This window comes from Nelumbo nucifera, chromosome 7, assembly GCF_055504915.1.
Source record: "Nelumbo nucifera cultivar China Antique chromosome 7, China Antique-T2T, whole genome shotgun sequence".
NCBI lineage: Eukaryota > Viridiplantae > Streptophyta > Magnoliopsida > Proteales > Nelumbonaceae > Nelumbo > Nelumbo nucifera.
In genome coordinates this window covers 53,764,359-53,908,537 of record NC_142655.1, presented here as the reverse complement: position 1 = coordinate 53,908,537, position 144,179 = coordinate 53,764,359, and the positions used below count along the sequence as shown (strand labels likewise).

Sequence of the window (144,179 nt, the reverse complement as noted above, 5' to 3'; positions counted from 1 at the left end):
AATTAAGACATGAAGCAGAATAAAATAAAACCCAAAACAAAATTAAACGAGAATTTACATTTTTACATTTGCACTCCTATGCATTTGTACTAGTACAAATAAAATTGTACATCAACCAAACACAGCCTAAAAGTATTCTTTGGGGCACAATTTTGTAGCCGTTGTTGACCAGGAAGTCAGACTGTTTGGCTCGGAAAACCGGTTAGGGTATGTTTCATTTCAGCACCTAACAGTTATTTTCCCTAAAACTGTTGAATTAGTGAGTGACCAACTAACTGGGACCAGTTTGACCTAGACAATAGTTTTTGGACCAATTTTTATTTTATTTATTTTTTGTATTTTTAATTTAAAAACATCACAAACTGATCCATTTGGACTGAACAGTCGAACCACTAACCTGAAGCTCAATGACTGAGTCCAGTTTCAGGTGGGTTTTTAAAACATTACATTTAAGAATTCATATCTGCGCCCCGCAAATGCTCCACAGCATATCCTACCCATGTATTGAGAATATTTTCCACTGACAACTTTGAGAGATGTTTCTAATGCATGCTGAAATGTGTATATGGGGCACAAATGTGATCTATACTTTTAGGTGTCCCAGATAAGACACCCCCTCCCCCAGTGAGCATAACTAAAACGGAAAACTACAGATAGCCCTTTGCAGATTTCCGAATTCTATTGCAGACATAAATATTCGAAATGTCAAATACCCCCATTCTATACATCAACGCCCGCCCACAAATTGGCATAAAATCCAAGTTGGCATCTACTCCAATTGTACTTTAAAAATTCTAACCCTGTGATGGACCGTCATTCTCCCCTAACTAAAAGTTTCTCTCTCACTCTCTCTTTCTCTCCCAACCAGATGCGACCCACAATTTGCAATGCTAGGTACAACTTGGAAAACATATCGTTGGTAGAATAATCTCTCTCCCTCTCTCTAATTTACACAAGGGATTCTTTTTGGGTGTCATCTGATGGAGCCCATAATTGCATTGCTGGGTATAACTAGGAAAACGTATTGTTGGTAGAATATCAGAACCAACCATTTGATAATCATTTCTAACTAATAGAGGTCCCGCCTGAAGTCAGCTTGAATGGTCATATTAGTCTTAACCATCTGATTTTATGAGTTTCCTTTTAGACTTATCTCCAGCCATTTACAGCAAAAGTGTACAGGTATTGAGTTATTGATTATTGGCCCCAAGCCATCTCTATGACAAGGAAATTCGATGTGATTAATGGTGACTTCCAGTCTTCTCATGGTAATAATGGGGCATGTGGTTCAATGTGTCTTCAGAACCAAACATTTGTCTAATGCTTGTTATCATCATGACATTAATGAATTAATATATATATTTGGCCCCATGGGGCTACACAACCAGGGTAGTCAATCCCCCAAGTGTAGGTGGGAATCCTAGTGCAGGTGGGATTCGATCCTAATTAGGGGTACAACTTGGACATGCCTTAATGTTTAATTTTATACGGGTTGGGTTTAGATTTTCATTCCCCGGATTATGTTTAGGATCAAAAGTTTAGGCTTTTTTAATTACCAGACTAGGTTTAAGCTTAGTTTTTGGGCAATTCGAATCAATCCCGCCTGAACCTAGACCGACCTTACCCCAATCCAAGCCTGGCCCAACTATATACATAGATGCATGCATATATAGTCACATTATTTGCATGCATATATATATGTATACATTAACATATACATTTATGTTAAATTTTAGTATGGGCTGATTGACCAATCCAATCTCGGCTTGGATCCGAATCCACTCTGAGGGCATCAAATTTTAATGCAAGTTGGGCTTCGAGTTGGACAAGTTGGGTTTAACATCTGGTTCTAGCTGATTTGGGCCTTAAACCCAATTCTTAGGGTTGAGCCTACATTGATCTTAAACCCGGCCCAGCCTGCACCCCTAATCCTGATTCTAAGTCTCTACTACAACCAGCCGGAGACCTTACTGACCAGTTGACGACTTTCACATCTTAGTGAATTAGACTTCCTTCTTTCCTTTTGTAGTTTAAGCATCGAGATTAGATAAACTATACAAGAGAAAACTCAAAAGAAGAAATGATCTGTTGCGAGTTGAAGGGGCTAAAAAGTTTAGGAATAGGATAAAATGGACATAAATAGAAGTAGTAAAAAATAAAAAATAATTCATGTATCCATAGTCTATCAATGAATATGACATTAAATAAAATAGAATGATGAAAAAGGATTCACGTACTCAATCCCATTTAATTGGGTTAAGTTTTGGATGATTAAGGGCTAACATATTCTTACCTGATGTAAAATTTGCAATTTTTGTTTCATTTGCACCCATATCAATGCAAATTTTGTATCTAAAAATTTGCTTCCTAGCTACCTTCACACAAATTAATAACTTTCCTTGCACCTCAATTTTCTTTTATATAAATTGGGGACCCATCATTTTACTTCTTAAAAAACAAAACAAGGTAAAATCTGAAGCAAAAGTAACGGGGATTTACACTTGGCCTATTTGCACTCCTATGCGTTGTAGACAAACGGAACCTAGCCTTTAGTGTCCATTAAGTTTGCAAATTGGTCTGAAGAGACTGGTTTGAATAATTAACACTGCATCTGCACTGTGCCCTTCTAATTTTGGCAAATTCTCAATCTGAACCCACCCAAATTGAACCCTAACGTCAGCTGATAATTCTGTTAGCTTGCAAGAAGCAAATTTCAATATGTGAACCTGTAGGTTAATAAAATGTTACCAATTAAGCTTCTGAATCATTTCAAGTCAGTATAAATGTCATTGAATATGTTGGATGTAGGGGTGTCAATAGACCGTTTTGGGCGGATTGAATAACTAGTAAGACATTGAATTGGACCTGATCCATCCGTAATAGATTTATATTGGATTGGGTCAGATTGAATTAATATCTGGATCAGGTTTGGGTTTGAACTAATTTAAATTAAAGCCAATTTGAACAGATTGGACAGTCAAAACATTGAATTGTATGGATCCAAAATGGTCCATAGTATTTATCAGATCGGATTAGACCTGATCCATCTGTAATGGACTTATATTGGATCAGATCGGATTAGACCAAATCCAGTCCAATTGACACCCTAAGTTGAATGAAAGTGAAATTACCATGAGATCCTGAGGTCTAGAAACTAACATGAGAATTGTAACTTCCAACTGGTTGTTGCTTAAATTGAGAGTACTCAACAGTGACAAGGATGCCTTGGAGAAATCTCTGGGTGGACCAGTCAGTGGGTTGATATTGTGGGAGAGCTGTTGATGTCCATTACGATGCACAAGAGAAGATGAATTGCTTTTGTTCCTTTAGAGAGTGAACATTAGTGTAGGAATGGAAACGGGGTGAGCACCATACTCCCCATCCTCCTCTCAACTTTGAAATAAATCTCCATCCTTGATTCGGATTTCCACCGGGGAATTCACTCCCCAACCCTATTTCCATCTCCAGTTGGGTATCATATTAATCCCCATACCTGCCTTGTCCCCGCCAAGGCAACCTCCATCTCCTAGACCTTGGGTTGGGGAAGCTAGGTACCCAGCGGGGACGAGAAAAATTGCCATCTCTGATACACTGTGAGTGAACAGGTTTTCCTGAACATGACTCCAAATGGACACATAATAGAAGGATAGATAATCATAGTCCATATACAAGAAGCTCTAGGGTAACATCTCCATTTGAGCAATATTAATAATTTAGCACATGCATTTGCACGTGTAAAATTTTTCTTCATATTAATTATTTGAATTTTAGATATATCATAATTAAGATATAAATTGAAAATTAACAAAAGTAACAATATGATTAAAAATAAACTTAAATGTTTGTAGTAAATATGCAAGTGCATTGCACATAAAAATTTTAAATTACTATAACGATTATTATTATTATTAAATTGTGTATTCCATTTTTATCATAAATAAAAAAATTAATTTAACAAATTATTTTTATTTAATATGATGAATATATAACATTAAAAACGTTCCCAAATGTTTTCAACAAAATTCTGTATTTCTTCATTTTTTGCATTCTATCTTTTTTTTAAATATTCTTTATTCAATTATGGCATCATGAGTTTCTTTTGAAAAGTTTGGATCATTGACTCACCATCTAAATAAGAAAATAGTTTTGCTTTCAAATAAGTTTTAAATTATATGTTTTATCTACACTATATAAATAATTTTTACTTATTACACTTAATTTTTGTTTGACATAATTAATATATATTTTTTATATATTCTTTTCATTACTTGTACTTTTTTTACTTTTTAAAGATTTATTATTTAACTATCATATCATTGATTAATCCATTTGAACCAAACCACTAACCCACCACCCAAAAGGGAAAATAGTTTGATTTATAGGTTGATATTAAATTTTGTATTACATTTTCATCATTGATAAAAGTATAATACTCATTTTTGTTCAATATAATGAATGTATAATATTAGAGATATACCCAATATTTTATTTTTTTATAAATATATAACATTAGATATGTGCTCAAAATTTTCTCTTTTTTTTTTTTATTTTTATGATTCTTTGTATTTTTTTTTTATTTTATTATTTGACTATGGCATCATTTCGTTTCTAGGTTGATTTTAAATTTGACATTTACTTCCAGTATTAATAAACATACTTCTTACATTTCATACTTATTTTTGTTTAGTATAACAAATATATTGACAAAAATTCTTTTTATTTTCTTGTATTGTATATTTTATTTTTTATAATTTTTATTAATTAATTATGACATTATTTATCAACCCATTTGACCCCAAATGATTGAATTATTTATCCACTATTGGGAGGGAAGAAAATGGTTTTGCTTTCAAAATATTTATTTTTATACTATTAAAATTAATGTTGTGGATTTAATTAGTAAAACTTAATAAATGCATTGAATATCTTAAAATTACCTCTTTTCAATTAATTTAATCTCAGTAATTGATTACCCTATTTGCCCTCATTTTTATTAATAAATTTAAATATAGAGGAATAAATTTTGTCTTAAAAAATTTCTAAAAATATTCTTGAGGCTATTCGTGTTTTTTAAAGTAGTATAGATTTAATGGTTCCATAAATCAGGTTTCAGGATTAAGTCTTAGACATTTACACCCAGCACGTACCAATTCTCCTTCACTTTAGCAGCCCATTGGGTAGAGGAAAAGAAACATGCATGCACTCCTCCTAAGACTGCTGAGTGTTGGATTTTAATCTATACTACTTATAAAAGAGAAAATAACCCTCTTTTTCTGCAATTTTTATTGGACAGGTTCTATCCCCTCTTGTCTATGCATACGAAGGGTACTTATGTCATATCCCTTTTAAAACAAAATCTTCCCTCTCTATCCCACTAATTCCTCCCCTGTCTCCCATGAATTCTGGACTGTATATCGTACTGTAGTAGAAACCAAAAACCAACTTTGTCTCTCCCACAAACTCTTCCCCGTCTCCTACGAATTCTTCCCCATCTCCCACAAACTCTTACTCGAACTGTAATAGAAACCGAAAAGGCAAAAACCACTGTTCATGCAAAGTCTTCCCTGTCTCCCGCAAACTCTTCCCTTCATGCAATTACAAGGCAACCACCTCTCTTCACCCAGATTGATGATTTTCTGGACAGAGCTTCAATGGAAGATCTAAAATTTGAGGATTCTCAGGATAGGCAATTAAGCATCTTTACTCCCCCGATTTGAAAGCTAGTTGGGGTATTCAAATTATGCAGGAGGTAGAATTGTTGGCTAAGAAAGAAGGTTGAGTGAGTCTAGATGTTGCCATCAACGAGATCGTTGATCTTGGATTGCAAAGGTATTCCAATATCTTAAAAAAAGGGAAACATGATTTTGCCTTTGACAAGACAACCATTTTCTTGATGTGGGTTAGGTTTATGAAACTTGTGAATCGGGTTCTCATATGGGATGTTAAGGCTCAACCTAATCGTCATGCTATACTACATGAAACTGACTTTTATTTGCCTATTAGTATTAATTTATCTTTTTCACTTCAAGTTTTATAACTTGTTTGAAGGCTTATATTTTCCTATCAGTATTAGTTTATCTTTTATTTTTTATTTTTTATTCCAGATAATGGGGCTGGTGTTATTGCTGTATTATTCATTCTACTCTTTTGAATTTTTGTATGTAGTGTACATAACAATCCATTATTTTGAAGACTTCAACTTTTCTTTGCATGGTATACAAATAAATGATTCTTTTATTATTATTATTATTATTATTCTAGATTTTATTTTTCATTTTTTCTGTTTAATATATAACTACTATACAGTTATGTAGAAAGAATCTTATGTTATTTTATGGTGCCCATAATGAAATTACTTATTTTCCTTCTACTAGACTTCACCTTTTCTTTGTATGGTATACAAATCAATAGTTTCTTTGTTATCATCGTTATTGTCATTGTTCTAGTTTTTTTTTTTCATTTTTTTTATTATAATATGTGACTACTGCATGGTTCCTATAATGAAATTGCTTTTATTCCCTTTCTACTATTATTGTCTGAATGTTAATTGTTACCTTTTATTAATAGCTTACCAAGGGGTCATTTGACAATGGCTGAAGTGAACTGAATGCCCTTTTGTCTTATGTGTGGATAAAATAATTAAACAATAAAGTCCTCAACCTAATTTCAGCTTTAACCACTAAATAAGCTCACAACCCCCTTAATAACTTATTCATTATTTAGAGTGCAAAACTTTGTATTTTGTATAATTTTGTATGTATTTATACTGTATATATTTGTATATATACTCTTTCCAAAATAAGCCTAAAAGACAAAGCAACTAGCCATTCATTTCAGCTACTTTAGATGACATCTTTGATTTTACTTGAATGACTTGTTTTTGGATGACATCTTTGGGTTTCAATTAATTGCTTCCTTCTCCTCTATACTACATTACCGAAATTGATCTTTCCTTTTTTTTTTTTCTAAATCAGCATTGCATCAATTTTTTCTTCAATAATCAGTAAACTTCATACCAAGATTATTATTGTTAATGACAAGAAAAGCTAAATCGGTTGTTCTCTGGAGTATTCATGATCACATCACTACTTCAACAGCAAACACAAAATCCCTAGGTTTTGAGAGCTCAAGCATTAAACAAGCTGCCTCTAGGGAATACACTGATCTTTCTGCTCATCTGAATGAGATTTTTACACTATGGGCCAAAATCTAGCTTTCCTTATAATATATAACAAAGAGTTCAAGGATCCTTTACATCCTACATCCATCTAGTGATAAGTTGGAAATCTCTTTATACTTCAAGGCAAGGACAGCTTAGGTTATGCTTCAACCTCATTTGTCCAAACAGATAAATATTGATTAGGACATGAATAGGTAATTTTCCCTAAAGTATTGCTTTGCAGGATTCGGTTCTACGTTAACCCTGAAACAAACCAGCTAACACACCAATGAGCCAGCCCTTGATTGGCATAGTACAAAAACTTGTATATTGTGTGTCTGTTCGGAACCGTTGCTGTTGCTCCAGAAAACGGTGCCACATCAGTGCCATGTAGGAAAAAATGGTGTTCCGGGAAACAACCTTCTATTTGAAACCGTTTTTCCATAAAAAACGGTGCTCCCAGCCACACCTTAGAAATCGGGAAGGTATGGCTTGGAGCAACGCCAAATTTGGTGTTTCCTAGAACTGCAGCTCGTTGCTGCCAACAGGGTAGTGATGTGGCAGTAGATAATGGGTAGAAGTGCAGAAAACGTTTCCTAGAGCATTGGTACCAAACAGAAAAAGTTGTTGCTTCAGGAAACATCCTACCTGACAGCAATAATTCCAAACAAAAAAAAAAGACATCATTTTCTAAGAAAATGATGCTCCAAGCCACACATCAGGCATCGATGCCAAACATATACTGTATTTGTATTTGTATTTTTATTCTTTTCAAAATGAGCAATGCCAAAAGTACTTTTTACGGTGATGTGTTTGTCATGCATGACTCTTTTTAGGTCTTTGCACGGCAACTTTAACGTCAGAAGTTTAATTGTTTAATGCAATGACCCTTCCGGCCGCAGAAATCTCAATTATTATTGCACTGATGCTAATAGATACAAGATCCACTCAAGTCTGAGAGAAAAGAGGAAAAGATGAAAGCAAATCATCTTCAATCCACTTTTGCCACGCATGAAGTGGTTTTAGCCCCGTTGAAACCGTGTTCGTAGCAAAATTGAATTCCATCCGCCATCCTTGACCCCTCAAGTTTTGAGACAGGATTTGCTACCAACACTACTAGCATGTGAATCATGTTACATTACCAATCAAAAGTGAATGCGCCATTATTTTATGGGTTCCACGATATTTTCACTCATGATGGATGATATATAGTTCACACCATGGTTTTTAAAACCGGATCGGACTAGATGGTTGGATTGGCAAAACCAAGAATAGGCCAGATGATTGTTTTGTTTTACCCCAGAACCATTATTTCACCACAAGCTGTTGATTTTGTCAGTAAATCACTGATCTGTGCGGTTGAATCATTCAAATCATTTGAACCATCTAATGATTTTGGCCATTTTTTATTTTTTGTTAAAGTGGGCCATTCATTCGATTTGAATGATTAAACCGTTTGACCCAAAAACCGGATCCCTGACCAATTTATTGTCCGATTCGATTTTAAAAACCTTGATTCACACACTTGTGTTTATTTTTACTTCTTCATGAAAGGGGACATTGTCCCAAGATAGAACCCATAATTGTAGTTATGGGCATATATAACTTGGGGTAATGTTCCGAAATAAATTTAAAAGGGGATAAGATTTGAATGAAATATTTTGTGGAATAGGTTTACTTTCATTGCAATTTGCAAGAAAGAATTTGTATCTACACCCCGATTGTACATCCCAATCATGTATTGAGAATATCTTCCAATGACAACTACATGAAATGTTCTCAATACATGCTGAGATGTATATGTGGGACACGCTTATGGATTAAAGATGCCAACTCTGCAAGAAAATGATGATACAGCAATGCATACCGTGCACCACCCCAATCAAGTATGGACACACGTGCCAGCGGTGAAAATTAAAGCAGCTCCCTTGATACACAGGGTCACAGCAAATGTACATGCTTTACATAATAAACAGCATCAATCCAATCAAAATCATCCACATCGTCCCTTTGATGTAAATTTTTGTAGTCCTATGACAAACCACAACTTTAAACTAGCTTCAGCCACTTTTTGTCATCTAGTATCATACAATTTTGGCATCTAGTATCATACACTTTTGGCTCTAAGATACACCTCTACAGTGAATGTATCGGGGTTTTGACCAGTTTAGAGGGTGGAGGAACCTTAAACCAGTCATCTTGAATCGATTTAAAAAAAAAAAGATAAAAAAATATATAGAAAAAGTATCGATATCGCCCAATATGCCCCTACCAGCGTATCAGACGTATCAATATTTTGAACCTTACATAATTATTCCAGAATTTGTGGCTACTGTGAGATTAATGCAAATCAAATTATTTGGGTCGATCCCAGGCTTCAGAAGAAATGTGAATGCCTCTGATTTTGAGGCGTTCTTTTTCTGGAAACACTTTAACCAAGTTTCAGAAATCCCCTTTATTCTTCATCAAATGGGGCATTCTTTTTCTGGATTTTGAGAGGGGGGAAAGTTAAAACTAGGTTCTCATTGACCCAAGAATCTCATGCTCTTTTTTCAGATTAATGTGAGAATCGGAAAAAGTTTATTTTCCTATGTATCACTTATCCAAATAAGTGATGGGTAAATAACTTTTTCACATGGGGGAAAAGTTTTCAACACTTGAATAAAACAAAAATAATAACGGATTTTTATGGTTAAAATAGTTATTTACTTTTTTACTTGGAAAATAAAAGAATATGGATAAATACACTTACGAAAAAATTAACAACTTATAGTTCTTTTTTGGTTCGGCATAATAACTAATGGTAACTCCCAACTGAATGTTTTAATTGCTTCTGTGCTGCCACTCATTGTTTAGGAGATCTAGAAAGAGAGATGTCATAGACGAATGGAGCAATTATTCAGAAAATTACCTCTTGGATTTATGAGCTGAATTATCCAAATCCATCTTAGATTTTCTTAGTGTGCCTATCAATAATGGTCCTCGTCCCAGAATCAGAATTATTAAATGGGAGCATCTGTCTCTGCCAGTGGGTAAGATTAAAATTAGGGAGAATGACGGTTCAGACCAGGGTCACAATTCATAGGCCCAAAGTACAGTTAGGATAGGTGCCAACTCGAAATTGATGTCAATTTACGGGCAAGCATTGATGCATAGAGTGGGAGTTATTGACCTTTTGAAATGATGTAGATCTACAGTGGAAATCAGAATTCTGCAATGAGCCTGTCCATACTTCTCCGTTAAAATTAACATAGATGATGCGTGCTTCGGTAATCCGGAAAATTGTGGAGATTGTGGTATTTTTAGAGATGTGCAGGGTCCTTTATTTTTTCTTTTACCTCCTTTATTACTGCTGAATGTTGAGTTATCCTGAATGCTATTAATTATGCTAAAGCGCTAAGTCTTGATTCTATAATTGTAGAGAGTGATTCTAAGTTGCTGGTTGACACTATTCGAGGCAAAGTTCATAGTCCTCGGCAGCTGTTGGGTTGGATTGATGACATTCAATTCACTCATTCAATTCAATGACATTTTAAGTGTAGAGAAGGGAATTTTGTAGCATACTCTCTTGCTAAGCTTGCAATTTTTGGAGGAGAGAACTTCTACCTTTGGTCATGTTTCTTATATTCCGCGTGCTATTAGATCTCTTAGTTTTGAAGATTTATTGCACTTGCCAAAAATTAGAATCGGCTAAGGGGCTGTTGGGGTTGAGTGTTAGGGTGTGCTTAATTTGTATCCTGAGCTTTAGGGCAAGGAGGGCTAAGTCCTCTCTTGTATCCTTTTTATTTGATTATATTTTTTAATCAAATTTAAGGTGGCCACCCCTTTACTTGGGGGGCATTTTTTTTTTCGGGATTTTGAGAGAGGGAAAGTTGGTCAATGGGATTTTGGTTCTCATTGACCAAGAATCGCATGTTCTTTTTACAGATTTATGTGGGGATCAGGGAAAGTTAATTTTCCTGTATATCACTTATACTTTTCTCCTAGGTGGATAAATAACTTTCCCACATGAGGGGAAATTTTCCAAAACTTGAATTGGACAAAATGTCCATTTTAATAATGGATTTTTATGGCTAAAATGTTCATTTCCCTTTTTACTTGGAAAATAAAAGAACGTGGGTACATACACTTATCTGGGTAAGTGTTTCCAAGGAAAACTTACCTAGGTAAATAACTTACCGAAAGGCGAACTGGGCTATGGAGTAAAGTTTGAGGATAAAAAAGCTAATTATTTTAAGGGTTTGACTATGAATTGAAAAAGATACGATATCTGAAAAACAACTGACCAAATAAACTGGAATCATAAACATAATTACGAATCAGGTGTTATTTATCAAAATTCATGGATGGATTTTGATTGGTCAAAACTCTTTCCATATCATATAAGTTTTCCCTTTTTAAAGACATCACATGGTTCTTCATTTACTTTTCATTTGTTTACGCTTATTTCACAAGATGTATTTATCGTCAAGACTTCAACAACATTAAACATGCCAACTATTATGTATGTTGATTTACACTAATTTTTTGCTTCACAGCATAGATAGTTCATGCGTGCACCATAGATTTTGCCAAACTGCTTTCTTATTTTCATATTGGTGTTTGTAAGGGAGTCTTGTGACCATCACAGTGGTAGCTGTATCATCAATTCATCATTTTCAATGAAAAAAGCCTCTTTTATTTTCGGCCATGGATATTCACTTTTGCTCTTTCCATTCGGGGGGGAAGCTACATGACATCAGGCTGTACGTATTTGGTTTGAAGGAAAAAAAGTAAGAAAAGGAATGGAAAGATAAGAAAACTTTTGCAAAACGAGCCCTACCTGTCCCACACAGATCTATGCGCACACATGCCAAGATAAAAAAAAAACAGGCCATATGACCCACACAGATTGAAAACTAATGTATGGTACTCTTTATCCAAGTTCAGCTAGGAAGCTATATAGGAAAATATGAGTGGTCGAATTTGAGTCATCAGGAAGCAAAGTTTGGGTTGGGTTGGATATTTATTAAGTTTTTAATAGTCTTAAACCCTCATTCAAACCCAATTTAGTTAAACGTTTAATGCAACCTGAGCGAGATGTAACTAAATTTCTTCAAATTCAGACAACCCAATTGACAAGCCTAAGTATACATTGAAAGTAGCAAAGCATGCATAACATGGGCCGGGGCTAGTAAGAGCAATTGTGATTGCACAGGAATGAGAGGAGGGTGAATGGATGAGATGAGAGTTAAGCTTTTCACAGTTTTAAGCTTTCCCAAGCTGACCAAATGCATCTTCTTTAGTTGCATTATTGTGTCCACCTTTGTCGCTTGAATTCTTACTTGACAACCTTTCATGTTTTAGAAAAGGGAAAATCTATGATGCGAAAAAAATATGGTATGGGAAGAGTTTTGACCAATCAAAATCCACCCATGAATTTTGATAAATAACACCTAATTGACTACCACGTTTATGATTCCATTTGATTGGTCAGAAGTTTTTCAGATATCACATCTTTTCCATATATTATAGTCGAACCCGAAAAGGGAAAATTAAAAAAGCTAAAGACAACTTTTCAAAAACATTTGTAAAAACTTTATCTAGTTATTTAATATTATATTCAACAAATCATATAATTTTATACTAGAAAATTTTTATGTGTTTTGTTTTAAAACATGTTCTTTTTTTTTTTTTTGAAACAAAACCAACTTGTTTTTTCTCTTTGAAAAACAAAAGCAGAGTTCAAAACCTGTCTTTATTTTTTGCTTATGTTGGGACCTCACAAAAATCGCCCATAGGATAAAACCACAAAGTATTTAAAATAGCAAATGAAGCTAGCTCAATTTGGAAGGTGTACAAATACAAATATGTGGAGTGCAAAACCTCGTATTTTATATTATTTTGTATGTAATTGTATTGTACATATTTACATTTGTACTCTTTCCAAACTGAGCCTAAGAGAAATCTAATAGCAACAGAAATAATAAAAATCCAAGTAAAGACAAATAAAATTAAACAAGCACAACTAAGAACAAAAAAAAAAAATTATGTGGTTTGGTTTTACTGCCTGCATTCATGGGAGAGATGAAAATTGTTCTTAACTATAAAAAAAACTGTGAAGTACGGACAAGCCTAATGCAGAATTTTGAATTTTGTTGCAATTCTATAAACATTCAAAAGTTCAAAAACTCACAGCCTATGCACCCATACCCGCCCATGAATTGACATCAATTCCGAACTGACACCTACTTCAATTGTACTTTGGGCCTATGAATTCTGACCCTAGGCTGAACGGTCATTCTCCCTAAAAAATTGAGAAACAATACAAGTACCTTGTGACTTGCAACCCAAACCTACTTAACCATTGTACACTCGTTCTCCCTTTCCTCTCTCAATCTGAAGGACAATAACAAGAAAAAACTCCACTCTTACACCAAAAACACCTCTCTCCACTTTACTTTTTCCTTCTCCAACAAGAAAAAAGAATAAATTTCTTTCTTATTTATTTAAGAAACCTTAACCTTACATACAAAAGAAACCTTTCATATGTAAAACACTCTTTAACATAAAGAAATACCATATCAACCATTAAATTAAAAATAATCCAACGGTTGAAAAATAAGACACAACCCTAATAGCTTATGTGATTATTCCAAAAACAAATGAAAACAAAAGCATTCATGTTATAGAATACCCTCTTAAAGGTTTTAGGTAGCAATGCCAATACCAAACACAATATTGTTGAAAACACTTGTTTAACGCCTAGTCAGCATAAGTACCAATCAAACAAGTTTTATGTCAAAATGACTGTATTGGTGTTTTGACATGAAATGCCATTACCTCTCTAAACGTTTAAGCATGAAATGGCAATGGTACTAATGAAGTACATCCTTAGTTTTTGTTTGTCTAGAGGAAGGTAAGTACATGGCCTCTCTCTTTTTTATATTTTCAAAATAAAATTAATAGTAGATTAAATTAATAGGATGTACATTCAATAACATGATTGGTTTTGTTTTTGAAAAAAAAAAAAACCGTTATATAAAAAAACAATATAATTTTGCTGATGTGGAAATTGTTTTTGTTTTATCAAAAACAAAGCCAATTATATATGTTGCTGAACACCTTGTAAGTTTTAGGTTTTAGAAAATTGAAGAAAAAAAAAAGAAACTAAGAGAAAACCATGGTTTTCAAAACTGGACCGAACCGGATGATCGGACCAGAAAAATCGAGAACCAATCAAATGACCGGTTCTATTCTTCTCCAAAATCGGAATTTCTCAAAAAACTGTTGATTTTGATCAATAAACCGCTGACTCAGGTTCTGACCGTTTCAGTCTCCAAGTCGGTTTTAAAAACCATAGAGAAAACACCTTAAGAATAACGTTACGTGGCAAAGAGAATGGAGATCAAGGTTTCGATTAGATGTTGTTGTCTTCTTTCTTTCTGACTCCATAAATGACATATAGGAGTTTATCTCTAGTAGTCAGAATATCCTATACAGTTGTACCAATGAGCCAATCATGGTGTATCACTTTAGCTGCATTAAGTATGGGCAATGCACGTGGCAAATTTAAGTCTTTATATGGATAGATAGAATATATAAACGCCAACAAAATTTACAAAGAGACGAGCCAAACATGAGGATTATACAAACAAGAGAATTAGAATGGCTCTAACTGACACAAGAAAATCAGAATTTATAACAAGCAGCTTTCATCCATTCTCATTCTCAAAAAGTACAGTATTCAAAATTTCTCTAACTTAAATTCATCCCCCAAAACCCTATTCTGCATTAAACATTGTTTCTGTTAGAGAGTAAAACCTATTCACGGATTTCACTTAACATCTTAATGGTGGACCACTTTAACCAAATGACCTAATGACCTAGTGTTCGATTCTCGTCTCCCCATTATAATTAATTAGGTTTCTTGTGTGCGCACAAGGTTTCTTCATGCCCAATGGACTTTTCGTGTGGGAGCCAATGGAATCTGAAAAGTTAAGAGACGTGGACTGTAATGACCAAGTTTTTCAGATACCATACCTTTTCAGTAGAACAGTTGCCGGCCACGAAATATCTCTGCATTTACCAAATATGTCTCTCGATTCCCCAAAGTCTTAACAAAACTTTCTTCGTTGTTTTTTTTTGTATCTTTCAGTCTGAACTTGCTCCAATTTTCGGCTTGGGTGTATGCAATTCCAACTCAATTCCAACTTAGGAACTTAAAAGGAAGAAAGAAAAACAACAGAACGTGGTCATTTGAACATCCAGCTTTTAAATTTTACATGGAAAATCCGTATGTGTATATAGTACCAGAGATCGTTCTCCAGCCCTCAAGCTTCCAAGTTTCAGTTTTAAACCATGGCCTTCTTCAGATCACAGAACTCCCATTTGGATTCTCTGAATCTCCTTTGTGTTGGGTATCATATCGTGGTGTTCTTATTATTTATCCCTTCTGCAGCACCATATCCTTCAAGTTCTCCAGTTTGTGTCCAAATACACAGAAAATTGAATATGAAGGAGATGCATCTGCCACAAGTAGAGGCACTGATCTCACCAAAGACCAAATCAACACAAATCTTCAGTACAGCTCTGGGCGAGCCACATACAAAGACCCAGTGCACCTCTGGGACAAGGCCACTGGAAGGCTCACAGACTTCACCACCAATTTCTCCTTCTTTATTCGCCCTACAAATAAAGAGGCTGCTGATGGATTTGCATTCTTCCTTGCTCCCAATGATTACCACCTTCCTCGTAACTCATCAGGTGGCTTCCTTGGTCTGCTTCCTTACAACAACAAGGCTCATAACTCGAGTGATGTTCAGATTGTTGCAGTGGAGTTTGATACGTTTAAAAACAGTTGGGACGTCCCAGAATCCTAACATGTTGGAATAGACATCAACTCTATTGTTTCTGTGAAGAATATTACATGACCAACTCGTCTTAAGGATGTGGAAACAGCCCATGCTTGGATCAGTTATAAATCCAGTACAAAAACTTTGAGTGTTTTCTTGATGAATTCTAGTGCAGTGTCTAAAGGAGATCATCCTATCCTTTCTTATGAAGTTGACCTAAGTAAACATTTGCCGGAATGGGTTACTGTTGGGTTCTCTGCTGCGACAGGAAACTTGTCTGAAGTGCACACCATCTACTCCTGGGAATTCGAATCTAGCTTATTGGAGGCTGCAAGTTCATCTCCATCAAAGAAGGGCTACAAGAAGAATATTCATATGCTACAGGTGTCACTGGGTGTTGGTTCTAGTGCTTTATTTGGTGTGCTCTTGTGTTTGTTTTGGTTCCTGTTGTCATCATCAAATACAAGTACCGATGAGCCCAACGAAAATGTGAGCACTGACGTGATTCCCATGGAGGATGATTTTGAAGGGGTGATGGGTCCCAAGAGGATCTTGTATCAACAACTGGTTTGTGCAACCAACAACTTCAGCGAAGAAAGAAAACTTGGGGAGGGAGGATTTGGAGCAGCTTATAGAGGATTTCTGTGTGATCTCAACTTGGATGTAGCAGTGAAGAGGGTGTCTAAAACATCCAAACAAGGTCTGAAAGAGTTCATGTCTGAGGTCAAAATCATCAGTCGACTGAGGCATAAGAACTTGGTACAGCTTGTGGGTTGGTGCCACCAACAAGGCGAGCTCCTGCTTGTATATGAGGTGATGCTAAATGGGAGCCTTGATTCACATCTGTTTGGACAGAAAAGCTTGTTAACATGGGAGGTGAGATATAATATAGCCCTCGGCTTGGCTTCTGCTTTGCTTTATCTGCATGAATCATTGGATCAGAGCGTTGTGCACAGAGACATAAAGTCCAGCAATGTGATGTTGAACTCCAACTTCAGTGCCAGACTTGGGGACTTTGGGCTGGCCAGGCTCGTAGACCGTGGACAGAAGCTGCAGACAACGGCAGTGGCTGGCACCATGGGATATATGGCTCCTGAATATATTGCAACTGGGATGGCTAGCACCAAATTAGATGTCTACAGCTTTGGAATTGTTGTTCTAGAGATTGCGTGTGGGAGAAGGTCTATTGAGCACAGTGTTGAAGAAAACAAGATCAGATTGGTGGACTGGGTATGGGAGCTGTTTGGAGTAGGAAAGTTTTTTGAAGCTGTCGACTCAAGATTAATCAACAGTAGTACTTATAATTTGATGAGAAAGAGATGGAGTGCTTGATGGTTGTTGGGCTATGGTGTGCTCACCCGGATAGCTGCTCTAGACCTTCCATAAGGCAAGCTTTACAGACTCTCAGTTTCGAAGCTCCATTGCCCATTCTACCCCGTCCAAGGACCCTGTTCCAACCTACTCTTCTGAATTAATAACTACTGTGGTTTCTGATGCTGCTTGTCCCCTCACATCTCTCTTGTATCCGCGCTAATTTAGTTATAAGCTGAGATTTTGAATTGATGGAGATATCATGAAGGCCCTGAATTTGTTTCCTTGTGCTTTGGTTTTCAGAGAATGTCCATGACAACAAACATTTTTCCTTTTTTTTTCTTCTTTTTACTGTAATAGCTAGTGATGATATGTGAAATTAAAGGTTATTGTATTTTGTGCAGTAGAAAGTTGCACCTCTCTCCACCCTCAGCTTTTGAGTACTAGAGAGGAGGCTTGTAGAGATATTTGAAGAGACAAACTGTCCAGCTTCTACAAAAACATTAACCACTGTTAGAGAATAAAAACCTATTCAAGGACCTCACCAAACAGCACTCGTATTTCGTTCTGAAATTTACTTAATTATAATAGAGGCAATGAGAATTGAACACGAGACCACTTGGTCAAGCATGTTTTGATAAACCTAGAAAACTTAATTGTTAGGTGAGGTACCTGAATAGGTATTTACTAATGGATTGACTGTGGCCATACATAGGAGAAGTGCATATTAACAATTAATTCAATAGTTCATATTTATATTAATTTATTAGGTATATAAATAAAAATTAAAAAAAATAATTAATTAATTATTTATTTTTTAAGAAATGAAGTAGAGCATATAATGAATATATAATATTGGACATATGTATAATTATATATAAATATGAAATTATACAATTCTATATAATATATTATATAAATGTATTTAATTATATAATAAATTCAATATTTCATATAAGTATAAGTTAAAAAGTAATTAAATTTTATTTATTTTTTATTCTTTAAAAAATGAAGGAGAGTCGGATTAAATTCAAGAGTCTCCTAAGTTCGACCAAATCCAGATTTCATCTTTTTTTTTAAGTTAGATTGGGTTCAGATTTTAATAAATAAAATTTGATTACATCTTATTATTACTTTTGCTATTACTATAATCATACTGGTTTGATCCATTCACTTTGCTTATCAAATGTTATTTAAAATTCTATTTCAAGAGTGAAAAGAAAAAGAAGCATCGACATAGCTCTTGAGAGATTGATTTCAACTCTTTATTATTTCAATTATGGAGGCTAAAGATTAAGATTCTCTTCCAAGATTGCTTTAGTCCTCTTTTTTTTCATCACTCATTAGTTATTTCAATGTAGTATCTCCACTTGAGTTGGTTATCAAGCAACCAAAAGAAATAAAATGGAGACATCTCGTCTAGACATGGAGTTCATAAAGCCGACTTTACCTTGAAATTTTTAGGTAAAACTTTTCTCTTTTATGCTATTAAGATTATTGGTGGGTCAATGATGTAGCCTTGAATTTTCAGATAATTAAATCTTTTTTTATGTCATTTTAATTGTTGGGTTAGTCCATTTCTCAAAAGTTTCAAGTAAAAATCCCTCTCATGTTACATTTGAATTGCTAGATCAGTGTTGTAGTTTTTAGATTTTTAAGAGACAAGCCATACTTCATATTAATTATATTACTTTGTTGGTGTAGTTCTACAAAGTTTTCAGGTAAACATCCTTCTTTATGCCTCTTAGATCATAGGGTAAATATTATATCTTTCAAAATTTTAAATAAATTTCTTCCTTTAGGAATTGGGGCTTCTCTTATATAATAAAGAAGGGGAAGAAGATAAATGCCTCCTTTTTAAGGGATTCAAGGGTCTAAAATTTTATTAAGGTAATGGCAATCCATTGATCCTCTTTGAGATAGAAATCACTATCAACAGTATAGCTTATATTATTGTAAATGCTAATAATATGATCATTCATGCAGCTACTAGGGAAACACAAAATCTGAGTGGAGACTGGAGAGTAGTGTTAGAGGGGATGCAAGAAGCAAAAGGAAGAAATCTACGGCATATTCTGATGCAATGGGTGTTAATATCATACAGAATCAGGTGGTTGAATGCACACGAATAAACCTTTGATTGATGGGGGTTATGCATATTATGAAGTCTTTTGATCATGTAAATATTATATAAAAATAGAACAAAATCAGTTAGTTCACAATTTATCTTACATAGGATTATGGACATGAGTTTTTGATAGTGGTGAATGGATAATTAATGTTTTTTTTTTCATTAGAAAAAATGGTGTGGTGGGGTTTGGTGGGAGGCCAAGTGGCAACTAACTATAAGAATGTATTGAATGGAGAAGAGATTGGTGCTAATGTTTATTGAGTATCTAGTATTTATAGACTACAGGAGAGATTTCTTAATGCTAGTATGCTTTCACAGTTCTACTATGACTTTGACTCTATCTGTACAGCCTGATATTTATCTCATACAACTTACAACTAGAGTCCTAATAGGATTCTTCTATGCTAACACACCCCATCAAACTTAACGGTCGAGAAACCACATTAAGCCTTTTGTGAAGACATTGGCAATTTGATCTTGGGAATTTATGTGTTGGATAGCCAATTGTCCACTAGCAATCCGATTTCTGATGAAGTGAAAGTTGACTTTGATATGTTTGGTTCGAGCACGATAGATGGAATTGGCTACAAGATAGGTTGTACCAATATTATCACACCAAATAATGGGTGATGAAGGAGAAGAAACACCCAAAACCAAAGAGCAGAGTCTGCAACCAAACAACTTCAGCAGTGGTGTCCATGAAATTCAGCCTCAGTGCTCAAGCGTGCCATAGTAACCTATTTATTGACACACCAAGAAATGAGATTGTCACCTAGGAATACAACATACCCTCCAATAGATCTACGATCATTTGGACAGCCGACCCGGTCTGCATCGCAATATGCAGTTAAGGAAAGTGAAGTGGAGGCAGTAAACTCAAGTACAAAGTCAATAGTTCCTTTCAAGTATCAAAGGATACGCTTAACATAGCTTTCGATCGGTGAACATCAGTAGGTTGTTGAAGGAATTGACAAGCTTTGTTGCCAATAAAGGAAATCTCAGGCCGAGTGAGGATAGCATACTTCAAAGCGCGACTACACTCCTATATTCAGAGGGTCTGAGAGCAAAGAGCCATCAAGTTTAGACAATGAAGAAGAGGAAGCAACTGGAGAAGTAATAACAAGAGGGCCAAGATCTTTAATGTTAATGTTAGAGACTCCATCACCTGCGAAAGAATTGTAAAAGAATTTCTCGTAATAACAAGAATGTCATCAACGATAAATAGTAATATCATTTTGTCAATATAAAAATAATGACGAATTGGCCTGACCTAAAAGGAAACCTATGTCAAGTAATTTGGTTCGAAGCTTGTGAAACCAGGCCCTTAGGGCTTATTTAAGGCCATAAAGGGCTCATCTTAACTTACACACATGATTAGGAAATTGAGCGTCAATAAAGCCTTGGGGTTGCTTCATGTAAACATCTTCCACACGATCTCCATGTAAAAAGGCATTGGAGATATCTAGTTGTTTAATTGGCTAGTGCCGAGTGAGAGCAGCACAAAGAACAACCTGAATAGTGGTGAATTTAACAACAGGGCAAAATGTATCACCAACATCCACCCCAGGTTGTTGATTGAATCCTTGAGCCACCAACCTAGCCTTACATTTTTGCAAAGAACCATTAGTATTATATTTAAGGCGATACACCCATTTGGACCAAAAAATGTTCGTATGGGCTGCAGATTATCCAGAGGAGAAAAATTATACTATTGGTTGGTATTGAACTGCTGATATTTATCTCATAAAACGTACAATTTATCACTTTAACGCTAGAGTCTTGATAGGATTCTTCTATGCAAACACTAACAAGTTAGGTCGATTATCATGAAATTCCATGTTATCTATCAAATGGCAGAACCATGCCATGTGGTAAAGGAAATACCTTATTGCATCAAGGATAAATAATAAACCAAAATTTATATAATGGAAGTCCTCTAATCTAATATGGAAAATGGTGGGTATTTGAACATATGTACAATCATTGTAGATGTAATTTTTGTGTGAAATTAAAGAATCATTTTTTTTTCTATTTTACTTAATAAAGCATGTGCATCTTACAGGTCCCAACTAAATAGTAAACTATATATGATGGCCAAAGTAGCAATTTTACATTCTTTTGTTTTCCATCTGATAAAACACATCTAGTTTTTCGGGAAGGGGGTTCTGTGGAGGAACCCAAAAGTTGGGGAAGTTTTTGACATTGTTAGTAAAGTAAAGAAAGGTTTTTTAGATAATTCCCCCCCCCCCAAAAAAAAGAACTATTGGGTTGAAATATTTCATGCATGCCATAATTATTGCATACTTGGCACATTTGTGTGTATATTCCAAATTATGAAACTTTTTAAAAACACCTAAAAAAATATGCAACTAATTTGGTTTTCAAAAAAAAAGTATAGAAAAAGTAAAAAAAAAATGAGAATTTTTAATTTTATATATTTTTAAAAATTAAAATATATATATATATATTACATGTGCATAAGTTTAATTGATGTATTATAAACATATTTATATAAAAACATTTTCATGTAACCGGCCCCATACATGGAAAAAGGCTTAAATGGTGATGATGAACATAATGTATGCCAAACTTAGTCGAATCAGACCCATTTGTAGCCCTATTGGACAATGTTACTATCCAAATTCTCCTAGTGATTTGTCAAGAATCTTGGTGTGGAAATCTCTACTACTATTAAGAGTACGAACAAGAGTGTGAAACTTTTGTTTGATTAAAATATCCATTAGCTTTAATTGTAAGAGTAGGAAATGTAATTTGAAGTTTTGAACTACTTATTTTTACCTCATTCAATTCCCTTCTCATTAAGCCTTATACTTAAGGTATTAATTCTCATTCTCTTTTATTAAATCCTATATTTAAGATATTTTTTCTCATTAATAAATTCTATCTTTTTTTCTTCAAATAAATTATGTCAATTAGATCTATATCCAATACTCTTAGAAAAATAAAGTCCATGTCTAAAACCATTCCAAAAATGATGCCACTCTTCCATTTTGGTGGTGGGTAAGTAATTCAACCACCCAAGTCAAATGGACTGACGCACGATGTCAAAGTTAAATAATAAAACTGTAAAATGGAAATAAATACAAAAAAATTACAAAAGAAAATAATAAATTGTAGAAAATTTGGGAACATCTTTCAGTCCACCTCAGGTTTAATTTATTGTTTCCCCAAATGTATTTATGCACACCTTCCCCCCATGAATTGGGAATCTTCCCCCCGCCCCCTTGACACTAACCCGAACTCTATGAACACATTAGGAATTCTGAGGGGGACTAAACTCAAAATACCCTTAAAAACAATTATTAAGGCCTTGTTTTTAATGATAATATAAAATTTAAAACCGGCCCAAAAATAAAATACAAAATTTAGATACGTATTATTACTATCATCATCATCATCACCATCTAAAATTGCCACGTGCATACTTACTAATGCATATATAAGTGGGTATATAGGAATCAAAAAATAACACAAGCCGATAAGAATCAATTTCTTTAGTGTAATCTCCTGGCTTTCATGCTTATCTTGCACAAATGCCCCTTCTACTCTTGCTTCTTTTAAGATCCAGTTGAATTGCTATTCTTCCAACTCATAATAAAATGGTCATAGTTTGTGGCTTTTTTTTTGAAGGGTAAATTACAGACTACAACCTATACTTTGGGTTAGGGTAGTGAAACTTACCCCTCTAAACTTTCATTTTAACAAATTTCAACACTTTGACCCTATTTAGCTAACATGTTTGATGGTAAAGGTATTACTAAAATGCTCAATTGAAGTTCAATGGATTGAGAGAAGAAAATGTCAAAATAATGAAAATAAACACATTAAAGCATGACATCCCTTATTGCATTTTGTCTTTTGTCTTTTTCTTTCTTGCAATTTTTAGTTTTTTTTTTCGTTATCCTCTCCTTCTTTGTTATGTTTTCTATGGTTTTCTGTTTTTTTTTTTTTTGTTCTGTATTCTTCTATTTCTTCATTTATTTTTGTATTCTCTATAGTATCTAGAATTTATACTTTTCTTTTATTTTCCATTTTTGTTGTATTTTATCACTTTTTTGCAAAATAGTCTCATTTTTTGCAATTTTTTGTTTTTTTTTTTGGATTTTACTCTCCTTCTTTTGCGATGTTTTCTATGATTTTCTGTTTTTCTATATTTTGTTGTGTGTTCTTCTATTTCTTCATTTATTATTATATTTCCTTATTCTTTTATTTGCCATTTTTGTTCTATTTTATCATCTTTTTGCAAAATGGTTTTATAAAATGACAAAAAGAAAGTTTAGGGTTTTAGAAATATTTAAACACACACATGAAATCATGTGAGAATCTTTTCTAAAGTTACCTAATGAAATTCTAACAACAGAGGGCAAAGTGTTGAAATTTGAAAGATTAGGGTGGATATTTATTGCAAATGAAAGGAGCAAAGTTTAGAACATGGCAATCTTTAAATTACCCTTTCTAATGATAGAGGCAAAGTTTAGAACTCACATGAGAATCTTTTAATAAGTTAATTGATCATAACAACGGGGCAAAGTATTGTAATTTGAAAGTTTAGGGTGGGTATTTGTTGCAAATGAAAGTTAAGAGGGCTAAGGCTGCATTTGGCATTTCTTATTTTAAGGACTTATCTCCTTTTTATTGCAAAATGGAGATAAGTAGGAATGCCAAATGCAACATAAGTGGCATCACCTCCACAGTATAGGGTGGTAATCTTTAATTTACCCTTTTCACATGGAGGGGACAAAGTATTGGAATCTGAAAGTTCAAGTAGGTATATATCATGGACGAAAGTTTAGAGAGCTAAATATCACTATTCCTAAAGTACAGTGTGGAAGTATATAATTTAAGGTTAATTACTTAGGCTCAGTTTTGGAAAGAGTACAAATGCAAATATGTACAGCATAAATACATACAAAATAATACAAAATACAAGGTTTTACACTACATATTTGCATTTGTACTCCTTCCAAACTCAGGCTTATGTAAGGGGGGTAGACCAACATAATAGCAAATGAAGCTCATTCTGTAGGCTGATGCATATCAACATCTTTGGATCAACTTAGGAACTCGAGCCAACAAATACCAAATGAATACTCTAGAATTTTGGCTCAGACTAGAGTCCCTCCATCTATAAATAGCAAGACTTGTAAGGAAGGAGGGGATCGAATCTTCCTCATTTTGTTGTTCTTGGAGAGCACTTTGTTCTCTGAGAATATCAACTCTACTCACCAAACCCTTGTCACTCTCCTTCCTATATCAATCCCTTTTGCTTCTCACTCTCAGACTTACCATCCCTTCCACAATGCCTACAACTTTAAATATATATTGTGGTTTTGCAAAAGTCAAGACTACTTAAATATGCCTTATTGTTATAATTGAATAACAACCCATGTTATGAAATACAAATTTTATTTTTATTAAACAAAAATTATTTTTATTAATGATGTAATGAAATACAAAAGGTAAGTGTGGTAAGCAAAAAATATTTTTATTATTGATGTAATGAAATACAAAATTTAAAACCAAATGGGTCAAACCATTTTGTTATAATTGAATAGTAAAATTTAAAACATATAGAAGTACAAAAATAGAAACTTTTAGTAGAAAATTTGGAACATCTCTAATATTATATAGCCATCATATTAAAGAAAATAAGTGTGATAAATAAGAATTATTTTTATTGATGGTGTAATTGGAATACAAAATTTAAAATTGTGTCTTTTTATTTGGGGAATAGTACTTCAAGAATTCAATAGTATAGGTTAACCCATGATGTACCAATTAAATAATAAACAAATAAAAATAGATAGAAATAGTAAAAAATATAGAAGAAAAAACAAAAAAAAAACTTATAGAAAAATTAAGATACATCCTTGATATTATATATTCATCATATTATACAAAAATAAGGATCGTGATTAAATAATAAAATTTTAACTTTAGATAGATATATAAAAGATTGTAGAAGAAATAAAAACAAAAAGTAGACACATCTATGATATTATTATTATTATTATTATTATTATTATTATTATTATTATTATTATTATTATTATTATTATTATTACTACTACGTGCAACACATGCACACGCAAAGTACTAGTATTATATAAATATATATTTATGTATAAGTACTTATGTATATGTGCTTTAACTATTCATGCATGCATGTATGTATGTGTGTGTGCACTACTATGCATCCATAAATGTATATATCTATATATTTATTATTTTTTTGCTGCAATTATTTTATATATTTATTTATTTATTTATACATGTATATATCTATACATCCAACTCGAGCCCAACCTGAACCCAACCAAAAGTTTCAAGGTTGGGCTAGGGGTTCAACAACCCGGATTGGATTTGGATTGACCTCAACCCGATCTAACCCGGATTGGGCTCGGCGCTCCGCACTAGAAAGAGAAATGTGTCTGTTATTTGTCCCTACGTGACTAGATCTTTTAACGCCCTCTCTTTCAGTTGTCCTCACTCTCGTGCTGTTATCTCCAAAGACATGGCCGAAACTAATCCCAGTAGCCCACATCGATCCTTCTCTTCTAATATATTCACTAGAGAAAAAACCACATATATCCAGTATGAATTGCATAGATTAGCAGGAATTCCTCCTCGAGCTACATGTCCATGTGAGTGAAACTTCATTTTCTTTCTCTCTCCTCTTATCTGTTCCAATCTGACTCTTCTTTTCTTTTTTTCTTCTTAGTCCAGTGCTTTAAGCTGCATTTACTCTGTTCTTTGGTTCATTAGCGTTCTGGGTTTACCATAATGTATGGGTTGTCTTTTAAAGTTCATAGAAATTCGAAGATGTTGCTTTGTTTTAGCATTCTTGCTTGTATACTAGAGAATCATTATAGTTCCTTCGTTCTCCCCATAACTTGCATGTTTGCTTCTGGTTACATGTGGGAGACTTTAGCTTCAGGACAAAACCTCCATTCATATGCATCCAAGGTGGTTGTTTAATTGCCACACCTGAACAAGGTTGCCTTTCATTTGCCATTGCTTTCCTTCTCTTGCTGCCTGGTATTTACATTTATCCAACCGCAATTGGTTTACTTTACACGATTCTACCTGCACTGTCTCTTATTAAACAAACTTCGGGTAGCTCTGCCTAGAAAAGCTTGTGACCGACCCATTAACCCTGAATGTGAGTACCTAGATGTATTGGAGGATTCTATCTAATTTGTTTTATTAGTTATTAACCTAAAAGTCAGCAAATTCCCAAAGTAAGTCTATGAGAGAAAGGTAAAAACTGATTATTGGACTTAACCCATAGTCTGTGATTTCATCTTGCCAAGTCAGTCTTCAAAACATACATCTGATTCAGACTTTTGTCTGTGTCTATGCAATATGTTAACCTACTTTTTCAGTTCTTATTATAAAGTTAATGATCTTGCTGATATCTATAGCTCTAGTTGTTAGGTTGTCAAGATACTTAACGGTACAAGTGTAAATAAGGATATAAAGGGTCCTGAAGACAACTTTTCTTTTTTATTTTTGGTTATTATGACTCATTTTTCCAGATTGTGTTTGTTTTAGATTAAGGAGTCCTGAAACACCTCATTTTAGTGGTGTCTTCATGAAGTAGGTCAAATCCTTATTTCTTCTAATTTCATGTTCTAAGATTTTTGTGAAGAGCACAAAGAATAGCAGAAAATAACAAAGAAATCAAAGTGAGAACACACAGATTTAGGTGATTTGGCATATTGAGCCTACATCCACAGAGGATCCCTGTGAAACTCAACTATTTTAAGTCAATTGTTACAGCCCCAGCAGAAAGCTAGTATTTATACTATTGAGCTAGAGTTTATTACTGCTGATGCCATAATCCTTACATAATTAACCAAAATACACCTGTTTGGACATTGTATGGACAAATTTCGTAGTGTCTGGGCCAGGAGCTCCTTCCCCAGGCCCAGACCCCCAGTTGGAGCCAGGGCCCCCAACACCTTTCTAATGCAAGGTTCAAAGTATCGATACGATACGCATTTCGGCCGTATCATATCAGTACTTAGAAGCGGCCGATACACACTTTTTTTTTTGTTTTTTTTCGAAGTTTGGTTTTTTGGGAAGCTTATAAGATGTTTTTTATCATTAAAAAAAGTTGGGGGTCCGAAACACCTGGAAACGTATCTTTTTCAAAAGATACGATACGATACGGGGCATATCGTATCGATACTTTGAACCTTGTGTGCAGGTAGGGGGTACACTACTTCAGCAACCTCCCTTTGTAGGTGTTGTATCCTCATCCTTCATAATACAAGACCTTCTTCGTCAAAGATTTCTTTTCAGTTGTGATTGTTTGAACAATGTATTGCTTCATCCTTTAATGTCATTGTTACTTCAGCTTAAATTGAGGCTTCTAAGCTTAACTAATCATCATCATCCAAGCGTTTATCCCAACTATATGGGGTCGGTGACATGAATCCTGTTTCACAATTCCATTCTGTTTAATGTCATATCAATTGTTAAATTACAGGCACTGAAATTATTTTTACACTTCAACTCATGTCCTTTTTGGTCTACCCCTAGTCCTTCTAGTCCCTTCAACTTGCAACAAATCAATTCTTCCTACAGGTGCTGTTGGTGGTCCTCCATGCACGTGACCAAGCCATCTTAGTCTACTTTCTCTCATTTTATCACCTATTAGACCTACTCCTAGGTTCTTTCAAATGACTTCATTTCTGACCCTATCCTTTCTAGTTTTTCCCTCAGCAAATACATATTCTCTATACTCATTTTTTGGACATGTTTCTTGACTGCCCAACATTCTGATCCATACAACATAGCTGGCCTTCCAACTGTTTCGGTATGTTGTTTCTAAGATTAACTAATAATTTAACCAAAGATTGGGACATCTGTTAAAGAAGGACCCTTTTCAACTTTTATTTCACATAGTGTGGATGAATTATCTCTCAGATTGTGGAAGGTTAGTGAAGATATTCTTGTCGTACATTGCATTTAAACTCACTAGGAAATTAACTTCTCAGCTTAAAAAGGATGATGCTGCAGATAATTTTGGTGATTTTCTGCCCATCTGTATATTTACCTCTGTTAATTTCTGATCCAGAAAATAAGACAGAAAGGCCTGCAAAAAAGAACATCATAGAATTTGAAATTTATTCATAAAATGGCATTACTTACTCAATGTTGGTCCCAGATATCCGGGCCTTGGGAGGGGTGGACTGGATACAGACCTTACTTTCAGCATTATCTTGCATGAAGTGGCTGTTGTCAGATTTGAACTTGCATTCCCATGCTTGCTAGCTGGAGATTTTACCATTGTTCCAAGCATGTGTGAAACTTACATTAGTTGAGTGTAGTTGAATGTTTTTATACTTTCTAGTCTAGTAGAGTTAGTGTATCGGAACCTTTTTTATAAATTATTAAAAGCTAGCGGAAGGTATGATATATTTATTTACTCTTCACTTGGTAAAACAACAAATAATTTTTATCTTGTGTTGGGGAGCAATGGAGCTTAAGTTTTGGAGTTTCAAGAAACAAAGGGATCTATGTAATTAACTTTTTTATTTTTTGTTATTGAAGGTTGATGATTGAATGCACATCCAGTCACCCCTTTTTAGAACCGAGATCCAGGCTTGCCCTCTTTGATTGTAAGAGTAATTTTAGATGGAGTTCCAAGAAGTCTCAAGTTCAACCTGTTGATAAACACAAGCATGACAATCTTTTTCTTGATAAGCGTGGGGTATGGAGAAGCATTAATCCCAAAAGGCTTTCAAGGAAAAAGGGTAAGTACTTATTCAACTATATGAATCCTGCTCCACCATTCCAATCTGTTCAGTGATCCATTTTACAACTTGAATATCTATTGATTCTATTCCTATATAGGTGGTTCTTTAAGGGGACGAGGATGGAAGTATGGCTCTGGATTTATAGATGGTGTTTTCCCTGTGATGAGCCCCACTGCTCAGCAGCTTCTGGACTGCATACAGAAGGAAACTGATGCTAACACAATTTGGGGTTCTCTGGATATTCTTCCTCCTACTCACTCCACATGGGATGATCTCATTAACATAGTCGTTCAACTTCGCCTCAGTAAACAATGGGATCCTATTGTGTTGGTAAGAAAAAAAATCCACTTCCATACATGTAGAATTTCCTATGTAGCACAAACCTGCCACCAAGTATGATTTCCTAGACACTGTTTGTTTTTTGAGGACATTGCCAGCATGTAAAAGAAGCATGAGGCTATGAATCTCTACATACTAAATCAAAGTGTAAGGTTCCCGTCAAATGTGGTGTAGCAAAGGCATATCCATGCATATGGTTCTAATGCAATAGGGAGAACTATTGTGGGTTATGTTTCTGTAACCCCAGTGATCAGATTTTTTTTTTTTTTTTACAGTCAGCAAAGTATGGCAAACATCTAGAAAAATTCTACAGGTCAGATGGTTATCAGCCAGCTAGGTTGATTGTTTGTTTATGAGATATATTTTGAACTCCATTCAAAATCTTTTGTATCTCATTGATGCATTCAATTTGACAGGTCTGCCACTGATGAGCCATAACCTTTATTACCTGCATGCTCGTACATGTTTAGTGTATTGGTATTAGACACTGAGTACTTGCTGGAAACTTTAGATGTACTCTACAGCATTAACACTTTTGAAGTAGCTAAAATTTTTTTTAACAGATTATACTATAAAAAATATCTGTATATGTTAGAAGTTTAAACAGATTTGGCAAGACATTGGTCTCAAGAATGACAGCTTCAAAACTAGACATAAAAGCATGATATAGAGAGCATCCAAACCCATTTCCTTTCCAGAATTTTGGGCAATGGAGAGTTGTATCCGTCTTTATCATATTCGTTTCCATGTTGGTATGTGTATCAGGGCATCATAGACAACAACTATCCACTGACCAAGGTCACCCAATTCTTGACTTAGATGTAATAACAAAGAAACTTTCATCTAGTAAACATCAATGCAAGAAAATATAATCTAGGAAGAACCAAGTCTTGCCCTTCTGTTGATCCACAAAGATTGTCTCATTCTATTTTATCTTTGAGAAGGTGATCTGATATTATTTCTTGGAGTATCTAAATAAATGGTACATCATGAATGTTCCAGGTATGCGAGTGGATTTTGCATAGAAGCTCCTTCCAGGCTGATGTCATGTGCTACAATTTACTCATAGATGCTTATGGGCAGAAATTCCAATATAAGAAGGCAGAATCTGCTTACTTAGGACTATTACAAGCCCGATGTGTTCCTACGGAGGATACTTATGCTCTTCTTATTCGGGCCTACAGCATATCTGGGTTTATAGAGAAGGCTGAGGCTATCTTTGCTGAGATGCGAAAATATGGTGTTCCTCCAAGTATGCTACTACTATATTTGTAATTTCTTGATCTTGATCCAACTGGAACACAAACTTCAATTAATTATAACTTTGATAAACTGGATTTCATTCATAATCAAGCGTTCCCAGATAAGTTTATTCTCCTAAGGTAGTGGTTTTGATAAACTGGTTTTCCCAGATAAGCGTATTCATTCAACTCAAAAGTTGTTTTGTTTTTCTGTTGAAGTACAAGGCAAAATGCAAATGCTTTTTTTACCTTTGTAAATTTTACATGGATTAAATTCTTACTGATCATTTTTTAAAATGAAAACAAATACAAATATGGTATTTTGTTTCATGCACCAGCAATGCCTCACCATTCTCCGTACTTAATGAATGATGAACCCATGCATGTATTATGATTATGATCCATTTCTTATAACTATGAAACTTAACATCAATATAACATTGGCCGATCTTGAATTTACCCAATTAGAACCTTGATTTTACTCAGGTGTTGTTGTATACAATGCTTATATTGATGGGTTAATGAAGGGAAGAAACACTCAAAAGGCACTGGATATTTTTGAGAGGATGAAAAGAGATAACTGCCAGCCATCTACGGAAACATACACAATGTTGATTAACTTATATGGAAAGGTGGGGGTGTTTCCTTTGTTTTATTATACCATGTTTTCTTTTCTTCCAGTTTATGTCCTGCCTAACTGAGAATTAGATTTCATATTGTTATTCAGGCAAGTAAATCTCATATGGCCCTAAAAATTTTCCGCGAAATGAAGAATCAAAAGTGCAAGCCTAATATTTGCACATACACTGCTCTCATAAATGCATTTGCAAGGGAAGGACTATGTGAGAAAGCAGAAGAAGTATTTGAAGAGTTGCAAGAAGTTGGACATGAGCCTGATGTGTATACTTATAATGCCCTCATGGAAGCTTACAGGTTAATAGCATTCATTCAATGCTTTCATACCAATGAAGATTCTTTCCAAATAGCATGTCTAGTTAAGCTCCTAACTTTTCCCCCATCAAGCAGCCGTGCAGGTTTTCCATATGGAGCGGCTGAGATATTCTCTCTCATGCAGCACATGGGATGTGAACCTGATAGAGCTTCATATAACATTATGGTAGATGCATATGGGAGAGCTGGTCTTCATGAAGGTAAATTTGGATAAATCAGTTATTGCTTACAACAAAGAATCAAGTATTTATACCATACAGGATTAATCCTTCCAACCATAAATCAGTTTATGCTTACAAGCCAAAAATGCTTCTTTAAAGCCCTTCAAGCACCACATTGCAAAACAATTCTGTGCATGGAATAGTATCTAAAGTACAGAATGCCCTACTGTTAAAGCGTTTCAAGCCTTACAACCACATCTTTTCACACAATGTGGCACATATCCAGTTGACTAACTTTTGTGAGAAGCTAACCAACCAACTTAAATGTACAGTACACTTAGACTCCATTCTGTTAGATACTGTACCAAAAATTAAATTAAAAATAAACTAAACAAGTTATAACATGAACTCCTCTACTACTAATAATAATAACAATAAAAGTAATAACAAAATAAAAATAACAGCAACTACAATAATAGCCCTTCTACAATAGCAAGCAATAGTTGCTAATATTGGCATTGGAAATCATTGTGAAGCTGTTCAGGTTGTCATGTCACAGCCTAACATTATTAGTAGTTTATTTAGTAGCAGCCAGCGGGTCCCACTTTTTTCAAAACATGGGGTGCAATATGTAGAGCTTCTACATGCACCACTCATAACTCTGTAATGATTCTCATTACTAGTATTAAGAACCATTATTTAGTACAACATTTATACTACTAATTGTAGTAGTGACAACAATAATATTAATTGAGAATGGGTTTGCTACTCAAGTCATTTGGTGAGCTTAACTAAACAACCTAAGAATCTTCCATGTGGTAAGTTAATTAGCTTGGAGTTTAAAAGGGGGTCTCCGTTCCTCCTCATCCCCTTTATTCATGGAAAATATCTAGGCCCAAAAACCTTGTCATGTATGTAAACCTTGCATTATGACATTTATATTGGTTACCTAAGGTATACATACATATTTTTATTCTTCTGCCTGTCATTCAAGCCTTGATTTAGTGTTATCGATGTGTATCATCATTTTTCCACTTTATCCATGTGTTCCTAAGCATATCCCGATACATCTTTCAAAATTGCTTTTCGAATACTCTTCATGATAATGATATTTTGGACCTTGCCTGAGGCTTAAGCCTTGAGGCAACTTTTATGTGCATTGCCTCAAGGCTTAAACCTTTTAAAACTATGAATACCATCTAAAATATCTTTTCTCATATTATAAAAAATTGTCTCCCATTGATTACCCCCATTCCAACCCACTTTTCACTCTCTTAAGTACTCCCTTTCTGTTTTAGATGCACAGGCCGTATTTGAAGAACTAAAGCGCCTGGGGATGACTCCAACAATGAAATCCCACATGCTTCTCTTATCAGCCTACTCAAAAACTGGCAATGTGGAAAAATGTGAGGAAATTGTAAACCAGATGCATAAATCTGGTCTAAGACCAGACACCTTTGTATTGAACAGTATGCTCAACACTTACGGAAGGATGGGGCAATTCAAGAAAATGGAAGAAGTTCTAAGTGCAATGGAGAACGGCCCATATGAAGCTGATATCAGCACATATAACATCCTTATCAATATATATGGCCGGGCAGGATTTTTGGACAAAATGGAGGATCTGTTCGAATCACTTCCCTCCAAAAATTTAAAACCTGATGTTGTGACATGGACTTCTAGGATGGGGGCCTACTCTAGAAAGAAGCTATACACAAAATGCATAAAAATCTTTGAAGAAATGATTGATTCCGGTTGCTATCCAGATGGAGGAACCGCCAAGGTTCTCCTTTCAGCATGTTCAAGTGAGGACCAGATTGAACAAGTTACCACTGTAATCAGAACAATGCACAAGGATATGAGGACAGTGTTGCCTGTTTGAAGATTCCTGATTTCTCCTTTATGATACTGAAACAGGTATGTCATTGATCCATAAGCAACCCCCACTACATATGCACCTAAAGAAATGAATTCATGTTATCCATGCATTTCCTTCTGCATCAAGTAACCAGTACATGGCTATATGCTTTTATGAAGCCAATTAATAGAGCAAGAAGAGTAGAAAGATAAAGTATATGTTTGGTATGGCTTCCGTTTATTAAATAAACGTTTGTACTTGATTTATCTTCAAAACTGAGAAAAAGTGGTTGATAAACATTTTTCTGGTATTTGTTGACAGCTAGATGCCATTAGGCACCACATAAGCAGAACAGTAAATAAACACCTTTGTGTTGGGGGAAACGTTAAATTGAAGCTTCTCCCAACGGTTGGTTTGCACGTAAGATAAGACAAACATTTATAAGATAAATAGGCGTATGAAATAGCATGATAAATGCCCACATGGCGATGACATGACACCATTTATCAAATAATCGGAAGCCATACCAAACACCTTGAAAGTTTCAGGTTGGGTTATTCTGGGGTTGGCCCTGTTTATTCAATTCATTCTGCTAAAATGTTCTTATTTCTTAGGACTACCATACTTGACCATATCATACTAGAAAGTTTTTTATTCAAACTTAAAATAGTTGATACATTTATACAAACACATGTATTCATTAATGCTGCATATACATAACCACATTTATATGATATTTATACAAATAAATATGAAGACGTGTCAGGTTCCTGTTGGCAAAGGCCTCAACCCTAACCCAACCAAAGTTAAATTGGGTTCATATTTTTTAACCCTAACCCAAAGTTCAACCCGATCCAATCCAACCTGACCTTTTCATGTTGGGCTCAGGTTGGTTCTGGCCAAGCCAGCCTAAGTTGCACTCCTAGTTTTCAGTCAATGTTCCTAAAACCAAGTTAGGCGTCAAACCATAAACACCACCACCTCACAGTTCCAGTCGATATTTGATATCATAAACAAATAAAGTATAAATATAAAATACAAAAAAATAAATATATATATATATATATATGAATCATGTGAATGGTTCATGATTTTCTTATCACAAGGATTTTGAGCTTATAAATGGAAGAAATCAAAAAGGTCCATGTTGAGTTGATCACCATTTCAATAGGTAGGGCTGTGAATGGACTTCGAAATTCCAATACCCAATACCAGTTCAGCATGTGGATTTGAATGTTAAAACTTGCATCCAATAATATGATTCCGGTTAAATAATAATAATAATAATTATTATTATTATTATTATTATTATTGGACACTATATAATTATATAAAATTTGTATAAGCATAAATTAAAAAGTAAATAATTTTTTAAAACCTTTTAATTTTCTTTTTATTTTAGGCATAATAACTCGGACTCGGATTAAATTTGAATCCAAATGTATCCAGCTAAATCCAATTTAAATCTGAGCCAATTACAGCCCTACCCATGGGTCATCTGATAATGGCTGAATTTGGTTTTATTTTTCAAAATAAAAACAACTTACGTATCAGCAAAATTATATTGTTTTCGCTGATGTGGCACTTGATTTTGTTTTCAAAAACAAAACTGATCATGCTGTGGAACATCCCCAAGTGGGATGGGATTCTATGCAACCAAAAACTCTGCACACACTGTGAAAGCATGAGAAACCAGTCGCACATTGGGAATGTCTCCCTCCCCCCCATGATATTCACACATTATGTATAGAAGATATTTCCAATGTGAGGTCGTTAATAGCTAAATATTTTCCCTAACTTTTCTTTCAAACCAAAAAACAGCTAAGACTGTGTTTGGTTGCAATGCAAATAAATTTGCACTGATGCAAAATTATGGCAGTGCAAATGATTTGAGTATAAATTCTGACTTATTTTTATTTCAAATTTTAGCTTATTTTGTTTGATTACAGTACAAGTAAGTAAATTAAGACGTGAAACAGAATAATGTAAAATCCAAAATAAAATTAAACAAGAATTTGCATTTTTTACATTTGCACTACCATGCATTTGTGTATTACCAAACACAGCCTAGACAAATTAATAAATCATTCAGTTAAGCTACTCCAGCTTTTATAAGACAACTCCTCAGTGTACCGTGGTCCATGTAGGAAGTGAGAACTTCCAAACAAAGTATTCCCTCTTGGGAGATTCCCTGAATGTGGAAAACTATTCTTAGGACCACTGATTTATGTGGGCCCTTCTGTACCAAAACCACATGATCTTTTCATTGACGTCTGATTTTGAAGATTCCCTTGTGTGGGCCCATGGATTTTAAATATTAACCTCACTTAAGTAGAGGGCTAGAGGGTTCCAGCTCCACTAAGCTCCACTAGCACATAGTCACCTAATGCCATTCAAGACTTCAGGTCCCACTAGGACACTAATCAATAAATGTGCAGGGGTGTTTTAGTCATTTGTGTAATCTCTTGCATTGACAAAAATAACCCTGTCGGTGCACTTATACAGAGTTGTCTACTAGACTACTAGAGTAGGGGAATTCAATGGTACTGGTTTAACAAGCTAATGAGGCTAAAATAATTAACAACTGGCAATGGGTCCGAATCCAAATCTGAGCCCAATGTGGTTAAAATACTTCAATTTTGATAGAACTGTCAATGGGTCGGATCTGATTTGGAACGAAACAATTATTAATCGGTTCAACATGACAAACCCAAAACCATCCCATATTTTTTAATCAGGACAATTAGGTCTGACCCAATTATACTTAAAACTTTATATAAATATATTGATAAAAGAAATATTTTAATCCAAATTATCTTATATACAATCTATGAAACTTACCTTTATGAATATAAAATATTACAAAAATTACAAAAAAAAGGAGACGCTTATATAATAGGCGTTTGGCATCGGTGCTCGGAACAGTATATTGTTTTCTAAGAAAAACGGTATTGGGCATGTGGAGTTATAAGCTTATTTTTATTTGGAACCGGTGCTGCCACATAGGCGTTTTTTGAGAAAACAGCACAAGTTTTTTTTTTTTTTTGTACCAATGCTGGCAGCAATGTTTTCAACATTGATCTTATTATACAACATTCAAGATGATGCCACATTGATGTCATGTTATTGCATCGTTGGCAGCAATGCATCATTTTCCAAGAAATCATCAAATTTGGTGTTGCTCCAGACCACACTTTTCCGATTTTTAAGGTATGGTCTGGAGCAACGCTTTTTTCCTGAGAAAACGGTACCAAACAAGAGGGTGTTGCTTCCAGCATCGTTTTCTCTGATGTAATGCCTACATGGCACAGTTTGGAACAAGAACTGATCCTGACCCAATTATTAATCGGGTAAAAAAAATGGGAGAATAACCGATCAGCCCAAGGTCAGAATTTGTAGGCTCAAAGTACAGTTGGGGTGGATGCCAGCTCAGAATTGATGCCAATTCACGGGCAGGCATTGGTGTGTAGAGTGGGGGTTTTTGACCTTTGGAATGTTTATAGCTATGCAGTGAAAATCAGAAATCTGCATTGGGCCTGTCTGTACTTCTCTGAAGAAAAACTATAGAACTGGAACCGACATAATTGATTTGATTGGTTTGGTTCTATTGACTAGACCCGACCCATTGAGTCCTGGGCAACCCAACAAACGAGCCTTCTCTGGATAGGTTAGTGGGGATGGGGTATTGTTACTATGGCCCAAATTTCAGGTCTAATGTGTGGTCTAAACTGGGTCTGATCTTACATAAAATGGCTCTGATATCATTTGTTAGGGCTAACCCATCTATTATCACCGTTAGACCAATACAGGTAAGTAGTTGAGGGTATTTTAGGCATTAAAGAAAAGGATCTCTCAGCTTTCACCATCTTCATGTTTGGTGAAGAGATACCTGCTCCTAGGATATTAGTGGGTCGAGTTAGGTGGTAAACTTGCCTTTAGGTTATGTTTTGTTTGAAGGAAAAAAATAGGGAAAGCAAGGGAAAGGCTACTTTTTCCTTCAAACCAAATGTAGCCTTAACTCTTATAAGAGAGTTAGGTGGTAAATTTGCCTTTAGGTTATGTTTGGTTTGAAAGAAAAAATAGGGAAAGGAAGAGAAAGGCTACTTTTTCCTTCCAACCAAACATAGCCTTAACTCTTATAAGATTATGATAGAATTTTTTTTTTTTTTTTGGTAATAGATTATGGTAGAGTCGGTCTTAATCAGGCTTGGGTATCTCAAATTCTCAACCCAAACCTAACCTGACCTAGTTATATAAACGGGGTCATTAAATCCAACCCAATCCATCTTATAGACCATGGTTTTTAAACTGTTATTAATCCAAACAGTTAGATTGTTTGGCCTAAAAACCGTTTAGGCAATTAATTTTATAAAAAACTGTTGACTTGATCAGTGACTTATTAATTCGGGTGATCAAACTGTTGACCCGTTTAACTCAAATAAGGATTATTGACTATTTTTATTTATTTTTTATTTTAAATTAGAACGGGCAATCCATTTAAACTGAATGATTGATCTGCTGACCCATGGCCAAAAAAGTTTTGTTTCTGAATCGGTTATTGCCATAATATAACATCCAGCTATACTCACCCAAGCTTATATTTTCAAATATTTTAATGATGTAGTTATCAATTGGTATGTTCAGCACCATCAACCCGATCGCAGCTGACCCGACCCGAATCTTATGGTGTCGGGTCGATGCGAGTTTTACCACTTGGCCCGACCACTGACATCCCTGCACTGTAGAACCAGTTGTAGAATATAGCATTAGCTTAGCATAAGGGCACTTTTGGGGATGGCGGACGGGTTAGGTTGGGTAATCTCATTTTGTTTGATGAGGTTCTAGTTGTAGTTGGTATGAGTTCAGGTTGGGTTCGGATTAAGAAAAAATCCATACGAAACCTAACCCGTTGACGTCTATCTCATGGGCCACAAGGCCCACAACCCCGGACTTAGAACGGTAGAACGTAGAAAATCCAGGCGGTGTCTCGTCCGGCTGTCTCATATATCAAAAGAAAATGCAACTATGGATGAAAAGGGAAATCAAAACAACGGCTGGGATCGGTTCGGCTTGGCAAGGGTCCGACCCGATCGGAAAAAGGTACATTTGGTCGGACTTCACATCGGGTGTAGAGTAAACAACCGCTACCCGACAAATATTCTTTGCATGCTTACCCAAGTTCACAGATCACAAGGCGGTAAGAATATTTGTCGCATGTGGAAGTCACGTGCGTGCACGTGACAGACAGTCAGACACACACCATGAGGTCCAGGACAAAGGCCAGGAGGGACCTGAGTCTGGAAATGAATAACATAACATAACAAACCCACCAACTTTTGGGTTGGTGGGTTGGTGGGTGGGTTTTTTTTTCTTTTCTTTTCTCCAAAAGCGGGTTGATGGGTTATTTTCCGATGGATTGCGACAGCGCCGAAGTCTGGCTCGCCACCTCGTGTCAAGCTCTACAATTTTCTCTTGCAACGTGTCTCTTCGACTGTATCAAGTATCAACAACTCTGTGGGTCCACTCAGGAAGATCCACCCTTGGTTCGTACTTCGAAGTTCCAGATCAGATGATTTTGACGGTGCGAATTTTCATCCAGATCCTAAGATCGGACGGTGAAGGATAATCGCCGCTCTAATTTCCCACGTGGGAACCATTTATTGGGTCCCACGCCATCGTCCTATGAAACCTAACACGTCTCGTGTCGGCATTGTTCCACGTGCCAGATTTTCTTCTTTTTCCGATTAATATAAGCCGTAAATTAGGGGATCTCCACTCTATTCATTAAGCAGAGCAGTAGAGACCAGAGAGAGAGAGAGGGAGAGAGCAAATTTTCGATTCTAATGGCGTCGAGATTGTGGGCTTCAAGGGCTGCTTCTTATCTCAGGGTCTCTGTACGTCACAGAGGCTTTGCTTCTGGTAAACTGAATTCCTATTTTGCTTTCCCTTTTCGTCTCCCAAGATTTGCCTCTTGTATGCTTACTTTTGGAAAGATCAAATGGAGGTGTAAAGAGCAGAGGGGAAAAGGACATGCGTGCATATTTAGATCTCCTTTATGAACTTGTTAGAATGCTAGATCTATGCTTTTCTCTTCAAAAAATCTACTTTTTTGAAATGGGTTGAGTTTAGTTTGCTCTAGCATTTTCTGCAATTCAAATTTTCGTGTTGATCCGAGCAGATACGAGATATTAGTATTATTATTGCTTTGAATTTAGGTTTTCGGTTGTTTCTGTTGATGAGGGTTATTTTGGGTGTCTGTTTGTATGTATTCAATAGGGTCTTCCTCCTGTACAACTGTCTGCGCTTCCTGAAACTTGATCTTTAATGAATTCTTGTTCATAGTAGGGTTAATATGCCAATCAGTTTATACAGTTCAGTGATTAATATCAAGAGAAATTGAATGCTGCAGCATCATAAACTATTTACTTTATAACCAAACAACACAATTTGTGGGGTTGGTTGGATCATAAAGCTATGGAGCTTTATGCTTAGAGAGTTTTGTAGTTATCTATTTTCTTGCTTCTATCTTCATTTTCTTCAACTCAGGTGATATTCTGAAACTTCAGTTGGTGCACACGGTTGCTTTAGTTCATGTGTACATTTTAGATATCAAGCAGACCTCGATCGCTTTTGTAGCTGTTGTTTATCTGGTTCCATGCCTTAGTTTCCCGTGATTTCGATTACCAACGAGTGGTTCCCCATATACGATGGTTAATTATTCACTTGTATCTCTTCAAACATTATTTTTCTTAAATGTAGCATTTACAAGAGTAAGAAATAATTTCCTTGGCACAAGATATTAAATAGGAAAAACGAATCAAATTTCTAACTTTATTGGTGTTTCACTTAGAAAATAAACCTAACAGTTGAGAAATGTACAAGTGTCGCCAGAAATGATCATATGAATCGGGGGGATCGACCACTTCCCAGAGAATGACTCATAGAAAATTAGAAGAAATGCCATTTCTTACAGTTGGTACTCACATTTTGGAAATTGTTTGTTTTCCACAGCCATTTTACATGCAATAAAATACACTTCAATCCTCTTGGCCTGCCAAGTGTATGTAAAAAACCCTCTTTCAGACTTAAACATTGAAAAAAGAGCCCCTTTTCTCCTTAATCTTCATTTAAATCTTGCAGTTCCTGCCAGCTGTGAGTACTCCTATAAGTTATGTGTATAGGATTGCTATGGATTAGGATTTAGGAAACCCTACATTTCGAAAGTCCAAGAGTGCTGTATCATTTGGATGGATAGTTTGGATTCAATCGAAACCAGTTCTCGTTGTGGCAGGAGAAAAAGGAAAGTTATTTTTAATTACTAATCTAGGATCTCATGTCTAAAATGAATGACTTCTTAAGTTCTTACTTGGGATTCTAATGTGTCACTTTGTATATTTATCCTCTGTTAATGGTGGTAATATTGAAAAGAAAGAAAAGAGAGTAACGAAAAGAGTATCTTTTCTTGTGTTTACTGTCTAAGAGGCATTAAAGTAGCACAATCTAGATATATGCCACAAAAAGGTTAAGAAAATAAGCTAAAAAAAATTGTAGTTGTGACTTAAGTAGAAGAATGTATGGTGGCATGTGATTTTGTGGAGCATTGGAGCCTGATGCCCATCATATTTAGCTGCGCATGTGCAGAGGTAAGGCCGTGTACATCTGTCCCTCCCCAGACCCTGCATTGGCAGGAGCCTTGTGCACTGGGCTGTCCTTTTGTTACATGTAGCAGGACTTCAGGAGATATATGTTGTACTCTCTTGCTTTAGAGATGACGGTCATGGTGGCTCAAAGTAGAAATCCCAAATATTAAATCAAAGCTTTTCTTCTCATTACCCTTCTTTGGAAGGGGAGTTATAATTCTATAATCTCTGAATCCACCTGATATCCTCTAATGACAATATTGTCTCTTCATTTGGTGGGGCAGATTGATGGATTTGTGTGAGTATATCATATATAGCATCTGTACCATAATGTCAAGTGTTTTTCCTCTTAATTCAATATTTTGTAAAAGAGGGGTTGTCTGATCTTCTTATCAAGGCTGTTCTTTTTCATTTTTTTTCAACCATTGCAGTTGTGAAGGATCTGAAGTATTCTGACACCCATGAATGGGTCAAAGTTGATGGTACTTCAGCTACAGTAGGAATAACTGACCATGCTCAGGACCATTTAGGCGATGTTGTATATGTTGAATTGCCTGAAGTGGGGGCCTCTGTAACACAGGGAAATGGTTTTGGTGCAGTTGAGAGTGTCAAGGCAACTAGTGATGTTAACTCTCCCGTTTCAGGGAAAGTAATAGAAGTTAACGAAGAGCTCAACAGTTCCCCAGGTTTGGTAAGTTATCTAATGTTCTATTAGATTGCATTATAATATTGTGATAAATACCTCATTATGTAGCGAAGTTGATCTCCTAGATTTTGAGCTTGTCTCTCATTGAGCAGGTTCTTTGTCATAATTTTACTTGAAGATGGCATGTTTTCAAAATTTCATAAGCCTTTTATGTTGACCATTTAATGAATTTTGCATTATCTGTTTGATAATTTACGTATTAGCCTTTTGACCTCTTCTTTATTTGAGAAAACCTTTTTGTGTTCTTCAAAAAGAAAAGTTTTGCATGTTAGATCTGAGAGACAGGCCCCTGTTTTGCTCGAGTGATGTTAATAGAAGATCAGGGTCACTGGCTTTGTTATATTGTTAGAAAATTATATAAGATTTGCTAACAAGCTGTATCAAGTGTGACGAATGTAGACCATTAAAATACCAACTGCATTGGTTTTACTTTTAAACTGAGCAATGTTAACTTGTGACTAGTCTTTAATAAGCAAAACATTGTTCTCATTAGACTGTAATTTTGTCATTATCTTAAGGACAGGTTGATGTTTCCTGATTTAACCCAAAAAAAAAGGATTCAAAGGGGCAGTACTCATGGACAGATTGATGTTTTATATCAATAATTTTGAAATCCGTTTCTTTATTCAGGTTAATGCGAGCCCATATGAAAATGGGTGGATCATAAAGGTGGAGATCCAGGATGCTGGTGAAGTGAACACCTTGATGGACTCAGAGCGCTATACCAAGTTCTGTGAAGAAGAAGATGCTGCACACTGAGTGGACCTCGGCAAATCCCATTTACTCAAAGTACTCCAGAGGAAGTTTTTTAATATCATTCTTAGTAACTTCCCCACGTAAAGTAGTGGGCTGCCGAAAAACAATTTCTCTTCTGTATTTCCATTTTACCTCAACTGCTACCGTTGTGTCACCTTTGCCCTTTTCTCATTGAGTGGCGAGTGAGTAGAGACTTCAATTGGCTGTACCTCTGCTTTGCCTTTCTTTTTCATTAACCAACAATTCTTATCAATTCCCTGGGTTCTTGCATGATTTGGCCTTTGTGCTTCAAATCTTGAACACATCAAGTCAAGTGGTTGAGCAATCAAAATCTGATATAACCACTGCTACAACTTGGGATTTAAGATGTCAGAAAAACCTTCCTGACTTTGCTTGATGAGGTCGCAAAGTTCTTTGCCAAGAAGTGATTTCTACCTTCTAGGCTAAGATGTAAGAAATCTGATTGGATGACACCTCTTCTGTTAAGCCCATTCATGTGAATAAGCTACTCCTGTAAAACACACCCTTCAAACTTAGGCCTTGTTTGGATAAGTTTATGTTTTGAGCTTTCTACTGTGAAACAAAATTGGGGCAAACGAGCTTTCCTACTGTGAAAAACAAAATTGAGAGAAAAAGTGTGGAGTGTTTAGTATGCTTCACTAATTACATGATATCTTGGTTTAAGACGAAAATTGACGAGGCAGACTGCAGACACCTCACTACACTTGTGGCATTGACATAAACCTCATTCTGAGACCTTAACATTTCTTATGTATCTCAATGGAATCGACTTTGAATCGATTTTATCCAATCTGTTACAGGGTAATTCTTGGAACTAACTTTCATCAGGTTCCAGATGGGTTTAGGGGTTTACCTTACCTGAATCGATTTTGATTGGCCTTGGTATGGTTCATTTTATCATTAAGTTCATTTTGATATTTGAATGTATACGATGAATAATATAAAAAGTAATATTTGTAAAATTTAAATTATAATGACAATTGTTAACCATATATTAATATTTTAATGATAAGTTACATATTAAATTACTCAATTTAATTAATAAAGATAGTATAAATTTTAAATTATATTTTTTTAATTAATGATAAGTTACATATTAATATTTTAAATGACATGTTTCATTTTTTTAGGAGAATAGGTAGACCCTAAATTGACTTTGGAACCTTCAAGACTAAAACCGGCTTCAGAACCGCACAGGATAGGTTTTGGTTTTAAAAACCTGAACTGGTTCCTACAAAGGTAGATTTTAGGTTCTTTGTAAGACCATGTTCTGAATTAGATTATTAGATTTTAAGCTCAGGTGAAGAAAGCACGGTTCTATTAAATCAAACCATTCAAGATAAAACTTATTATTTTATCAGAGATTATCATGTTGTGCAATCTTCATTCTTCATACGAATAAAGCTTTCTTGTATTTTATTGACAATCAAGACCCTCTGCCCTCCCACTTTTGCATGTTGTATGTTGACTCAGGAATCCAATGGTTCTATTCTCCTATTCTCTGATTCCTCCCTCTTGATTGATTTCAACGGCTGTTATTTATGGCTCCCTTCCTCATCTATTTCTTTGTAGTGGGCAAGTGGGTAACTTGTCTAATACCAAAAAAAACAAAAAGGTGGACCACTGTCTAGTGGTTAGGGAGTCAAGACAGGGCAACTCATGTTGTTAATACATTGGCATCGTTGAATGCAGTACGGAGTGCAGAGTGAGTTCAATTCCGCAACGATTGTGGTTGCAGAACTCCCTTGAAGTTGGACCCCCCTTGTTCAGACAACAAGAATGAAAATGAGAATTGATCAGAATAACCCATTCCAATTCCTATTCCAATTCTAAACCCTTTTTCCTGTAAACCAAACGGGACCTATATTTCATGAATGCAGGATCCAAACGGATCTCACACCCAAAACCACATCTGGCCCATTATTAATGTTAAATATTGATACAGTATAGAGTTGAACCTTGGGTCAACCAGATCCACTGAGTGACCTCTTGAATATGGATCATGATTCATTTATAGTTTGTACACCATATGAGGAGTTTGTGGGCCTAGATCTAGTTTTTTTTTTTTTTTTTTTTTTTTGAAGGGTCATATTACCTACTTCATATTTCAATTAGCTTCAGTTTATAATATGCGCCCAATATAGGACCTACATTTGACCAGATTGCTCAAATACAATTGAGTAACTTAACATCATTTGGATGGTGGAGAAAAGGTCTATTGTACCTTGAAATTTTACAATGGTCAATAATTTATTGCTCCAGCTAAAGAAATTTAAATTTTAGCCCAATGCTTTTTAACGAAACTTTGTAATAGTAAAGGGGGGTGATTTGGTATTCCCCTTCCCTTCCCCATGTTAGATAATACAATTTTTGAATTTGCAATCCCCAATCAACTCTCCTTTAATTGAAATTTAAATAAAGTTGGTTTTGCCCATATCTCTGTTTCAATGTGATCTGTGAGGCTACATTTGGTTTGATAGAAAATAACATAGAAAATAATGGAGAAACAGAAAATTGAGGGAAAAAGTTGTTAAGAAGTTTTACAAAAATTCTTTCAACTTTCCCTCAATTTTCTATTTATCTCTCGTTTTCTGTCAAACCAATCACGGCTTGAAGGACATATGAGAAGTTAATTGGTGAAGACTTTTCCTGCTTCTAGCCCTACATTGGTTAGGTAAGAAAGAGACAAGGAAGAAAGGGAGGCATAAAAAGAAGAGAAAACAAGAAAAAAATATGCATACAGTGATCAAGAAGGTCCATGGGTTTGGTGGGTTGGTGACCTTCATTGCACTTGCCAGGGGTGTCCATCTAACATCTCCCTAAGGTTAGGTTTGGTTTGAAGGAAAAGGTAGAAAAAGAAAGGGAAACGTAGAAAAAACTATACAAGGTTTGTAAAGATTTTCTTACCTTTCCTTTTCTTTCCCTATTTTTTCCTTTAAACCAAACACATCCTAAGTGAGGGTGTACTTCATAATTTGTGATAGTGGGGGTATACATTTGTGCCACCCTATCAACTCCTTTTAAGCTTTAACTCTAAAATCTTAGGATATATTTGGTTCACAGTTGGAATCGCAATCAGAATCAAAATGGTCCATTTCCCTCACCTGTTTGGTTCAGACTGAAATCACAATTGACTGGAATGGATTCTCATTCACAGGGGAGGGGAGGGAATGGCCATTCCTTCAAATGGGAGAACGAAAATCCACCAAGAATAGAAATGAGATTCCGATTCTGCCCAACCAAACAATTGAAATCAGAATGAACCATTCCAATTCTGATTCCAGACCCTTATTCCTGCAAACGAAATGGACCCTAAATCCTGTCAATGTCACTAAGAACCCAGCCCACCTCTATTTTCTCAGGCTGGGCTAATTGGGTTTGGGTTGGGTCTGACTGAATTTACTGCCCTATCTAGAGACTCTAGGGTCCTCTACTTCTCTTAAAGACTTTATCATCTCAATCTAATCTGGTGTCCATGGATCGAGTCTGGTTAGAGAGTCTCGAATCATGTTATAACTGACTCAATTAGTGGTCAGGACGATTAAGTCCGACCCATAAAATTAAATTTGACAGCTCCACTTTTAACCTGTATTTTGATAATAAACCCACAATGTGTCAAATTGACACATCTCGACATGATAATAGGATAATATTACAAGTTATGATGAGAAAGACAAGTATTAAACTGAGGGTATATTTGTAATATGCTAACTGAACAACCAAAACGAACCACAGCCAGTTCAAAGTATCACAATTATCAGTCAGTGTTGTAGCTTTTAGGGTCACCGATACGTCAAATACTTAGAGTTAGTTCTGTTTAATAGAAAATGTTAATATTTCATCTTAACAAACATATCTGCAAATTATCAGACTAAAAAAATTAAGATAAGATTATCAAAATGATTAAACAGTAGATTTTGAACCATGGTCTGGAGATGATATCAAATCTTATAGCCAACCCATTTATAATCAGAACAATACAAACCCTATATATTTGGGTCAGTTTGGTTTGGTTATCTTTGACAGCCCTAATGTTAATTGTTTAAGTTCAATTCCTACTTTCCTAGTGGTTAACTTCATGATTTTTTAACTGAAGCCTTAAGGAAATCTGATCAAATAGGCAAATCAGCCAATGTAACACTAGACCCTGGAAGTCCTTGTGTAGGATGTCTCAGAAATGAAACCAATTTGGATGAACTGGAGGGAATGATCTAATGGAAATTTCAAATCTGCTGTAATCAGTAAAGAGGAGCGTACATACTCTACTCTCTGCTAGGCTACATCTCCTCAGTGCCCGAAATGAGAGGAAAGGCCTATTGGCCAAATTTGGATTTTGCCCTCAAACAGTCTTCACAGCCTTTTACAGCCACGCATTGGGAACATCTCCATATTTATATGTTCTTATTCATGGAGAAATATTCTCAATACATAGCTACAAGGAACATACATACTCCACTATGCGAATGCCAATCCACAAGGCAGTTTGCCCAATCAGCATCTGAAAATGCCACCAATGAGTGAGAGGTGGGCTGGAAGGATAGACTGTGGGAAATTGTGCCTTTTAGGTAACGAAGGATGCATTTGGCAGCAATCCAATGTTCAAAAGTAGGATTCTTAAGGAATTGACATATCTTGTTCACTGAAAAGGATATATTAGTACGGGTGAGGGTAACGTACTGCAACGCCCCAACAACACTACGAAACTGTGTTGGATCAGTCAAGACCTCACCAGAGGTAGCATCTAGCTTAGTGGAGGCAGCCATGGGTGTAGCAATAGGTTTGGCCTCATGTAGAGAAGTTTGATGAAGCAAATCATGTATATACTTGTGTTGATTAACATGAATGCCTTCTTTGCAACGGTGGAGTTCAAGGCCAAGAAAATAATGAGCAGCATCCAAATCTTTAAGAGCAAACTGTGTGGAGAGTTGAGAGACAAGGGTAATAATAAGAGTGGGATTGGGCCTAGTCAACAAGATGTCATCAACATAAACTAGTAAGAGAACAAGATTAGCACCACGCCGCAAAAAGAAGAGAGGTGTCAGCTTTGGACTCAGAAAATCCCATGGAGAGTAAGTGGTCACAGAGGCATGTAAACTAGGCCCGTGGGGCCTGCTTAAGCCCATAGAGGAGTGACTCAGCTTACAAACATAATCAGGATGAGGTAGGTCCACAAAACCTGTAGGTTGCTTCATGCAAACTTCCTCATGGATGATGCCATTAAGAAAGGTATTATTCACATCCAATTGATGAAGCTCCCAATCGAAAGAGACAACAAGAGATAGAACTAAGCGAATTGTAGTAGGTTCCACTATTAAGCTAAATATTTCATCATAATCAAGGCCCACTCTTAGGTGTATCCTTTTGCTACAAGATGCGCTTTGAAGCATTCAACAGAATCTCAGGTTTTCTCTTAATTTTAAAGACCCATTTGGCACCTACAATGTTTTTGCCTAGAGTAATAGGAACACAAGTGCCCACGTGTTGTTTTCTTGTAAGGCACGAAATTCATCAGCCATAGCTAACACCCACCTAGGGTCTTTACAAGCATGAGTGTAGCAAGACGGTTCTGATTCAGGTAAAGAGCTCATGATGAGAGTATATTATGGATTAAGCCGTCGAATTCCATGTTTGGCCCGAGTCATCATTGGGTGACATGATGAGAGTGGTGTGGGCCCAATAGAAGCAATATGTAGCCCATTAGAAGAAACAATAGGTGCAGGAGGTGGGCCAGTGGGCTCAAATGAGGAATCCAGTCTAACGGTTAGATAGGAGCATTCAGTGAATTGGTGTTGGACATAAGAGGTACATGCCCAGCAGAGGGCGTAGTACATGGATGTAAAACAGGTGGAGCTCCCACAGGCTTAAATGAGGAAAATAAAGACGGTGATGATGGAACCATCTCAGCAATACTATGCTTCTCTAGTCTTTTCTCATAGGCTAGAAGAAGCACACCAGTGAGTGTAAGATCATTAACAAGACAGGTTGTAACAGAGAGGACAAAGTTATCATAATCAGTAGGCAATCCTCCAATTATATAATGTGTGAGATAAGAATCAGGAATAGAGTAATTAGAAATTAGAAGCAGCCAACTAATTAGCTAAACCCTTTACCTTAGGAATAGGGGTGGATTTGAGTTGAGCCGAGTCGAATACTTGGTTATTCGGGCTCGTCTCGCTGAAAGTCTTAGGCTCGAGCTCGAGTTAGAGATAGAGATTTGAGTCCGAGCTCGACTCGGTTCAAAGCTCACAAGTTCGAGTTCGACTATAAGCCAAGTTTTTTCTAAAAAAATAAAAATTATACATCTAAAAATATTTTTTTATTTTATATACAACAAAATAAGAATTATAAAAATTATTTATTATTACATATATAAAAAATAAAAAATATATATGCATATAAAAAAGTGTTTTTATTTTACATACAAAAAATAAGAATTATAAAAATCATTTACTATTAGACATAAAAAATAAAAACATTATATAAAAAATATTATTACATATATAATAAAAATTATTTATTTTATATATTTATATGTATATGTATGTATGTGTGTATTTAATAAAAAATTATTGATTTATTATACTAGGCTCATGTGCCTCATGAACCGAGCTTCACTGGGCTCAAGCTCGACTCGATTAGCAAATGAGCCTATGTATCATGCTCGAGCTCGATTCGAATAGCTCGTGAGAAGCCCGGCTCATGGCCACCCCTACTTTTGAATATAATTAGTTGTACTAAGCTATCCTTTCTTAACATGTGCCATTTCCAGCTTAAGATCGTGCACTCAGGCTTTGCTTGTGGAAGAGAATAGGCAATATAGAGTATCCCAAACATCCTTGGAAGTATGACATCCAATTACTTGGGCAAGTACTGGCTCAGTCAAAAAGGATAAAATCCAGCTCAAGATCAATTGATCTTTTTCTTGCCAAGATGAGTAGTTAGGATTCATTTTTCTAGTTGTTGTACCAATAGAAGTAGATGCTTTTGGGAACTTAGATGACAAGGAAACGAGCCATCAATGTAGCCCAGAAGTATGTGACCCTTCAAGGCGGGAATGATTTGTGCTAACCATAGAAGGTAATTGTTCCTATCTAGTCGCACTTAGATAAGGTTCATAAAATTTGAAAGTGACACAACACTAATCATGTCATGTGTACGAAAGAGGAGTCAATTTGGCCATCAACACTAGTGAAAGAACCGATTGCCGTCTTTGAATGCAATGGGAGTGTGTGTGTGTGTGTGTGTGTATGTGTGTGTGTGTGTGTGTGCATGTATACGTGCACTACATCGAATCGTTTTGTTTTTGGCGACCGATTTGCAATCACCCGGTTGCACCGTAGGGGGAGAATGCGGTTTTAAGGAGAGTGACCAAGTGGCACGACTCAACCCTCCTCTCTACAAGTTCTCGGTTTCACAGTTCTGCAACGCTACAGATTCGCAAGTGCTTGATTTGGAAAGCGATTACCGATAAGTTTCATTCTGCCTTCTTTACTATTTTCCAACAAAACTTCATTCACAGCATGATCTTCCCAATAAATTATTTTATTTGTTGCAGCTCGCTTAATGTTGCAGCAGATACAGTTCCACATAACAAGTTTTAAACAAGTGGCTCTACTATGTCTGTGGTGATCTAGACTCCTGATTCAATAATCCCGTTTTACATGATTTTAGACTTATATCAGACGGTATTGTATGGACATGGACATGGGAATAAGAATCTGGTGTAGGGTTAGGAAAAAAAGCATCCATCGTGTGTAAATTGAAATGTGCACATTGGATCAGCCTAATAGCTCTATGAGCAGGTATACTGCTAGAGATAAATCCACACTGGCCACATCATCAGTTGGATAACAACAATAACTAGTTATCTGTGGGCTTATCGACCCCAGATAACCATTATCCTACTGTACTTATCAACTTATCTGTATATTTAAATTTTGAATTTTAAATTTTGTATCTTCATCTATATAAACCTCTGTAATCTTTGAAATTTATTCAATGAGAATTCGCCACTTTCATTGACTCTCGTATGGTATCAAAGCCCTAGAAGACTAATGTCATATATGCTCAAAGTTCTTTGATCAACTCTCAAGGTGAGTCCTCTTCCAAAAATAACGGATTGGTTACTCTGTCCAATTTCATGAATATTATTACAATTCGCCTACATAGATACAACTATCTCTTATGGTCTATGCAAATTCTCCCTGCACTCAATGGGTATCGACTCATTGGATATGTCGATGGATCACTACCATGTCCATCAAAATTTCTTCCTGGCACCAATGATCAACAGATCAACCCCGAATTCATCTCCTAGTATGAACAGGATCAACTCATATTGAGTTGGCTTCTTTCTTCTCTCACAGAGCATGTTCTTGCTCAAGTCGTAGGATGCAAAACTTCTAAGGAAGTATGGGACCGGCTCAGCCGCTTATTTTCCTCCACTAACAAATCCAAGATTCATGATTTGAAGCTAGAGTTAGCACATATTAAAAAAGGTGACCTATCTGTTGCGGATTACATTTAGAAAATCAAAGGAATTTCTTATGCTCTTACTGCTTCTAATTATTTTATATCAGATTCAGATCTTATTCATTATCTTCTTGGTGGCTTGCTGCCAAAATATGACACTTTTGTTATCACAATTACTACTCATTTGGATGATTTGACCATGCCAGATGTGTAGAGTTTACTTCTTACCTTTGAGAAGCGCTTAGCTCGCCATGCTATTTCTATTTAATCTCCCTCTGCTAATGTTGCAAGCAAGAAAGGGGGGAATACCTTTGGACACTCACAGCAATATTATTCAAATAAACCTCGGCAGTTTTCTTCTTCTTCGGACAACAAGAAACATCCCAACAAAGGTTTTGAACGGCCCAGTGGTAAGGATACTTCTGTTGTTTGTCAGATTTATGGATATGTTGGACACACTGCCACCACTTGCAGGAAATATCTGGAGCTTCTAGGGGTGAAGAAATTTTCCAACAAGAACGCCAATGTAGCATCTTGCACTACCTCTTCTGCAGGGTCTTCTCGTGACTCAGTTTGGTATCCGGATTCTGGCACCACAAATCACCTTACTACAGACCTCAATAATTTGTCCATACATAATCCATGCAATGGTTCTAAGGAAATCACTGTTGGTAATGGTATGCATTTACCCATCTCTTACATTGGTTCTTCCACTATTCACACCTCTGGATTCTTTGATTTACATAATATCTTGCATGTACCTCGGATCACTAAAACTCTATTGTTAGTGAGCCAATTCTGCAAGGATAATGATGTAGTATTTATATTTGATGCTTCAGATTTTCTTGTAAAGGATCAGATGACGGGGAAGACTCTCTTCAAAGGACCAATTAAATATGGCTTATACAAGGTGCAATCCATTTCTTCTAGCAGTCCTGCAGCTTTGGTTGGAGAATGCACCTCCAAGGATGTTTGGCATTTGCTTTAGGACATCCCAATCATAGGATTACTTCTCATATTATTTCCAAATATGATTTACCTGTTTCCCATAAGACTTTTTCCTTCTATACGACTTGTCCTAGAGGGAAAGCTCATTCTCTTCCTTTCTCTTCTAGTAATTCAGATGTTACGAAACCATTAGAATTAATTTTTTCTGATGTTTGGGGTCCTATGCCCACCACTTCGGTTGAAGGATTTAAATATTATTTATCTTTTGTGGATGCTTTTAGTAAATTTATTTGGATATTTCCTATGACTGCTAAATCTCAGGCGCCATCCTTATTTCTTTCATTCAAAATTCATGTTGAAAATTTATTGGACTGTAAAATCAAGGTTGTTCAAACTGATTAAGGAACAGAGTATAAGCCTCCTACTGATGCTTTCCATTCTATGGTGATCTACCATCGGCGTTCCTGTCCTCATACGCACCAACAAAATGGTGTTGTGGAATGCAAACATCGCATTATTGTGGAGACAGGCTTAACTCTCATGGCTACGGCCTTTGTTCTGCAAAACAAGTGGTATGATGCATTTGAGGCTGTTGTTTTTCTCATAAATAGATTGCTTACTCCAACTCTTTCCATGGCTTACCCGTGGTTTAAATTATTTGGAACTGCTCCTAATTACACATTACTTAGGGTTTTTGGCTGCTCATGTTATCCATACCTCAGACCCTACCGACGTTCTAAATTGGAATATTGTTCTGATGAATGTGTGTTTATGGGTTACAGTCTTCATCATAAAGGCTATAAGTGCCTTCATTTGTCAATTGGTCATTTGTATATCTCTCGCAATGTTATTTTCAATGAAGGGCACTTCCCATTTGCCAATATCTCTACAGATGATTCTGCATCTCTTCACCCTGCACCGTCGATTCTTGGTCCTCCACCACTTCGGCATGCTTCTCACAACACTCCTTCAGTGGTAGGTACAGCTCCACCCTCCGCTAAGATTATTACACCCCTCACTAAACCACCAGATCCTTATGCCACCGTTGCCCCCTCTCTTGAAAATGTGTTTCCTACTATCTCCACTCATCCTATGGAGACTCGATCTAAGTGTGGTGTCTTCAAGACAAACCCTCGCTATGCATTACAGGCTAGCACTCTTAGTGAGACTTAGCCAAGCTGCTACTCTTAGGCTCAAAATGATCCTCGGTGGGTTCTTGCCATGGTAGATGAATATAAAGCATTATTATCCAACAATACTTGGTCGTTGGTTCCTCCTCCCAACAAAAACATAATTGGCAATCGGAAGGTTTATAAGATCAAGCGGTCGTCAGACGGTACCACTGAGCATTTCAAAGCTCGTCTCGTTGCTAAGGGATACACTCAAGAGGCTGGTGTCGACTATGATGAAATGTTCAATCCAATTGTTAAGCCTACCACTACCCGTACTGTACTTTCTCTTGCTCTCTCCTACAACTGGGACGTTCATCAACTGGATGTAAGTAATGCCTTCTTACATGGTATTTTGACTGATGAAGTATATATGAAGCAGCCTATTGGGTTCTTTGATCCCCGGTACCCTTCCTATGTTTGCCGACTTAATCGCAGTTTGTATGGCCTCAAGCAAGCCCCGCGGGCTTAGTTCACTAGGCTTCGAGATTAATCTTCTCACCTTGGGTTTCATTGAATCACAGGCTGATTCCTCTCTTTTTCTTCGGCGTACCAAAGGGGAAACTCTTATTCTCCTAGTTTGTGTCGACGACATTCTGATTATAGGCTCCAGTTCTGCTTCTATTTCATCTCTCATTGCTGATTTACAGTTCGCCTTGAGGGATCTTGGCCCAGCACACTGTTTCTTGGGAGTTGATCTGACTTGCTCTTCTTCTGGTCTTCATTTGTCACAACATAAGTATATATCAGATTTGTTAATACGTGCTTAGATGCATGAAGCCAAACCGGCCCCTACCCCGATGTCTGCCAGCATTAGGCTTGACTCCTCACAGGGTGAATCTCTCTCTGACCCTTCTTTCTACAGGAGCATTGTTGGTGCACTACAATATGTGACATTAACTCACCCAGACATTTATTTTTCTGTAAACAAAGTCTACCAGTTCCTTAAAGCTCCCACCACCGTTCACTAGGCATCAATCAAGTGAATACTTCGCTATCTGAAGGGTTATCTCTTCTTCCCTCCAAATCTCTCACTCTCACTGCCTTTGCTGATGCTGATTGAGCAAGCTGCCCCATTGATAGACATTCTCAAAGTGATTATTCTATATTTTTGGGCCCCAATCTTGTGTGTTGGAGCTCGAAGAAGCAATCTACTGTCTCTAGGTCCAATACGGAAGCAGAGTATCGGTGCCTTGCCTTAACTGCTGCAGAACTCTCCTGGATCACCATGCTCCTCTCTGAACTTGGCATTCAGCTCTCTCCTTCTACTGTTTGGTGCGATAATATGAGTGCTAAATCTTTAGCCTACAATCCTGTCAATCATGGTCGCACAAAACACATCGAACTTGATGTTCATTTTATCAGAGATATGGTTGCGAAGAAACTACTCTCCATACATTATGTTCCCAGCAATGATCAGCTCGCTGACTTGCTCACTAAACTGCTTCCCTCTACATGGTTACTTCATCTCAAGGGCAAGCTGACCATTGGTCCACCCCTATCCAGCTTGAGGGGGGATGCTAGAGATAAATCCACACTAGCCACATCATCAGTTGGATAACAATAATAACTAGTTATTTGTGGGCTATACAATCCTACTTTTTTGCATTTGAAATTACAAAGTATATTTGGTGACCCAAAATGGATTATCCAAAACCAATCTGCAGTATGACCTTCAAATTCTGTATCTTTCTTTTCCAAATGCTATGTTCTTTCTTAGAAATACATGACTTTGGTTGGATTGTTTAATGCAGCAAAATAAATTATAGACAAATCACATTATACAAGAACATAGGTTGAGTCCTCAACAGACTTTAATACTAAGAGTGCCTAGCTATGTTAATTATGATATATAAGACAGGCCAAGTCCCATCTTTAAAAGTTCAAAAACTGATCTATAAGAACTGAAATGATAAAAACATGTTATAGTGTTCTACCATATCTCATTATTTCTTGATGTGACTTGAGTTGTTTGAATAAGTGATAATACATTTGCTTATGTGAATCAAAGCAACTTATAGAATTCTTTTAATGTGATTTAGCAACAAGCTGTTGTTGAGGAACACTTCTTGGTTTAATGGTAAAACCTCAGGCTGACAAGCATGAGAATGTAGGTTTAAGTCTAAGAGCAACTACTTTGTGCACGAGAGAGAGAGAGAGAGAGTCCCGAGAACAAATATAGCTGGGATGAACATTTTTTTTATTGGTGAACAATCAAAATTTTATTCAAACTTTAAAAGAATATTTTACATCATAAGTGTGGTAAGCACCCCTTTTTGTTGAGTAGTTTCCTACATTTCCCTTAGTTTACATAAATGAGGTTTCCATAGATATAAAAGGCCATTACCCAATGTAAAAGCTATCTGGGGTCTTGCGAGGGGTGCACTTGATATGGTCCTATCCTTTGGCATTTTTCGCACAAAGTGGCCACTCTAAGGCTGAAACCCACATTCTCATGTTTGACAACCCGAGATTTTACCATTACACCAAGTAATGGCCCCTTCACCCCCAAAATAACTGAGCCCTATGGATTCTTTGTCTGATCAAGTCATCTATTATTGTGTTGGCACTTTGAGGTGTCCAATGGAAGGTGTTCAGTTCAGCTGCCAAGTGTTTAGTCTCCCTCACTTGAGTGAATTTGGATTAGCTGAATGCTTTGTCTGTTCAGCAGGCTGTGGAACCAATGATGAGGTTCCCTGCCAGTAATAAATTCATGGGCCCCACTGTGAAAGGTGCAGGCCCCATGTGTTTTATCACTGGCATGGAACCTTATCATTGGTTCCACAGCCCACTAAACAGCCAAAGCATTCAGCTAAACCTTGCTCCACTTGAATGGTTTCAAGTGTTTAATACCTCCTTGTCTACAATAAGATCATAGTGTTTGATTAACTGTTGGGTTAGTCTAATAATAGCTTCTTTTAATTTATAATTATCATCTCGGAAATGTTTAAGCTCAAGACTTTATTCTGATAGCTGCCTTCTGCATGAACCTCTAAGTTCTTTCTCCTATTAACCTGGAATTATAGAAATATGATGTCTGACTATCGCCCTTTTCTTGTTTGTCAAGAGAAGGTTGTCAAAATTGTATATCTTCTAATAATTTTTCTCCATGCCTAGAGAAGTAATCTGCAAGGGGAATCACTTTATTTTCTGAAACCATCTAAGCCTTCAAAATGTCTAGCCATCAATCCAACATATTTTTGTTCCATGACTAGACAAGTAGTCTCACTTTTTTTATAAAATTTTCAATCTTCATGTTCATAGCTAGTAATTCACTACCTAACATCTAGTTAGCATCTGAAAATAGTATCTAAAATGGTGTTAATCTTCCAGCATAGCAACAGTGTCTTCTAAATCATCACACAAATAAATCAATTTCAGTTCCATGGACAATGGGTTCTAATTCTACAACTAACCATTTATTTCTAATTCTTGCTAATCTAGAAATTTATTACCTATTTGAGGATTTTATTTTTTACTTTGACATAAGCTAAATGCTCTTTGTTGCAATGAAGCATTTGGCTTATTAATAGTCCCTTAGTTTTAGCTAAGGGTTTTATTAATTGCAACTCTGCATACTTAATGTTTTAGGTTCAATTTGAATGGGATTTTCTAAAACCTAAATTTCTTTTGGAAATGAGATTTTCTTGATCGTGTCTTTTCACAACCAAATTCTCAATTGAAGTGTTTTTTTTAATCTTCTATCATGTGTGTATGCAGAGCTTCTATGTCGGTGCTTTTCACGTTCGAACTTTCTGTCTTCACCAGTTTTCCTTTAATGTATGAGGTGATGAGGTAATCCGAAAAGTCATTTTTTCCAGCACATCTTCTTGGTTTATACTGCCATCTAAGATTCAGATGTCTAGGATCTCCACAGACAAATTGTTGAGAGGGAATGGGACCAAAGCATAGAATCTTTAAAAGATACTTTCAAGTACATATGGAATTGATTTTATTTGAGTTATTATAGCTTATGATGAGAGTGTTGATGATTCCAATGCCCTAGACTGATTCTAATCTCGCCCCTGTTGAATAATTCTATATTTTTTCTCTTTATCTTCTCACTAATTTTCAAGCAGCCTTTACAACCATCAATAGCATACAAATGATTTCTCAAAGGAGTACATTCAACATCTCTAAATGATTAAAAATGATCCCGGTATGTTTTCTTGTTATGGGCCTAGGAATAAGATCTCGTCACGGGTCGGTCCACGGGGAAAACCTCATGTTTTCCCTTGTTCCTTCCCTTTCTTGCAGAACCTATCTTGGCGTCCTAAGGGTGATTTGTCCAAGAGATCACCTAACTCTCCATTTACTCTCTTTCTTGACTGAAATTTGATGCCTTTATTCAATAATCTCAGCTCCTTAAATAGGAGATTACAAGGGGTAAGAGTCCTCTTTGTAGGAAGACTCCCTATTAAACTATACTGCTTACAGATAAGATAGATAAGACTCCTAGATAAGGCTCCCTACTCAAGAAGGATAAGACTCTCTACTAATCCTTACTGGAACAGATAAGATAAGAATAAGATAAGAAAACAGATAAGATAAGATAAGATAAGGTGAATTGTGACTAGCTAGATAATCCGATGAGGACACCACATCACTGTTGCTGTCAGCGGTGGTACTTCTTCCCAATAAGTGCATCCACAACATTACTCCCCTCTCGGACTACGAGCTTGTCCTCAAGCTCGAAATCTGAATATGTGTCTCGGAGTTCAGTCAAGGGAATCTAGGTGGCCTCGGCTGATGGTAAGTTGTTCCATTCCACCAGGACTTCGAGAACACCCCGATTGATTCTAGATTGAACAAGAGCCCGAGGTTGGGGGATGAGTCTGCCGTCTTTCAAGGGTGGTAGGGGGGTACTTGGTTAGGAGGAGTACCTGTAAATGGCTTGAGCAAGGAAATATGGAAAATATCATGGATTTTGCTGTGCTCTGGCAGTTCTAGCTGATATGCAACTATGTCGATCCGCCGTAAAACCTTGAAGGGTCCATAAAATTTAGGAACTAATTTAGGGGCAGCCTTGTGTCTCAAGGAGCGTTGTCGATAGGGCTGAAGCTTCAACCACACAAACTATCCTGGTTCAAGTGTTAATTCCCGATGATGTTGGTCATAGGCGTGCTTCATCCGTAATTGTGCTTGGTGCAAACGGAGAGAAACTTCAGCTAGGAGGGCATCGCGCTCTTGTAGGGAGCGATCAATTTCATCCAATCGAGTCGAACCGAGCTCATAGGATAACAAGCGAGGAGGGTCTCGGCCATAGATGACCCGGAAGGGTGTCATGCCAAGGGAAGAATGATAGGCCGTGTTACAGCAATATTCGGCCCAGGGAAGCCAATCAACCCATTGACGCGGTTGGTCGCCAACAAAACAGCGGAGATACATCTTGATCATACGGCTCACTACCTCCGTTTGACCGTCTGTCTGAGGATGGTAAGCGGAGGAAAAAACTAAGGTCATACCATGCAACCGAAACAGTTCCTTCCATAAGGCACTAGTAAAAACTGAGTCCCTGTCGCTGATGATGGATTCCGGTAACCCATGTAAATGGAAAACATGCGTAAAGAAAACGTGGGCAACTGAAGCAGCACTGTACGGATGTGACAGAGGGATGAAATGGGCATACTTAGAAAAGCGATCCACCACCACGAATAGAACAGATTTCCTGCCAACCTTGGGTAGGCCCTCAGTGAAATCCATGGAGATATCAGCCCAGATTTGTGTTGGAATTGAGAGGGGCTGAAGAAGGCCAGCCGGGTGTAGGTTTTCCCATTTATGTTGTTGGCACGTGGAGCAATTATTGATGAAGTCCCGAATAGAAGTTTTCATACCTGGCCAATGGAAATCAGCTCGGACGCAATGCAGTGTCTTCTGAGTGCCTTCATGGGTGGAGTTATGTATATTGGAGATGACGGAGGGAATTAAAGAAGAATCGGCTGGAAGGTATATTCGTCCTTTGTATAGCACCAGCTCGTCGTGAATGGTCCAATTTGAGTCGGTTGTCCCAGACTGTATTTTCTTAACAAGGTTCGTCCACTCTGGTGATTGCGGCAGCGCGTTCCTAATGTCTTCTAACAGGGTGACTCGAGGATGTGAAATCGCACAAAGGAGCATAGTATCTTCGTCTCGTCTAGACAAGGCATCTGCGGCACGATTTAAGGATCCCGCCTTGTAGTCCACCCGGAAATCAAAACCAAGCAGTTTGCTGACCCAATGTTGCTGAGGCGAAGTGGTAAGCCGCTGCTCTAACAAATACTTAAGGCTGTAGTGATCAGTCTTGACAACGAAAGACCTTCCCCACAAGTATGGTCTCCAGTGTTGCACTGCTCTAGCTAACCCAATCAGTTCGCACTCGTGAGCGGGTAATTTTAGATGTCGGTCAGTCAGTTTGTGGCTAAATAAGACAATCGGGTGTCCTTGTTGCTGCAATATGGCTCCAACACCTATACCTAATGCATCGCATTCGACTGTAAATTCGAGGTCAAAATTCGGCAACTGCAGAACTGGTGTAGAGAAGAGGGCATCCCTTAAATTTGCAAAGGCTACATCAGCTGCGTCGTCCCAATGGAAGGCACTTTTCTTTAGCATATTGGTTAATGGGGCCGCCAATAGTCCATAATTTTGTACAAACTTGCGGTAGTATCCTGTCAGACCTAGGAATCCGCAGAGAGCCTTGGCGGATTGAGGTTTGGGCCATTCCTTGATTGCTTGAATTTTGGAACCATCCACCATGACACCTTGCCCACTGATTATATGTCCTAAGTAAAGAACCTGGTGCTCCCCAAAAGAGCATTTGGACCGCTTAAGGAAGAGCTTGTGTTGGCGCAGGAGTTCAAAAACAGTCCGTAGATGATGCACGTGTTATATCCATGATTTACTGTAAACTAGGATATCGTCAAAGAACACTAAGACAAATCTGCGAAGGTGGGACTGAAATACCTCGTTCATCAGAGACTGGAATGTAGATGGGGTGCTGGTGAGACCGAACGGCATAACTAGAAATTCAAAGTGACCATGATGCGTTCTGAAGGCAGTTTTCTCTACATCCTCGGGAGCCATCCGGACCTGAAAATATCCCGACCTGAGGTCTAATTTTGAGAAGTACTGGGCTCCATGGAGTTCATCCAACAACTCGTCCACAATGGGGATAGGGAATTTATCCTTGACAGTCCAGTTATTGAGCTCTCTATAGTCCACACAAAATCTCCAAGTACCGTCTCGCTTTGGCACCAACAGAACCGGCGAGGAGAAGGGAGAACGGCTAAGACGGATGATTCCCTGTTTCATCATGTCCATACACTGCTTCTCTATCTCGTCCTTTTGCAGATGTGGGTAGCAATAAGGCCAGACGGTGACTGGTTCTGAACCCGTCACCAGAGGGATCCGATGGTTGCAAGCTCGGGAGGGTGGAAGTCCCTTGGGTTCTTGGAATACATCTAAGAAATCGGTGAGGAGTCTTTCCATATCTGTTGTGTGTACTGTTTCGCCCTGAGGTGCATGCACCTACGGTTTTTTTACCTTTACTCTGGTTCCCTACCAAGTTACTTGTTTTCCATTCAAGCGGAATGTCATTGTTAGGGCGCTGAAATCCCATAGGATTGGGCCTAGGGTGATCAACCATTTAACTCCAAGAACTATATCAAATTCATCCAGGGATTGCACAAATAAATCAGTAGAGAAGGATTTGGATTCGACCTATATTCGGATGTTCTTACAGATTCTGGGACTATGAACCCTCTCTCCGTTTGCTACGGCTACCTGCAGTTGTGGTCTGATTTCCATAGGTAATTCCAACTGGAGGGCAGCTTGCTCACTTACAAAATTGTGTGTGCTTCCCGAATCAACGAGGATACGTGCTGGTTTCCCTGCCACCTGCGCCCGCAATTGCATAGTTTGAGAGGTCTTTATCCCGGTGATCACATGGAGGGAGATCTCAGATTCTAACATTGCGGGCCCATCCTTGTCTTCCTCTTGTTCGTCCACCAGAAGGCAGAATAGCCTCTTGCATCTGTGCCCCGCCAAATATAGATCATTGCAGTTGAAGCACTGTCCCCTTTCCCAGCGATCTGCCATCTCGGCTCTGGACAAACGTTTAATGGGTGGTGCTGCCATCCTGCTTCCCATGCTTGATGTCGTCTTGGGAACGTTACCTGTGTGAAGTTTCTGTTCCCTGCTGGTTGCCGAAGAAGGGACCACCCCGGTTGACTTCGGGGGTGTCCATGATGTCTGCGATCGACCCATACTGAAGGTCCTGCGGCTGAGCTGTAGCTTACGTTTGAAGGCGCGAGCTAGGTTCATGGTTGTGACCAGGTTTGGAGGGTGTTGCATCTCCACATCCACCCTCAAGGGTTCTGCTAATCCTGCGGTGAACATGTCTACTTATTGATCCGGTCATACCGAGGCTGCTTTGGCAAGGAGGGTCTGAAATTGGCGCTGGTACTCAGCCACAGTTCCTGTCTGCTTGAGGTTGATCAATTCACCTAGCAGGTTGCTCGTCAATGGGGGCCCAAACCTGAGGAGGTAGTAGGATTTGAATTGGCCCCAACTGAGCCCGGGTTCCTCCTGCTCCAATCGGTAGAACCAGAGTTGTGCCTCCTCCGTTAGATGGAATACGGCCAGGCTGACCTTATCTCTGTCTTTCGTACGCTGATTGCGAAAGAACTGTTCACAATGGTATAGCCACCCCAGCGGATCTTCGATGCCATTGTAAGAAGGGAACTCCAGTCTGTTGTACTTGGGAACAACTGCGGCTGCCGGGGCGACGATCTGTTGCTCGCCGGACGACTCCGTCAAATCTGGTCGGCGGTTGTTGGTGGTTGCAGTCCCTTCGGAACTCTTCTCCTTGTTAGAGAAATACAACTCCAGCAAACGTCGTAGCTCTCAGACATCGTCCTTCACTTCACGTACCTCTGCGTTGTTCTCCATGAGCCTGTGCTCCAGTTCGTGGACCCTGGACGACAACTGCTCCAGATCGCCCATGACGTTTGGCTCTGATACCAAATTGTTATGGACCCGGGAATAGGATCTCGTCACGGGTCGGTCCACGGGGAAAACCTCCTATTTTCCCTTGTTCCTTTCCTTTCTTGCAGAACCTATCTTGGCATCCTAAGGGTGATTTGTCCAAGAGATCACCTAACTCTCCTTTTACTCTCTTTCTTGACTGAAATTCGATGCCTTTATTCAATAATCTCAGCTCCTTAAATAGGAGATTACAAGGGGTAAGAGTCCTCTTTGTAGGAAGACTCCCTGTTAAACTATACTGCTTACAGATAAGATAGATAAGACTCCCTACTCAAGAAGGATAAGATTCCGTAAGATAGATAAGACTCTCTACTAATCCATACTGGAACAAATAAGATAAGAATAAGATAAGAAAACAGATAAGATAAGATAAGGTGAACTGTGACTAACTAGATAATCCGATGAGGACACCACATCACTGCTGCTGCCGGCGGTGGTACTTCTTCCCAATAAATGTGTCCACAACATAGCTCTTCTAGCCCCTTCAACTTACAATAGATCACTTCTTCTTACACAAGCTGTGGATAGTCTTCTCTGTATGTGACCAAACCATCTTAATCTACTCTCTAATGCTCACTCAGAGCTTGAGCATTAGAAATTGAATGTCTCAAATGATCTCTTACCACCAACTTGAACTTGAATATGGACAGGACTAAAAATGCAGCCTTAAAATTCTGGGTAAGCATAACTTAACAATTCTTGGACAAGTATCCCTTAGTATTGCAGATTCTTTCCTTAATTGCAAGATAAAAGATAAAAGACTCTCAAAAGGCCCTTAAGATATCTCCACTGCAATAGCAATAAAATTTATTCATGGGGCCTCAACTTAATACCACTTCGTGGATTCCATTTGGTGCTCTTAGCAGGCCCCCTATCCAGTATTCTGGTTACTGTTTTCCTGAACTACCTTTTATAAAGGGTTAGATGGCTATAGATTGAATGGTTGAACCCATGATGGATGTCCTATTATAGCCATTTCTGGAGGTTGTAAAATCATTTGGTGTTTGTTCAGGACCATGAGAGCTACTTCAGCATTGGAAATTTCTAAAGAATGGTGAATAAGGATCTGAAGGTACCATATATATGTCTACAAGTTAAACCACCAAGTTGGTTAGATGGAAAAGGTATCCATTTAAGGAAGTGTTCCTTCATCACTCCATTCTCTCCTGAATCCTTGTAATTGAGGATGCCGAGGTTTGTATAAATATCCCACCTGTAATTGTTATTTCTTCATATATATGGTTAAAGTCTGCCTAAACCCAGGATTTTCCATTCAATAGAATACTAATACAAAAAAAAAATGTCATGTTATTGCATATCTGTCAAGAATAAATATTACATTTCCTGAAAATTCAATGAGGCTTCTATCATGGAACTCGCGGATCCCAATACAGCATGTACTACCAATAGTCACCACAAGAACACTTACCATCACTAAAATGATGAAAACGACAAACATCTCTGACAATAATCTCACGTCCTGTGATTTGTGAAATAAATTTTATGGTGGTGTGACAATCCCCACAAATCCTTAGGTTCTTCATGATCCTGATTGCCATCCAAGAAGGTGTGCTGATAAGTCCAAAGGCAATTGCCAGCTTCTCACTGTGATATGACTGTCTTCCCTCTTCAAAGAGAGGATTTGGATAGTATTTATAGCCCATGTCCTCTATTTGTTTATTCAATTCCCTTAATGCAAGATAAAGTTCCTTTGTCTGTGGATGGGATTCATCATCGGCTACAAAAGTATGAATTTCATTATCTAGTTCAATCCAACTACAACCAGGATCTTTCTTAATCCCTAGACTCTTCATCTTCACTCTCAGTTTTGCCACTTCATCCCACTGACCGCTCTCAGTGAAGATGTGACATAGCAGCATATGAGCTGAAGCATTATTAGGTTCTAACTCAAAAACCCTCGAAGCTGCAATTTTCCCTAATTCCAAATTCCGATGGACCCTACAAGCCCCAAGTAAGGCATTCCAAATTGCAGCATCCGGTTTTACTTGCATACTATTGACCAATTCTTTAGCCTCCTTCAAATATCCTGCACGTCCAAGAAGATCAACCATTGATGTGTAATGGGTTCTATCTGGCTCAACCCCGTGACCTTTCATGGAATTGAAATAGTGTCGCCCCTCATCAACCAGCCCTGAGTGGCTGCAAGCCATGAGAACACCCACAAAAGTAATTGAATCTGGTTTGATTCCAAAATTCAGCATGTCCTCAAATAGAAGAATAGCTTCCCTACCACGTCCATTCTGTGCATAACCAATGATCATTGAACTCCAAGTAACCCTGTTCCTTTCTGTCATTGAATTAAAAACCAGACGAGCATCATCTACACTTCCAGACTTGGCATACGCATTTATTAAAGCTGTCTGAACAAATACATCCAACCCGAATCTGGTCTTGACAATAATTCCATGTAATTGTTTCCTCTGCACCAAATTAGCGACTGCAGCAGTTGAGCTAAGAACCACAGCAAAAGTGATGTGATCAGGTCTGAGCCCAGAATTCAGCAATTCGATGAATGTCTGAAAACAATCCTCGCTCAGGGAATTCTGAGAGTACCCAGTAAGAATTGCATTCCACGAAATTATGTTCCGATCTGCCATCCTATCAAAGCAACGACGAGCATACTCGAGTTCCCCACACTTACAATACATGTCAACAAGAGACGTGCACACAAAAACGTTTCCTTCCAATCCAAATCGATAAATCAGACAATGCAACTGCTTCCCACGACTCAACCACGACGAAGCAGCGCACGCCTGAAGAACGCTAGGCACAGAAAAATGGGTGGGCGACCATCCCTGCCGAAGCATCTGGACAAACAAATCGAGAACTTCTGAGCAATTCCCCTCTTGAACATATCCCATGATGATGGTGTTCCATGAGATCTCAGTCTTCTGAGGAATCGCATTGAAGAGCAGCCTAGCATCTTCCATACATTTTGATTTTACGGAGCTAGCAATCATGATGTTCCAAGTGATGGAATCTCTTTCAGGCATTTCATCAAAGAGCTTTCGAGCATCAGAAACTACATCGCACTTGTAGTAGATTTGGAGTAAACGGTTCGAGATGAAGACCTGGGAGAGGAATCCGGATTTTAGGAGGTGGGAATGGAGAATCGTCCCCTTCCAAAGTGAACCAGTATCGATGCACTCTTTAAGGAGAGTGGTGATGATAGAAAGATTTGAGGGTCTGGGAGAAAACGGCGCCATTGCAAGGTAGGTTTGTTTACAGTTATAGCCGTTGGCATTTGAATAGGTTACATGTACACGCACCAAATTCCAACGTCAGGTTGTTTGCAGTCAGTTTGTTTACGGTGCGAATTTTATTTGCACCGGTGTAAATTCATGGGACCGTAGGCATAGGGATATTTGTTTGACAGGCTGCGTTTGGAAACAACGCAAATGGAGTGTAAATAGGCCTCGCAAAAAGTTGACCCAACCCAATTCGAAAAAAAATAAGGTCTCATATTCTGCTACATGAATGGGAGAATGACCCGACCCGATCCGAAAAAAAATTGGGTTGGATTGGATCATGGGCCAACCCGCTTACCCGATTGTTGGGTCTAATTGGGATTATTTATGCATTGTTAGAAATTTCCACTCTTTAATTTTTTCTATTTAGTCTTTACTCTTTAAATTGTTAAATGCTCAAGTATTTATTTTATATTTGGAATTTTAAGGTTAATTCCTTTAATTTTGACATTTTCATATATTTTTTCTTTATGCTTTTTAAATTTTAGTTATTTTTTTAGATGACCCGAATTGACCCATGGGTCAACACCAACCCGAACATTTAGGGTTAGGACCTAGCATCTGAAATTCAACCTGACCCGATTCAACATGAAGTGTCTTGACCCAACCCAAACCCGACCTGCCCAACCCAATTGCCAAGTCTAAGTGTAAATCCCAATTCAGGGTAAATTTGCATTCTGGTTCACTTTTGTCTGTATTTGGCAACATTACATTTATGCATTGACAAATGACAAATCAATGCATATTTACATTGATAATAAGACGTAAAAGTACATCAATAAAAAAGAAGTAAATTTGCATTCAAGTGGGCTTTTAATAAAAAACCATAATCTTTATTGGAATTCATGTTTGCATCCATTACAGCTAAAAGTCTGTTTGGTAAGAAGGTAAATTTGTTGGTGCAAAATTAACCCAATTTTACAATTTATATGAACCGTTTTACACTCTACATATTTGCATTCACACTTATTTGCATCGTTTTCAAACCCAGCCACAATGAATAGGAAGTAGGAACCAAGTGAGGGGTAACCCAATTGGTGTGTTGGATGAATTGTTTGAGGGGTGACGAAGTTTCGAATCCCGTTATTATCATCTCTTACACTAATTAACAAAAAAAAATTAGGAAGCAAGATGATATCGTCGCTCCTTTAAATGAAATATAATGAAACATGAAAAAAAAATTGAGGTCGTACTACAAACAAATAAATTTCTTAAACCACCCTTATGGTTTAGCTAATTGACTAAGTGTACCCTTATTGTTTGAAAATTGACTAACACTACCCATATTGTTTCTAAGAATTGACTAAGGTTAACTTTCTTTTACATATAATATCATGTGACTAATATATTGATAAAAAAATCCAAAAACATCCTTCCCACCTCCATTCCTAAAAATACCCCTCTCTAGATGTTGTTGGAGTAGTTTCTGCCCATCTTTGCAGCTGAAACAAACTCGAAATTCAAGAGAGAAGAACCAGAGGATAGAGAATCATGGATGAAAAAACCGCACCGGCCATCGAACCAACTCTCCACAAAGACGATGAGAACAATTTAAACAATGTTTTTTCCACCATTAAAGACCATGGCTGGCAGAAGGTTACCTACGCCAGCGAAAGAAAAAACCCTTTGACTTTGTCGGCGATCCCAGAAAATTCCGCCCCAACGTAGTCGGCGGCGGCGGCGGCGACAACCCCAACATTTTTCAGTCTCTCGAAGAACAATCCAAGGAGCGCTGCCGCCGTGTCAAGGCTTAGAAGAAGGCCGCTCTTGTGGCTCTTTCTGAGCTCATTCCCAAACCGAAACACCATTCTGATGATGATGGCAGTGACAGCGACGACGAGGTTGCTGGTGGTGGTGAGAATGAGGCCAACGAAGTGAAGAAGCCGAAGTAAAAAAAAAAAGCCCAAGAAACCCAAGGTTACTATTGTCGAGGCAGCTTCCAAGATCGATGCTTCTGATTTGGCAGCACACCTTCTGATAGGGAGACGAGAGGGAGATGCGAGGTGGCGAGATAGTACCAAATCTGTCGCAACAAGTTGCAGCGGCGGTGGTGGAACAGAAAGTGAAAGAGGAGGGGAGAGAGAAAAAGAGAGCAGAGAGAAATAGCGAGAAGAGAGAGAATGAGAGATAGGGATGAGGGTGGCGAGAGAGTACCAAATCCATCAAGTTGCAAAGGCAGTGGCGGAACAGAGAGTGAAAGAGGAGGGGAGAGAGAAAAAGAGAGGAGAGAAAATTAGCAAAAAGAGAGAGAATGAGAGATAGGGACGAGAGAGTACCAAATCTGCCCCTGCAAGTTGCAGCAGCGGTGGCGAAACAGAGAGTGAAAGAGGAGGGGAGAGAGAAATAGCGAGAAGAGAGAGAATGAGAAATAGGGACGAGAGGTGGCAAGAGAGTACCAAATCCGTCGCTGCAACCTGCAGCGGTGGTGGCGGAACAGAGATAGTGAAAGAGGAGGGGAGAGAGAAAAAGAGAGGAGAGAGAAATAGCGAGAGGAGAGAGAGAATGAGAGATAGGGAGACGAGAGGTGGTTAGAGAGTACCAAATCCGCCACTGCAACTTGCAGTGGTGGTGAAACAGAAGAAGTGTAAGAGGAGAGAGAGAAAGAGAGAAAAATACTTGTGCTTTGAGGAGTCCTCAGTAATTTGTTGGAGGTTTTCGGGATCATTTGCAGTTCCAACAGTTCTGGCAAACAGAATGAGAGGAAGATGGAGAGATTCGAATAGTAGGGTAAAATAGTTTTTTTATATCTTCGTTGCATTAATGACCAAGAAGGATTAGTCAATTGTCAGAAACAGCAAGGGTAGTGTTAATCAATTTTCAAAGACTAAAGGTACACTTAGTCAATTAACTAAACAGTAAGGAGAGTTTATGAAGTTTACTCAAATTTATTTGTCGACTAAGCACAAGCCCAACCCGCACCTTAATATCAGCCTATAATTTTTTTTTTTTGAACATTGAAACCCAATTCAACATCCCTTACACGTATCCCGAATTTGAATGTTAAAACTTACATAATCCCATTAAAATGCTAGTGCACTTGAATATTATTATTTTATATACAATTTTAGGAAGTTTTTATTAATAAATTGAATATTTTATATTTATATTTATATATTGGAAACCTGATTTCCAATACATGATGATAGAAGGGATTAAAAGGACATGTAAAGCTTAGGTCACTTGCCCCTGGAAAAAATAATGCAAGAAATCAGAAATTAGCATTAGTCAATAATTATGTATTTTAAATTAAAATTAATATTCATTATTTATTTTTTAATATTAACAAAGCTTTTTTAATAAATATTATTTTAAATTATTTATTATTTTTAAATAATATTTTTATTTTTATTTTTATTTTTATGATTTACTATTTATAGATAATATTTGTGTTTTTAATGTATTATTAGTTATTACTTATTATTATTTATTAATTTATATAAACAAAACTTACATAATAATTATTTATTCTTTATTATTTACAAAGTTATTTTTGTAATTATTTATTATTTAGTTTTTTACTATTTATAATGTTATTTCTTTTATTTTACATTTTTAAATAAAGTTTTCTATTATTTCTATTTTTATTATTAGTTCTTTCTTGTTTTTAGTAATTTTTATTAATTAATAATTTCTATTTTTAAAATCATTTTTTTATTATTTAAGTTATATTAGTTATTACTTATGATTTAAATAGGCAAAAAAGGATCTACCATTTTGGTTGTTGAAAAATTTGCAAGCCAAGCTAAGTTCAGTCATAAATTGTCATCCCTAAGTAAAACAAGCCTAGTGACATTTCCAATTGAGCCATTATTATTTTTGTTATTTTTGTATGGATTCCAAATGGGTTAATATTATTAATTTTTATTAATTATTTTTAGTTAAGTTGAATGTATTGTAATTTTAATTCATGAATTACTATATTCTAATAATTTAATTTTTATGATTTTTAAATAATTGTTGAATAGAAATATGATTTTTTTAATCTTTTTATTAGCTTTAGTAATTTTCATTAGTTGTAGTCACTTCTAAGTGGATTTTAATTAAGTTGATTTTTATTATATTTAATTCATTTTATTTATTTTTAAATGGAATATGAAGTTTTGAACGATTGTAGGGAGACTTGCTATACCACCTTATACACACAAAAAGAGCCAATGATAGAAGGGGTGGGGGTACCTTTAGGTTTAGGAACATGGTTTTACTTACTAGAAATGGCAACATGATGGATTCAACTTTCAAGGTAGGGCACCCCCTCTCCATCCCCACCCCACCCCACCCTATAGAGAAAATCCCCTACCTCATCCCTCCCCACCATGGTGGAGTAGGGCACTTCCTCCCCATTGGGGACGGAGAATTCTTGGATTTTCCATGATCTAAGACAACTACCTAAAAATACATTATATTTGAGGGTATTTTAGAAATAAGATTGTCGCAACTTGGGATATTTTAGAAATTGGATTATAGGAATTTGGGATATTTTAAAAATTGAATGATCCAAAAAGTTGTAAGAAATTTGAGAAAAATTTCAGGATATTTTATAAATTAATATTATAGGATCCTAAGGGTTTTTAATCTTTAGCCATTTTCAATGCAACTCAAAACACACTCTTGAGGAAAAATTCTGTTTTTTTTTTCTATTCTTTGAAATAAATATCCTTTACACAAGCACAAAGTTGACCCAAATGATTATATCACCTCTCTTTTCCTTAAAATTATGTGGATTCATAATGTCACTTGATATGTTGTGAAGAAAGAATCTAGTAATCTTATTAGAATCTCAACATCAAAATTGTTGATTAATTTAGTAGTTATTTTTTTAGGGTTTTAATATTTGAACTTTTTTAAAATGGTTGGTTTCTCTCAAAATCCCTTTTTCTACAACTTAGATGATGCCCAATCACAATACAATAGCATTGATATGCATATTAGTGGTATTATTATTGATGAAGCCACTCTTACTACTATGCTAAGGTGGCAAAAAAAAAGACCAGTGAAATTTGGATTATATTTAATACAAAAAGGTTGAGAGAAAGGGGGTAAGAGTGATTTACATAAAATGTAAATGTGATTTTAGTTATATTAGAGGTGGCACCAACTATTTGTTTAGACACATGGCCAATCATTTGAAAAAAAAAAAACAATAATGAAAATTGAGTACAAATTGGGAGTGGGGTTTTTTGGTAATTTTCAATATTCATGAGAAAAATTAGGAAAGAACTAACAAAATATATTACACATGCTAAACAACCCTTTTTACAATAATTTGTAAATTTAATTTTTATAGCAAATGCTTTAAATTTTTTTATTCATATAAACAAAATTTAATTTCTACTTTGTCAAATGTTATTCTATAACTACACTTACATTTAATATTCGGACTTTCAAGTAGAATATTAGTTATATTTGTGTTATGACCATTTTATTAATAAATTATATCTTTTACAAAAAAAAAGAAGAAGAATTTGAAGTTTTACAAGACTTAAATAGCTTCATTCTGTCCTAGCAATTGTTGTAAGTATTTTAAATACTTTGTATGTTTATAATATTGAAAATAAAGTTAATATATAATGATTTATCTATAAATATTTTAAAAACTCAATTAAAACTATTTTTAAATGAAAAATCATTTCATATTATATTTAGATGTGCATGCCACATTTTAAATTTATGTGTACAAGCTTTGAATTTTATTTCACCTCATATTTCAAAAATAAGAAATTGCCTTACATGTATAAGAACTTCTGGAACAAGAAAACAATAATTTGAATATTTATGTCATCAATATGAGACAAAATATAAAAAGTTTGTTTATGTTCAACATACGTGGAATTCTACATATACAACTTTTCATGATGCAACTAATTTATAATTAACAATGACTGAGAAATTGTAACTTGTATAAAGGGTTTTATAATTTTTTTATGATGCAACTAACTTATTTCAGGTATTTATTACCCAACATCTTGCATTTTAGTTAATCAGTTGTATATAATTAGTGAATGTTTCGTAAAATACAAAATGATTTAAAATTTAAAATTATCATTGATGTAATGGAAATTGAATTTAAAAATAGAAATATGTTTCTCCTTTATATTATTTAGCTACAACTTTAGATCCTAGAATTAAAAAGATGGCATAGATGTTTTTATTTGATTCCTATTATGAAAATATAGGAATTGATATTAGAACAAAAAAATGAAATTGAAAACTTATTGTTTAAAATGTATAATATATATGAATCACAAACATTAAGAAATGGAAGAACTTGTAGAAGGTCTACTATTGAAAGCATAAAGTAGTGGAATATACAAAATGTGGTCATTAATAGATAACCTCATCAAGTTTAATTACTAAACTTCATTTTCATTTAAAAACTAATTTAATAGATTTCCTTAAGTATAAGGAATTACATAATTTTGATATCTTAGTTCGATAGAATGAACATAGAAAAATTATCTAGTTCTTACTACAATGACATGTGATCTACTAACCCATTTAGTATCCATAGCTCCATCAGAGTCTTGTTTTAGTTTTATTGTAGGTTCCAAGGTACAGGAGAAGTTATATGAATGATGAAAGTCTAGAAATATACATACATTGGAAAGATTGGCTAAATACATATGATAGATCACAAGATCAAGGAAGACATGGGATTTCAACTAATGGTTCACGATGATGCAAATCAAAATCAAGGAGATGGAGAAGGTATAATGTGAAGAAAAGATTGAAATCAATATCTTTTTTTGAATATTCAATAATTATACAATATTTTTTAAATTACAATAAACTTTGTATTCCAATTTTATTTAAAAGTTATTTGTGATTTTTTCAAAATCATTATAATTTTTTTTTCAATTTCATTATATTTTTTATCCTAATACCATTGTACTTTTTTTTTCAATTTAATTTTAGTACTTCAAATATAATCAATTGTATACATTAAATTCAATTGAAATAAAATTTTTGAAAATTCCTTTTCAATCTGTTGTCTTTATTGTTATTTTTTTCAAAACTTTTGTCATTTTCACTTAGCAAAAAAAAAGAAAAAAATAAAAAAACCACGACCTAGCCTGAGACGGCATGGACCCACCTAAGGTCGGGCCATGGACCATGCCGGGCTTCCTTTTGAGGGATTCCGACCTAGGCAGGAATGACCCGCTATAATGAGGGCCGCCCACATTACACCTCTCTATGAATTCATGGGCCTTGGCTTTTATTCCAGATGTCATAATATATTATCGTGTATCGTGATACACCCTAATGCATCATAGTAGACCAGACCAGCAGCCATGTTGAGTTTTTTCTAGTAAGATCGCAACCATTGATTCTTCTTCTTCTTCTCTCTCTCTCTCTTGAGTCCAGCTTCTGTTAGGGCAGAGTTCATGCGTGCACCGTTCGCGTGCTTGAAACATATGATACATCATTCACTTCATCATGCTTGAACCTAGACTCGCTTCACAGATAGATTTATCCTTCACAATCCTCTGGGGCAAGACCGCCGGACTCACTTCATCCTTCGACAGAAGAATAAACGGTAGCAGCAAAGGTGAGATAAACAGAACCCCTATCTCATCTCAGAAATAAGAAGGTGAGATTAACAGAAACCCCACTCCTCCTTGTTCTATACCTCAAAGAAGCAATCAATGCGGCTCATAAATACTTTAGCCCTAGCTCGAATGACAACGAAAGGTTTCCTTCTGGAAAGCAATGGTATCACCTTCAGATCATTCTAGTGGTTCACATACGTTGGAATCTCATGCATCCTCATTCTCTTTGGAGGGATCATGTCTGGACTCATGCTAAGGTTTGATGTCTCTAGGTCACGTCAAGCTTGAAATCCTTTAAATAAGTGGAACCACCACGAAGAAGAAGCAAGCATGTCGATTGTTCCTTCAATTCTAGTGTCTCTCTCTCTCTCTAGATCGGTGAAGAGATGGTAGAAATTGGGAAATGTAGTATATAAACTACTTGTGGATTTTAGGCATATAATAAATGTTTGAGCGAGCCTGGCATCTTTTCTGGCTTGCAATTGCTTTTGGAAATAAGATAAATGAGAGGAATAACTTTTCTGAATTACAAATGCTGAAAATTGGTAGTTGATTTGGGTTTATTATTGTTCTGGTTATTAAATTTGTTCTCTTGAGTTTGATCAGGATTTCATTTAGCCAGAGACATTTTTTATTTGCTATTGTGTTACTCTGTCTTTTTTTCTTTAATCCTCCCATGAATTTAGAAAATCTAGACTCTGCAAATTTAGGAAGCATTGTAAAGGGTTTGGGTCGCCGCCAATGATGACTGCAAATTTAAGAAGCTAAACACAGTTAACAATCATCGTGATGACTGTTGGTTGTCACCGGTTGGAGAGGGAGAGAGAGTGAAAAGGGTTTGGGTCGGTATAGGCGTGTGGCGAGAGAGTGAGAGGACTCTGGCGAGAGAGAGGAGCGAGAAGTAGAATGGAAGAAATGAGGAGCTAATAGCATTTAATCCACCTTGCAGATTTCAAGAACACACATTTTTAAGGACATTCTCATACTGCACGAACGTCTTGGTTCTCCTCCATCTCCCTCTCTCTCTACTCGCTCAAGTAAATGGGTCTCTTCACATCTGTATCTCTCATTCTCTCACTCTCTCACAACTAGGGCTGCATTCAATTTACTTTTTGAGTGTTTCAGAAAATGGTGGATCTTTCCACTTTCTGAAATTAAAAAGAAAAAATGTTTTTCTGTTCACAGGTTTCAGGGTGTTTTTTGTGCTCATCCATAACTAAAGCCAATACATCAAGGTCAATGTCCCGTAAGTCTTAATGGGGCATAACTTCCAATATTCTCTTCATTAACCTCCCTTCACCATTCACAAGCTTATGAAGCCCTAATGAATGAAGCTCAACCCTTAATGTTGCAGTTTAACTCTCATTTGTCTCATTCAAATTCAATGCTCTCAATAAGAGATACCAAACAAAAAATTAAATTGACTACTTATCACCTAATTTATCCTTCATAACCTCTGCCTTATTACCTCCCTCATGCTATCTAATAATACTTTAGATGGGCTCCAAGATCAACTAATCAATTTGTTTACAGCAAATCAATATTTGGGGCACAAAGAAACATGTATCGAGGCATAATACCAATTTGATAGTAAATGGGGTCAAAAAAGGCTTAACACTTTGCGTGAACGTGTGCAAGGCACATGACATGTAACAAAGATTTTTTCAAAGTAATAAAGTTATACTATTATTGATAAAAAATCTTTGTTGCCAAAAGAAAATTCAGTCTCTTTTTGAACAAAGTATTGGGGTGTTTGAAAGTTTTACATTTTCATGTGTGATTAGTTGGACCCATAATAACATGATTGGTGGATGATGACTTCAAACATATAACCATGGTTTTCAAAACCAGACCGGACCGGAAAAACCGGGAACCAATCAAGTGATCGGTTCTGGTTCCCCCAAAACCAGATTTTCTCCAAAAATTATTGATTTTGGTCAGCAAACCACTGACCTGGTGGTTAATCGTTCAATTCGTTCAAACCGTTTGAAAGGTTTTGACCGTTTTTTTTATTTTTTTGTTAGAATGGGCCGACCGTTCGACCTAGTAACCGGACCCTTGATTGGTTCAGTCTCCAGGTCGGTTTTAGAAACCATGCATATAACTAATGTTCGTAATGTTTTGTATCCTGCCCTATCAAACTATGATGAAGAAGGTGCTTGGCCCCACGCCCCCACCTTATAGATGAATTTGTTGAATATTTGATTTAGAATGGCATTGTCCAAAAGAGAAGATGAAATGAGGCAATTAAAGATGGATAATTGGAGTTAATGGTGTATTGTATACTAGTCTTTAAGTATTTTGTCTTTGCTTTTTTTCTCTGCTTATATTCTAGTTTTACCATGAAAGTGAAAAGAAAACATAAGCCACATCTACATCCTTTCATCCAATTAATTCACTCTAAATGTAGTCAATATGATTATTGATAGATGTTACATATATTTATGTCAATAAGTGACAAGAACCTGATGAGTGACATGTTGGGGTTCCCTCCTTATGATGTGGGACCCACTAATAAAGACAAGAAAAAGGAAAGAAAGAAAAAGATAAAAAAGAAAGGAATAGAAAGTCAAGAGACTTTTTGTATTGGCTTGCAAGGCAAGCCAACACGTCCTTGACAAAACCAACAAATTGGAGAGAGCTCAATTCACTTTCTCTACTCTCTCAACTCTAACAACTTTCTAGGAAATATCAAAGAACAAAAAGGGGGTTTAGAGAAGGTTTCTGGGAAGAAGAAGAAGAAGAGTTACAAGGGCTGAAACGAACAAGACAAATTTGTATTTAGCATATCCTCTTGCTTCCATTGTTGTGCTTCCATCTTTGGTGAGAAATTACTTGTTTGTTATCTATTTTAATGATGGTTTCTATTATTGGTATCCAAGAGCTTTTTTTATGTTCATCATCTAGTTGTAATTAGATAGAAAAACATTGTACCCCACCACTATTGTTGATAGTGGATGATTTAGACTTCTGTCATGTGGTTTTTACCCTCACCTTGAGGGGGTTTTCACGTAAAAAACTTGGTGTCTACTACTGTTGCTTGCTCTATTTTGATTATTTGTTTTATTGTTGTTGCATACTTAATATTTATGGTTAAAATCTTTGTGATTTTTTCACAAGAAATAATATTGGGTTTATTCCCAACAAATTGGTATCAAAGCACTTGGTTCTTGTGTAAATCATGGAAGGATGTTCAATTAGAATGATTTTATTAAATGGAAGAAATTGGTCTCTCTGGAAACAAAAAGTGAAGGATTTGTTGCTCTCTAGAGATTTGTATGCACCTATGAGAGATGATAATGGCAAGTCGAAAGATATGTCCAATGAAGATTGGAAACTCCTTGACTTAGAAGCAGTTGCTTTTATTATACAATGGTTGGATGGTAGTGTTTATCATCTTATGGCAAATGAAACCTCAACTACTCCACTTTAGAACAAGTTGGAAGAACTGTATGAGAAGAAAACTACCATCAATAAAGCTTTCCTAATTAGAAAGCTTGTAAGTTTGAAGTACAAGGAAGGTACATCCATCACCGAACATTTGAATCAAATGCAAGATATTGTAAATCAATTAGCTTCAATAAAGATGGTGTTGGATGATGAGCTTCAAGTTCTATTATTACTTAGTTCATTGTCGGAAACTTGGAAAACACTTGTGGTATCTCTCAGTAACTCTGCACCTGATGGAATAGTGACAACAAGCATGGTAAGAAGTAGTTTGCTCAATGAAGAAATTAGGAGAAAACCAATTGAGACAAAACCAGATGCTCTCCTTACAGAAAGCTAGGGTACAATCCAAAGAAGATGTCCACATAGCCGTGATAAGTCTATAGGCAAGTCCAAGTCAAGGAAAGACATCACATATTTTCATTGCAAGAAATAAGGTCATTGCAAGAGTGAGTATCATAAACTTGAGAAAGACAACAAAAAGACAACAAAGAAAGTGAAAGGAATGAGGAAAATGACACCACTACAGTTACAAGTGAAGATATTATTGTTCTCATAGGTTGTGAAGAGTCATGCTTTAATTTAGCATGTCATAATACAAATTGGATTATTGATATGGGTGCTTCCTATCATGCTACTCCTCACAATGAATATTTTTTCTCTTATAGTACAGGTGATTTTGGTGTTGTGAGAATGAGAAACAATGGAACTTCTAAAATTGTGGGCATGAGTGATATTTATCTTGAAACTGACATAGGTTGCAAATTAGTTCTCAATGATGTTAGACGGTACACCCTTAAGACATGTTTGTCTCTATTGCTCCCACATATTTTGCTAAAATAAATCTTCTTCATAAAGTAATGGGTTGCTCATTCCATCTCCAAATCCACTTACCAAGATAAGCTACATTAAATTTCCTACGCTTCCTCATCTATCAATATTCCATACTTCCCTTGCTCCACAAACCTCGCTCTATATGACTACATGAAATTTAATTTCATTCTTCCACCTTGGCACTTCTATCACTTTAGTAAATGGAAAATTATAAAGAAAAAGTCTATGTAACAGGGGTTTGGATAAACTTTATTGTTATTACTTGTTGATTTGTATTTTTTGTTAAGCTTCATAAATTAATTAAAGTGAATTGGTACTTGATACTTGAAAACATGTTATTCATTTTGCTATTTCTTTTTTGTTTATGTATGAAGTGGTGAAAGAATCGCTTCTCTTAACTTTAAAATTAGACATTGTGATTCATGACTCTATATGGACATTTGTTACTATATAATTTTGGTATAATTAGTAGGTTTTCTATAGCTTATTTGTGTTTATGTTTTCTATGTATTTATCATTACTTCATCCTATGCCCATTGCCACATATGTAGAAAAATCTTAAAATGGACAATATGAAATTTTTATTCATTTTTTGCCACACTGGTGGTGAGTTGAATATATGTGAAAATAATACAATGCAATATGTGGGTGGTGTGGGTGATGGATTTACTATAGATGATACAATGATACATGAAAGTTTCGTCAATGAGATTTGCTCAATGTTGAAAATAAATGAAGTCCATGTATCAATCAAGTATACAGTACAAATGAACCCCACACAATTGCTTATTTTTTGTAGACCAACCGAGTTAAGGAATTTAGTGATGTTTAATTAAGGTTCTACCCATATTTATGTATCATGTAAAAAATAATTGATTAATGATGTAGTAGACGTGTATATTTGTTACATTACTTTTATTTTTAATGATAGATCATTGTTATATAAAGAATAAATAATTTTCTTTATGTATGATTTTTAATTGTAGACAGGAAGTTGGGGGACACGCTAGTTGTTGGCAATTTAATACCAATTTTGATGATAATTTGGTAGCAGAGTCAAGCAATCATACAATTGTATCTCATTTAGGGAAAAATGAATTGAAAAATATAGGCCAAATCTTTAAAAATGCAAAATCTTTTCAAAATGCACTTATGAAGTATTTAGTAGTTCATTATTTTAAGTATAGGTTCATCACTAATAAACCCAATCGTGTAACTGCATCATGTAAAGTTAATGGATGCCATTGGGTTATTGCTGAAAGTGGTAGTAGAGGAACATCACATGTTACAATATACAAGTTCATTCGCAACCATACTCATATTGCCGGTGACATGTGTGTAGTTAACCTCAGGACATCTCGTAAGTTTATACCAAATTTCATAGAGCAAAAGTTTCGATATAGTCCTAAATACCCTCCTAAAGAGATTATAAATGATTTACATAGAAATTTTTCAATGGGCATTAATTATTTACAAGCATTGAGAGGTAGATAAACAACAAAATAAAGAATAAATGGGAAGACCAAAAGATTTGTATAAACTGCTACCATGGTATTGTCAGCGATTAGAAGAATCAAAACTGGGCACAATTGCAAGGTGGACAATGGATGAGCAATGTCAGTTCCACCAATTGTTCATAACTTATAATGCATGTCTTCATGGGTTTTGTATTGGATGCCAACTTTTATCTATTAATGCTACATTCTTAAAATCCCAATATTTCGGACAGTTACTTGATGCAACAACATTTGATGCAAATGATGGAATGTTTTCAATTGCTTTCGGTGTGGTGTCATTTGAGAATGAGGTTGAATGGACATGATTATTACAAAACCTGAAATATGCATTAAATGATAATGGTGATATCATCATTATTTTATATCGTAATAAGAATATTTTGGTTGCAGTGAATAAAGTGTTTGATTCTACTTTACATATACATTGCTTCAAACATTTACAAGAGAACTTCAATAAATTTTTTAGAGGGTTTAAACTAAGTTCTAGAAACTATAAATTCTTTGATGAACAATTTGTTAAATTGTGATACACTCACTTTAAACATGAATTTGATAGTATATTGGGCAAATAAGATTCAATACACTGGCAAATTGCAAGTTTCCTGCAAATCGGTATGATAAGATTAATACCAATCTTGCAGAATTATTTAATGCATAAGGGAGAAATTGTCAATTATGTTTTTAATTAAACATCTTTGGTAAAAAATTGGGGAGCTGCTTTACAATAAACATATTGATGTCCCTTTGTAAGATATTTCAGTTGAAAAGAGCATTGATGACAAGATAAAAAAAACAGTTGGGTATTATTGTAGAGTACACAATAATTTGATACTCAGAAGTTTTTTTTATGTAAAATGGTCATATCATAGCCATGGAATTGATCTTGGAAAGAGGACATGTACATGTAGATATTGGCAAATGGTTGGCTTACCATGCATGCATATATGTGCAATCATAAAGAAAAATAATTAAAATGTGTATGAATTTGTATAATAATGCTATTTGAAAAAAGTACAAGAGTTTATTTATTCTAAATGCATGCACCCCCTTCCAACATTTGAGATGTCATATATTTATGAATTAACTAAAAATGGGATGTCTTGGTTTGTCAACCAATCTAAATTTACAACCAAATCGACCAAAGAACAAAAGAATTTAATCACAGTTTACTTCAAAACAGACTATTACTTGTAATCGTTGCAATCGGATTAGTAACAATCAGGTATCTTGTAAAGAGTCCATCTAGTGTTATTTGTTATATGTCAATTCAAGCAGGTAATTATTATATAACAATGCATAAAGCGAATTCAAAAAATTACACATTATATAGGGTACATAATTTTTTTGTATTATTTGATCATATTTATGACTTAGGTGTTGGTTAATCATATTTACAAATCATTACTCATTTGTAATGTAAACAATAATAGAAATTACATCATTTTAATTGGAAGCAATGAAAAAAATGAGTTGATGCTCTCTTAGGAGCCTTGGTGTATGGGAATTCCCTAGAATAATGAATTTATTAATAAGTTTACATAAAGTTATGTATAGAACTAAATTACATCTTTAATATTCATAATTAATGACACCCATGAGGACTATAATACATGGGAACTCCCTAATATATGAGCATGTTCCCATGGCCTTTAAAATTTATATTGAGCAATTTTTAAAATCATGGTTCAGCTTATAGGACACCTATGAAGGATATAATATTCATAATTAAAGCATTCTGTTCAGCATAACACATTTACACTATTGACCATATATATTAGGGACATGCCTAATTGGAGTTCTATTTGGTATATAACTTTCTTGTTTTCTTTTTTTAAAACCAAGAGAAGTTATCAACCCCAAAGCAATGGTCATTTGGCCATGTCTTCATTAATACTTTATACTTCAATCTTTATAATGTATATCAAAACACTCATTTGGGTAATGTATGTGGTTACTTCTTTCTTAATTTTAAAAAAATAAAAAAAGTTCTTGAATCTGAAACACTTACTATAAAGATCATTTGGCCATATGTCACTTCATACTTGGCGTAGTAACTCTTACAATGTTTATGGTCAAAAGATCTTAAAAAAGAATCCAATCATTGTGAATGGATACATTATGTCATTTTGCATAGAAATAAAGTATGGTTTACAACTTAAAAAAAACACCTAAACTCAAGAAAGTGTTTACCGTATATAAGAAATTACCCATTGACTTGCATGATTATCATTGCACCCTTATTAAATAATTAGCAATTAAGAAAAATTCTTTACCCTAAATCAAAAGCCTTAAAGGTCATGTGGCCATAATTGTTCTCATATTTGGATTAATAGCTTTTTGAATATATACCATGACAAAGATGGCCAGGGAAACCAGTAAATAACTTTTCTTGATTTTTGAAAAGAAAAGTTCTTAACACCAAGTTTGTTGTCGTAGAAACTAAGTGAACATGCCTATTTGTGGAATGTGTGTAGTTGGTATGCCTATTTGGGGCATGTGTGTAGTTATAACATTTTCTTGGTTTTTGAAAACTAATAAAAGTTTTTAATCCTAAATTGTGGTGAGAGGTCAAATGGGCATTCATTTTCTTCATATGTAGCTTAATAACTACTGTATTTTATATTTGGACATACAAAGTTTTCTAGGAATAGGCAAAGTGCACATGCCTATATGGGGCATGTTTATGGTCAACACAATTTTTTTTTTGTTTTTTGAAAACCAATAAAAGTTCTAGATCCTAAAGTAATGGGAAACGGGGGTGTGGGAAGGAAGTTTGAAATATCTTGTGGTCAATAAGAAAGCAATCAGGATTCAGGTAGCTTGAGGTGGAAGGTGATTTTAAGCTGGGCATTGTCTCCTGATTTATGAGAAAAACAAAAATCATTACTTTTCATAGAAAAAATGTACTTTGCAAAATAGTTTCATTGAGCAAGAGTGTTTGGAGTTTGCAGGATCGAATCAATATGTGAGTACAAGCAGGTTGCCATGTGGAGAAAACCTTTGAAGATTAGGGCAAAGTAATTTTTTTTAGAAGATTTAGGGTGAAAGGGAAGACGGTCTTAAAAATTGAAGGGATGAAAATAGGCATGGTATTATAGATGTGATTGCTTGGTTTAAGGATTTTGTTAAGGAATATGACAGACAACTCGTGACAGTTCTATTGGCAATTCAAATAATACTATTAATAATTACCTATTGGTTGTCATATTGTACACCTTTGAATGTTGGCCCAATGTTATCATCATGAAACCAAAAGGCTAGTGAAGACATTTCTAACAAACTCGAATGAGTTGCTATCATGATCTCATACTTCAACATTGAATAGATTTATGCTTCAACAATTATACAATGTTGACATCTTGGTGGCAAAAAAGGGGGATCCATTAGATTTCTTCATTTCCAATGCGATAATTATAGATGAAAACAATGATAATGCAAATGGATTTTTTTTTGTAGCGGTAAAGAAGATTTATTGTCTCATGGCCCTTATACTTCTTGTTTTCCTTTTGCAACCTATTTATTCCTTTTCTTTTATAAATGCCTTTTTCCCATATCATTATTTCTCTTAATGAATTTTGGATGGTTATTATATTGACACAAGTTCCCTTGATGCCATTCCTTTGAAATTGCTTTGACTTTAGCATTGAAGTCATCTAAACATTTTTTTTATAGTTACTTTCCATTTTAGCAAATGATAATTTGGATGATCTCAACTTTTTTTGATATATAATATACCATTTCGCCTTTAAGTTGTTTAATTCGTTCTCCCATGTTAGACAATATGCCCTTAACTCTAATTAGATTAATGTACACAAATCATAATCAGTAAATGAATAAAGTACATTATGATTTCATGTTCTTATTGATATGTTTTCTGTGAATTACTCTTTGAACTTGATACTTATGAGACTTGCGTTAATTTATAATGTTCTTATCCATTGGATAAACTTGGGGAGTTTATCCTGACAAGGCTGATACTAGCATGCTACCGAACTAGTGGAGCAGCTTACCTCAGTAGCTATGATTAGACCTCAAGTATAGACAATAGGTGTTTAGAAGAAACACTGAACCTAGACCAATTTCCGGTTATGCCCTGAACCTTGGAAATAGATGGGCAAAACAGGAAAATTGCACTCAACTACAAAATTGATTATGATACTCCACTAGGTATTGGACTAAGGGTAGTTTGAGAAATTACATGAAACTTTTATGGGTCCCACATCATACAATATTCAGGTCCAAAATGGCCAGGCAACACCTTGAGACGTGAACCATTAGAGAAAATGGGCTAAAGCCCATCACTAATATGATTAGTTAAGTAATCAAATGACATTAAGTTGTCATGTGACTTGGGTTGAAAATGGGCATAGATGTGGGTATAGAGCACCTATATTCTTAAAAAGACAATGCTTATCAATTAAAATTAAACTCATGATCCAAATTTGATTTCTATCAACACTTAGTTAGATTAGGAGAGTGCTCTATATAAAGGAGAAAGAGGGGTAAGTCCAAATCAGCTAATTCTCCCAAAAACCCTAATTCGACCTAGCTTAGATATGGGTTCATTTATATTAGTAATCTACTTTGTTTTTGCAATAAAACATCAGAGCATATCAAGTTCACATACCCACTTCGATCCAAGCAAGTTGAAAACTGGTTTTTGCTAAAACAATGTTGTTGAATCGACTTACATACACACTACACCATCTTCAATTGGAGGCCAATTTTGGGGCTGATATTGGGCGTGAACTACCACTTTGGAAGCTATGTTGTTGTGCTCTTCGCATTAGGTATGATCATTTTTAATTTGAGTTTCAAATCTGGTATAGTTCAGTGCAAGATCAATTCGGAAATTTCATATTTCAAAGTCACCAAAAAATCGATACTCGGGTTGGGTTAGAAAATTTTATGAAAATTCGGCCAACCACCAAACCTGATTCAACAATGTCAAATCTGATTTCTAACCCTTTCAACACCAAAATCATTAATTATTAAATTTATTTTGAACTAAAACAACACATTTCGTTTTGTCTAATTGGCTTGAAGTGGTTTGCTTTTACTCTAAGGCTTAGTTTGCAAGGAGTACATATACAAATATGTAATGTACGAATACGTATAAAATAATATAAAATAAAAGGTTTTGTGCTCTACATATTTGTATTTGTATTCCTTCCAAATGAAGCCTAAGGGAAAATTTGTCTAACGCCTTAGGCACATTTAATGCATGTGCCTCTTTTCTTTCCCCAATTAGATTCAATGTATAGATTTTGTTTTTATCTCCATTTATATACTTTATTTTGCTAATATTTCAATAGTATCTATTGCCTCTATTTTTCAAGTTTTTTTTTTAAGATTTGTTTAGTTCGCTGTAGAAATGCATCACAATTGTGAAATAATTTTCCTTTTTTGTTTTTACTATTGATATCCTATTTCTAAAACTGATTTGTACGCTTCTTTTTTTATTTTCATTGATTAGATTCTTTGTTTTTTTATAAATAAATTAAATTTTATTAACAAACTTTTTGTGATATCTTTACAAGCATCCCATAGAGGCACAAGCTACTACCTCTCATACAAAAAAAAAAACACATTACAAGTGTTCCCTGAATTAAATAGACCTATCCACCCCTTTCTTAGCCAAAGCATCTGCTATCCCATTTGTTAATCTCTTCACCCATTGTATCATCAAATTCATATTCCTAGTTAGTAATAGATTTATTTTTTCATTTCACTCAAGTAACACTAAATTATAGACTTTGGATTCTTTAGCCATTCTACCACCACTTTCTTATCCCCTTTAATCACCACATTTGTCAACTTTAACTCACTAACTATCTACACTCCTTGACTTGAAGCAAGTAGTACCGCTTTGAGGGAGCCACCCATATTCGCAGGGCTAGAAAAAAGTGCTATATGTTTACATTCTCCATCTCTCAAACCCCCTCTTATTATAGAAGGGCCTGGATTAATTCAACTACTTTCATCAAAGTTCAATTAACAAAACCTTCAATTAATGGTACCCAGATAACCTCCATTTTGTCCTTTCTCTTAGAGCTTTTAGCAATTGCTTCCCAATTCGTCCAAATATCAACAAAAGAAAACTGGGAAAACAACTCTAGAGTCTTAATCAAGTAAATCACCCTAACCATTACACAAATCTCGTTTTCTTCCTTGCTTCTCTCCCTCTTTGAAAATATTCTTACATTCTTCCCTTACCAGATAGTCCAAATCAAGACTGCTCTAATACATCCCATATTATCCTCCCTATCTTTTTTGGCCAAGTAAACAATGAGGGATTAAATAACATATTAAGCTCAGTTGGTAAAGTCGACCTACATCAAAACAAAGAAAAAACCAAAGCCAAATATCCATAACAAAGGGGCAAGAAATCAGCAAATGAAGACAACTCTCATTATTAGATTTGTATAAAACACACCAGTTAGGGAAGAGAGGGAATTAGGTCTTTCTTTTGTGGCAAGTCCATAGTATTTATCTTCCTATGAATTACTTCCCAACAAAAAGCTCTTACTTTGGGTGAAATGGGTGTACACCAAAAAGAGGGAAAGGAAGAAGTTGAGAAACTATAAAAGGTCTTGAACAAAAAAGCACAAGAAAACAAACCCTTAGGGTTGGGGCCCAAATACACTTATCAAGTTTACCATGGTCCAAGCAAACATCCTGAAGGAATTGTAGAAGATTCGTACAAGCCAAAAGTCCATTATCCGTAAGACCTCTACGGAAACCATAGTCCCAATTAACGCCCAAAAGATATATTGGAGGAACAACAGATTTTGACACATTCATTTTTGTACAAAGAAACCTAATATAAGGAAGGGAAGAGCTCCATTAACAAACAAGAACCAACCTAAGTATCCTCCCAGAGTTTAATAGAAACCCTAGAGCAAACATCATACCTAACAAAATGAAGAAAGTGTGGTAGAATTATATGAACCGCTTTCAAAGTTGAGGCCATAGTAACTCTAGTAGATACACTTGCAACCCAACCTTCCATGTATGCTAGCTATTACTTCATGCCACAATCTATCTCTTTCCATTGGTCACATCTAAAGTCATTTCTTTAGCAAAGCCTTATTATTTTTATCAAAACTACCAATACCTAATATTTCTTGTTAAAGATTCCTACATGCATCCTTCCATTACCCGGTTCCCATTAAAAGTCCCTCATAATCTTCTCAATTTTCTTGACTCTTTTTGGGGGATTAAAAAAATTAATAAGAAATAGATTGGCAGGTTAGCAAGTTTAGATATAAGCAAAGTAATCCATCATCCCAAAGATACATAATTCCTCTTCCAAGCTACCAATTTCTTTATACATTTTTCCACTATGGGGTTTTAGAGTCTTCTCTCCTTAGGATTTGCACGTAGAGGAAATCCTAAGTACATTAGAGGCCTACTAGCAATAGAACACTAAAATATATAGCAAAGTTTAGTTCCTCTTCTTCCAAGTTGATTCTTGCTTTACAACTCTTATCAATGTTGACTTTTATATTATAAATAAGCTCAAACTTTTTCACCAACTTCTTCAAATTCATTACCAAATTTTGTTCTCTACACTCACAGAAAATTATAATATCATCAAGAAACTATAGATGAATAATTGAAACCCTATCTCTTCTAATCTTCCATCCTTTTATTATAGCCTCCTACTGGCCTTTAAGATCATTGTACTAAACACATTCACTACTAAGGTGAAGAGAAAGGGTGAGAGGAAACTCAAACCTTGATGAACTAGAAAAAAATCTCTAACAATCCCATTAATTGGAATGGAATAGTGGCAAGACTTAACACAACCAAAGATTTGTTTTTCACTAGCTCTCCCTAAACTCACAACTTTTCATCACCCCAATAAGGAAGGTCTAATCCACAATATCATAAGTTTTCTCCAAATCCAATTTGCACACAAAACCTTTCATCCTTAATCTCTTTAGATCATCTATACATTCATTAACAATTAAAATCTAACCAACTATCTGCCTCCCCTAAATGAAAGCCTCTTGATTTTGAGTGACTACAACTAGGATAACTAATTTTAATCTTAACGAGATAACCTTGGCTAAGATCTTATAAATGCTGGTTACTAGATTGATTGGTCTAAAGTCTTTTGGAAGACTACCATTAGTTCTCTTTGGTATATGAGCTAAAATGTTGCATTCACCACTAGGCTATTTTTTTGCTTTTCTACAATTTCATTGAAGACCTCAACCAAATCATCTTTTATAATGTTTCAACAATCTCAGTAAAAATCCATTATAAAACCATCTAGTGTAGGTGCTTTGGATTTACCCATTAAGAAGACTGTCATCCGAATTTCCTCTTCTTTAAAATCTCTTTCCAATCAATTTTCTATCTCAGTCTCAACATAAGGCCACTCAATTCCCTCCACACTCGTTCTCTCATTCAAAGGCCTCTTAAAAATGATTTAAAATGGTCCATAAAAATCTTAGCAATTTCTTTCTTATTGGTTATCTCTTGCCCATCTATCTCTAAACTAGCCACACAATTTTTCCACATTTCCCATTTTCTAGGGCACAAAATAATTTTGTATTACCACCCAAGATTCTTTCTCATTTAGTTCCTCTAATTTAGAAAAAAGAGTGATCTTTTGTTCCTCCACTCTTTTAAACTACTCCATATTCTATTCCTTTATTCTCTCTTTCAATCTTTTTAGCTTTTTTTTTATGAAATCTCACCCCTTTCCATTCCACTCCTCTTAACTCCCTCCACCAAGCCTCCACATTTTGCACAAAGTTTGGATGTGTAACTAAAGGGGGTAGGGCCATTTGAAAAGGTTTCTAAACCTAACTTGATAGGACAATGATCCAAAGTGACTCTAGGTAAAGCTCTCAACACTAGGTTTCCTACATGGGATTCCCATAGTTCATTAAAGAGGAATCTATCTAATTTTAAGCATTGGGGTACTTCTTGAAAGTTCGACCAAGTGAATCGGGCTTGCAATAGGGGGTTTCCTTTAGTTCACAATTATCTATAAATTCATTAAATCTTGTTATATTAGTGGTGACTTGTTGGTTAAGGTTGTTTGTTTCATTTGAGAACCTCACCACATTAAAATCCCTTGCCACACTCTATAGCCCATCCCATAAACACCTAATAGCATATAATTCCTCCTACATTTCATTTCTTCCCCGATATCTATTTGGACTATAAAAACATTAGTGAATACCCATATAAAACCATCCTTGATGTTTTTGAATTCCAATTAAATCTAGAGTCTTCCTATCAATTCCTCCATTGACTCAGCCACTTCATCCTTCTACATTGTCACCATTCCCCCTGAGGTCCTACAAGAAGGACTGAGATGCCATCTAACACTACTTGAACCCCAAATTCTTCTTATCCATCTCCCACCATCCCAATCAATTTGTTTTTCGAATCATCACAATGTTTGTCTTTTTCCTTCTAAGTAAATATTTGATAGCTCTCATATTCCTCACACTCCCAAGCCCTCTACCTTCCAAATAATTACCGTCATAAAATTTGCTCAAAACCAACCATGTTAATCTACTCTTCCCCTAGTTTTCCTTCTCGTCCTTTCACCCTTTCCATTAAACTCAATATCACATTCAACATCCAACCTTAGTCTTTCCACTTATGACTTCTTCTTCCTTTACTTTTTCTTTTCTTCAATTTTCATACAATAGATCCTTGCCTTATCTAGCCCATCTTCAATCACTCATTATGAGCTGGTGAACACCAAATAATCAATCCATGGCCCGACTTTAAATTCGTTCTAGCTCACCTAGACAAGGGCAAGGGCAAGGACAATTTCTATCATTTGCAATTTCACAAATCCACACAAAATGATCTGAATTTGGATGCTCCTTCCCAAAAAGCCAAAACCCAATTTTAGATAGGAGTGTCAATGGACTGGTTTTGCATTGGACCTTGTCCAAATCAGTCTCTACTTCAAATAGGAATATATACATCTTGTAATTGAACTCGGATAAATCTCCTGGTTGCAACATCTCATGGCTGATCATAACGTAACTTAGAGGAAATATGGCAGAGCTAATCCTAGGTGTTCTAATAGATATAGTGGATGGAGAATGGGTGAGAGATACCATGCTTGAAGGTGATGTTTTACTACCCTACGATTCTTTGAAGTACAGATAGCCCATTCTATTCAGATCTTGAGTTAGTTACGGCAATGGTGGCATCATTCTCAGACACTCTTGCTCAACATCAAAGCATAGGAAAGTATTTGGCTGATAGATCCATTGCATTGCACCATTCCAAAAGACCCCATGAGTAAACTCCTTACCATCTAAATCGAATGGTTCTTAAGTGAGTCTCCAATTCCTGATTTCAGAAGAGTAGGGCTCAATCTGAAAGCTTAGAAGACCTGACAATTTAGGGTTGAAAATTATGACTTTGAAGTGAGGTGATTTGTAAGGATCAAAAGCTATGTTCACAGAAGACACCATTCCACCAAAAGGACAGAGTGGAAGTGTTTTGTGTTGCTTCATGGCTGGGCTATGGATTGTGTTGGCAATGGAGAAAGGTTGTGAGCCTTTTGTTGTCGTATTTAACATGGAAAATGAAAGGTGGGTTTTTGGTGAGGATAGAAGGAAGAGGAGGTGGGTCTAGTAAGCACTAAACTATGAGATGTTAGTTTCTTCATTGTTGAATGTCAAATGCAGAAAATGGTAGTTTGGACATTTAGAAAATCTTAAATAGTGAGATGAGAATCTTTTTTCGAAGTCAACTGATGGAATGCTAACGGAAGGGGGTTTTCGTCTAACGGCCAAAGTTTAAGGGGGTCTTTGTTGAAAAAAAAAGGTATAGGGGGGTCATTATCATTGACCCCATAGTACATGAGGGCTTTGTTATTTACTCTAGTCTTTTAGTGTTGCTTTATTTGACACAACTTCTCATAATCTCTTCTAATGTTATATTATGCTCTCTACAAAGACTTCATAATCCTTGCTTGATTTACCCAATCACTTGAGGTCTTATAAACATATTCAGAAAACATGTGTAAAAGGAATCTGTAAAAATTTGACTAACTAGTTAAGCTTCCAAATGGGATGAGGAAACCGTTTCATCCAAATATCCAATAACTAAACAAATAAAAGGCTTACAAGCTACTAGCTAAACTATAATAAGCACCATTTTAGAATTTTATAACCACAACGAAATAATCCAATAACAATTTTTTTGTTAGGTCTTGCTTATTTTTCTTTTTCCTATCTCTTCTTGGTTGGGCCTTGCTTTTTACACAAGATCTAAGCAAATCATACCTTGATATTACAAAAAATCATACATTGATGTTGCATGGGTGAGAGTTTGCACTCGAAAATGATTCCTTGGTGGTCTAGTTTACTGCTATAGGAAAACAAGGGAGGAATGAAAAAAGTGTATGAAATAGAAGGAGAGGAATAAGAAGAAGAGTAAGGGGGAGAGAGAAATCAGCAGGGACTTACCTCATTGAAGTGTCAGTTCAGTTCTTCAAACTCCAATCGCTGAAGGATGGTATGATGAGAGATGATGGGGAAAGGATTGGAAACTTGGAATCAACTAAATATAAGGGTTTGGGGGGCTTTTTGTCATTTTCATTTTTTTTCTTATTTCAACCAGCAAGAATGGTTTCCCCATTCCTGGGGTGGGACGAGAATGGCCATTCCCTCAAATGGGGGATTGCCATTCTACCTAGAATGGAAATTAGTTCCCAATTTTGCTTAACCAAATGCTTAGAATCAGAATTGGCCATACTGATTCCAATTTTGAAGCCCTATTCCTACAAACCAAATGGACCCTAAAGTTTTTTATTACTTTTATTAATGTTAGTAATAATGATTATGTTATAAATATTTTAAAATCTCAATAAAAACATTTTAAATGGAAATTTATTTCATATTAGATATACATGGCATATTTTAAATTTATGTATATAAGAGGCTTTAAATAATATTTCATCACATATTTCTAAATTTAGAAATTGTCTTATGTATATTAGAATTTTAGGTACAAGAAAACATGAATTTAAATATTTATACTATCAATATGGGAAAATATAAAAAGAAATGTACTAGATGTTGGATGTAGGTAGAATTCCACATTTTCTATGTTAGATAGCTGCATTTTATATAGGAAAATTCTTACTATTTTTTACAATAAAAAATCCATGACTTTAACTAATGATGATTGGAATATACAATTTGTATAAAAGAATTTTTACAACATTTTTATAATTCAACTAATTTATTTTCAGGTATCCAACATCATGCATATTAGTTAATCAATTGTTTATAATCAGTGAATGTTTTGTAAAATATTGATACTAATTTTAAAAATATTGTTGACATATTGGAAAACAGATTTAAAAAAGTATTAAGAAAATGTTTATCCTTTATATTGTCTAGCTACAATATTAGACCATAGGATTAGAAAAATGGTGTAGATGTTTTACTTTAATCTTATCATGAAAATATGAAAGATGGTATTGGATTAAAAAAATAAAATTAATAATTTATTAATTGAAATGTGTAATTTCTATGAATAAAAAACATGAGGAAGTAGAACTTCTAGAAGCATACCATCTAAAACTAGTGGTGGTATTGAAATAAAAGTTTGGTCTAATAAACAAAAACAAGTAACAATTAATTGCCTCTTCGTCAAGTTGATTTATTGAACTTCATTTTTATTTATGAGTTAATCCTATAGATTTTTCTAACAAATGAGCAATTAAATAATTTTGATATATATATATTTTTTTTAGCTTGGTGAAAAAATAATATGGGAAACATTAATTTGTGCTTGTTGCCATGGCATGTGATCTATTAACCCTTCCCATGTCCACTATTCCAATGAAAATTTGTTTTTGTGCAAATACCAATTAAGGCATTGGATGAGAAGAAAAGCTTTTATGGATGATGGAAAATTGTAAATGTGTATATATCTAAAGGATTGGCTAGATGTAGACGACAAATTATAAGGTCCAGAAAGAATGATACATCAACTAATGATTCACCAAATGATGCAAATTAACATTCAATAAATAAAATATTAAAGCCACTTTTTTTTTAACTTTCAATAATTGTATAATATTTTTAATATTATTTATGATTTTTTATAGTCATGTTATATTTTCAATTTTATTATATTAGTTTATTCTAATCCCATTGTATTTTTAATTTAATTTTATTATTTAATGTATGATCAATCGTACATATAAAATTTAAATGAAATAAATTTTAGATTTTTTCAATTTATTACTTATTTTGTTAAGCATTCTTATTATTCCTTTTCAAGATTTCTGTCATTTTTTACTTAGCAACAAAAACAAAAAAAAAAGTGAGCAGGTGCAATGCTTCAATCGAGGTTTTCAACCCGATTTTCTATTTTTATCTTTATCAAGGGCCAATAATATTGTTTATATATATATTTTTTATTTTTTTTGTATATATGCTATTTATTTTTTTTATTTTTAGTTTTATAGGATTGACTCGTTTGAACCAATAATGCACCACTCGAATGGAGATGAGTGGTTCTTTTGGGGTCGATTTTTTAAAACATTGGTTTGAATTAGGGCGCAAGTTGGGTCGAGTTTATAGTCAAAGCAGGTGCAACCCTAAAGTTTGGGCTGAAGGCCCAAGCCCGAACCGAACCGAAGTCAAGCCTAATTTTCTCAATCCGAGCCCAACCCATACCGTAATTTGATGTACTCGGTTTGAATTCGGTCTCGGATCGGATCCGGGTTAGTCGTGAACCCGAATTAAAATCGAAGCCCAGCCCTTGTAAAATTTCGGGCTGGATCGGTTCGGGCTCGGGGTAGGCTGCCTAAGTTGCACCCGTAGTTTGAACTGTGAATCTGTGATGTAAATTGGATGCTTCCGTACCACTACCCCTGCCAAAAGAGATCAAGCCGTTAGATTACCATTTTTGAAGGGCAACAGTGGAATTTCAGTGCAACAACAAGCGGCAAAAGAAATTAGGGCTCGTGAGAGTTGAAACTTGAGCATCGAGCCATCGACTCTGCATACTGGAGTCTGGAGTGGAAGAACGGCCGAACAGGCAAGGGAGCCCCTCCGATTCGCCGGATAACTCCCGAACAGGTATGCCCATAATCTCTTCATCCTCTTCGTTCTTTCTCTTCCACCTCCTTCTTTCTCCTTGTTCTTTATTCTTTTTGTCTTGCTGCTGCTGTTTGGGTTGCTCTGAAACCATGCCTCTGTCTGCATACTCTGCTTCCTTTTTTCCCTCTTTCTTTCTCATTTTATATTTGATGGTCAGTATATGTTTGACAATTGCTGCGTTTTTTTTTCTTTTCATTTTTTTTTTGAGAAAACGGTGCAAAATCACCAAATCCTTGTTTGAATAATTGAATGTACAAATTCAGGCCAAACATCTATTTAGATTCTTGATTTGATGGAGCAGAAACTAAGTGAAATGCTATCGAAAACTGAAAACCAAACTTTAGTGGTTTCTTTCAACTTTGTTTCCAAGATCACATAATAGATTAGGCGAAATGTAATTGAAGACAAGCTTAAGATTTTAATGTGAAGTAGGCTCTTGTACCTGAATTGACGGCAATGGATTCATGACAGCAGTAGCTGAATAAATATAAGATGCCCGTTTTGGAGCGCAGCTACTTCTGGCTTAGCTGAACCAACTTATCAAGGCAGATGAGGTGCTGAACCAGCTTAGTCGAATACTTGAATCTTAAGCTCAGTCCTCCCAAATGGGCCCTAGATGTATAAAGTTACATTAACTCTTGCTTGGTTATAGCTAAACTTCAACAGGAATTGTATCAACTATTTTCTGCAAATAATTTTCTTTAGACATAACTAGTACAAAGAGAGAATGATAAATGTGTGAACCTTCCTAGATAGAAGTTTGTAACTTAAATTGGGGAATTAATAGAATTATTATATTTTTTCTGACAGGATGTAAAGTATGATTTCTCTAACTTAACATAAATAGGGGTCTCAAAACCCCGAAAACATGTGCATCAAAAGGCAGCTATATAGTGAGGATTTGTACACTAAGAACAGGATGCCAGATACAAGAAACAAAAAACCTACAATCCTTCATCAATTTTTAATCTTATGTGTAGACAAAGCATCACCAAAAGAGATCCTCAAAAATCCTTCCTCGCCTTAAACCATGAAAAAAGGGAGCCTTACACCCTCCTCACCACGTCATTAGACCGAGTTTTTTTTTGAATACCCTCTTAACCACATATTCCAACACACTGCTGCTGGATGGAGAACATACCTTCTTGCCCTTTATAGTTAACCAGTGAACTATGATTCTGTGACATGTCCGGCTGTTAATGTTTTCCAACATAGGTTTAGGGAAGCACCAACTGAGGTTGAGCTCTAAAAGAATCCTACACCAGATCTCTATTGCCATATGACAGTGTGGAAAGATGTAATCAACTGATTCAATAGCACAATTGCATAACGTATAACATGCACCCTGCTTCTGAAATGTTTAGCCTCCCGAGTAAGGTGTGCCAGGTGAGACATTCTCCAAGTTGCTGTTGATGACATAAATAAGACTTTGGAAGGAAAAGAGGAACTCCACACAACTCTGAACTAGCCCAATGCACCCACTGCCAGATTCTTTTGTCTTGCATCTCCAAGCAAGGCTTCTGAGACTGAATAAGCAGCAAAAGAGAAGATAAATCTCCGCCTACCAATCCTGGAGATTTTTCTAGAAATGTGGACACCAAATGATTTGGCCCCCTCAGACCTTGAAACAATCATTGCAGAGACCCTTATCTCTTTATTTATTTTTGAATAGCATCAAACGGAAGTTTTATTAATACTGAAAGTGAGTACAATTATTTATTTAGGTGGATAGCGGCTAGCCACTTCAAGATTTAAAGATACAAGAAACCCTCAATTAACCAAACCCAGAACATATTTTCTCTTGTTGCTTCATGTTTTCCTTCCCAGCCCATCAGCTAAGCAACTTGCAGCCCATGGTGCCCAACTGATGCTCGTGCTTATCTGCCTCAACAGGCTTCTTATCTTCATGAGTATATGCCTGTAAAACCAAGTTGCCTCCTGGTTGCCCTTCAGCTAGTTTGCGTGTGTCTTGGAGTCCCCTTCACTGATAACATTTGTGCAGTTCAACGATATTGTCTTTCTCAGACCCTTGTCTCTTTATCTTAATGGAAAAAAAAAGATCAGGTAACACTTGACATGACATGATTATCTATAAAAAACACTTGACACAGGATTATTATCGCACAATGGTCTATGAGCTATTGGATTGCGAATATAATAAAATTAATACATCAATAAAATATAGAAACACAGATTTCTCTACCACTAATTGGAATGCATGCATTCCTAGTTTGGGGATTTGAAGTTCCAACTGATCCCTTTCAGTTAAGAAAATGATGTGTAATTAGATTTTGTTTAGTTCTTTGTTGAAAGGATTTCAAAACCTATAAATGTATCAGCTTAATGAATTACATCATCACACCAGAGAGTAGGAAAATGGGTGTTCTGATAATGTAGAGTAAATTGTTGATAGTATATGATTATTTAGGAATAAACATGCACCAGCTTATCAGGTTTCATGAACTTATTGTGTATGACATCCTCAATCAATCACATTATTAGCATTAGCTCTATTATCTCAGTTTTGTATGAGGCCCTATGAGACTATGTTATACTGAAATTCGTGCATATGTTGCAATTCATATTAATTGGTTCTGTCAGAGTTATAGAATTGTAACTGCAACTAATGGAGTTTATTTGGATCTTATGTGGTTATTGGAGGGATCCAAGTTCAACTAAAAAATGTGCCATTGACATAGTTGTGGATAAGGTTTCTATTTTAAGAAGACAAACTGATGCATCAGAAATATTTCAAAATTTCAAATGAAAGTTAGCAGAAAAATGGCACAAATACTTTCTACCAGTTGTTAAGCCCATAACATTGTGTCCTATAATGGTAATAATTTATGGTTTTATATTAACCTTATTGAGCTCTTCTTTACCTTGAAGGTTCTTAGCTGCAACAACATCAAGAGTATCCTAAGTGCCAAGGCCTCTTGCATTCTGTTCAGGGACTCTACTTGTCAGTGCTTCGTAAGTATTTCCTGATTCCACCTCTTGGTTTTTGGACTTTGTGGTATTGATTTTGGGGAGAAAATTGGATCCTGATGGGTTTTGGATTTTGGGATTAGCACAACTTTTACTCCCTTGAGCTACAAGGAAGAGGAGCTTGCAGAAAACCTAGTTTTTGGCTACAATGTTCTGTTCAAGTAACTCTCTCTCTCCCCATGTTTGTGTGTGTATACTGTATACTATTTTTTTTTCTTTCTTTTGTGTGTATGTGGTTTGACCTTGGGTACCTTCTCTAATTTGCTTGCAGTCTCTGGCGTAGTGCCAGAAGAGCCTGCAATTTCAAAGAAATCTGGATTACTCTTTGAGAAACGACTGATCGAGCATCATGTAGCGGTATGTAGGTTTATCATCTTGGCAGTTCTCTATTTCAGGTTGTTTGTGTTCATTCATCATTCTATTTTTGATAAAATCATATTCTTCTGCTTCTTTTGCAATTCTCTGTCCTTGGGAGCTTTTGGTTGCTTCAATTGAACATTCTTTATATATATTTTTAATCTTTTCCCTTACGTTTGTTTAGGACTATGGGAAATGCCCAGTGACTGGGGAGCCACTCACTATGGATGATATTGTGCCAATCAAGACAAGTCGGGTGAGCTTGGGTTGGAACAAATGTTGCACTTTGACTCATGCCTATGTTACTATCTTTATTAACCACTGGTGCTCTTATTGGCATTGATTTACAATACAGATAGTAAAGCCAAGGTCCTCACAAGCTGCAAGTATCCCTGGTTTGTTAGGGATGTTTCAGAATGTATGTATTGCAAAACACTTCTGAATTTGTCTCTGTAGTTGCAATAGCTATTTTTTAAGTAATTGGGTTTGATGTTGTAATTCAAATTAGTGTTATTGTTTACAGTGGGATGCTACTTACGTGTGTATTGTTTTTGGACTAATTTATTTTTTAACTACCGTTGGCCCCTGAGAATGTTGCAGTAGTTACAAGATATAGTGAAAACCTAATGATAAGAAGGAAATGAATTGTATGGAGAACATTTGGCCTACTTTTAAACCATAATATGGGATGCCCATTTCATTCCAAGTGAATGTGGGTATGAAATCAAAGGATTGATTGTTTATGTTTGCCCTTTAGGTTAATAATCACATTGTACAGTTGCCTGTTGTTAAATGGTTGAATGATCTTTTATTTTCATTAGGTTATCATTGTGGGACCTTGAATTTCAAACTTGCACGTCCAATTATTTAAACTTGCTTGTTCATTTCAAATAATAGGCTGATAGCCTGATGGCCCCACATCGATGAAATATGCAAATTAAAGCTTTGCCTCATCTATTTAACAATGGATAACTGAGGAAAATAAGCTATGGATGATGTAGTTGAACACTAAAGTAAGAGTCATCCTGTTTTAGATTATAAAGTATAAAATATTATATATAATATATGTTTTATGTCATATAATAATATTTGTAATACAATTTCAAATAAAATAAAACATATATATGCTTATATGTATTATATAAAATATATAATATGGACTGCAGGTTAGGCCAGGCTTGAAGTATTTGGGTCCAAGCCTGGAAATTTTTAAGCTGGACCGGGCGAGGATGGAAATGATCACCCTTAGTTTTCACTATTTTCCTAAGTGATACATATGCATTAATATGTGCCTGGATTGTTGACATTCTTGTGTAGTCTCATTATTTTAACATACCCAGATTTTCTGTATATGTCAATTTCCCCATGTTTGTTTTTCTTTTTCTTCCTCTATTCTAAATTTGTTTATTTATTTATTTTTTTGGGCTTAACAGGAATGGGACGGGCTGATGCTGTCTACTTTTGCTTTAGAACAGCAGCTACATATGGCAAGGCAAGAGTTGAGTCATGCTTTATACCAGGTAAAAATCATTGACATGTTTCATATTATTCTTTTAACATAATTATCAAAAAATTATTATTCTTTTACCATGAGATTGTTTAGATTGCTGTTTTATTTGGCAATAGACGAGTTCAAATTGATAGGCCTTCCTCTAATATTAGGTTACTTCTCCCTCAACTTCATCCTTGTTAGTCCTATTTAAAATGTTGGGATGACATGTCATTGTTTCTGAACCTGATCCTAAATATCATTGAGGTGTTCCATGTTGCCATTGTTTTGTGCTGAAAATTGGTGATGGTTATAGATTATGGTTACAAAATGAACCTTGAGGTAAGTCTCCATTTTATCAACTGTTTGGGCTAGGTGATAATTGGTGAAGGAAATTGATATTTTAAGTTCCTTGCTGAATGTCATTATTGGTTGACTAGGGTCTGAATCCTTGTCATTTTTCCTTCTTTTCTCCATAGCTGATAGCCTAGTCAAGTGGGGGTTTGAAGAAATTTTTGAATTGGAAGACCATACTCAGTGTTAATTTTTGTAACTAAAGAAAATGTCTCCTCATAAACAATTTCATTTGTTCAAATTAATCCTTTAGCCACTGAACAAGCTTTAAATCCATCCACAAAGCTGTTAACCTTCTATTTAATAGGAAAGGCCCATGTACAGCCTATTAGGTCTCTTACCAATAGGGAGATCTAGAGATCAACCAGATCTCATGTACCATTCTTAATGAGAGCTTCTATGTCCTCAGCCATCGCCTCTTTCTACTTATTTTTTAATTAGTGATAAGTCAGAATTTTAGTAATTACGTATAACAGATTGTAATAAATAAAGATGGTGCCATGGCCTTGCAACCTATCAGTGCTTTCTTCTATGTATTCGTGTTACTACGACACATTCCCCTAGTACGACTGACTTGTTTGGCCTAGGTATCAGCTATATTATTAGCTGATTTTTGCATGCATACCTTACATCCATCTGTCTAACTAACCACCTTGCTTCTTGTATGAGACATGTGTATTGCCAAGGACCTGGTATATCATTTAAGAATCACAATACTTCTTTGACACTAGATAGGACAGTGATACCATTTTTTGATCAGATGCGACAGAGATGCCATTCTTAATGAGAGCTTTTATTCTCCAATTTTGTTGACAGTTGGAGAATTTGGATTAGGGTCCACACCTTTTAGATTTGAGAACATGTGGATTTTACATCCTTCTTCCTCCTTTAAGGTGATGGCTGCTTGGTTGAAGGATAATGTGATTGGGGGATAGGAATGTTACAAATTCATGTAAAAATTGGAGACATAAAAATGATCTGAAAGTTTGAAATGAAGAGACTTCTGTGTCATCAGGGGAAAAGGTGGAACTATTTAACCAAATTGGTTTAGTAGATAAAATGGAGTTGGAAGAGGGAGAAGACCTAATTTAGGAATTGTAATTGACATGTTAGTGACTTAGAGAGGGTGATGAATGGGGGTGTTCAAATTCGATTGATAAACTGAAAATTGAACCGAACCAAACCGAATAAGCTAATTCAGCTATCGGTTTGGTTTGGTTTTTATTTTTTAAAAAATTGGTTTTCTGTTTCGGTTTGGTTTGACTGAAATTTTCAACCGAACCGAACCGAACTGAAAACTGAATTATGCTGTTATTTAGTTAAGTATATTTAACATTAATGTTTTATTTAATACTTTATGCTAATTAATTAATATATTTCCCAATGAGCAATTAATAGTAGTTAATTAAAACCTAGACTCATTATTAATTGTTTATTAGTCATTAATTGTTCATTAATCATTCATTATCTTTGAAAACGGCGAATTCACCAATTCCCCATTGGCATAGGGCTTTGAGACTATTTTGGGGTCATTTTAACTTTTAATTAATAGTAGTTAATAGTTATTTAATTAAAACCATGGGGTTTTGGGGCCATTATAACTTTTCATTAATAACAATTATTAAATGCTTGTCATTTATGTGGAACCAGGGTCCAACCGAACCGAACTCGGTTAGGGTCAGTTTGGTTCTAAAATATAATTCGGTTCGGTTCGGTTGGAGGAAATGGTAAAACTTAATAGTCGGTTAGGCCCTTGGTTTGAACTGAGCTGAACCGAACTGACTGATTGTACATCCCTAGTGATGAATACAAAATTCTTACACAATATGCCCAGTGGAAGGAAGAGAAAAAATCTTATCTTGGGACTAATGCAAGATAGAAGGGTGATTAAGATTTAAGAGGAGATTAAGCATTTCCAGTCTTGCATTTTATAGCATTCTTTTAAACTAGAGCTTAGGTGATGGCTAGAAAGACCTTTTGCAGAAGGGGGTTAGATCCTTTTGCCAATGAATCTGTGGATTGCAGAAAAAGGCAAGGAGAAAAGGGTTTGATTTGCAAATTGGATTTGGAGAAGGTCTTTGATTTGGTGGATTGGGACTTTTTATTGGAGGTATTGAGCATTAGAGGATTTGGAGAAAGGTGGTGCATGTGGGTTAAGGGCTGTATCTCTTCATGTCACTACTCCATTCTAGTAAATGGGGTAGCCAAGGATTTCTTCCCCGCAAAGAGAGGATTAAGACAAGGGGACCCTCTTTCTCCTTTCCTTTTCACCCTGATAGTTGATGTGTTGAGTGTCCAGATTACTAGAGCCGATGCTAGAAATTTGATTAGAGGGTGGAGTGTAGGGAGGGAGGAAATAGTTGTAACCCACCTTCAATTTGCCGATGACTTGATTCTCTTTTGTGAAGGAGATCCGGAGGAGTTGGAAAATCTAAAGGTCTTGGTAGAGAATTTTGAAAAGGTCTCCAACTTGAGAGTAAATTGGAAGAAAAGCTGTGTAGTTGTAATTAATAGGCAAGAAGGTCAGGTGGCATCGTTGGCTAGATATCTAGGTTGTGAGGCAAGTGAATGGCCCCTTAAGTATTTAGGCTTACCTTTGGGAGGAAATCTGAGGTTTGTTAGCTTTTGGTACCTAGTCTTGGAAAGATTCTCAAAAAGACTAGCGGGTTGGAAAAAGGAACTACATTTCTTTGGGGGGTAGAATCACTCTAATTAAATCAACTCTAGCAAATTTGCCAGTGTACTTTTTGTCTACCTTCAAATTGCCTGTTAAGATTGCAAACCAGATTGAAAAAGTAATGAGAGATTTTCTATGGGAGCCTGGAGATACCAAAAAGGATCGTAGGGTAACCGGTAAAATGGGAAGTGGTGTCTAGAAAGAAAGACAAAGGGGGTTTAGGGATTGGAAATATTAGAATAAGAAATGCAGCTTTGTTAGGCAAATGGTTATGGAGGTTTCCTAAGGAGCAAGAGATTCTATGGCATAAGGTGATAAGAAGTATTCATGGAATGGCAGCAAATGGATGGGACACTGGACTCGACCCAAGGGCTTCACGTTTTTCCCCGTGGAAGGATATTGTTGGTATCTTGTCTTTCTTCTATTCTTTCATCAGGTATGATGCTCGTGTGGGTCATAAATTTCTTTTTTGGGAGGACTTGTGGATTGGGGAATATCCTCTTAAGGATAGATTCCTGAACCTTTATTCCCTTTCTTTAAAAAAATCTTAATTTACCTCTTCTTTTTGTACTTCTGGGGATTCTTGGGATCTGGGACTAAGGAGAGGTTTGAGGGACTCAGAAGTGGAGTCAGCAATTGATATTTTTTCTCTTCTAAGTTCAGTTTTTCTAGACCACTTTTCTCTGGACAGTAGAGTTTGGGCAGAAACTTCTATAGGTAGTTTTTCTTGTTCTTCATTTTTCAATGCTTTGGTCCTTCCTTCTAACCCGGGTTCCTCTTTTCCTGTTAAAGAAGTTTGGAGCGCTCCAGTCCCCCCAAAAGTAAGGGCTTTTTGTTCGGAAATGATTCTCCAAAAAATAATACCTTGGAGGTGCTTCAAAGAAAGAGACCAAATTGGTGCTTGTCACCTCATGTCTGTAGCTTTTGTTTGAGGAATGGTGAGACGGTGAATCACCTATTAATTTCTTGTCCTTTTAGTACTCTAATTTGGGATTGGTTCTCCTCTCTCTTTGGTTGTAGGTGGGATCCTCCCACAAGTGTAGCGGATTTATTTGACCCTAACCTTTTCTGACAACCAAAGAAGAAAGGAAGAGTGATGTGGAGAACAACGAGGGCAATCTTGTGGGCAGTATGGGAAGAGAGAAACAATAGGATTTTCCAAGGGAAAGAAAAATCAGCTCTTGAAGTTATTGAAGGGATCACCATCAAGGCAGTTCATTGACTGAAAACTCTTGACTTGTTCAAGGATGTCTACAGATGATTTGATTAGAAGCTGGAATATTTTAGCAAGATCTTCTACTTCATCACCTACCATACAAGTAGTTTGGACCCCTCCTTTGCAGTGTCATGTCAAACTGAACTTTGATGGCAGCTCTATTGGGAACCCGGGACCTTCTGGAATAGGGGGTGTGTTTAGAGATGTGGAAGGAAAAATCCTAGCTCTGTATTCTGGCCCAGTAGGTGTGGGGGACTTGCTTAGAGCTGAAGTTTTGGCGCTCCTCCAAGGGCTCAGATGGGCCACAAATTGGGTTTCCAACAGTTGGAAGTGGAGGGGGATTCAAAATTAGTAGTAGGTTGGCTGCAATCAAACAGTTTGGGAACGTTGTCCCTTAGACAACAGGTAAGGGAATTATTGAGCCTCACAAGGGAGCTGGATGCAAAAGTGTATTGGTCTAGGAGGTCAACAAATGCTTTAGCTGACTACCTAGCAAAACAGGGGGTGAATCGGGAGTTTTTGTTTTGTACAGTGCTGTAAGTTTTTTTGTTATTCAGGGGTCACCTTTTACTTTGGAAGGTGACAGTTGTTTCTTATGGTTTTATCTAATGAAAGTTACCGTTTCCTATGAAAAGGGGGGGGATTAAGAAGGCAATTTTTGACATGAGTTGAACCTGAATCAGATAGTTATTATGGCTTTTTATCAGGAGTGTTGAGAAGTAATTAAGGAGGTTCTCATGAAGTTGTTCGTGGATTTGAGTTGTTGTTTGATGGTAAAAAGAAAAGTTTTCATTAAGAGAAGAAGGTTAGTACAACAAAAAGGTGTTAAGTAGTCACATCAACAGCCTAATAAACTTATTCCAACCTAAGAACCAACTACAGTTCTTAGCAAGGGTCAACTAGGTAAAGAACGAATGCGACCTTTGTCTTGTTCATTCAGAAGAGGCCCACTGGAAATTTCTCAAGTAGTTCTTAGGCCAATTGGCCTGGTAACTAGCCTCTACAAGAGAAGATGAAAGTTATTTCCAATAGGCACAAGGTAGTGTTAGACTCTAATTCTCTCTCTCTCTCTCTCCCCTTTTGAGATCCCAATTTTTGCATAGTATTTTGATGGAAAATGAAGTAATGGATGACATTCAAACCCCAAGAAAAATGGTTGAATCGAATCTATACACTCCTGGCTGTCTAGGAGCAATTCGTATCCCATCATGCTTTTTTTTGACATCGAGCCCATGTTTATTTGGCCTTGTTTTAAAGCAGCAGCACATGTTTTGCCATGCTGTCTAGGTTTTGTCTTTTGTGTAGTGCCTCACTGTTTGTGAGGAATACATGTACCTGTACCTCTCTCTCTCAAAAAAAAAAATAACTGAAAAAGGAAAGCCTATGGTTACATGGAGTGCTCTTTCCTTAAGTAGATTCTAGACTAGATATACTTTGGGTCATTATAGATAAATTGGATTATGGGGTGTGCATCTTCAACTCAGTCCCCTGTCCTTTATTGTCATAGTGATGACCAAAAATTTGGAGACCTAATGAGAGACCCCTTCATGGTCCTTTTCCAGTAACAACTGTGGGTTGGACCTATGTCTCCCAAGAAGTCTATTGTTTGGAAGCCTATTTGGAAATTATCAAATAGGTGGCAATGTCATATTTCAACAAATTAGAACGAACTGGTGTTTGTCTCCTGATGTTGGCTTTATCTGTTCTAAGTGTAGGGATAATGTAAATTACCTCTTTATTGAATGCCCTTTCACTTTAAATGTGTAAGCATAACTCAAATAAGAGCCTACTGTGACATGAACAGTTCTGCTAAAATTTCACTTTTCCCCATTACTAGCTTTGTATGTAATACCTTTCATCATAGTTTTCAAGGTGAGAAGGTGAGGCTAGGTGACAGGGGGTGGTGCCTTGTTGACCAATCGCCTGGGCAGGTGCTTGTGGTGATTTGTGGGGATTGGGAGAGAGAGAGAAAGAGAGAGAGAGGTACGGTTGAGAGGGAAAAAAAGTGTCTACTGGCAGCTGCCAGTTTTCTATTTATATTAACTTCATAAAAGTGTCTGAAATTACAAGTATGCCCCTGGCGGCATATCCTAGAAATAAAATAATAAGAAAAAGGAAAGAACAAGTAACTGTAACTGTAACAACAACTATTAAATAAGCCTTACAACACTCCCCCTCAAGTTGGGCTAAAGATGTCTATCATGCCCAGCTTGTCACATAACTCATTGTGCCGTGAGCGCGGAGGCCCCTTTGTAAGGACATCAGCAAGTTGTTCCTTGGAGTTGACATAAGGGATGCAAATTTCCCTTTTTTCCAGTTTCTCCCTTATGAAGTGTTTGTCCACCTCAATATGCTTGGTCCTCTCATGTAGGACTGGATTGTTGGCGATGTTTATTGCAGCCTTGTTGTCACAGTAAAGAGACATAGGATTATGAACAACAACTCCAAGCTCACTTAGGAGGTTCTTTAGCCAAAGGACTTCTACCACCCCATGTGCCATAGCTCTATACTCAGCTTCTGCACTTGATCTTGCTACCACACTTTGCTTCTTGCTCTTCCAGGTCACCAGATTTCCTCCCACAAATGTGCAATACCCACTAGTGGACTTTCTATCATCCACGACTCCTGCCCAATCAGCATCTGTAAAGACTTCCACCTTTAGGTGATTGTGTTTACTGAATAGTAGGCCTTTTTCTGGATGTTTCTTCAGGTATCTAAGGACTCTCTCTGCTGCCTCCATGTGTGGCTTCTTAGGAGAGTGCATAAACTGGCTCAGAACTCCAACTGAATAGGCAATATCTGGACGGGTCATGGATAGATAGATCAGCTTTCCCACTAACCTTTGGAACTGCTTTATATCTTTCAGAGGTTCACCAATACAGTCACCTAGCTTGTGGTCCGCATCCATAGGAGTATCTGCCGGCCTTGCACCTAATTTACCTGTATCCCGTAATAGATCAAGGGTGTATTTCCTTTGAGTGACAAAGATACCCCTTTTTGAACGAGCAACTTCGATCCCAAGGAAATACTTTAGGAGTCCTAGTTCTTTCACTTTAAATTTGGATGCAAGGAATTGTTTCAATTTCTGTATCTCTGAATTCCAGCTCCCTGTAACGATGATATCGTCTACATACACTATCAATACGGCAACCTGCTCCTGACATCTCTTCACAAATAGTGTATGGTTAGACTGGCACTGTTGGAACCCCATCTCTTGTACTGCCATGTGAAACTTATTGAACCAAGCTCTTGGAGACTGTTTTAAGCCGTAGAGAGACTTCCGTAGCTTGCACACCTTGTTTTCACTTCCCTTGGCAGAGAATCCAGGAGGTTGAGCCATGTATACCTCTTCTTCCAAGTCACCATTCAGGAAGGCATTCTTTATGTCCAATTGATGCAATTCCTAGTCAAAGTTAGCAGCTAAGGATAGGAGAGCCCTAATCGAGTTCATCTTAGCCACCGGAGCAAAAGTCTCATCATAGTCAACTCCATATACCTGTGTGTACCCTTTGGCTACTAGTCTTGCTTTGTACCTTTCAACTGTTCCATCTGCCTTGTGTTTAACTGTGAACACCCATCTGCATCCCACGGGTTCTTTTCCCTCTAGAGGATCCACCAATTCCCAAGTCTGATTTTTGTGGAGGGCATCAATCTCCTCCTTCATGGCATCTATCCATTCAGGGTATTTTAAGGCTTTTGCAGCATTCTTGGGAATAGGGATGCAGTCAACTGTCGATAGGAAGGTCGGTACGAGGGAGAGATGTGGTCATAGGAAACAAAGTGGGTAATGGGGTGTTTGGTAGTGCAAGACCTGACTCCCTTTTGTTGAGTAATAGGGATGTCTAGGTCGTCCATAGTGGGAGTAGGGTTAGGGGTTGGGCTTACCTTCTGGGAGTCTGATGATGTCAGTTGCTTAGTGTTTGGCTGCTCCACATTTCTGTCACAATGCTGATCTCTTTGACGAGTACGTTGGAAGACACGAAAGGGAGTAAGGTCCGGAATAGAAGGAAGAGATACCTGAACTTGATTCTCCTCTTCCACACTATGACTCTCCCCCTGAGGAGGAGGGAAGAATGGCTCGGACTCAAAGGACACGTCCATAGACACAAAGACTTTACGACTAACTGGGTCAAAGCACCGATACCCTTTTTGAGAGGAGGGGTACCCCAGAAAAACACAAGGAATGGATCGAGGGTCTAACTTACCTCGGGATGGAGACAGATCATGGACAAAGGCCCGACAACCAAAGACTCTCATGGGGATGGAAAATAAAGGAGATTGAGGGTATAACAATTGATGAGGGGCCATGTAGTTCAGTACTCTGGAGGGCATGCGGTTGATGACATACGCAGCTACAAGTATAGCATCCACCCAAAACCTCTTTGAGACATTCATGTGTAACATCATCCCACGAGCTACCTCAAGATGTCTGTTTTTCCTTTCTACAACACCATTTTGTTGTGGTGTTCTGACGCATGAGTTCCTATGAATAGATCCGTGGGAGGCGAAGAACTCATTGAGCTTTCCATGAAAGTACTCCTTCGCATTATTAGATTGGAAGATCTATATTTCAACATGGAACTGTGTAAACACTATCCTTTGGAAGTCTTTCACTATCTTCGGAACCTCGTCTCTGCTACGCATAGGAATCACCCATGTATAGCGAGAGTAATCATCGATCAATGTGATAAAGTACTTGTATCCGCCATCAGAGATTACATTGGTAGGCCCCCATACATCAGAATACACAACATGAAAAGGAACATTTGATCTTTTATTGCTTAAGTGAAAAGTTGTTCTACATTGTTTGCTCAACTGACACGTTTGACACATGAACTCTGACACTGAACATGACTTAAACAAAACTGGAAACAAACATTTTATTATGTCGAAAGAAACATGACCTAAACGACTATACCACAAGAAGATTTGACTCTTATTTGACTGACTATGCGACTCTGAGGATGAAACCGAGAGACCAGCTTTGTTGTCGAAAATGTAGAGACCATCCACTAGGCTTCCTCTACCAATCGTCCTCCCAGAAGTTAGATCCTGAAAAACACATGAGTCAACAAAAAATGTCACACTACAATTCAAGGAGCTTGTAATGCTACTAATTGAAAGCAAGTTTATGGGAAGCTGAGGGACATGCAATACACAATTCAGGTTAAGGCCATGGGGAAGGGCTATGGATCCTTGGCCTGCAATGGAAGAAAAAGAACCATCTGCAAGTCTCACTCTATCCCTTCCTGACAAAAGGCTATAAGCCTGGAATAAGTTAGGTTTACCGGTCATGTGGTTGGAAGCTCCTGAGTCAATGATCCAAGGGGAATCTGTAGGAGTGACATGGAATGCAGAAGCCATATTACCTGAAGTAGATGCAAATGAAGTAGAGGGAGTACCAGTGACTGAGCTGTCCATTTGCCGCAAGGCCCTACCATAAGATTCCAGGTGCTCTCTGAATGAATTCATTATATCCTCCTTGGGGTCAGACTTATTAGGGTGGTCCTGGGTGCTACCGGCAGTTTGAGTGTCTTGGGTTGCCACATGTGCTGTGCTCATTTTCTTCAAATGACCTTTACCCTGTTCCTGATTCTTTGCTGCCCACTTGGGTTTCCTGTGGATGTCCCAACAAGTGTCACGAGTATGTCGAGAATGCCTACAGTGGGTACAGAATAGCTTATCTTTATCATCCGCCTTCTTAGTGTCACTTTTCTTTCCTGTTGAGCTATTATTCATTGCAGCCGAGGCAACTTGTTGCTCCCCCTCAACTGTAAACATCACATTCCGCCTGCTTTCTTCAGATTGGGCAAGGGAGTATACCTCGTGAACCGTAGGCAACTCTTTGCTTCCTAGGATCTGCACCCTCAACGGTTCATATGCATGGTTCAGTCCCAACAAAAAAGCAAACACCCGTTGCTGAGAGACCAACTTTCTGTGGGCCTTAGCATCATCATCGTGCTTCCACTCTATGGCCTGATAATGGTCCAACTCCTTCCATATGGAGGTAAGGGCTGAATAGGTACGAGGACAAGCTACTGTTTCCCTGTTTACATGTTGAGGATTCAGCTTGCAACTGGTAAACCTTGGCGTAATGCCTTTGCTCAGAATAGGTAGTTTTGGCCTGTTCTCAGATCTCAATGGCGGTGTCTGCCCACATGAAATTCTTTTTTACATCAGGTTCCATGGCTGCAAGGAGCCAAGACATCACCATACTGTTTTCTTAGTCCCATCTATCATGTTCAGTAGTCTCACCCTTGGGTTCTTTCACCCTTCCATTGATGTAACCAGCTTTACCCCTTGCCGTTACATAGAGTTTTACTCTCTTAGCCCACTCTAGGTAGTTCAGCCCGTTTAAAGGGGTAATTGGCATGGGAAAAATCATGTTTTCACCTCCCAACCCCACTGTGCTGCGGGTTGGTGTAGCCCCTGATGAGGTTAATTCATGACTTGCCATTGAATACTACTAAAAACAGTCCAAATATCACCCAACAACACAGCCGCCACAATTAGAATGTGAATAACTCAGGTTTTACTCCTAGAAAGTGAGCAAAAGAACACTAAATATTGCTGAGAACACAGGGAATACTGCTGAGAACAAGTGGTTAAGTCAACACAACGTCCAAACAGGACAATAAACCAGTCCGGTAATCGGTTCAGCACAACCAATATAGACATTACAATCAGTCTGACTTTAGTTCACACACTCTAACCATCCAACATCCAAACGAACAGCTATATAATCAAGGCATGAACCCTACGCACCATTGGCCAAATAAGGCTGAGACACACTGAAGCAAAAAACATACCTGTTCAGCACTTGTATGAAGGTGTTAATCTGAACTTGACTTCACAGCATCGAACAGAGGAGTTTGCACCAGCATCACCCTTCTCCGACTAGGGTTTTCCTGCTGTTACAGCCAGGAAGAAGGAATCACAAATCTGCTGCCAGAAACTGCTAGGGTTTCTGCAGAACCAGTCGCCAGAAACTGCTAGGGTTTCTGCAGAACCAGCCGCCAGAAACCTGCTAGGGTTTCTGCAGAAACTGCACGTCCAAACACTTTTAAGAACAGGACAGGAGGGATCGTAGGTTTTTTTCAACCCAGAGAACCTGCTCTGATACCATGTGGTGATTTGTGGGGATTGGGAGAGAGAGAGAAAGAGAGAGAGAGGAAGAGAGAGGTACGGTTGAGAGGGAAATTACAAGTATGCCCCTGGCATCATATCCTAGAAATAAAGTAATAAGAAAAAGGAAAGAACAAGTAACTGTAACTGTAACAACAGCTATTAAATAAGCCTTACAACAGTGCCCAAGCGATGTATTTTTTTTTTAAGTAAAAAACATATATCTTAGGGTAGTTCCCTAGGTTCCATAACCATATTTCCTTAATAATTGTCCATAAGTTTAATAAGAAACGTATAAGCTTGCTGTTAGAGTCAAGGTTCAAAGTATTGATACGTATCGTGTTGGAGCCTTCTTGATATGCCCCTACAATGTGTGTTTCTGGTCGGCAAAAAAGAGTATTGATACAGGCCGATACGTCGATACTTTGAGCCTTGGTTAGAGTATAAAAAATCAACATAGTCATAAGAAAAAGAAGAAAGAAAAGAAAATGCAAAAATATGGGGGCTGAACCCCTATGTTGATATAGGAAAAGAAGAATTAGGAGGAGGATTTTGAATTCGTTGAGGGTTATACATCATTTAGCAATATTTGTGTTGGTTAAACCTTAACAAATAAGAAAATAATAAAAGGAAATTAGTATATAAACATGCAAAATGAACATTTAGTTTAATAATGTCTATTTTATAATTATAATCACAAAAAACTAAGAATGTAAATGTATTTTATAACATAATGTACAAAACTGCTTGGCGATTAGGTGAGCAAGCCTCCAAGGGCACCTTGTCGCCTAGGCGTCGCCTTGACAATTATGCCTTTCATTGCCATTGGCAGATCATGGTACCTATGTAACAGTTACTCTCAACTCAAGTCCTTCATTATCTCTTTTATTTCCTTGATTGCCATGTAGATGATGATGATGCTCTTGCTTCTACTGGAAGAATGAAATGTGTAATGGAAAATTGCCTATCTTGCTTTTCATGGCAGATACTATTCTATGAAGTCTTGTGAGATCTCCTCAACACCAATCATCACACTTTTTTGGTAGATTTATTTTTAAAACTGATAGCACTTCAAGAATTTTCAAATAGTTTTTTTGAAAGTCAATTAAAATATTGTATTATATTACTGAATTTTTTTTTAAATAGCTCTTAGGTGAGGAACTTGATCTACCTTTGACGTTGCTTGGGGTTTGTACCCTGATCAACTTGAAGTTAAACTCAAGTTCAAACATGTTAAGAACTCAAATATTTGGTTATGTTTGACTTGTATTTTATACGCCTTATCTGTAATGCACCCAACCCAGCCCTAAAGATTCATCACCAGTACTTGAACTAGTGGAGATATCCATCAAGTCACTTCAACTTTGAAATTCTGATGATACTTCCAGGATTTTTAGATGTGGAGCTGGGTCCGTTTTTGGTTTCCAACATTTCTCTTTTCATGATCTTTCTTGTAGATATACCAGATGTACATTCTCACAAACACCAAAAAAACCCAGGAATTTTAGAAATTTCCTTAGAACCTCCCTTTCTAAAGAAATCAAAAGAATGATTTCTGGTTATTTCCAGATTTTCAACTTAATTACATAGTAATGTTGGTAGTAAAGTTACCTGAAACATATGATGATGCTTGGCACTAATAGCATTATGATATTGCAGTACCCTGATAATGTTTATGTAGGAGATGTTGTTTTCTATTTTCCCATTTAACATGTTTGTGCCATCATGTGTACTGTTTTTATTCACTGGGTTTGTCTGTCTCATCTGTGCAATTTTGCATTAGTGTGTTCCATATAATTTAGTTAAGACCATGCTTTGTTATATTCCTTGATATGTATTAACAATGCTGGGTTCTTAAAATCCATGCTTTCCGCCCCTCACCCCCCAAAAAAATCAAGAAATAAAGAAATTGATGCTGTTGTTAAGTCCCTTGGTTTGCTTTCTTCTTACAATTTAAGGATCTTAATCAATGTTTGGTTACTAAACTTTCTCTTGAATTGGTCTTCTTGACCAAAATGGAGTTTAATCATTTTAAGATTCCAAACTTTGTCAGGCTGTATTATGCTTTTAGCCTCTTCTTATGGTCCGCTATGTGATTGAACTACAGAAGGGAGCATATTGAACAGTTAGTTACTTCCCTTGGATAGATGTGGTATAAATATTTTGTAAATGAGAGGGTATCATTTTTTTAGCTATTTATTTTGCAGGATTTCAGGGGTTTCAACTTTAATTACTTCAGGAATGTTTAGGAGCTTATTGTTATTTATTTTTCTCTTGAATAAAGATCCGTAGATGTGTTTTTTATTAAATAAAATTTGTATTCATCAGAAAAGTGTTTCCTGTTTAGGTCCTTTGTACTCAGATACATTGATAAAATTATTGCCTGCCTTCTAAGCGTGTGATGGGTTTCTGTCAGGTCAATATGGTGGTTTAGTATGTGTTTGGTATAGCTTCCATTTATTAAATAAACGTTTGTACTTGATTTGTCTTCAAAACCGAGAAAAGTACTTGATAAACCATTTATTGACAATTAGGTGCCACTAGGCACCATTAGGTGCCACATCAGCGGAACAGTGAATAAACGTTTAACTGTTGGGGGAAGCGTTAAAGTGAAGCTTCTCCCAATGGTTGGCACACACATAAATCAAGACTGCCTTTTATCAATACCGATGCGTATGAATCGGCATGATGGGATAAATGCTGATTTGGTGATGGCATGGCACCGTTTATCAAAACACCTCTCAGGAAACTCTCATGGAACCAAACATACACTTAAACATTAAAAAAGTGATCATTCCCTCTTTTTTCCTTTACCCCTTTTATGAGATAAGTTTCATATTTAAAATGCAATTTCCCCTCTTATATCATGTTTGGTGAGATGACTTAGTTTTTTATTTCTAATCTCGGTTTACTTCATTTATTAGATATATTTTATCCTATATGATCTATTTACCATGGACACTTTCAATTGCTGGTACTTTTGTTCATAAATTTGTATCATATTGAGCATTTTGCATATGATCTTTTGTATTAGACATACTAAGGTAAGAGACTAAGAAATGATGGATGATGCCTAGTTATGAGATGGTATGCAGACTTTCTGATTGTGCAAGTGCTAAGAATTACTTTCTGTTGCCAATAGTTTCATCCAAAATAGTATATTTTCCATATCAGGTGCTTAATTAGTTTTTTGATACTGTTAGTTAATCTGTTATGTGTTGACAGCACGATGCTGCATGTCGCGTCATAGCAAGATTGAAGAAAGAAAGGGACGAGGCAAGGTCCCTTTTGGCTCAGGCTGAAAGACAGATTCCTATGTCTGCATCAGCTGCTGCTGCAAATGCTTCAGCTCTTAGCAATGGGAAAAGAGGTTTTTTTTGTCTTTGCATATGAGCAGAACAGTTTCAAATTTTTTTAGGTCCATTCAATATCATATTTTATGCCCTTTATTTGGTCTTGCAGCTGCTGAGGATGAGGATTTGGGCCCAAGTGGAAAGAGAATTCGTCCAGGCATTTCGGCTGATATCATTACAGAGCTTACAGAGTGCAACTCTATGCTATCACAGCAGCGGAAAAAGCGGCAGGTTTTGAATATAAATCTATTATGATCTTACTTGATGTTGTTGAATTTCAATTATATATAAAATGCTGGAGCACGGCATTTGTTTTTGTATTCTCTTATTTATTTTACCTTTTATTTGCTCGACTTTGCTTGCTTATTGACTTGTTGATAAGCAGAATATGCATATATCAAATTAGGAGTTTTTAGATGTATTTGGAGTTATTGATCCCTCCCTCTCCCACTGGTTTTGGTTCCTTGTAGATTCCTCCAACTTTGGCACCAATTGATGCTCTGGAGAGGTATACTCAAATATCCAGTCATCCCCTTCACAAAACTAGCAAACCGGGTATTCTTTCTGCTGATATCCATCCTTCAAAGGTATGACTATATGGTGCTTTTTACTTGTATGTTTATGGGCTTATGTTTACCTTTTTTTTTTAGTTTTTCATATGCATGCATCTTTCATACACAATACATGTGTGGGTTTGTTGTTTGGATGCATTTCAATAGTCTGTAGTAAATAATTGTCTTCTGCTCGGTTATGATTTTGTGGCACACCTTTCTTTTCATTTGATCAGGCATTTCCAGTTTATGGAGCTTGTGAAAACTCATGTATTGGCTGCATGGTCTAAATCATTGACTAGAGTTGTTAGTTTTTGTTTTTAAATGTCTTACTAGTAGCATGGTGAACAGGATATAATTGCGACAGGAGGGGCTGATACAAATGCCGTCATATTTGATCATGCATCTGGGCAAATCTTGTCTACACTCAGTGGTCATTCCAAGAAGGTTCTATCCTCTGTAACTGACCTAGTCCTGTTTGTTGGAATGTAATATGTAATTGGAATTTGCATGTTTAACAAGGCTTTCTATTTTGTATAGGTTACCAGTGTTAAGTTTGTACCACGGGATGAGTTATTTGTAACCGGTTCAGCCGATAAGGTAATTCGTGTTCATATTCTACACTCAGTGGTCATTCCAAGAAGGTTTTACAATTACACAAAAAAAACTTGCACAATATTATCATGCATTCCTCATAAGTAGGCTGGTTACAACCAACTAGCCTGCATTTCACTACCATTTATATTCTTCAGTATTAAGGGGAAACCACTCCCAGAAGTAGATTATATCTTTTATTCCTTGTCTACATAGCTAGGTCATTATCCGATCTTGGCACCAATATAAATGTCGTGTCCAACATTCTTGCCAATCTTTTCACTTAATGGACAGTGTACAAATACTGCCAAGGTTCTTTATTATCATTTGTAAACTAGCCCACTTCCATTTTGGAATTTCCTACTACCACTATTCTTCTATAGATGAGAGTTCCCCAGTCTTAATACTTATAATACTGCTAGAAACTCTATCCTTGTGGAGTTTCCTATCCCGATTGATACTGAGACTAGTCATCATTTTCTATTTGATAAATAGAGACTAGTCATCATTTTCTATTTGATAAATAGAGACTAGTCATCATTTACTGTATAAGTGTATTCTCCTCCAATTCCTGACTCACTTGGATTACCCAAATTACATCCTATATTACACAAACTACATCCATAGTGTGTGGTTGATACAGTCCAAAAGTTTTCACCCAATGGGCTGCTTCACTCGTTATACTTTCTATTAGACCTGTTCACGGGCCCGCCCAGATCGGGCTCGGGCTGGGCTTTTACTCTTTATCAATATGATATATTCAGGCCCAGGCCCAAGCCCAAGCTCAGCCTGACCTTCAGGCCTAGATCTTGAGCCTGAGCCCAGCCCTCATAAAAGCCCGAAGCCTGACCTGAGAGAGTTATCGATCATATTCTCTGTTGCATAAAAATGGGAAGAGGAGATAACTAACAGTAACCAACCCATGGTTTGGATGGAATGGAAATTGAATGACTGCTATAAGCACCACTATCCGAGTGAGATGTAGAAAGATCGAAACATAAAGCCAAAATGAGTAGTGATTGACAATTGAAGGAAAATTCTTTTGAGCTAAATGACTTAAGTAAAATTCTTATATGGTACATTTTTTACAATATTGTAATTTCTTTTTTGTATTTGGTATTGCTGACCGTACTGCATGCTTTGATTCTAACAAGAAACTAGACAAAAGGAAACACTTGTTGGAAAGAATCCCCATGGGCGAAGCTTATGAGAGAGAGAGGATGGCTAGGGTTAGAAAAAAGTATAAATACATGTATATTATTAATATTTTTATTATTTAAATTGTTGCCGGGCTGGGCTGGGCTTTTTTGTAAAACCCTGATCCCGGGCCCACATGCCTAATAATATGTCCAAGCCTGACTGCAGCCGGCCAGACCGTCAGGCTACTGGCCCATGAACAGGTCGACCTTCAAGACTAGGGTTTTTTTCTTAGATTTGGAAAAAGAGGCCTTAAATATATCATCTGCCTCTATTGGGGGTTTCCACCTATAGAAAGAAGTGGTACAAGGGGTGGTGTTGAACAAGGATGGCCTTTTAAGTGTTGATCATAAAAGATAATAAGTTGGAATATAAGGGGTTTGGGGAGTTCAAGGGAAAGAAGAGTGATCAAGGATGTCTTTAGGAGGGAAAAGCCAGATATAGTCCTAATACAAGAATCTAAATTGATGGATGTGGTCAGGAAGTGGGTGTGGAGTATTTGTTCAGCAGGAGATCTAAGTTGGGTCTTTGCACAATCCTGGGGAGTTTCAGGAGGAGTTATTACTTTATTGAACAATGCAGATTGGGAGTGTGCTGAGGAACTAATTGGGGTTTATTCAGTATCAACTAAATTAAAGAGAACAGAAGATGGGTGTGGGAAGGTGTTTTGACCAATGCGTATGGGCCAACCTGTTAGAGGGAAATGGAGGGATTCTGGGAAGAACTAGCAGCAAATAGAGGGTTATGGAATGATCCATGGTGTCTGGGAGGGGACTTCAATGTAATTAGATTATTGAGTAAAACAAATAATCTGGGCCATAGAATTACTTCTAGTATGAGCCTATGAGGAAGTTTATTCTCTTTGTAGAAACCTTTGTGCCGTGAGAAGTAATTCTATGGCCTAGATTAAATCTTTGTGTTGATGCTTTGAGTGAGTTGATCTCAAGGGCAGGTGCTAACAATTTGATCAGTGGTTGGAGAGTTGGCAGAAAGTGGTGGTGACACATCTACAATTTGTTAGATGACATATACTATTTTGTGAAGAGGGAAGCTGAAGAGATCTTGAATTTAAAAAGATTAGTGCATCATTTTGACAAAATTTCCAATCTCAAAGTTAACTAGGAAAAGAGCTGTGTGGTGGGAGTAAACCTAGGGAGGGAAGAGATGGACAATCTAGCTACAGTTTTGGGATGTGAGGTACGGGATTGGCCTTTGCAATATTTGGGGCTACCACTGGGAGGTAATCCAAATGCAGACAGCTTCTGGTGCCCAGTGATTGAAAGATTCACTTAGAGACTTGCAAGCTGGAAGAGAAACTAAATCTCTCTAGGGGTAGGATAACCTTGATCAAGTCTACATTAGTCAATTTACTGGTTTGCTTCCTTTCTACATTCAAAGTACCAGTGATAGTGGCAAATCAGCTAGAGAAGATTATGACGGACATCTTGTGGGGACCTAGATCCAAGGAGGAAATTGTAGGCATAACTATTAAGGTTATTCACTGTTGAAAATGATTGATCTGTTTAAAGATATCTCAGCTAAAGATACTTATAGGAATTGGGGTGCTGTGGCAGGTATTTCTTCTTTCAAGGTCATAGTACAAGAATTTTGGTCTCCAACAACACAATAAAGGGTGAAGTTGAATTTTGATGGGAGCTCTGTAAGCAATCTGGGCCTTTCGGGCATAGGGGTGTCTTCATAGATGGAAAAGGTGGAATAATTTGCTATGTATTCGGGCCCAATAGGAGTGGGAGATTCTCTGAGAGTTGAGGTCATGGCTTTGCTTCAAGGGGTAAAATACACCAAATAGTTGGGGCTACACCAAATTGAAATAGAAGAGGATTCTAAATTGGCGATTGGATGTAATGAGGCTGTTTGGGAGCCTGGATACATAGACAGTTGATAAGGGAAATATACAGCTGAACAAGGGAGGTGGGTGCTTGCTTTAAGTGGACAAAAAGATCAGGTAATGGGTTAGCAGGTACTTCAACAAAACAGGGGGCAGTTAGGGAGAAACATGTTTTTGGGCAGCTTTGTAATTCAACTTGTATTGGTTCAACACCCTATACTAAGGGTTGATGGTTCTTTTTTTGAAAGCTCTTTAATGAAGTTACTGTTTCCTATAAAAAATAAAAGATATTTACTAATTCCATAAACCATGGTTTTGAAAATTGGACCAGATAGGAACTGTTTTGACCACCGGGTCCTGGGTCAAACAGCCTGACCATCCTGTTTGAAGCCCGGTCAGGTGGTTTTTTGGGATCCAAAACTGGACTTGGAGCCATGATCGGTTCCCAGGTCAACCGGTCCAATCGTTTGATCCGGTCTGGTTTTCAAAACCATGCCACAAACAACAGGATGGGAGCTTAGCAAGTTTTAAGTAGTCTCAAAGCTGCCCTGTAGGCCTGTACAAGGAACACATGTTGGAACCTGATATGTGGTACACCTCCCAAATCCTAACAATTAGCCCTTTTTATTGGTGAAATTGGTTCTTCCTTATTGCTTTCGTTGGATTACCCACGCTGCTGCCATCAAAATTCAGTTTGGTAAATCCCTGAGGTGGAGATGTCCAGCAGGAATTTGAGGTCTTCCTGATTGAGCCCAAATCCACAATCTCCTTCCACTTTCTGGCCATCTCATCAACTGAGAATACTGCAAACAGCTCCAAAGTTTTAAACCAGTGAATCACCCTAATGTAGATAGTTTCCAGAATTACTTCCAGGCTTCTCTCCTCATCAGAAAATACTTTTAAATTTCTCTCCTCCCAAACAGTCCAACACACTGCAGCCCTACCACATCTCCACAGGATCTTGGCCCTTTTGGTTAACTCGTTAGGCATGGAAGTAAATAAGCTTTGTACATCCGAAGGGGGAGTCCACCTGCAACCAAACAGAGAAGTAAACCATTCCCAAACGACTTTAACAAACTGGCAAGAAATTAATAAGTGATATCTAGACTCACCATCAGATTTACAAAGAACACACCAGTGAGGAGACAAGCAACTATTGGGTCTTTTTCTTTGAAGTAGATCCCCTGTATTAATTCTTTCCTGAAAGGTTTCCCAACTGAAGCACCCAACCTTTGGAGGAATAGGTTGACACCATACTTCCTTAACAGGAAAAGACATTCCAACAGGAGAAGGGGATGGAAGGGCCTTGAAGAAAGAGGCACAGGAATAGGAGCCCGAGAGAGTGAGTGTCCATATTCTACTATCTGATTTCGATGGCTCAATGAAGATTCCTTCCAGAATGGATAATAAGGCTGAAATGCAGGCTAACTCTATGTCCTTGACATCTCTTCTCAAGTTCAAATTCCAACCGAACCCAGAAGGAGAATTAGAAGGAACAAGAAAGGAGGTAATTGGTTCATTTTTAAGGGTAGAGATAGTAAAGAGGCTTGGAAATTGATCTTTCAAAGAGGAGTTCCCAACCCATACATGTTCCCAGAATTTAATGAGGTTACCTGAGTGTAATTCATACCTGACCCAAGGATAGAACAAGGGCAAGATGGCTTGAAAAGCTTTCCAAGGAGAAGCTCTTGTAGTCCTTGCTAAGGTCCCAGAGTCCCATCCATTGCCTGCCAGCCCATGTATGCTTTCCACTATCTTAACCTATAGTCTTTTTTTCTCCAATGAGAATCTCCACAACCATTTCCCCAACAATGTTATGTTCCTAACCCTTATATTCCCAATTCCCAAACCTTCATCCTTCTTGCATCTACATACCACATCCCATCTGACCCTATGGTCCTTCTTCTCCTCTCCCGGCTCCCAAAGAAAGTCTCTCATTAGTTTTTCTAGCCTACTTAGCCGGAATCTTAAAAACTGAAAGGAAATAGACAGGAAAGTTGACAAGAGTAGACCTTATCAAAGTGATCCCCCCACCGAGATAAATAATTCTTCTTCCAGCTGGCAAGTCTTTTTTCAAACCTTTCCACAACAGGGGCCCAAAATTCACCTTTCTGAGGATTATCTCCCAATGGTAAACCAAGGTAGTTTAAGGGCCAATTGGAAACTACACACCCCAGAATGTATGCACATTCACAAACCTCCCCCTCGCCCATATTGACTCCAATTATACAACTTTTCTCAAAATTTACTCTAAGGTTTGACATTTGCTCGACTTGTTGTATGGTGAGCTTTAGGTTTCTAATCCTATTGACAGGAAAGTTCCCATAAGAGAAGGGATAACTTTCAATAAAGAAGCCAAAGAAGCAGTAGTATTTAAACTCTAGCATTTAAGCATGTATTTTAGTCATATCCATTAGCCTCTATTTTCTTTTTTTTTTCATTCATGGGTCTACACAACTGGCGGTAGCCCATCCGCCTCCCTTAATTTGTGTATGCTTTCTATGACCATATGCAATAGTTTATCTTGTTTAAGAAGAAATCTGCATAACCATTTTTCCAACATTGAGGAGTTCTATGTACCAGTCTATCCTTGTGTAAGTTACCCTCCTTACTCAAAGACATCATCTTCCAATTGTTAAGTGGACTTTTTAGATTCCCTTGTTTCCAACAAGAAAATTTCTCATGAGTCATAATCTTCTGTAGTTTTTTTTCTATTAGAAATTTAGAACTAGGATATCGAAAATCAACAGGTAGTAGATTGTAAAATTTGTGAGAATGGATTTGATTAACATGATTCTTCGACCTAAGGATATATAGTTCTTCCAAGAGGCCAATTTTTTGGGAAACCAATCAATGACATGGTTTCAGAAACCAGACTAGGAAATGAGTAATGCTTAGGCAGTTAAGTGTCTGCTCTCTTTATGTTTATCTTACTAACACATCCTAAGATCTGCCTTTTGATTTGAAATATTTTCAAAATTTCAATCGACAATACATTCATTTCTCTTCAATTATCAAAAAAAAAAAGAAAATACATTCATTTCTCTTCTCAGTCCTCACCAGCACAGGATGATATATCATCTGTAAATTAATTCTAATTTGGTAACCACTACTTTCTCTTTCCCATTTTTGATCACCAAAGTAAACCTACCGTCAGTTCTTCATATCAACTTGCTTAAAAACATTTACAACTAATGTAAAATGTAATAGAACAATTAGCTCCTTCTTGGGGATCTTTTATAGCAGGGAATATGCCTTTTATCAGTCCATTGACCAACATAGAATAGTGGCATGTTTGAGATCTCTTATGTTGTATGGGAAGGAATCTCTCGTTGGCTCCTTTCTCATCCAAACCATTCTTCCTCAAACCCACAAATTTTCAGCACATGATCCAAATAGGACTAATCTACCGTGTCATAAACCTTCTCCAAACCCATTTTTACACACCCATGTTTTCCTCGATTTTCTTAAATTTTTAATACTTTCATCTGCTACAAGGGTTTGATCAGTTGTATGTCACCCATTGGCTCTTAGTTCTACAATTCTTTCATCATGGAATTCTCTCATAGTCTCCATTATGCCCCTGTTTAATAATCTCCTAGAATTCTTGATAGAAGCCCATGGAGAATGATCAGGCTTTGTTGTTCAGAAGGTCTTTTAAGAAATGATGCCAACCCACTATGTAATATTGGTCAATCATATCTATCTACTGTTGCTCTAGTGGAAGAGAGTTCCTATTATGATTCTTCAAGTGATTCGGAATATTAACCAGTAGATTTCTGTTGGTATCAATAGAAATACAATCCTTATTATTGATAAAAAATACAATCCTTATTCACAAATCCTAGGTGCATCAGATTTGGATGCACCACCCGAAATACTCAGATCTGGATTTTCTGCTTAATCTTCAGATTTCACAGAAAAAAATCCAGAAAAATAGTACCTGTATAAAACCACCAAGATACTGACCTGATTGACCAACCATACAGCCTGTGAAAATGGGCCTGGGAGCTTGGAAGAAATGTTTGTGTGTGAAGATGTCTCAAAATCAGTCCTTTGTAGCTTATTCATGAAAGTATGAATTAATTTATCAAACTGTTGGGTAGTAATTGATGGTACCAGACTATGCTCTGGACCATCAAAACAGTGATGGATTACTCTGTATATTTGTTGCATGCTTGTTTGGATTTATGCATTCTCAAATGCCCAAAGAACTTCTGGTGTAATGTTGGAAGTATTGTGCAAATCTTAGTTGACAGTGATCAAGTTAATTAGCCAATGAGTTGGAGCAAGGAAAAATATTACAGAACCTGCATGTGCATCCTTTTAGGCCAGGGCTTGAAGACAAATGTCTAGTAGCATGTGGTTTTATATTATTATAGATTATCTATATAATGGAGGTGTCAAGATGAATGGTTATGTTATACTATGGTGTACATATTAGCAGATAGCATGTAGTTAGAGAACTTTACCTGATTAGAACTTTCTGTTCTTTGTTTGTTTATGTTTTCTTTGTATCTTCTGTAGATGTTTTCTTGTATTCAATCTAAAAAAAGTACTCTTTACTATACTTTTTCTTTCCTTATTCTCTTTTGTAATTTATTTCCTTTGTCCATCACAGACTGTGCGTGTATGGCAAGGTTCCGAAAATGGGAACTATAATTGTCGGCACATCTTGAAGGATCATACTGCAGAGGTTAACCTTCTTTCTTAATCTCACATTTTTTGGATTGAAAATTCTTAATGTTGTTTGTTTTTACTGAAGTTTGTTAGTATTGTTAATGTGAGTGATCAGTGGTTTTGAACTGAGTGATCAGCTTTCATGATAGTTGTTTCTTCTCTATGCAACTTAAATCATACTTATGAACTGGTTTCATTGGCACTTCACTGTCTACTTCTATGACCTATCAATAATTGCCATTTTTTGTTCTTTGCAAATTTAGTGGTTTAGTATGTTATCCAATTTTGATGGTGAAAATCTGCTGTATTTTTATTTTGAGGGAAACTTATAACAATAAAAAAACTTATTGTAATCAATATTTTAAAATGCAGAGATCTAGTGGAAGGCATTCCACCATCCCAAGGTGTGAGATGTAAATCAAAGCACAATAGGATCAAAGCCTCCAGGACGAATTTTTAATTAAAGAATAACTAGAAATAGAGTTAATAAACAGAGTAGAAAATTATAATAAATAAATAGAAAATTGATACATTTACAATTATAATAAGTTGCAAAAATAGGGAAAAAAGGAAAATGATTACATTTACAATTTCCAGTAGTAAAATCTTTGTATTCAATATTCCAAGCTATGCTAGAAGTAAATAGAAGAGAAAATCTAAAGTGGCAAGTGACAATTAATATATAAGCTATATTTCTAAAATAGTAAATTAGAATTTTAAAATCAATATTGGGCATTTCTTTATTATTTGTTTAAACATTCTTTTGCAAGCTCTATACACGTGGGAAAAAGCTCGTAGGTTTGATTTCTTCATGCAACATGGTTTTGGAGCTATAATTTAATTGATTTGTTAATTTGAGTTTCTTCTTACCTTTGCTTTGGAACTAAATGTCAAAAACTTTGCCAGGTGCAAGCTGTCACGATCCATGCCACTCATAACTACTTCGTGACTGCATCTCTTGATAATACATGGTGCTTTTATGATCTTTCTTCTGGATTATGCCTCACTCAGGTCTCCTCTCTCATGGTGCTTTTATGATCTTTCTTCTGGACAATACAATGGTGTTGTTTTTCTCACATTTATAGAATTTTGAATGTAGGTGGGGGATGCTTCAGGGTCTGAGGGCTACATGTCAGCTGCTTTTCATCCTGATGGTCTTATTCTTGGAACTGGTACCTCAGAAGCTCTTGTTAGAATTTGGGATGTTAAAAGTCAGGTATGGATTTATACTGTGCACATTTAACTTTTGTTAGTACCTTTTTTTCGGCAAATCTTGCTAATTTGGTGATGCATATTTGCAGTCAAATGTTGCAAAGTTTGATGGGCATGTTGGGCCAGTAACTGCCATATCTTTCTCTGAAAATGGTTATTTCCTGGCGGTATGCATTTCTATGCCTTACAAACTGTATAAATATAGAACAGGAAATGTCATAAATATGATGTTTCTGTGTCAATAATCAGACAGCAGCTCACGATGGCGTTAAGCTTTGGGATCTACGCAAGTTGAGGAACTTCCGGACCTTTACTCCATATGATTCAAATACACCAACTAATGCTGGTATGGAAAGTTTCACTGTTGGTTCCTACTGAAGTTTTTTGTTTTATTCCATGAGCACGAGGATTTATAGATTTATGGGGATGTGTGTGTGTGTGTCACACCTTAAAAGTGGTTCTTAACCTCTGGTTTCACTGTTTCTTGTGGTTGGTTATGAACCTTCTACCTGTCAGTAACGGGACAGAGGGAATATGCTTCAAGCAAGTATTTCTTTTTCTCTTGCTGCTGATGGACAATGGTAATTGAAACTTGTTGCCTTGTTTGTGTTTCTGCAGTTGAATTCGACCACAGTGGTAGCTACCTTGCAATTGCAGGCTCAGATATCAGGTAGTGTCCAAAAATTTTCCCATGAATTGTGTTTATTTGTCAACTTAACGTCCAAAAACAAAAAGTGCCTTCTGTATTTTTTCTGTAATCTAATTAGACTCCTATGTTATAGTTATTGATTTACAATTTAGGGGTGCAAATCAGGTACCCAATTTGAACAATGCACACAGCATCGGGCCCATTCAAATTTTAACAAATCCTCAGCCCAATCCTGCCCAAGTTGTACCCCTATTACAATTCCACTTGTTGTTTGACTGCCCTCCTTCCAAAAGAAAGAAAAAGAACAAAAAAATGAAAAAAAAACAAAGGTTTTTCATGGATTGACTGCTAGAGTTCATCATGATTTGCATTGGAACAAAAAATGAAAAGAAAAAACACCAAGGTTTCATGGATTGGCTGCTAGAGCTCATCATGATTTGCATTGGCTTATGTATAGCTATGGATGATTTACACTGCATCTTGCATGTCGGATGGTTTACTGAGGCTGCATACGGGGTTGGTTTGACTATGTTAACAGTTGGTTGACTAAACATCCTGTGTCACAGCATGTAGGTTGGTTTTCCTATCGTTGTCCATCAGTCATCCCCCAGGGACAATGTTGCATAACGTTTAAGTCATACTCATTTTAAAACCTTTCGTTTCTTAGGCATTTGTCCACAAATTTGATTTTGCATTTCATCTTTAATTTGTTTCATCAATTATAACTGTCAATCAGCAAATGTCATGTAACATGGGGCCTCCTCTTGAATATGTTTAGACAATTCATCTATGATTGGTACAAATACAAGGGCCAAGTGCTGAGCCTTGGTCACTTGTCAAAAAACAGGAGCTGAACCTTGGTGAAAACCCATCGAAACATGCTTCAGCTTCATTCTTTGGTACTGAAATTAACTAGTGTGTTGTTAATGCTGCAGAGTTTACCAAGTTGCAAATGTTAAATCAGATTGGAATATTGTCAAAACATTCCCAGATTTGTCCGGCACAGGTCTCTCCTTCCTATGCTTGAGCATCAATTCAGCTCCAAAATTATATTTTAGCTTGAAAGTTTTGGAACATAACGGGGTCAGCTTCTGATTTGGGTTCCTTTTTGTAATGGCTGCAGGGAAAGCAACTTGTGTGAAATTTGGTTTGGATGCAAAATATATGGCAGTAGGATCACTGGACCGTAACCTCCGCATCTTTGGACTGCCTGAGGAAGGTGCAGAAGAGTCTTAGAACTTCAATGCCCCATTTATGAAATGAACCTGTCAGCATCTATGGAGTGCTGCATGAACAGCGGATAACATTGGTTTAAACCGGTAGATGCACAACGGAGGAGGGGGTTTTTTCTTGTTTTTTTTTTTTTAATTTATCCAATGTGAAATGGGAGACAAAAGGGAAGGACTGCCGGAGGTTTTAGTTGTATCTCCTGAGTTCTACTTGTGAAGTAGGAGCTTGCATTGGAAATTATGATACCTTTTGTATCTTGTCAATTCGATTTGCAATACCTTTGAAATTTTCTTCCAAGGATGCCTTAAAGAACCTGTGTAAACTGTAAAGTCATCTTTGATTATATTATAGCCGCGCTCTATTGTGTTATTTTGGTTTCACGGCTACTTTTTTTTTTTAATAATGAAGTGGCTGAATTGAATGGTCTAGACTATTGTAGTCTTAGTGAATAAGTTACTAAGTGGGTTGTGGGCTCCTTAATGGCTGATGGCTGAAACCGAATTTGGGTTGATTATCAAACTCTTGAACATATTATTTAATCATTTTAACCACTAAAAGATGGTGACTAATTGTTCATTTTTTAAAGCCCTTGGCTAATCATATTCAACCATTATAATAACCTTCAGGTAACACTGGTCTTAGAAAATCAGGGGCATTAAATCTTTGGTTATCAAATCAATTTTCTTTTTTGGCTGTAATGTAACAATTTCCTTAATTAATTTGAATTCTCAAAAGTAGAGAAAGGAATTAGGGAGTGGGAGATGCGAAGTCATGCATGGCAGGGGTAGACCATAGTAACCTTTAGCTTGACTTCTATCTATTAGGGCTGTTCATGGGTAGGGTTGGGTTGGTTTAATGGATTTTTTTTTTCAACCGACCTGACCTGGTTGGGTTACTTGAAGAGCAAATCGAAACCGACCTGCTATTAAGCAAAACTGACCCAAACATGAATGGTCAGTTTGATACTGTGAACAGTCCTATATTTGGTGTAATATTACCTACTCAAAAAAGGAAAACAATCCTAAAGATAAAAGTAATTCCAATTTAACTAATGTTTTATTGTTCTTTAATGTTAAAAACAAGTAACTAACTAGAAAGAATAATAGGATAAGGATTACCTAATTGGGGAAGAACTAGGAAATCAGAAACTAACTCAGTTTGGTTTCGGTTTTCACACAAGAAAACCGAAACTGAATCGAATTATCAATTTATCCCTCTTCACAACTTGAAACCTACCGGTGGTGAAGAAAAATCGACCAAATTGGGTTGGGTTGGGCCGGTTTGGTTGGTTTGTTATTGTTTGTGAACAGCCCTACTATGTATGTTTAATTAGCATTTATTTATGTACTTCGTTTTGAAAATTTGAAATAAAATGAAGGGTAAAAGTGTCACAAGTTATATGAGTCTATTAAAATAATTTGATTGTTACTACAAAAATTAGGGAGCGGGGCCTGGGCCTAAGCCCGAGAGACCAGCTAGAAAATTGGAAAAAGATTTTTTCTTTTTTTTTTATTTAATAAGAAACTGTTTTATTTATATTAAAAGACATTGTGACTTGAGGCGTGATGGTTGGGCCAGTCTCAAACTCAGACCTGAGTATATTCTGTTAATACAAAGACAAAGCCTGGCCCAGTTTGGCCCATGAACATGTCTATGCATTAGGAATATCTCCTCATGAATGACAACTTACATGACCTGTTCATGGGATGGGCCCAAGCTTGGCTTTTGCCAAATTTTGAAGGGGCTTGGCTTGAAGCCCAAGCCTGATACAATGTAATGTCAAGCTCAAAGCCTGACTTATGAACAGACTAGGAACTTCCTTGACCATCTTCCAGTTAAGTTTTCACACTTGCTTGGGGCTCTACTGGCCGATGATCTGAGCACTGCTCTAGGCCTTTCTATGAGTTCTTTATTTTCTCGTGTCCTCCGCAGCTTTACAAACCATAGAGCGTATGGTATCACCGTTGCGATCGAGATGTAGATGTAGTGGAACTTAATTGACTGATCCCTTGGGTGTAACTGCAACTACTATCATGGAGTATATAGTGATGAGCACCGACTCCATATATAAGTGAGAAAGGCAAGTAATGTTGATGTACGCAGAGAGATGCAAACCCAACGTGTTAGCTAGAGAACAAGAATAAAGAGAAGGTGATCGAATGATCAGCATAGATTTATCTTCATGCTTTGTCGCTACCGTCGTCATCCTACCAAACGCCTCTAGGAGGATTGACTCTGGATTGGAAGGTCACGGTAGTGATCAATGCTGCCACCACCACCAACACGTTCCGAGTTTCACGAGTGTAGTCTCTATTGATATCAAGGATAATGGTGACATGTCACCAGATACTCGCATGATCCATACATGTGATGAGCTTCACTCTACTTGATCTCTAACTGTTCTCTTCTCTCTTATCTTGATAAGTTCTATATCTCTCCCTAGATAGAGTCCTATTGTAACTCAGACTAATCTTCTAAATTAAGTATTGCACACAAACTCTAACAGTTATGCTATATTCAAACTTCATTAATTTATCAATAAATAGAACAAGGTTCGATGAACCCATTTATTCGAACAATTCTCAAAATCTTGCCTCTTTATTTCAAACTTGGTATCAGAACCAAATTCATCATGTCATCAATCAACAGTGTGACCAGAGGAGTTATTAATGGTCTTGGATCGTTGGCTTCAATAGTAACTCCAAGGGCACCAACATCGATGCCAAACATCACACATTATTTGCCCATCAAGCTGAACAACGATAATTATCTTCTTTGGCGTGCATAACTTCTACCAATCCTCAAAACCCATAAACTGGGAATGGTAGAAGGAAAAGTTCCTGCTCCCCTTGAAGAGATCGATGACCCAGAGGATCCATCAAGGAAGATTTTTAACCCAACTTTTGATCATTGGTACCATTTGGATCAATTAGTAATAAGATGGATAGTTTCGTCTCTCAAAGGAGTTCTTGTACAAGTCATAGGAATGTCTCCATCAGTTGAAGTATGGGGTGCGTTAGAAGATTCATTTGCTTCACACTCCATATCCATAATTCTTCAACTAAGGAGACAACTTCAGAGTCTCAAGAAAGGTACTCTTTCTATTTCTGAATATATTAAAAAAGCCAAAGGTATTTTCGGTAGTTGCTGAACCTGTTTTAAAACAAGATCTTGTACTATTTATTTTGGGTGGACTTGGACATGAGTATGAATCGTTTATTACTACTATTACTAATCAATCCTATCTTGATAAATTATGATATTGTTGGTCAATTAATTAACCATGAGTCTTGGCTCCGAGAGAACCAATCTATTAAGGCCAATGATAATGCTTCTGCCAATCTTGCCTCCTCTAGCAACAAGAATCACTCTCAGCAGCCGCACAACAACTCCCAGCATGGCGGAGGCAAAGGTAGTCATGGTGGTTACACTAATGGCTCAGGATGTGGTAGAGGGCTTAACACCATTGTTTATGAGCTATGTAACATTCTTGGTCATGGAATTTGGAAGTGTTGTCGCCGATTTGATATTTCTTATCTTGGTGGTGATTGTCAATCTGCTCCGATTTCCACTTCTGAACCAACAGCTTTTCACATTGGCAACTCATCTTAGTTTGGTCCAGCTTGGTATCCGGACTCAGGAGCGATACATCACATCACATCTGAACTCACCTTCAGGTTCGATTAGACTATGGTGGGTCTGATCAGATGAAAATTGGTAACGATGCATGTTTGAAAATTAAAAATACTCGTTCTTCTCTTATTTTTAATGGTGATCATAAATTTCATTTGCAAGATATTTATCATATTCTATCAATTACAAAAAAATCTTCTATTAGCCAACAACTTTACCAAAGATAACAATATTATTTTTGAATTTCATCCCACTTATTTTCTCTTGAAGGACCATACGAGGAGAGTTCTACTTCAAGGACCCAATAAATTTGGACTCTATCAGTTTCCTACTTCAACAATAATTGATCAATCCTTTTCATCGAGTAATGTTGTTGCATTTGTTGGAGAGAAAGCCTCAATTTGAGTCTAGCATCATCGACTTGGGCATGCTTCTACTAAAATTGTTCAAAATGTTCTCATGGTTTGGCCTTTCGTACATTGGTTCGTTTCATTCACAAGTGTGTGGTGCATGTCAGCTAGGCAAAAGTCTTCGTTTTCCCCTTTCAGTTTCATCTACTTCCTATAGTCGTTCATTAGAGTTAGTTTATTCTGATGTATGGGGACCTACCCCAATTGGTTCTAGTAGTGGCTTCAGATATTATGTTTTACTTGATGCCATTTCAAAATTTTCTTGGATTTTTCCCGTGCACAAAAAAATCTAAAGTATTTGACATTTTTCTTAAGTTTGAAAGGCATGTTGAAATATTATTTGATGTAAGAATTAAGTTTTTTCAATTTGATTGGAGAGGAGAATACTGACACCTTGCACAATATCTTGACTCTCAAGGAATTGGACATAGGCTCACTTGCCCACACACCCATGAACAGAATGGTACTGTTGAATGCAAGCATCGACACATGATAGAGTCCAACTTACTGGTGTCCTCCTCTCTCTCTTAGACTTTTTGGTCCGATGATGCCGAAACTGCAATCTTTCTAATCAATTGCCTCCCCACACCAACTCTCAATGGAAAGTCTCCTTATGAAACTCTTTTTGGCCAGCCACCGGACTATTCTCTACTTCGCACTTTCAACTGCACTTGTTATCCCTTTTTGCACCCATACAATCGTCACAAGATGGAATTCAGATCCTCTCTTTGCATCTTCTTAGGTTATAGCTCCTCCCACAAAGGTTATCGCTGCTATGATATAAAAATTGGCCGCTTATATATCAGTCGCCATGTTGTCTTTGACGAGCAATTCTTTCTGGGTATACCATCACCACCATCATCTCCAAATCCCAGCACCGGCGGAGTTTCACTACTTCCAATTTGTACAGCTCTAGTATAGAGACCAGCACCTCCACCAATTTGAGACCCACATTCTCCTTCCTGTTCGGTGTCATCACCTTTATTTGCTTTTGGGTTTGTCACTGTGGATTCAATTCCCAGCTTGGATAGCTGTGATTCTTCACCTTGGGTTTGCCCGCATACTCGGATGATTCAAGAAATCTTGGATACCACTCAACCGGTTCATGCTCCTCTAGTTCGCACCCATTCTATGGTAACTCGATCTGTGAGTTCCGCTGTGGCTCCATCTGCTTTTGTTGCTACTCGGTATCCTCTGCCTCTTTGCTTTAATTCTACAGTGGAAGCTACTGAATCTGAACCCACATCTTACTAGCAAGCCTCCAAACATAAACATTGGCGTGATGCCATGGCAATGGAGTTTAGTGCTCTAGTTGAAAATGGGACATGGGAGCTTGTTCCACATCACCCTTTCATGAATGTGGTTGCTTCCAAGTGGGTATACAAGAATAAACGGAAACCTGATGGTTTTGTGGATCGTTACTGATGTAACCGTTTCTGGTCACGTACCATTTTTTGTGATGTATAAATTTTTTTGGCTAAGTACCTCGTTATTTGACCCGGTGGTGACGTGCCTTGGTGATGAGCTACTTGGTGACGAACTGCCTGGGGGCGGACTGCCTGGTGGCGAGTTGCCTGGTGGCGAATTGCCTGGTGGCGAACTCTCTGGTGGCGAACTCCCTGGTGGCGAACTGCCTGGTGGACTCGTCACTTGACTTGCTCCTAGGCGGCCTGCAACTCAGAGGATGATGGAGCTCCCTGGTGCAGCGCAACCCGACTACCCTTCGCGTGAGGTGATTTCCTCTCCTTTGTAGGCGGCAGGAGCTGAGGGACCTGCGAGAACTGAATCAGAGGATCTGGGGGTACTTTCCCGGCGGGGACTCTCCGATGCCTAAGTTAGCATTCTGATTGCAGAGAGCTTGGAGAGAAATGAGAGAGCTAGAGAGCAGGGGTTACCCTCCTTTTTTTTCTCCTCCCCCTCCCCTTTGGGGGGTGAGGTCTTTATATACCGGAGTCCTCGCGGGTTAGGTGGGTGAAAAGCCTCCAAACGGTAAGACTCGTCACATCCCGTCAGAACTGGGATAGGGTGCTGAACTCCTCGAGGTCGTCAGGCTGGCGCTTGTGTCAGGCGGCCAGGTCGACGCCTGGGCCAGGTTATCAGGGCGGCGCCTGCGTCAGTCGGCGGGTCGGTGTCTGGGCCAGGTTGTCAGGTCGGCGCCTGTGTCAGCCGGTGGGTCGGTGTCTGGGCCAGGTTGTCAGGTCGGCGCCTGTGTCAGTCGACGGGTCGGTGTCTGGGCCAGGTTGTCAGGCAGGAGATCTTCCTGCGATACTTGGGGACGAACTGCTTAGTGGCGAGCTGCCTAGTGGCGAACTGCCTATGCAATGCCGAGTTGTCTAAGTTGCTATGCTAAGGGTGAGCTGCCTATGGCGAGCTGCCTGTGGCGAGCTCGAGCTGCTTAGTGGCGAGCTGCCTATGGCGAGCTGCCTATGGCGAGTTGCCTATGGCGAGTTGCCTATGGCGAGCTGCTTATGGCGAGCTGCCTATGGCGAGCTGCTTATGGCGAGCTGCCCATGGCGAGCTGCTTATGGCAAGTTGCCTATGGCGAGCTGCCTAGTTGTCAAGAGGCTATACTCAGTTGGCATGAGGTGCCAGGTGTCACAATTTCACTGGAGGGCCAAATCTGCCTTCATCAATTGCCCCTCACTCCCGAGCTGAGAGTAACTCAGCGAAGGGAGTAGATTTCTTTTGGCCCGTAAGTCGACGAGCTAGTAAGTGCCGATCCAATTCCTTAGGCTTCGGGAGCTGCCTGTATGTGGCGAGCTGCCAGTAAGGCGAGGGGGTCTCCACTAGTTCAGTAGTGTAGCTCTTTAGGCTTTGGGGCGATTTATAGTTCACTTTTGCTGATTTTGCTCCTACTGAGGAGGCGACTGGATATTTAGCAATAGTGTGGCCCGTAGGCTTTGGGAGTGACTTGTAGTCTAATCTTCTTTGACTTTTGCCCGTGCCAGAGAGGCGACCGGGTCTTAAGCAGTAATGTGGCCCGTAGGCTTTGGGAGTGACTCGTAGTCTACTCTTTTTTGACTTTGCCCGTGCCGGAGAGGCGACCGGGTCTTAAGCAGTAATGTGGCCCGTAGGCTTTGCCTGTGAGGTGTCGAGCTATGATTGTGCTGCATCAGCTTCGTAATGCCGGTCACCCACTCCTACAAGAAGCTACTAGGAGCTCGACCTTCGGGGGCAGCGCTACTAACTTTAGGTCGCCATCTCACACGGGAGCCTTGGAAGGCTCGACCGATAAGGGCGCCTATGTAGTCTGTTGGCCGTCAACTCCCGCGGAAGCCACGAAGAGCTCATCTTTGTAGGGGGGACCTTGCGGAGAGGACTGATGAGGCATTATCTGAATTGAAAGTAAGGTTGGTAGAGCTACTTAGTCTGTTAGCTCCCTGCAGAGTCTTTGAGTTCATAAAAAATGTAAACTATAGAGTGATAACTTCAATTTCTAAAAAGTGAGGACTTAGCTTTGGTAAGATGAGAACTTAGCTTTAGTAGGATGATAACTTAGCTTTTTGTAGCATGTTCCCACAGACGGCGCCAATTGATGTAACCGTTTCTGGTCACATACCATTTTTTGTGATGTATAAATTTTTTTGCCTAAGTACCTCGTTATTTGACCCGGTGATGACGTGCCTTGGTGATGAGCTACTTGGTGACGAACTGCCTGGGGGCGGACTGCCTGGTGGCGAACTGCCTGGTGGCGAGTTGCCTAGTGGCGAACTGCCTGGTGGCGAACTGCCTGGTGGCGAACTGCCTTGTGGCGATCTGCCTGGTGGTGAACTGCTTGGTGGCGAACTCCCTGGTGGCGAACTGCCTAGTGGACTTGTCACATGACTTGCTCCTAGGCGGCCTGCAACTCAAAGGATGGTGGAGCTCTTTGGTGCAGCGCAACCCGACTACCCTTCGCGTGAGGTGATTTCCTCTCCTTTGTAGGCGGCGGGAGCTGAGGGACCTGCGAGAACTGAATCAGAGGACCTGGGGGTACTTTCCCAGCGGGGACTCTCCGATGCCTAAGTTAGCATTCTGATTGCAGAGAGCTTGGAGAGAAATGAGAGAGCTAGAGAGCAGGGGTTACCCTCCTTTTTTTTCTCCTCCCCCTCCCCTTTGGGGGTGAGGTCTTTATATACCGGAGTCCTCGCGGGTTAGGTGGGTGAAAAGCCTCCAAACGGTAAGACTCGTCACATCCCGTCAGAACTAGGATACGGTGCTGAACTCCTCGAGGTCGTTAGGCTGGCGCTTGTGTCAGGCGGCCAGGTCGGCGCCTGGGCCAGGTTGTCAGGGTGGCGCCTGCGTCAGTCGGCGGGTCGGTGTCTGGGCCAGGTTGTCAGGTCGGACTGCCTGGGGGCGGACTGCCTGGTGGCGAGTTGCCTGGTGGCGAACTCTCTGGTGGCAAACTCCCTGGTGGCAAATTGCCTGGTGGACTCGTCACTTGACTTGCTCCTAGGCGGCCTGCAACTCAGAGGATGGTGGAGCTCCCTGGTGCAGCGCAATCCGACTACCCTTCGCATGAGGTGATTTCCTCTCCTTTGTAGGCGGCAGGAGCTGAGGGACCTGCGAGAACTGAATCAGAGGATCTGGGGGTACTTTCCCGGCGGGGACTCTCCGATGCCTAAGTTAGCATTCTGATTGCAGAGAGCTTGGAGAGAAATGAGAGAGCTAGAGAGCAGGGGTTACCCTCCTTTTTTTTCTCCTCCCCCTCCCCTTTGGGGGGTGAGGTCTTTATATACCGGAGTCCTCGCGGGTTAGGTGGGTGAAAAGCCTCCAAACGGTAAGACTCGTCACATCCCGTCAGAACTGGGATAGGGTGCTGAACTCCTCGAGGTCGTCAGGCTGGCGCTTGTGTCAGGCGGCCAGGTCGGCGCCTGGGCCAGGTTGTCAGGGCGACGCCTGCATCAGTCGGCGGGTCGGTGTCTGGGCCAGGTTGTCAGGTCGGCACCTGTGTCAGTCGACGGGTCGGTGTCTAGGCCAGGTTGTCAGGCAGGAGATCTTCCTACGATACTTGGGGATGAACTGCTTAGTGGCGAGCTGCCTAGTGGCGAACTGCTTATGCAATGCCGAGTTGTCTAAGTTGCCAGGCTAAGGGTGAGCTGCCTGTGGCGAGCTGCCTATGGTGAGCTGCCTGTGGCTAGCAGCATGTGGCGAGCTGCCTGTGGCGAGCTGCCTATGGCGAGCTGCCTGTGGCGAGCTTGAGCTGCTTAGTGGCGAGCTCGAGCTGCCTGTGGCGAGCTCGAGCTGCTTAGTGGCGAGCTGCCTAGGGCAAGCTGCCTATGGCGAGCTGCCTATGGCGAGTTGCTTATGTATGGCGAGCTGCTTATGGCGAGCTGCCTGTGGCAAGCTGCTTATGGTGAGCTGCTTATGGCGAGCTGCCTATGGCGAGCTGCCTAGTTGTCAGGAGGCTACACTCAGTTGGCATGAGGTGCCAGGTGTCACAATTTCATTGGAGAGTCAAATCTGCCCTCATCAGTTACAAAGCCCACCTAGTAGGTCAATGTTTCACTCAGATTCTGGGGGTTTATTTTTCAAACACTTTTAGCCATGTCGTTGAACCAACCACCATATGCACTATTTTGTCTCTTGCAATCTCTCAACAGTGGGATGTTTGCCAATGCCTTCCTAAATGGGCTTGTAACTAAGAATATTTACATGCGGCAACCGAAGGGCTTTGAGGATGCTGATCTCCCCTCTCATGTTTGCAAATTATCCAAATCTCTTTATGGGCTTTGATAGGCCCCGCAAGCATCGTTCTCTCGTACTAAACTCACTGAGTTGGGCTTTTGTACTTCTCGTTGCGGTCCATCATTGTTTATTTACTCTAGAGGGGATCAACATGTTTATTTGTTATTATATGTAGATGATGTACTGCTCGCTACATCCTCTCTGACTCTCATTCAGTCTCTTGTTAAAAGCCTGGCATGTTCCTTCAAACTCGAAGATCTAGGATCTCTCCATTACTTCTTAGGAATTGAAGTTCACAGAAATATGCATGGTCTTAATCTCAACCAGTGCCAATATATTATTGATCTTCTTCACCGTGTTGGTCTTGATGGTGTTAAGATGCTTTCCACTCTAATGGCAACCTCTACTAAGCTTTTGAAGCTCAATGGCTCCCCTTTCTCTGACCCTTCTTAGTACCGAAGTATTGTTGGAGGTCTACAGTATCTCACTCTCACTCGGCCTGATATTAGTTTTGTAGTTAACAAGGCTAGTCAGATTTTACAGAATCCCACTGATGAACACTAGATAGCTGTCAAACGCATTCTTTGGTATCTTAAACATACTTTAGACCATGCATTATTTTTCTCCTCACAGTCATCTATTCACCTTACTATGTTTTCTGATGCTAATTGGGCCGGATACCTTGATGATCGAAGATCCACTAGTGGTTATTGTATCTTTCATGGTTCTCATCTTATTAGATAGAGTGCCAAGAAACAATAGAAAATTGCACGATCTAGTACGGAAGCTGAATTTCATTCCCTTGCCAACACCACCACCGGATTACTTTGGTTATAGTCTCTCCTACAAGATCTAGGAGTTCGATTGTCTTCAGCTCCAACTCTTCATTGTGATAATGTGGGTTTGTGCTACCTTGCTGCTCATCCAATTTTTCATGCTTGCACCCGTCATATTGAGGTCAACTTTCACTTTCTCCGTGATCTTCTCCTAAAGTTTTTACTTCAGATACAACACATTCCTTCTCTTGGTCAGCTCACTGACATCTTCACCAAGCCTCTATCATCTCCACGGTTCACATCGATAGTAGACAAGCTACATGTGCTTCTTATATCCATTTGCTTGAGGGGGCATATCTAGGATAATGGTGACATGTCACCAGATAATCGCATGATCCATACATGCGATGAGCTTCACTCTACTTAATCTCTAATTGTTCTCTGCTCTAGCTCTTATCTTGATAAGTTCTATATCTCTCCCTAGATAGTCTTATTGTAACTCAGACTAATCTCCTAACTTGAGTATTGAACACAAGACTCTAATAGTTATGTTGTATTCAAACTTAATCTATTTATCTATAAATAGAACAAGGTTAGACGACCCAACTTATTCGAACCATTCTCAAAATCTTGCCTCTTTATTTTAAATTGTTGAAAAATGAATGCTAGCTTCGGGGTAGAGTCATTAGCCTTCTGCTGGGGAGTGGGGAGTACCCATTCTGATCAACACCTAGAAGTAGGGGTGTTCACATTAAATGTCAAAAACCGACCAAACCAGCCCGACCCAACCCGAGTTGATTGATTTTTCAAAACCATTGGTCAGTTCCAGTTTGTGTGAGAAAATAAACCGACAACTCAGTTCAATTACCGAACCGACCCTATATGTTTTAAGTAATTACTAAGTAGTTCCTACTCAACCCTACTCTCTATTGTTAACTTTAAATTTAAGTAAAGTTATTTATTACCTTTTTGGGTTTAGCAAGCATTGATGTGAATGAATCTTGAAAATTGGAATGGACAAACATGTTGGATTGTTGGATTCTTCACTCTTCAATTTTGGAAAGAGAAAAAAAGAGAGGTTAAATAAAGTTAATTATTACCTTTATTAGTTTATTTATTGTCTTTTTGGGTTTAGCAAGCATTGCTGTCAAGAACTCTTGGAAATTGGAATGGAGAGACAACTTTTGGAGTCTTCACTTTTTTGTTTTGAAAATAGAAAAAAAAAAAGAGAGATTAAATAAGCTGATTAAACCGATAAACCAACACAAACCAACCCCTTCATGTTTGGGTCAATTTTTCTTCAAGGTTGATCAGTTTCGGTTTAATCAATAAATAAACCAACTAGATCAGGTCGGTTGAATAAAATGACTCAAACCGACTCAACCCAACCCATAAACACCCCATAAGCTGACTATGCCCATTAACAGAACTCTAGCTTCCAGGTGATTATATATTAGCTGGCAGGTGGTCGCTTCTGAATTTGAACTTTCCTGAGAAATGACCGAGAAAGTAAGAACTCACCCAGTGGTAGTTGAGAATTGCGACCCCGAATTCAATGAAACACAGACACATTAAACCAGCAATTTGATGAAACCCGGATTTCCTGCACTTGGTATGGTGTGGGACGTGGTACACTTCCAATGAGATTCAGCCACGTCCCACTCCACATGCATTCTAGGGGTGTTGGTCTCCAATTTCCTTTGTTTTCGATATTTTAAAAATAAGAAAAAAGGCAGAGAAAAAATAGGGAAGTTGACGATGGAGAGTGGTTCTTATTTGGGCAGCATTGAGAGAAGAGACTTGCTAAGAAATTTGCAGTTGTTTGAACAGTACACAGTGACGAATCATTGGTAACTTTCCACCAAAATTGTGACATCTCACTCCTTTTTATAGATTTATTCTGTATACATCTCTACTTTAATCCCACCGAACCACCGCTATAAGTTTGAATTATTTTAACCGCACTAAGTCTATGTTACTGTGGTAAATAGTTCAGAGAGTTGAAATTTCAGCCCATATTCTTAACCATTTGATGGGACATGTTTAGAATCAATTTTGTATTAAATAGTTACAAATTTATGGCTACCATCATTTGGAAGTCTTTTTACAAAAAAAACTCAACCCAAGAATAGAGATTTGTCAATAGCAACGTTTTAAAAAAATGACTTGGAAATGGAACCGGCCACTGGTTTTCGGGCCGACGGTCCAGCCATTCAGTTCAAATGAATGGCCCGTTCAAACAAATAAAATAAAAAAAGTTTAAAAATAAAGAATGGTCAAAACCATTAAAGGGGTCGACGGGTCGATTGTTCGATCACTTGACTTTTTCAACAATTTTCGACAAAAAATTGGATTTGAGGTAAAACGGAACTGTTTTCCTGGACAGTTCCTGGGCCAAACAGTCTGACCATCAGAATCAACAGCGGTTTGAAAACCTTGGTCAATACTAATTATGTTGCAAAGCATTTGTTTGTTCCATGCATGTCTTTCTGTCGAAAACATCCAATGCTCTTAAACTATACATCCAAAAAGCATGTTTTGTAACGATCATTTAATGGATGGTAAAATGGGTCATAACCATGGTTTTCAAAATCAGATCCGGAAAAAAACCAGAAACCGATCAGGTGACTTGTTCTGGTTTTCCCCAAAACCGGATTTTCCATAAAACCATTGATTTTGGTCAACAAACCGCTGACCCGGTCGGTTAATCGTTCGAACGGTTTTCATTTTTTTAAGTTTTTTTAAATTTTTTATTTTTTTATTAGAACGGGCCGACCATTCGACCCAGTAACTAGACCCCTGACCAGTTCGATCTCCGAATCGGTTTTAAAAACCATGCATATAACAGTTCACTCAAGCATATTAAGTTTTAAAAACCAACCACTCACCACCGTTCTTAGCAAATCTCTTCTCTCAATGCCAGCCAAAGAAGAAACACTTTTCACTTTTCTAAAAATTGGTTGTTAATGGCATCTTGATTTGAAAAAGCTTTGGTTTAGCCTCTTTCCTATTTCGACTGGGCAGTCAACTTTTCTATTTTTTCTCCACCTTTTTCTTATTTTTAAGATATCAAAAAAAGGAAATTGGAGACTAACACCCCTAACCTTACCGTTAGACCACATCTGCACATGTGAATTGGGAATGCATGTGGAGTGGGACGTGGCTGAATCTCATTGGAAATGTACCACGTTCCACACCTTACCAAGTGCAGGAAATCCAGATTCAAAAATAATACGGAGTACGGATACACCCGATGCAGAATTCTGAATTCTAGCCCCCCCTACTACTAGCCCTCTCCCCCCTTATAAACTACATCATGCCCGTGAATTTGATATCAATTCACGGTCACGATGCATTTCCCCTGTAGTTTGGTGCTATAAAATTCTGATCTGATCTGGGCTGATTGGTTATTCTCCCAAAATAATATTCCGAACCCAATGTGAACAGATTTGTATATTTTCATTGTTCTGCTTGAAACTATTCTAAAACATGGGTTTGAGGATAAATAATGATAATGCTATTTCTAAAATATTAAAAAATGTATAAAATAACCGTATCCTGCTTGTGAATTTAGCATCAATCTATGAACAAGATTCAATCCACCCCTAAAAATCTTAGCTCCACCCTAAGGGTGGACTGAACTATAAAAACCCCAATATAATAAAGAGTAAAATGATAATCTATTAACATCTATTGGCCTGCCTTATTTAGCGTCAAATTATTGACATAAGGTTCCTCGAAAGAAACACTTTTGAACACAACAAATCTAAATTCAAAACTCTTTTAAACACCAAAGCAGAAAGTCTAAATTTGGGAGTTTGTGTTTTATCCATAAACAACCTATTTTTTTGAGGGCGGTTGTCATTGACTTTTTTTACGTTGATATTGATCGTTTAGTTAAAAGGATAGATGATACATTGTTTAAACCTACGCTGTAATTTCTTACAATTACCCGTTTTATGTTAATAGATAATAGTGTTGACTTTTCCTCAATTTTCTCACATCGTTGCATTTAGGCTCCATTTGGTTTGTGAGATAAGGATGAGAAAAGGGGAATATTCTAAAAGTATTTCTTTTTTTCTTATTTATTTTGAGGGAAATAGAGGAATGGGATGAGAAAAATGTGGGATGTTAGATCCCAAAATCATGGATTTGGGTTTGCACTAAAACCGTACGACCCCGGTGGAAAAATTTGAGAAATCACTGTTATAGGTACCAGCGACGCCGAACAGAGGGAGAGAACCAATGCCTTCCCCATTACCACCGGTGATCTGTGCGAGGAGTAGAGGAGGCGATGGTGGCAAGAAAACCAATGCGAAGGGCAGTGGCGATCTTCTACTTCCCCTTTCCCATTCGAACCCAAAAGCAAAGCAGTGGCGGTGGCCAGGGGGACCTAGGGAAGCCATGCCCCCCCCCCCCCCCTATGTTTCAGAAAATCTCCACTTCCTATGTAAATTTTCCCCTCCCCCCATTCTCTACCTCAATGATTGGCCCTCCCATGGGTCCATCCATACTTCATTTAGGTTTTGGCCCCCCTAATAAAAATTTTCTAGCTCTGCCCCTGGCGGTGGCACCCCCTCTCAGCTACTCCCTTCCTCCCTCTCTCCTTTCTTCTTCTCTTTCTTCTTCCGTTCATCGTCTAGTACCTCCTCTTCCCCGTTCGAACCCAGAAGCAAAGCAGTGGCGACGACACCCCCTCTCAGCCACTCCCTTCCATTCTTCTTCTTCCTCGTTCAAACCCAGAAGCAGAGCTGCAGTGGCAGCACCCCCTCTCAGCCACTCCTTTCCGTTGTTTGGTTTTGCAGACACATTCAAGAACTTGAGATTAAGGAGCGGAGGAAAATCAGATGGGAAGTTACCGTTCATGGCATTGTTAGAGATGTCCAGGTACTTAATGAGAAGGTTGGTGATAGGCTTGGCGCTCCCTGAAACATTGCAACTTGAGAGGTCGAGGGACATGTGCTTCTCCAATCCAAAAGGAAAAACTCTGAGATCATTATGTGATAGGTTGAGCACTTCCAAGCTCAAGAATCCTGAAAGATGCACTTTGGTGAACCTGTTGTGCGAGAGATTGAGCTTCTGAATCGACGACAAAGAGGAACCTAAAGCGTTTCTCGACATGGGCTTGAAACTAATACTGCCTTTGAGTTGATTCATCACGAGATTGGTTTCAACAAGGCTCGACATAGATCAAAACCAAGCTGGAACAGACCCTTTCAGTGAATTGTTGGAGAGATCAATATATTACAACTGCGTCAGATTCTCAAGAGAAAGAGAGAGAGTAGAGTAGATGAAGGCGCGAAGCTTTTGCTCTTCCCACAAGAGTTGTGCTTTTTGGTTGTTGCATATATTCCTTGAATATTTTTATACAACAGTAATTGACCAGAGAACCCGTGCTTTTCTCCCACGAACTACTATTCGTCTTCCTCTTGATTAAACAATGCTTTTCTCATTATTTTCCCATATATAAAATCAAACAATGGAAGTGTAAATTTTTACACTTTCCCATCCCATTCCATATTTTCCCATCCCACCCAAATCTTCCCACAAATCAAACGGAGCCTTAAATTCCCTCCATTAGCCATCGGATTCAGATATAACCCCATCCGATCTGATTAAAATCTGAAATAAATTATATTATAATATTTATTATTTATATATATAATTTTTATATAATTATATTTAAATTTATAAAATATTCTATATAGGCTTTTATAGTTCATTCCACCTCTAGAATTCATAGCCCAATCATACAGTTGGGGTGAATCTCGAGGGGAGGGAACTAATAAATAAACTTGGTAAATAAAGTGGAGTCGGATTAAATCTGAATCCGATTCGAGTCTATTAGGATTCGAATTCAAATTTGAGGCCTTCCAATCCAATCGGATTCGGATGCATGTTATCAGTACTCAAATTGGATATAGATTTTGTTGAATCCGATCCGATTACAGCCCTATCCCTCCGTTATCTTGAGTTTCAAAATTACCAAAATACTCAACTTTCACGGTTTGAATGGTAAATTGGCTTCTAAGATGTGTATTTTATGCCATTCTTATATAGTTTGTTGAATTATAATTTTTAAATTTTTTATCATTTTCTTTGTTTTTCTACAATTTTGATTTTTTAGTTGAAATATATTTTTGATAAAACATATCATTTTTCATGTTTTTAAATTACAACTTCTTTATTAGTATAACTTTTTAATTTTTTTTTATAAATCTTTGTGTATCCTGTACTTTTGTGTTTTGAGAAAAATATTGAATGTGGTGGATATACGGATCAAGCTAGGTGAATAGGTGCGGGTCAGGGTGGGTTATAACTCACTATTTGAGCAAGATATAAATGTTATTTTCAAGGTATTTTGGTTAGTGTAAAACCACATGTTTTAGTCTAAGGCCATGTTTGGGAGTGCTTAAAAATAAGTACTTAATTGAAATAAGTGCTTATTTGGGTGGGGACCACACCATTAAGCACTTATTGATGTTTGGGAAGCAAGCCCAAAATAAGTGTTTATTTTAAAAATAAGGGCCTATTTTTTATGCCCAAATTTCCAGCTTTTTTCAAGTGCTCATACAATAAGCACTTGTTCAAATTTCTTCTCCCATAATTGTCTCCAGTAAATTTTTAGAATACCACTTATATCCTTTTACAAATGCAATTTTACAAAGGCACTTTTATGAAAAGTACTTTTATAAAAATAAAATATTTTTACGAAAGCACTTTATAAAAACACTTTTATAATAATTCTTTTACGAAAGTACTTTTATAAAAGTACTTTTATGGAAGTACATTTATAAAAAAACTTTTACAAAACTTTTATAAAAGTACTTTTATGGAAGAACTTTTATAAAATCACTTTTATGAAAGTACTTTTATCAAAATACTTTTATGAAAATACTTTTATAAAATGCATTTCTATCAAAATACTTTTATTCATTCACTTTGGATTAGATATTTTGAAAATTTGAATGAAAATGAAGGGCAAAAGAGTCAAAATTACTTATTTAAGTGCTTATTGGATAAAAAGACCACCAAACACCCAATATGAAATAAGTGTTTTTTTTTTAAATAAGCACTTGAAAAAGTTGGGTGCCAAATGCAAATAAGTGCTTATTTGAATCTGCACTTATTTTTAACATAAGCGGTCCCAAACATGGCATAAGGACAATCTTGATATTTAAAATTGTTGAGATGAGATAGTAATTTCTGTTATTAACCTAATGTTATGTTGAGTTAATAGAGGAGATGTAGATGCAATAGTGTCATAAAGTTCTAGGATATTAAACCACAATTATCCAGAAACATGGAGGTTTCAATAATTTGCCCTAATAAAAATTGATGACCCAGTAGAAGTAGCTTAGAATTCATTCATTATCTTTGTCTACCATTACTGGCCAATGTTTTCAACCCATCATTGACTCGGCCTATTGAACCATTACCTAGCCCTGGTTTTGGATTTGATTCTATTGAAGCCCGTCCTTCAATAAAAAATGTTGACTTGGTAAAAAACCATTTGACCCAGACAATTCAACGACCCATTCGATCCAGTCACTAGGTCACAGTTGCACACTTAATGTATGTGCAAACTTCTTGAGGCCATAACTTTACACACTTAATCTCTATCTATCTATCTATCTATGTGTGTGTGTGTGTGTCAATATATATATATATATATTAAAACAAAGCGGTCAAGAAATTTTTTTGTTCCATGTCATTTTTGAAACAACCAATGAAATGCACTTTTCCAAAACCTAAATAATCTCTTCTCCTAAAATTTCTCCTAATTTACCTCCCCACTATCCTCCACTTTCTCAAAAATTATCTCTAATTCCTATTTATCTTCTAAATTATCTCTAAATCCTATTTATCTCCAAAATTATCTCTAATTTAGTAGAGATTTTCTCTCCTAAATTATATCTAATTCCTATTTATCCTCTCCCCTACTTTTTATCTATATCTATCTAAAGAAAGTTTGGATTAAAAAAAATTTAAGAATTATTTAAATATTATAACAAAATTATATAATCACTTTAAAATATTTATTACAAACACAAAAAATAATTTTATATTTTTACAAATTATATCACGAAATTATGTACTAACAATTTAAATTATGTTTTATGGATTATCAATTTAAATGTTTTTCAAATATTTAATAATATGTAATAATTTAAATAAAGAAAATTCAAATAATAAAAAATTTTAAATATTTATCATAACTAGATTTTAAATAGTTAAAATAACGGAATTATGTAATAAATTTAAAAAAAATCTTCAAAGTAAAAAAATAATTATAACATAATATGGAGAATAATTGTAATTTAATATATTACAAAATTAATACTGAAATTATGTAATAATAGTAGAAATTATGATTTTATGGATAATTAAATTCAATAAATAATTAATATTTTAAAGTTTAAATATTTAAATATTTTACATATTATTTAAGTATTTAAATAAATAAATTTAACATAACTATATTTTGAATAGTTAAAATAAAGAAATTATGTAATAAATTTAAAAAATCTGAAAAGTAGAAAAATAATTATAACATAATATTGAAATTAATAATAATTTAATATTTTTACATAATTTTGTAAATAAATAATTTCACTTATATCAAGTAATAATTCGAGAAAATAACTTTCAAAAAAATTAATATTTATTAATAATAATTTTAAACTCTTAATCTGCATTTATTATATAATTATGTGTATACTAAAATTAATATTTATTATATTTCAGTAATTATTTATTGTTTTTTGTGATAGATGTATTTTCATTGATTATGTATAAATTTATTTTGTTTTGTCATTTAACAGAAAACATTCAATAATTATTGGAGATTAAACTACTATTATTGAATTTTTTAAATTTAATTTATTGTACTTATTGTATTTATTGTGTTTTTGTTATAACTTATTGATTAATT

General features: G+C 37.0%; 3 protein-coding genes and 2 pseudogenes across 3 annotated transcripts; 4 read left to right on the top strand and 1 right to left on the bottom strand.

Annotated features, from left to right (window-relative positions):
• The first annotated feature begins 15,383 nt into the window (after window positions 1-15,383).
• On the top strand, window positions 15,384-17,662 carry LOC104611022 (L-type lectin-domain containing receptor kinase IX.1 pseudogene; annotated as a pseudogene).
• An 8,270-nt stretch (window positions 17,663-25,932) lies between these two features.
• LOC104611004 (Tetratricopeptide repeat (TPR)-like superfamily protein) lies at window positions 25,933-41,981 on the top strand. Its single transcript, XM_010277902.3, has 9 exons — window positions 25,933-26,100; window positions 29,018-29,220; window positions 29,321-29,553; window positions 30,565-30,814; window positions 31,290-31,435; window positions 31,531-31,736; window positions 31,830-31,954; window positions 33,214-33,832; window positions 41,845-41,981. The coding sequence occupies exons 1-8, from the start codon at window positions 26,093-26,095 to the stop codon at window positions 33,795-33,797; spliced, it is 1,755 nt and encodes a 584-aa protein (XP_010276204.1). The 5' UTR covers window positions 25,933-26,092; the 3' UTR covers window positions 33,798-33,832; window positions 41,845-41,981.
• Window positions 39,533-43,128, top strand: LOC104611005 (Single hybrid motif superfamily protein). Its single transcript, XM_010277905.2, has 3 exons — window positions 39,533-39,692; window positions 41,845-42,104; window positions 42,750-43,128. Exons 1-3 carry the CDS (start codon window positions 39,617-39,619, stop codon window positions 42,876-42,878), a joined length of 465 nt encoding a protein of 154 aa, XP_010276207.1. The 5' UTR covers window positions 39,533-39,616; the 3' UTR covers window positions 42,879-43,128.
• A 20,781-nt stretch (window positions 43,129-63,909) lies between these two features.
• On the bottom strand, window positions 63,910-65,736 carry LOC104611003 (pentatricopeptide repeat-containing protein At3g24000, mitochondrial pseudogene; annotated as a pseudogene).
• Window positions 65,737-93,079: 27,343 nt separating this feature from the next.
• On the top strand, window positions 93,080-125,127 carry LOC104611002 (pre-mRNA-processing factor 19-like). The gene is made up of 20 exons (XM_010277900.3): window positions 93,080-93,216; window positions 96,127-96,210; window positions 96,309-96,386; window positions 96,497-96,582; window positions 96,767-96,838; window positions 96,938-97,000; window positions 98,016-98,102; window positions 112,669-112,813; window positions 112,906-113,027; window positions 113,267-113,383; window positions 113,699-113,794; window positions 113,888-113,947; window positions 121,609-121,683; window positions 122,574-122,678; window positions 122,767-122,883; window positions 122,969-123,046; window positions 123,129-123,225; window positions 123,498-123,549; window positions 124,464-124,534; window positions 124,652-125,127. The coding sequence occupies exons 3-20, from the start codon at window positions 96,374-96,376 to the stop codon at window positions 124,762-124,764; spliced, it is 1,569 nt and encodes a 522-aa protein (XP_010276202.1). The 5' UTR covers window positions 93,080-93,216; window positions 96,127-96,210; window positions 96,309-96,373; the 3' UTR covers window positions 124,765-125,127.
• The last annotated feature ends 19,052 nt before the right edge of the window (window positions 125,128-144,179 follow it).

Excerpts from the sequence above, each read along its gene's own strand:
- LOC104611005 (XM_010277905.2), top strand. The coding sequence starts at position 39,617 with ATGGCGTCGAGATTGTGGGCTTCAAGGGCTGCTTCTTATCTCAGGGTC. Across the intron at positions 39,693-41,844 it reads TCACAGAGGCTTTGCTTCTG|TTGTGAAGGATCTGAAGTAT; the intron begins GTAAACTGAATT and ends CAACCATTGCAG. Across the intron at positions 42,105-42,749 it reads TCAACAGTTCCCCAGGTTTG|GTTAATGCGAGCCCATATGA; the intron begins GTAAGTTATCTA and ends TTCTTTATTCAG.
- LOC104611004 (XM_010277902.3), top strand. Across the intron at positions 29,221-29,320 it reads AAGGCTTTCAAGGAAAAAGG|GTGGTTCTTTAAGGGGACGA; the intron begins GTAAGTACTTAT and ends ATTCCTATATAG. Across the intron at positions 29,554-30,564 it reads AATGGGATCCTATTGTGTTG|GTATGCGAGTGGATTTTGCA; the intron begins GTAAGAAAAAAA and ends TGAATGTTCCAG.
- LOC104611002 (XM_010277900.3), top strand. Across the intron at positions 97,001-98,015 it reads TGTTAGGGATGTTTCAGAAT|GAATGGGACGGGCTGATGCT; the intron begins GTATGTATTGCA and ends TGGGCTTAACAG. Across the intron at positions 123,226-123,497 it reads AAATACACCAACTAATGCTG|TTGAATTCGACCACAGTGGT; the intron begins GTATGGAAAGTT and ends GTGTTTCTGCAG.